The following is a 104,601-nucleotide window of genomic DNA, read 5'->3' as shown; positions in this document are numbered from 1 at the left end:
CTGGCAGGAGATACTGCAATGCTGGAGCCGTGCTGAGCAACCCACTGGCCACCCGAGTCAAGGATGGGCAAACTCTCCTGACCTCAGAGGCTGCTCAACACATCTTGGTGGCAGCCAGATGTAAAGCACCACGTTATCTTTTGTGAATCTGAGTCTAAATATTTATTTCCTCTTTCAGGTCCTGACACGTCCCCCCTCCCTCCTTCCCTCGGCAAATTGTCCATACCACCAGTGGCAGGAGGTGCATAAATGGGAGAGAGTGCCTGGTGCCACAGACCCAGCAGATGGGCAGAAAGGAAAGCTGAGCACCGATGAGATGTGGAGAGCCCTTGACATGGCAGAGGTGGGGAGCAAGGAGGCTGTTGTGAAAACTGCAGCTGCCACACCACAAGTCCCTGGTCTCAGGGTATTCTCTCCCCTCCCCAAAATAGCCCAGCAACACAGTGGGGCCTGTGATGGCTGCCAGATTCTCCTTGCTCAGCGGCCATTTAGTCTCCCAGAGAGGAAAAAGCATACTTACAGGAGACTCTGGCAGCAGAGCAAAACCGGCATCTCTGAGGACACGCAGCACCTTTGCAAAGAGCAGCACTGCTCCCCAGCCCTGCCTGCACCCACTGTAGCACCACCATGGCTGGGCCAGCTTCTCACCTTCCTCGTCTGTGATGGCAGTGGCCCATGCCAGGGCACAGCAGAAAAGCAGGAGTGAGAGAGGAGGGAAAAGGGCCCTGCACTGATGCAGCATCCATACCCACCTCTCAGTGGACAGTGCTGCAGCGTGTGGTGCTAACTGGGGACTTCAGGCTTCTTCTATCCTCTTTAATGCCTCCACCGCGGCAGTGCAGCCCTATGCCATTTGTTATGGCCTGGCTATACATCCCAGTGCCGGTCTCCTTGCCGTACAAGTTCCTCCCAGTTCCAGGCAGCATCACTTTTGTTTGGGATGGCTCACTCCCCAGCTTGACAGAACACAGACACGCTGCAGGCACCAGGAGGGAGGCCGGTGAACCATCGTTTCACCATGCTGCAGAAAAAAATGGGAGAGGATTCTGTACAGACCTGAGTGGTGGTGCAGCCTCGCCCAGCCCTGTCTGCTGCTGGAGCCCTCATCTTCTGCGATTTCTTCTTGCACAGCCACACTTCCCAGCACATCGGTCTGTGATGCCTGTCTCCCCTCTCTCCTCCCCTCCTCACCCTGCTGTGAGGACCACACAGCCTCCCCCTGATGCAGGATGCGTTGCAGGATACAACGTCATTCAGAGCTGTCATGAGGTATAAGTTTGAGGTAGCTGGAAAGCACTGGTATAAGCTGACCAACTCTCCTGTGCATAAGCAACCATATCCTGTCCAAACCAAGGCTGGAGCCTGCGTACCACTCACAGGTTAAAGATTGGGCACTGCCATTCTGGCTTGGGGGAGAAAGAAAATGAAGGCAGAAAAGGGTGGAAGTTTTAGGGTTTTCTCATCCTTCCTTCACCCCGACCAAACACGATCTCCACCCCAACAGCTCTATGAAAGCAGAGATACGAGGGACAGGCATTGCAGGTAGGTCCACTCCTGCCAAGTGCTATGAACATGCTGTCACTCTTCCCATGCCAAGTGCTGGTCTTCAGCTGGTTTTAACTTGGCCATACTTAAACCGTTCAGGCTGAACTTTGTCTTGCTGCTGGCTGCCTAACACTGAACTATCTATATAAATATAGATATAAAATACATAATTTCAGCCAAAATGATTCATCTGCTTCCAAGAACATTGTAAGGGGAAATACTTTGGTTTCTCTTGCTTTTGTTTCAGAGAAATCTGATGACCTTTTCTTTGAAGAGCTCTCGAAGCTGCATGTTTTTGGCATGCAGACTTGAAGTTTGGCAAAAGGAAAAGCAGGGAAGGCCTTTGGTTTAGTCCAGATGCACCCTTCACTGCCGCCAAACTTAGCCAAGTCTTTGAAATATTCCGTTTCACATGTGCTCCCTTAAGACAGCCTTACAGTGCTCACCGGCTAAATTCTGTGAAACTTTTCCCCTTTCAGGATGCGCTTCATCCAGGGGCTGAGCAGGATTTCCAGATAAGCAAAGCTGTGGATCGCTACGTTCCAGACCACAAGTCCAGTCCCTCCCTGAGATTAGGCATCTCCTGCCCCCTCGCACTCCCCGTCCTGGCCCAGGCAGCATAAGCAACACACGCACAGGCAGGTGGGGAAAGGAGCCAACCGGACCGAGAGACATGGCCACAGGAACTGCTGGGAGGAGAAAGGATTTGGGATGGGGATTTGGCTGAAGGGAAACTGGACTGGGTCCAAGAGGGAAAAGGAAGGTGAGCCTCCATGAGGACTCAGCATGAAGAACCGCAACTAACCGAGAGCACGGCACAAGGATGCAGAGGATCCTGCAAGGATGCAGCCCTAGAGAAAGCCAGGGTATCCCCAGAGCCAGAGGAAATGAGGAGCGGGGCGGGAGAAGGGAGGCAGCCAGCTGCTGAGTATCACCAGCAGCAAACCAGGCAAGGGCCCCGGCAAAACCAAGAGGTCTTGGACAGCATTGCAGGCAGAGGTGACAGCCAAAAGGTGCTCAGGGAGCATAAGAGCTGATGTTTGGGGGTGTCAGGACAAGACCACATCTGCTAAGAGGTTTCTTTAACATGAGGCATGGAGGGGAAGCTGCATATCATGGAAATATTACTATGAGTGCTCATCCTAGTAGGAGGTGAATCAGTCCTGCACCATGGTGTCAGGGTCCTGCCCTGCTAGTGGAAATCAGCAGAGCTCTCTAAGTGTGAGCTGAGGGTCTCGTAGAGGTGTGCAGGCTCCACGCTCTGAAGACAGAGGAGGGAATTCATTGGAAAGTAATAAACTGTAAATCGGGACATTGCTTCCAAACAGGGAGGGAGACATCCTGCTTGGTATGGTGCAAACGAAACCCTCCATGTGGCTCAGGCTCAGAATAGCTCCATTTGTTTATTTATTTTCATTGTGATGCTCTGGTTTTGCTTGGAAGCAGCCGCACTGAAATCTCCGCAGCTCCCAGGTCTCCGACCTCAGCTCCAGCCCAAAGGAGGGCAGAAGGTTTGGAGACCATCCAGGCAAACATTTGAAGCTTGTGAGCCTCACTTTGCACTAGCATTAAGAACCCCCTTCACAGTCATACTTCATTAGCTCTAGGCACCAACACAAACAATCTCTACGGCTGTTAGCTGGCCTTTCATGGGACTGCTGTTCTCCATGGATGAGTGGTCAACACTACCAGTCTCTGCTTTTACTTTATTTTTCAGTTAAGGAGGAAAATTTTCTTATCACTTTCTTAAAAATAAAATAAATTAAAAAAAAAGAAAAAAAAAATGCACTTACACTCACAAAGCAGCAATACCTTTTCATTTTTCCCCTAGAATCCCACAGGAAGTCCAGGACAAACCCTGCCACTTTTTCTCAGGAAACACATCTCCTCATCCTCGTTTCATACCTAGGCGAGAGCAGAAAGTTTGCATTCAGGCTGTGTCAGCAGCACGGGGGTGACTCGCCCATCCTCCAGCCAGGGTGCCAGCCAGTGACTCATCTGCAACGGAAATCGGGGAGCGTGAAGCAGAAGAATGGAGAAAGCAGTGGTCCATGCTATTCTGAGTGCGTCACTCCGCCAGGAGATGTCTTCCTGTGCAGACAGGATCACAGGCCCTGGCAGACACGATGGCCAGAACTGGACCTCAAGCTGTGGGGAAACCTGCAGTGGAGAGTGTTTGTGCATGCGAGTGTCTTCGAGAAAGGGAAGCATCTCTGGGCAGCTCTTCACTTAAATGTTTCTTATACATAGTGGCTGGAGATTTTCTGTTGGAGCTATTCCTTTGTATTGAATCTTTTGTTCTGTTTTAACAGCAGATTCTGGATTCTGCAGGGAGCTTTTACTTTTTAACACAAACCTGAACTCCTGAAGCCAGGCAGTTTGGCCAAAAGCTCTCCCTCCCCCAGTCCTTGATCCTGAAGCACCGGGGCTGCCTCCTGGTCCCCAAGCCCTGCTTTGCCGTGCTCTGCCCTGCCAGATTCTGCCCTGCCCTGCAAGGCTCTGCCTTGCCATGCCATGCTCTTCCCTACCCTGTCATGCTCTCCCCTGCTGTGCCAGGCTCGCATCCAGCATTGTGGTCATGCCACCATATTTTGTTAGCAGGGCATCCTGGCACATGGTGGGATCGGCAGTCCAACCAGGGTGCTGGGACTGTGAAAGGGCAAGAGGGGCACAAGCCACCTGGACTGCAGCTCCCAGGAGACAGAGCAGCATTGAGAAGTTGTGAGTGTGACTTTTTTCTTGACAGGAGCTGAGCAGTTGGAGAAGGAGCAATTTTTGACCAGCTCTGCATTTTAACCTCCCCCTCTAGAGGAGGGCCAGGTGGGCATCCGAACCAGGGTAATCCTCGAAAACTGCACAGCAGAAGTGGCTTCACAGGAGCATTTGGCCTCGGAATAAGGACCAGATGAGATTTGGCTGCTGAAGTCTTTCTGCCCTCAACTTCTCTGCCGCAGGCTGGCTCCTGCCAGCTGTTCCTCCGTCTCTTCGCTGCAGCACTGCCGGCTTTGGCCAAGCCAAGAGCTGAGCCTTTCCAGCCTCAAAGCTAGGAGCCTGCTGAGGGGACCTAGACCTTAGCAGAGCTCCTTAGCCTCACAAATTGATCTGAGAGCTCCTCCAAGGGGCAACGGCACTGCGGAAGAAAAGTGAGCCCACCATTTCTCTCCCCCTGCATCCGCAGGTGTCTGCAGAGCCATCAGATGTGCCGTGCTCGGCGACCTTGGGCGTCTGCTCCACTTTCTCTGGGAGAGACAGCCAGGGCACTTCCCTGGGCGCGAGCAGCTCCCACGCAGCGGGCCAGCGCTCAGTGCCAGGGGCTGTATGTACAGAGCCAGCCAGAGGTAAAAGGCAAGCCTGCTTTCTCTGAGACAGCCAGGGCCGAGCCCAGAGGAAGAGGCAAAGAAAGCCTTTGCTGTCAGAGTCAGGGTTTACAACCAGCTGTAAATGGCCTCGGTCCCTAAAGTTCCCATGGTGACAGTACTGGTGGGAACTGAGCTGTCTCCTCTGCACGGAGCTGTCTCCTCTGCCCCGTCCCCACCAGCCCTTCCCAGGTCGGGGTGTGCAGCTGCCTGGCACATCCCGGGTGAGCACACCCAGCTCCAATACCCCGAGATGGGGAACGAAGCGTGGCCCCAGCTCCGGGGGAGCAGCAGCCAGGGCACCTTGCATAGCATCCCTCCAGGGCCAGGCTGCAAATGCAGCAGCTTTGGGGTTTGCTGCTTCTCATTCGGCCGAGTGTGGGGGTTGGTGTTAGCCTCCACTCAGGCTCCAAAAGGCAAAAGATAGGTGATGACAGCAACGGATGGACCAGTTCTCCCTGGGACACAGACACAGAGCACCTACCACCAAAGCCAAAGGCAAGCTTTCTGGAGAGAAAGGGTGTTTGCAGCCCATAATCTTTGCTATAAGCTCCTCTTGAATTCACTAGCTAGTTTTCTTTGCTGGTGCCTCACCAAGTTGACTTACAACTCTTCCCAGCACATATTGCCTTGCTTGTTTTATCAACTTGCTTATTTAACACATTCACATGGGGGAAGGCCCGTTGCAGAGGCATCAGTGTGCAATGCAGATTTAGGTTTGCTCCCAACAAAGACTTCCCTTTGTCCTGCTGTGAGACCATGGGCAAATCACTTGATCCTTCTATAGCAAAGATTCCCATGCATTAAAAAAAGACATAGTTTTTCCCCTGCTTTTGCTCTGTTATGCTCTACCATGCGGTTAGAGAAAAATCTTGTGGATATAGATGTATGCACCACATCCCACGGGAGCTACTCTAGACTCCCTCCAAGTGGGACTGGTCCCACCAGATTATCCCCAGCGTGGACACTGGTGCCTGAGCTAATTACCCCATGCTCCCCATATAGCTGGTGGGAAGAAAAAGCATCTTTAGGACTTGATTGAGCTAACCTATTTGAGTTGAATACTTGAGGATGAAACAATTGATGCCCTGTAAGTGCTGCTGGCTGCTCATGAGGCCCAGGACATCTTGGTCACATTAGATGTCTCCACAGCAGAGCCTGAGACGTGGTCAGACAACTCATGCTGGCCACAGCAGCTGCAGTTTGGACACACAGATGGTGTGACGCTGGTGACTGAAAAAGACAACTTTCCCCAGTCATATTTCTGAGTGTAATTCCTCTTAAGGCAGAAGGCCTTGTCTTGGCTGGTTACAGCATTGCTGTGCAACGAATGTGAGTCACTGCTGTAACAGGCTGAATTACAACTCCTTGCTTGCTGAGTTTAAAACAGGAAGGCAGCTTAAGCAAACGGAAGGGCCTAAGCATGTGAAAAATGTTCCCTTTTCAAAACTGCCATTAGCCAATTGAAAATCTTTGTATTTGGGCTGCAAGTCTATGCCAAGTCTCTGTCTGAGGCTCAGTTCAAACACTCAGGCTATATAATCCCTTCCAGTCTGGGCTCATAATGGAAACGCCAACAGACCGTTAAGTACAGCAGTATTGCCAGGTTCTACTATAATTAAGCACACACAGGAAAAGGTATAAATAACCAGGTTAAATTAAGGCAGGGGCTGTGATTGAAGGAATCTCCGGGAAAGCCTGCAGCCTGATTGTGTCTGACCAGTTCAGGGGTGGTCGTCCAGGGACCTGGGTTTTGCACCTGGCCCAGGTGAGCCCTCTCCAGCAGATGCTGTGTATTAAAGTGAAGTCAACTAGCCATGATCACCTGCAGAGTGTGACGTTCCAGCCCCGAGGTCTGCACTCCTACCCTTGAGGCAAGCTCCTTTCTGTAAGGCAAGCTACACCTTACCTTACAGAAAGCCAGGTGAGCGGGAAAGTGAGATCCTTGCTGCCTTCTGAGCCACACTCAACCTTGCTGGGTTTATTTGCCCCATTGGGCGCCCATGTTTGTCGTTTGCCACCTTGTCCTCATTTCCACAACAATCAGATGACATGGCCTGAGGAAATGATGATGCAGAAGCAAATAGATAGAAAAAGTTCAAAATACAGCAAAGAAAGTGGCAGAGGAGGCAGAGGCTTCTTTCAAGGACGTTGGTCCCTGGGGACCACTTCATCCACAGCCTCAGGGTCCTCCGAGGGAAGCACATCTCTGCAGCATGCAGGTGTTGCAAAGCAGCAGCAGAGACATGGCAGGTCCGGCTCTCTCCTCTCTGCAGGTTGTTACCTCTTCCACGCCCTGGCTGTGTGACAAGACCCTCCTGCATGTAGATGCTGGGGAAAGGTGGGACTCCCACAAACAGGACAGTGGCCTGTCTGTACCAGCAGACAAGTAAAGCCGGGAAAAAAGGCAGATTCACAAGCAACACGTTCCCACGCCAGCCTCCTTCCTTGTGCTGATGGGTGCAAGAAGTAACGCCATGGGAATGCTGCAGGACTCTTGGATAAGGCAGTGTGGGCTGCAAGATGCACCAATGCCACCACACAATCCCATGCTTGCTTGGGACAGCGGTGCTGGCTCTCAAGCTTTTCAGCAGTATTAGCTGCACACACACGTCCCTCCCGGTTTTCCTCTTGTGATTCCCAGCTTGGTTCGACTATGTTTTCTGGGCCAACTCTTCTAAATTTGTACAAGTATCCAGGGAGCTTTAGTAAATAACACAGTAAATATTTGTTTTCAATATTTGTCTTTCAAAAAGACAATGAGGCAGCAGCCGTGCAGCCACGCACAAGGACATGGCCATGCGTACAACCTCAGGCAATCGCAGAGCACACCCCACATCAGAAAACTGAAGCTTGCTTTTCTATCTGAAGAAATAACCACCAGGATTAATGTGAAAAAGACCCCCCTCCACCGAAACCAGATACATGCATGCTCCAGCACATATGTAGATTTGTGTACGCTCATATATTTTTCTGACCACAGTCATCAAGCATCAAATCTCGCACTTCCCAAAAAAAGAAAAAGCTCATTTCCAGCCTGCAAGACCGACTCTGACCTCAGCCTGTGCTTCCCCAGCTGAGCTGATAACACTCCCAACCCCCAAAATATGGAGGCAGCTCAGAATGGAAATGTTAAAGAGCCGTAATTCCAGAGGATGTGAATGGCTAATTCTGTACATTCAAATGAAACAGAGGGGAAATATACTGAATGGAGCCCATGTATAAGATCATATGAAATGTAAAAAGACTTGTTGTTTGGCGCACACACTGCCTCTTCAATCTAGTTCTGTTTAAATGCCCATTCTTTTCGTTTGGCATCTCCTTGTCCCTCGATGGCTGAATCAAAAGAGGAACGAAATAATGACACAAAGATTTTAAAAAACTCAGCCCCAGCTGCAGCAGGGAGAAGCCTGAAGCGAAACGTGAGAGCGTACGGCTCTTTGTTAAGGTTTCCTTGGCTATAGAATATGGTATATGAAACGCCTGGCGGATCCCGTTTGGTCCTATGGAGGGAGAGCTCTTAAGGTGGCTCCCTTGGGTTTGGGGAGGGCTGCGGGAAGGCTTCCCTGCATTTGCAGGCAGCAAGCATCCCACCTGCGGAGACCCCAGGGCCCGGCCGGTTCCCCCTCCAAATGCCCTGGGGGCCTGGGGCACTCTCTCCCGGACGGTGGGTGGTCCAGCCTTTTTTTGTCTTTTTCTTCATTGTAGCTGTCACTTTACATAGGGAAACCAAACTCTGCAGTTCTTGTTGGGAGATGGTTCCAATTTATATAGGTTTCCAGGAAATAAATATGTTTTTTTCCATGCCTCTGAGGTATTTTGTGCATGCCCATCCCCAGCCAGCAGAGCCGTGAACACAAGCAGCTACGAGGCATTGGTGCCAGCGGAGCACAGCCCATGTTCCCCAGCCACAGCCTTTTCTAAACTCTGCATTTGGAAGCTGGTGGAAGAGTTGATGCCCTGATGACTGCAGGGACCCCAGCATCACCAGCCCAGCAGAGCCGAGGCAAGGCTGCCTGTCACCTCCTGATCTCCAGCGCCCACATCCATGGGAAAGTTCGGCAGGTCCTTGCACTAGATGCCCCCGCCGCAACCTCCTTGCAAATGCTGCAAGAGATAATGCCTTTTGAGAAAGGGCATCACCCAGAGCATCCACCTCTGGGAAGGAAAACCACTGTTTGCTCAGCTCTCTGGCTATGAGGAGCAACCAGGGAGAGAAAGTGCAGTGCGGAGGAGGAGGCTCATGAGGTCAGGGCCAGCTGTCCCTGCTGCCACCCAGCCACTTGGCCAGTGTCACGAGCGGCAACACTGAAAGACATCTAGTAAGTGCTGCGGTGACCAGCTCCCCACAGCTGAGCAGCTTTGAGCCAGATTGCTTAATCTAAACAAATGTTCTGGGAGCATCAACACTAACTCATTTTCTGTGGGCCGCAAAGTTTTCCTCTCGGAGGCTCTTCCAGCAGCTGCAGCTGATTTCTGCTTGTGCCCAGCATGTCTTCCCCAGGACTGCCCACCTTCATGGTCACCAGGGTGGTTCTCAGCGTGTCCACTCACAGACCCCAGCCCTTGGGACATGCTGGGATTGGGATCTTTCCAGGGGTTCCCTGTGGGAAAACCCAGTGATGCTGGGATGCCCTGAGCTAGCATCCGCACTGAAGGCCCAGTGGCCGACCTGTGCCACCTGGATACGTACTAAAACTATTCATTGGCGTTGATGGATTCTCTGTATTGTGTACTACCTGAGACAGACTCAGGCTGTGGAGTCCTTGTATGTTGTGCCTACCCCACCTCACAGCTTCTGGGCATGCACCGCAGGGCCAGCACAAGCGGCGTGCCATGCCCGACCAGGCAGCAGGATGCTTCCCTGCTGCAAGGAGCACAGGTCTGCTCTGCTCAACAATTTGCCTGGCAGGAGGGCCTTTGCAAACCACTGAGGAGACATTTCCAAAGGCCTCAGGTCACCCCAGCGCCCTTGGGTATCTTGGCTAAATCCCAGAGAGGAGGGCTGCCATGACCACCGCTCCCTACTGTCAAGGGCTGCACCCCAGCCACATGCCCTGTTGGCACATCAGGAGACTTGTCACCCGCCTGTCCCCAAGGCTGGTGAGGAGGAGCACATTCCTCCATGGCCACTGAAGCCATCTCATGACACTCGCATGTGTGGCTGCCTGGAGGCTAGCACGGTGCAGGGGAAGACAGCCAGAGTGGCCATGTGATCCCCTCGCTGCTATTCCTGGTCCCTGGGGAGGCTGGAGGACTGTCACATGGAGTGAGAATCACCCGGCTGCAGCATACAAGCCAGGTGAGTCCAGCTGTGGTGACAGCAAATTCCTAATTAGTTCATTGCATCAGACCAGCCAAACACTCACAGCCATTACCCAATGATGGCCTACGTGCTGGGCAGGGTGTACTCCCCTGATCCTTGCTTCCCAAAACAGGACCGGGAGAGCCAGACTAGCTCGCCCTGGAAAAGGGACATGCTGTGTGCTGTGCCTGGCATGCCAACCAACTCCAGGTCCCGCAAACCACATGGGGAAAAACCAGCAAGACAAAGTGCCAGGCATGCAGCAAATGGCCCAAGTGTGACTGTCCTACACTGTGAGGTCTCATCCTGCCGCATGCATGGAAGTGGAGTGGGTCTCTTTTACCCACAGCCACAGGGACCCGGGCATGGGACAGTGGGGAGCACAACAGTTCCCCCACCCTGCTCCCCTGTGCCTGAGGGTGTAGGCAGGCACGACCCACTCCTTTGCGACCGCTTCCTGAGGATGGAGAGCTGAGAGCACATGTGGAAGCCCCTCAACACGGCGGTAGCGGGGCGAGCTTCCTGTGTGCTTGCTGGCAGCTTTGCAGAGAAGTGCTCTCCCTGCGATCTCAGCCGGACACTGCGTGAGTGCTAGCTGGAGGGTTGGAGCCCTGCCACGTACCCGCTCCCAGCAGCATCGGAGGGCAGCAGCACCGCTGCCTCGGAGGTAGCGCAGGAAGGTTTGGCAGGGAACTATGTATCTTGGAACTGATTTCCCCACAGCAGTAGCTGGAGCTGATTCTGAATACTTAGCTGGTTTAATATGCAAACAAAAATCCCTGGATTGTCAGCTCTTCCAAGCGAGGGACCATCCGTGTGCTTGGCAAATATGCAGGCGCAGAGAGAGCTGTGGCAGCTGACCAGCGATAGCCAACACTGGTCACAGGGCAGAGGTGAGAATCTGCAGGCCCAGCCGAGCAGCCTGGGCTGGGCTCTGCATCATGGTCACTCTGAAGTTTAGCTGCTCTCCCTTGCTCAAGCCAGGCTCACACAGGGTGGCATGGTGTGCCCCAATCCTCCCTGCACTTGAGCCCCATCAAGGCCTGTGCTGCTGGTGGCTTCAAGGCGCCACGAGGTGCTGGGTCAGGCAAGGACCTCCTGCCAACCACGAGATGGAAGCGCGCACACTGCCGCAGACTCTCCTGTCCTCCTCCTCCTGCATCACCTCCCGGCCCTGGGGGCACCTCACCCCGCTGGCTGGAGAGTCCCTCTCTTGCCTGCCCTCTGGATGAAGGATCTAGAGGATCCAAAATGCCGCTGAAGCATGGACTCCTTTAGGGTGGCACACAGTAACCACCTCCCAGCACACAGCAATCCTACCTAACTGGTTCAGATAAGGGGTGTCGAAAAACCCTGCATCCCACTGAAACCAACTGTGGGATTTAGGTCAGGCAGGTGGGATCACCCAGGCTGGAGCGGGACCAGTGGGCGGGAACCAGTGCCCAAACACTGCCAAAGGCACCACCAGATCTGCAGGATACCACCCCTGAGGCACAGCCAACCACGATGGGGGAGCCAGTGCTGCAGCACCAGCCTTGTCCATCCCACAAGTAACACAGCGCTGCAGAGAAACGAGGCCCAGATGCTGCAAGTGCCATGCTGGGGCTTTCTGTGGAGTCCCTGGCCCAAGCCACAGGACGGCTCTGCTCCTGTGCTGTGGCATGGGGGTGGCACGAGGCTAGGTACCCCCAGCAGGAACCGGATCAACATGCTGTTTGGAAAAGCCAATGTTAGAGCTTCCCTCCTGGAGAAGCGCCGCTCTTGGGGGTCTCCTCCAAAGCTCCCCCTGGGCATCTCTGCACCTTGAACGCTCCCTAGAGCAGTGTAAGCTGCCTCTGGAGGAAATTTTATCCCCCATGAGGCAGAGTGGGCAGAGCGGATGGGAAAGCAGCAATTCCCCCAGCCCACTGCCTCCCAGGAACAGCAAGGGCTGTCTGTGCTGCACTGCAGGCACAACCCACACCCGCCCGGCTTTGGGGCTGTGCACAGTCACTTCTGCTGCTCAGTCACCCGTCCCACAGCTGTGCCAGCGATGCTAATGTCCCAGTCCCTACAGTGGGAAATCCTGGCTGCAGCTGAAAGCAACTGACACATGCAGTCCCAGGTGATGCCTCAGAGGCCTCAAAAGCCACAAAAAAAGAGTTTTTCCTCTCCTTATCTCAAAGTACCAAGCAGTCGTCACCCCTAGCTTCTCTGCCAGCAAATGGCAGCGAGTTACTCGGCTCCTTCTCCTGGCTTTCCACACCAAGGGGGACCTCTGATGCAAAGAGGGAGGTCATGGGAGAGCAGGATGGGGGGCTGCGAACATCCCCCAGGGCACAAAGAAGCTGCAGGGGAGGACAATGCCCCAGCACCACCTTGCGAGGACGGGCATAGAAATGGGCAGTGGGGAGAAGGGAGTTTGTTGACAGCGAAAGGCAGCTCAGCCCCCCAAAGCCCAGCCTGCTCCCAGACCCCCCCCCCCCGCGCTGGCCCAGCACCCCCACCCTGGGGCTGCTGAAAGCTCTCCACGGAGTGCGTGGAGAGCGTCGCTGGGGCACGCCAGGGCCCAAGGTCACGGTGGCAGCCCGGTGTAAAACCTATCGGGCCACGCTCGCCCCGAGCCGGGCTCCGCTCGGGGGGGGGGCCGCCGGGGACCCCGGAGCGCCGGGGCGCCGGGGTGTCGGGCGGGAAGCGGCGGCGCCGGTATCTCCGTGAGGACACCTTAACGTCGGTGCTTGCGGGCTGCCGGCCCGCCGCCCCGCTCCGCTCCTCGCCGCTCCTCGCTGGGAAGCAGCTGACTCGGGGCGGCTGCCAGCGCTGCTGGCTGCTGGATCCGGCCGCTGCAACGTGCAGCCTGACATGTAAACCCGGGCAGGCCTATGCTAATGGCTGGGGGAGGGCGCCTGGCGCAGGGGCGAGGGGGAACGGAGGTGGAGGCCGGAGCCCAGCCAGCAAATTCCGCCCCCCCCCACCTCCCCGCATCCATCTGCCTCCCCTCCTCCTCCTCCTCCATTCATAAAATCCGGGCGGCACTGCCATCTACCGTAGCGTGCAACGGCCAGCCCGCCGCCCTGCTCGGCCCACCGGCAGCCCCCCAAGCCCGCCGCCCCGCCGGCACCCCTGCCCGCACCCCTGACCCATGCCCGTGGGTCCCGGCCCCATCGCGAGCCCTCGCCCCAGCAGCACTCCCAAAGGCCCGACGAGACTTCCCACGGGGCAGAAAGACAATCCTGTCTTTGCCCTTAATGCCAAGTTGGGGTGTGTCTGTCCAGACCCCCACCCCAGCCTCAGGCCTGCCCCAGCGGTATTTGGGGGGGGTCTCCTCGCCACCCTCTCGGGCAGCACAGCCAAGAGCTGAGCAGTCAGCCCCGCTGCTGCTGGCCAAGCAGCTAGAAATCAGGAGGCTGCAGAGACAGCAGTCTCCTACCTCTGCCGTCTGGTCTCCCACCCTTAGGAAAACCCTCAGCTCGTGTTTTCAAGCACCTCCTTAAAACCACAAAGTCCTCTCTCAGCACTGGGAGGTAGGGGACATAAAAACCCAGCTTCTCCTGTAAGGAGCCATGGGCCTGAGGCTTTAAAAAACAAGATGAAAGTAGCATGTGCCCACCAGGAGAAGTGTGAGTTAGTCGTCAGCTATAGTCCCTGCTGGGGAAGAAACCCTCCCAGGGCCAAGCAGCCCCCCTCCAGGAGGAGACACTAAGGGGCAGCACCTTTTCCTCAACAATCCCTTTCCAGTTCCCCACTGGGGAGGGCCTGGGCTTGCACCCACCTCCCCCCCTCTCCCTCCCCCCCTGCTTACAGTGCTCTATTCTCCCTCCTTGGCGTGCAATGGGACAATCCCTGGTTGGGTCTTGTTCCACATACCTTACTGTCACCCACATGAATAAAGTCTTGCTGCCATCCACCCACGTCAGGGGATGTTCCCCAATCCCCTACACCCTGCCCTTCCTTCCTTCCTTTCTTCCTTCCTTCCTTCCTTCCTTCCCTCTCCTCGCTAGGGAGGGCTATCCCTGGGCAGCAAAGATGGCAATGCCACACCCCAGGGGGAAGCGAGCAGCCCCATGGGGTGGCCAGGGCTGGACTTCCAGGCTCATGGGTGGGCGAGCAGGAGCAGCAGGTTCCCTGGCCAAGTCTCCCCCCCCGGCAGCATCTCAGCTTGCACCAGCCTCCCTCTTTGTTCACTGGAGCCCGCCCCCCCCCCCAGGACTGAAGCCCCGGGGGAGCGGGAGAAGGTGGTGAATTTGGACCAGCCCAACAGAACAACCTGCAGGCAGGTCAGTGTGTGCAATGCGTGTGCAGGTGGGAGACCTCGTGCTTGAAGCTGAATGGGGAGCACTGTCTCAGCATCTCTGCAGGGACGAGAGAGAAGGAGGGAGGGAGAGAGAGGAAAAAAATCTTGTGAGTGCAGCGTTTGCAGAATGAGCTGGCGGTAAATAGCTGGAGGATAGACAGCGTCTCTGTACGTGAGGCACAGCACGGAGAGCTGCACCTGAGCGAGGCTGGGCCACTGCTTGCTTCGGCATCACACGTCACTTACTGATGCATCCTCCCCAGGCTGCCCTCTCTCTGCACTGGCTCCCCTGCCTCCGCCACGATAATGCAGAGGGAAAAATGGGTTCCCACACACACCCTGCGCAGCCACAAAGCAGAGAGGTGGGAGAGGCACAACTGAACTTGATTCAAGGTCCAGCTCATGCCTGCCCTGGTTCCAGGGGCCATTCAGGAGCGCGGACCTCCTGATCCCCTTTTCCTGCTGGGGACCCACACCCCCTGGAGCTCAGCCTCTCCCCACGCTTCTGCTCCGGCGCTTTCTTCCCCCAGCAACAGCAGCAGAGTTGCCAACACTCCCTGCTTGCAAGTGTCGCTCTCGCTACCCACGTCCCTTTGTTCCCCTCGCAGGGCAGCCTTCCTCTGTGTTTTGCAGCGAGAGGCTGAGGCCCAGCACAACTCATCTCACCTGGGGTGCTCCAGGCAGGAGACCACCACCCCTCTTCCCCCCGCCACAACAGACCAGGCAAAAATTCACACAGCACCTGAAAAAAGTGGCACACTTCCTACGTGCCATAGGGCAAGGAGCAGAAGTCATCCTTCCCCTATAGAAAGGTGCGCCCAGGGGTATCGGTTATAGCAAAACCAGCCGATTATTTGCAATTTTCCAAGGCTTCCTCCCCGGGCCCACTGGGTTTGCTGGTCCCACAGGCGTTAGCGAGCGGTCCCGCACCCGGTGCTCCGTGGGAAGGCCGGCACCCGCCTGACACCGTGTGGCCGCCGCTCGCCTTGCAGGGACGCGGGGCGGCGGGGAGGGCGCCCGAGGCAGCCCCGGGGATGGGGACCGTGCTCATATTGGCACGCAAGACATCTCGCTCTGTGGGCAGCATGTGACAGCAGGAGCTGCTATGATAATGCCTCAACAGTTGAGAGACCCCTAAGAACATCCATATGGGTTTCAAGACGCTCAGAGAGTTCTCTACATTGCACAGCAGGGACTTTCTCCTGCCCTTCCACAGCTTTGCTCACCTCCTGCCAGGAGGCTGAATTTCGACTTCCTGAAGCACAAAAGTTGGGGTCTCTGCAGGGACTGTGCAGAGTAAAACCCAGTCATCTGCACCCCACCAACCCTATGGGGTGCCCATTTGCTGTGCCAACCTGTGAAGGTGTGAGGGTCAGAGTGGCCCTGTATGGTGCCTGTGCCAAGCGTCACACACTCCTCCTGCAAGAGTCAAAACACCCCAGCAATTCCCACCACTCAGAGCTGACATGTCTGAGGCACCACCAGCAGCTATGGCACTGCAGGACCACAGCTCAGGGAAGCTCCAGCAGCAGCTGGGGATAGGGCTGGCACTCACCCTTCCTGGGGAAGAAGGAGGCACGGCTCCATGCAGTGTCCCAAGGGAGTTACTAACCCTCAGCATCCCTTCCTGCAGGGACACATCCTGGAAAAGCTGCCAGAATGCTGCAAGTGGCAGGGGGTGGAGATGTTTGCCAAGAGGGCTTTGAGAGGCAAGCCACCTTGGAGCAGGCAGCCCTGGCTCCAGGTGCTCGCCCAGGTACCCGAGCGAAGTTCTGCAACCTTCATGGAAAAGCTTGTCTCGATTTAGGACGGGATCCTTTGCATACCCTGGCTTACCTGCCTCCATTCTCCATTTTACAAACCCCAACGTATGTCCCACCCCTACTCCTCCCAGGGCTGTGGGGAGAGACCCCCAAATCCCACCAAGCGCTGAGCATCTGATGGCCACTGGCTTGGTTGTCCTGCAGGTACATCAGCTGTGTCTGGGGAGCCGGTGACCCCTAACCCTGCCGTACTGCTCACAGCATTCACAACCTCCCCCGGGCATCCCCAGCTTTGCAGGCCTCTGCAGGGAGAGAGAGACCATTTCTCATTCCCAGGTCTTCTCCTGGGTGGGCAGCCAAGGTTCCCTGTTTCTCAGAGTTTGGGGCAGAGCTCACCCTTGCTGTAGAGTGCCGTTGGCAGAGGGATGTTGCGGCTATCAGCTGCTTTCTCTGCTCTGACTTCAGTTTCTCTGAACTGGCTGTGGTTCAGAGAGATTTCAATGTGATACTCTGCCCCAGCACATCCCTCTGGCCTGAGCCCAGCAGGGAGAACTGGAGACATTCAGACAGTGCATTGCAGGGGAACCATTTTAATTAAAAGAGATGCTCTGGTCAGCAGGGCACAGGCTTCTTTGGGGATATGGCGAGGAGGAGTGAGCTGGGTGAGTGACATGGGGGAAAGAAGTGCCTGCTCAGGGTTAGCTCTGGACTCGACAGCTTTGCAAGGAAAGCAGGAAGCGGTGCTGGTGCTCGCTTCCCACTGGCCTCACCATGGAACTGGTGCTCCTGGCAATGCTTACAGTATCCTGAAAGCCCAGTGCAAACTGGGGGACTCTCTCCCCCAAATTGAAAGCATTTGCTGCTCCCCAATACCAATCCCTCTCCTGGCAGAGGAGGAGGATGTCTGCGTGCTGCTTATGGATGTTTGGGGGGGCCTCATGCTGGCTCTCTGTCTCTGCCACAAAAGAAAGCTAAAAGCTCAGGAAGACCCTGCACCGAGGAGGTTATGCAGCATAGTGGGGAGCCACCGCAGCCACAGCTACCTCCCAGAGGTGGGAACAACCACTAGGTCTGATGGTCTTCCTGGTAAGCTGCAAAGCCCCACTGCGCTTTCAACTCAGGCGGCAGAGGGGATCCCTCTCTGCCAGGGCTGTGCTAAGAAGACTAGAAACGAATTGTGAGGGGTAGTAGGCTTTGAGGAGAAATTAGGCAAGGGAATTTTTCCTCATGTAGAAGTGCAGGATCCCCAGGGACTGGGAGGCTTGAAAGAGCGCCAAGCCTTAGTGTCCATCCTGAGGAGCCTCTCTCAGGCTGGCCCTCAGCTAGAGACTAGTCTACCCTGGGTAGCTGTGATCCTTCCGCCTTCACCCGATGTTCTCGGGATGCTCTGGAAAAAAGCTCCCAGACACCAAACCATGTGGCTCTGAATCACCAGGAATGTGTCTCCCTCCAAGTAACCTCCAGGCCTATTTTCTGTTCCCAGGACAGTTGTGGAAAGCAATGGCCAGGCCCTCCATGCCACGCCTGCCTGCACCTGTACCCCAGCAGGAGTCAGAGGTGGAGCAGCCACCAGCCCAGTGCAGAGGCAGGTGCCATTCCTGTCCCAGCAAGGATGTCCCCTGCTGCCTCCCCACCTCAGCTAAGTGGCAGCCCAACCACATGAAACCACAATTATATTGCAGGCAGTGTGGGGAGCATTTCTAGCCCGTGCTGCCAGTTGCTGTGATGAGACATATTTGCTGATCAGTGCCAGCAAGATGGAGGGAGCATGGCAGGAGGATGGGTGGCACGGGATGTGAGGAAACTACACCACTGGTCCTCAGCAATGCCTGGCGAGGCAGTGAGGAAAGGGTGGAGAGCAACTACGTGATGCTTCGCAGGGAGAACTGATCTTATTAATAAAAGCTGCTTCTTCCCAAGGCCTTGATAATCTCTCCTGCTGCAGATTATTTACAGCTGTGGAATTTAATACTCCAATGAACAAAGCTCCCTAAAGAAGAGCGGGAGCGAGCAGACTGTTAACCCTTCTGCATGGCACCAGGGGCTTTTGGCTTGGGTTTGATGTCTCAATGCAGTGGAGCCGCAGGCTGCTGCAGCCCCACCAGATCTCAGCACCTATGTGGCCAGCACCCAAGCCAGACCGATACTTGGCAGAAAGTCAACCCAAAAGCCCATTCAAATGCCTGGATGGGGAGAACACCTCTTAATTAAAAAGACAGGCCAGTGAGTAGTGCTCGGAGGCAGAGCCTGGGCAGGGCTGGGGGCTGTGCTGTCAGCAAGGTGCTGCTGCATTACACCGTCGGGTAAGCACTTGACCTTACCGATACCAGGCCAACAAATTCAGCCCCCAGACTGAGAAGACTGCTGGCCCCAGCTAAGTTATCTACCCCACATGCTCAATGTCAGGCATGTGTGAAACTGAGTCAGCTAACCCTGGGGAACCTTGCTCCAGGTCTGTAACACCAGCGGGGCCAGGAACTGCAGCACAGCACTCCCTCTGCCCTCCCTAGGACCAGAAAGCCCATGGTTAAAGTATATCCTTCAACATGCTCTGCAATGTACCCCCTTCCTCAGCTTATCTTGAAATTCAGTGCATCTCAGGATAAGGGCACAGAACCCCTCGGACTTGGCTTATTTGCCTGAATGGTCTCTTAGATACAGCTGATTTGGACGGAGGGAGAATGGGGAGGGCTTGAGGCACAGCCTGGCGAAAGCAGGGATGAGAGGGATGTATAGGAAGGACTGGTTAATTGTACAGGCTGGTTGTCCCACCAGTGCCTGAGCCTGGTTTGAGTGTGTTCATTGCTGAATGGGATGGGCACAAGAGAGCAACCAGAGGAATGGCTGGGCGAAGGCATGGAGAAGGAAAGGCAAATACCAGCCCTCACTCACACACTAAAATCCACTAACCACCCCATAACAAAGTGGCAGAATGTGGAGCCGTAAATGCAGACATTTTCATCTCCACCTCTCTTAGCATGCCTGCACTTCAGACATTCCCCAAGGACGACACAAATTCTTGGTCCAGTTCTGCACAGCACAAAGGGTCACAGTAGCATCCCTACTGTAAACTACATAACTATAATCCCCAGACACGATAAACAGTCCCTGTCCACCCCGCATAGTCCATGTAGGAAAAAGCTGAGTTGTGGCAGAATTCAGGTGGGATCTGCTATCCTCTCAGTCAGCAAAAACCCAGCTTCCGAAGTTCAGGAAACACAGAGCTCATGCACCAACTCATGTGTCTCTCTTGGGATGGCACCCCCTCTATTTCTCAGGAGCACCCAGCCTTTGTGCAGTGCCACAGCAGCCTACACCTGCCCTAAAACCACAATATGTGCCTCCCAGGTTATGCAGCCCCTTTGCTATTGACTTGCAACACCCCTCCCTCCAGCCCCTCTCCCACCTGCATGATGCCATCTGTCAAGGATCTCTCAGGGCTCTTCCCCATCCTTCAACCACCCCACATAGGACGAGCTGGAGATTGTAGAATGGAGCTCAGGCCAGCCTCAGGTGGCCCACAATTTGCACAGGACAGCCCATTAACTCTGCATTTCCCCATTCTTTAAAGTTTGCTCAACTTTCTGCAGAAACACAAGATACCACCTGCCAGCCACCACTCTGTGTTGGCAGAGCCCTTTGCCATTGAGTTTGCCAGCAAGCAATGCAGGCGGCTCTGAGCATTCTGAGTGGAGACACCAGCAGTGAAGGGAGCCCAGAAAGCAAGGGAAGGACGGATCCTGCCCCACAGAGCCCGACGGGTGTTTGGAGACCCTCGCTCACAGGCAGGAGGCGGGCCTGGCTTCCCTCTCCCCCTGCCCTAGTGCCTGAGCCGCTAAGCCTCCGGGGGGGAACTGCCTCCATGGGTCTGAGGAGGTCCCCATGTCCCCATCTCACCCCACTGCAGGTGAGGTATCCTGGGGACCCGTCCCTCCTCTGCAAGACAGAGCCGAGGCACATCAAGGGCAAAGCGGCATACTTGTGAAGCCAGTTAAACCAGCTATTTACTGTTGTTAGCAGCATAAAACCCAGATTTGAGGCTTCCTAGAGCTGTCTAGGGCCTCCTGGAGAAGGGCCAAGAGCTGAGCATCAACCTCAGGAAACAAGGGCAAAGATAACATCTACCATCCTACCACCTCCTTCCTCTCTTCACTTTATCACCCCTCCAAGCAATTAGTTTCGTGCCATCAGTGAACTGGAGCCTTTCCCACCACTCTCCAGATGCACACAGGGGATCTTGGGCCTTGTTTTGAAGAGGAATGTGGACATGGTTAGGAGCAAAGCTTAGCTGGCTGGGCAGCATGCAACCATTTTCTCTGCTCCAAGCATGCATGAATGCAAAAGCCCAAAAGCTCATCATGCAGAAGTAATAGCCCCTCCTGCACTGGCAACCGGTACCACCTTCCGAAGCCTCCTGTGCATCCCAGACAGCTTGGACCAGACAATGGGGCAAAGTGTGAAAGTCAGGAAAAAACAGCACCCCGGGGCAGCCCCAGGCAGGTCTCCCCTAGGGATAGCCTGAAGCACAGTGATAAGAAATGCACTCTGGCCTGTTCAGCTTTTGCCATCCCCGGTGAACCGAATGGTCTGCTGTCATCAGTGCCTCCAGGGAGCTGCTGCTGGGCCAGCAGCATGGGTTGGGCATCGCTCCCCCCACCGTATCTCCCCCTGCCCCGTCTCAGCATAGGGTGCCTGTTTGGGTGAGCAGGACCAGGCTTGGCAGGACCAAAATGTCAGAGAACACCTGAGCTCTTCCTACCTCCTGGATGCAGGAGGTGGAACATGCTCCACAGCAGTACATGCTGCCCCTAATGCTCAACTGCTGCTCTCTCAAGCCACAAAATGTTCCTCGTTTAAGTACCAAGAAGGGACCACCATGATTTCCAACCCCTGCATTGTATTGTCCCAGAAATGGGAGGAAGGTTTATTTTTACCTCCTCTGGGGCCAGCCCCCAGTCCACAAGCTAGAGCAACAAATCCTTTAACCCCAAGAGGTGCATCTAATATGGGAAATCACATTGGGATGCCATGGTCACAACTGGGGTCCATCAGAGGAGGAGGCCTGGTTCAGAGTCTGGGCCACATGGCCACGGTTGTGAGCTCTGTGATGGCCCTCTTTGGCCAGGAGTGGATATCATGGGGTGATGTTACCATACCTGGGAGGTTTCAGCTCTCAAGAGCTGAAGGTCAGCCACCACCCACATTCATACTGGGGAGTTAGAGCAGCAGTCAGGAAGCCCATCAAAGCATTGCCTTTGGTTTTGGTATGAGGACAGCCCCAACGGGGGTGACTGCTATACAAGGGATGGGAGATGAGAATTTCCCTGGGGTCGCCGAACCTTGGCTCATTCCTCTTTCTGCCCTGCCTTGGTAGATCCTGGCAGAAAGAGCAGCTGGTGGGCTCTGAATGCAGCTTCACCTCCTCTCCCCACACTCCACAGGCAGCCTGGGGTACAGCTGCTGTGGGTTGCCACTGGAAGCACCCCGGTACCTGGGAGAGGATGGCCACTGAGCCCTTCCCAGAGCTGCAGTCCTTCAGCAGGCTGGGATGCTGGCAGAGCCCACCCTGCCACGCGTCCAGGCAAGCAGAGGGCTAACCTCACCATGCAGGAGCCACAGGACCACTGTGTCCTGGCCTTGGCCCTGGGGAATACTCACCAGTGCCCCCTCCTCCACACCCAAGTGCTATGAGGCTGTAACTATGAAGAGCAGCTCATTTGAGCTAGAGAGCAAGAAAGGTCTGGGGTACAATCTTACACCAAATGACCTTGGATTTGCTTCACAGGCTCTGCCTTGGTCCATGTTGTATCTTGGGGCTTGCATGTTTATTTTTAAAGAACCACATTAGGTTCATGGTGTTTACAGCCTTCAGACATTTTCAAAGCAAGCTTATGTTACAGATGCCCAAGTGACAGCCTGTATTCAGTGTCTACACCACAATAACCAGGCACATCACTTCCCAACCTTTTGGGGAGGGTGTGTGTACTATTCATACTGAGCACACTCACTCTAACCGGCATGAAGGTGAGCATCCAGGTTCATTTTGAGCTATATTAAGCAGTGAAGCTTGCTGGTGCCCTGGAGCAATGAATTCCATAGGGCAGCTTGTGCTCTGGGTGAAAGGAAAAATGAAAAAAAGCTAATTTTATTTCCTCTGCCAGCCTGTTTGATTGAACATTGCCTCTACTGCACTCTCAGAGGGGGCGAATGGATGTGCCTGATGTGCTTTCTCCACATCCTTCTTTTTATCCTTCTGTCATGAGCCCTCATTAATCTCCCTTCTCCCCAGGCTAGACACTCCTGAGCTTTCCAATTCTATTTTCTTGTTAGAGGGTGTATCTGTGACAGGCCTAGGAAAATTCCCATCCTCTACCCCTGACAGCTTCTGAGATAAGCTGACCAGCCCAGCATGCACTAGCTCGCTTGAGGCTCCACCACTGATTTACACAACAGCATTAAGGCTAGATTCAGTATCATTCACCACCCCATTTCTTATGCTGGAGAATGGGAGAAACTACTCAGAAAAAAAGCTGACAAGGCGGCAGTCAGTGCTAACTCACTCACAGGAGAGCCCTCTGGGCAGCGACCACACAAGCTTCAACCTCAGGGCTCTGCCCTGGCAGCAGTGCTAGCCCCAGCGTCCTCCCCTCACTCCCAGCTCATTGCCCCCTCCAGCCCCTCTGCATTTCCCAGTACAAGTGTCCAGCCCATACAGTCTCCCTGACGGATGCTCTCCCCCTGCCCTTGTCTATCTATCTCAAACAGTAGCTGCAGGATTTAAACAAGCAAGGTCCTGGGTCCAGCTGTTTCCCAGTCCTCTTTGCTCTCCTTGGGTCATATGGATCCTAAATGGCACATCCACGTCTAGAAGAGAAGCAGACGGCTAAAAAAATGACAGCCCTCACTTGTCTCATCAGAAGGGCTCAGCAGGGTCCTCCCGCTGCCTCTCTGTGAGCAAGAAGGTAGAAAATGCTGCTCAGCCTGCAAAACCCGCTTGCTGCCTGAGGCTTGGCAAGCCTCTCCCTCAAGGAAGGGGATTTGGCATCTGCCTCTAGGTGAAAGGCCCCAGCAGGGGGTTTCAATGCATTTTGAGGGGTTGTTTTGCATCAGGAGAGGGGCCCAGCTCCGGGCCTCCCAATAGAGCCAGGCTGCGTCTCCCCCGCTGCCCACCACTGCCCCCTGCTTTGCAGCCCCCTGCCATCCATGAGCCAGCATCCTGCCGCTCGGCAGGGCATCGTGTCCCTCCTCTCCCTGCCATGAGCAGCTACCAGCCCTGTGGGAGTCACAACACTGCTTGCAGACCCATCTTTCCATCGATTTCCCTAGCCCAGCTTGCCCTCACCAAAACGGGATGGGGGTTAGATGTGACCCTGCTGCTCCCAGCCACTCAACACCCCTCCGTGGAGACAGGGCTCAGCCCTGGTCAGAGCTCCCTGGCTCTTGCTGGATCTTTCCCCAAGGAACCAGGTCAGGCTCAGTCGCCCCAAAGTCTCCATCTTTCTCCTCCTCACTGGCCGCAGCTCCGCTACCCTGCTGCGGGCCGGAGGCTGGGGAACGTGCTGACAGAGGGAGATTTCAGCTCCGGCATGTCAGTCAGGCTTAGGGGCCTGCCGAGCGGCACGGGGGGGGGGGGGGGGGGGGGACAGGCTGCCAGGCACACCATCATGCCCACATTGCCATCTAGCCTCCCACTCTGGGATGTGCAGCTCGCCGCCCTCACCCCGTCAACCAACCGATGCTCACTTTGGACCAAAGTCCATCCTCTGGCTGCATTGGCCCCCTTTCGGCCAGGGTTTTGGCTGTCTCCCCCTCCTCCCAGCCCCCAAAGTCACTAGCTGCCTCCCCCAGCTCTGTGGTCCATCCACCCCAGCTGGCACAGAGCCATGAGACGGGGCCGCCTGTCTCCCAGCCTTGGTCTCCAAGCAGATGGAAGACATCAGCTCCCCACTGCATCCCTCCGCAATAATCTGTCTCGCCTGCTTCCTTTCGGGGACACCCCTTCTCACGGCCAGCTAATCCCCAGTGCTCGCCTGCCTCTTTCCAGATCCCAGCCCTCACCAAAGAGCCCTGTCGCATGTCTTTTCTGAGCAAGCATCTCCCCAAAGGCCATCTCTCCCTGCCGATGCAGGATGCCCTAAAAAAAGACCCTTCTCCCCCAGCCCCCATGGAAGAAAGTCTGGGCACGAAGTCCCCACCATCACCAAGGGAACAGGCACCCTCTTGGGAGCTTCGTCTGTCGCAAACCCCATATCCAAACACATGGGAGTGGATGCTAACCCAGGGACCCAGCTGGAGCTGACCAGGGAGGCACATTGGTAACAGGGCAAGAAGACCCTGGGAGGACTCTGCCTTTGGCTTCCCCTTCTCTCTCCAACGGGTGGCAGCTCTCCCAGAGGCTGCAGAGGAGATGAGAGAATTCCTCCTAAGCACGGTCTCATGCTGGGAAATTTTCTCACTTACCATACAAAATCATGTTAATGGCAGAATAGTAAACATAAATAGGGAGCAAGGAGAGAATGACCTTCTGGCAGCAGCTGAGGTAGGTGGTGTTTTGGTTTTTCTTCACTCCGCTGAGGGAATCATCCCACCAGCCTGCAGTCATCCTTCAAAAAAAGGACCTGCAAGAATTGCTACCCATAGAGGAAATCACATCTGATTTCCTAGCAGGATAGATGCACAAGGAAAAGCTTCCCATTTGGGGGGAGCTCAGTCTCAGGGAGATCCCAAAGAAGGATGCCACAAGCTAGAGCCCAGGAAATCCAGCAGCTGCCCCCGGGACACCACTGCCTCACTGCTCAGAAGGCTCTGGCACGTCCAGAGCAGAGCGGGGGCCAGCCTGGAAGTTGAGAACAAGCAGGTATCATCCCCTATGCCAAAACAAAAGAGAGGACCTGGAATACAGGGCCTGCTTGAAGGAGAAGAGAGAGAGCCTGGAGAACCTACATCAGCCTGGGCTGCTGGCAAGGCACCATCCATCTGCTCCCACCTGTGCAGGCTTTGCTGCCAGAGCAGTGCTGGGGCAGTCAGGGGCTGACCATCCCACAGCCACAGTGGGGCTGAATTCAGTCGGACGGGTGGGAGCAGGCTAAGGGCTCACCCACGAGACAGCCCCTTTCCCCTCAGAGAGATGCTGCTACAGACAGCGCCTGGAATTTGCCAAGCACAGAGCTGTCACCATGGGCTGGGGATTTCTGCCGAGGCCACGTTCCTTGTTAGGGAAAGACGGGTAAAAACTGCAGGAGACACTCTACGGGATATGCTTAGCTTAGCTGTCTGCATGTCTGCTTATTAAGCTCCAAGGTTAAGGATTTAGTTCCACATATCAGTTTACTTAGAAATAAAGCATTGCTTCACATTTTAATCTCAAGTATGCTGCATTGTCTTGCCTGCTTCCTCTCGTGCCCTCTCCCCACGACCCCTTCCCCAGTGAAACGCTGGAAAGTTATTAGCAAATATTCTGTGAAATATTTAATATCCAAACAGCGGGGTCCGTGCATCCCATGAGAGACTCATAGCACTTATGGTCAGGACAAGAAAAACAAGGATTGTTTGCAGGCCCCCAGGTCCTACTGGGAGACACTTCGAGGCTGGAGTTGTTGCCAAGCAAAAACCTCACAGAAAAGCAGCCCTTTAGATGAGTTATAAACCAGGCTAGCTGGGACTGAGGTATTCCAGCTTGGGATGGACCCCACTTCCACTGTGCCCACAGCCTTTGCACAGAACTGAAATACCCCATGCAAGTGCCATTTGAAAGTATATTTTCTGGCCCTATGTTAGTGGAAGCCATCTTCCTCTCTTGTTCTCAAACGGATTTACATTGAAGAAGTCTGAGCTCCTTCTGTCTGCAGGAAGGGTATGACAGACATAGCAATTGGCTTAAGATTTGTTTATAAAAAAACCTGTAAAAGTATTTGTTTATGTGTTTATCAGGGTTGGGGGACTTTCAAAGGTTGTGAAAGGTTTCTAAAGCAAAACCACAGAGCTGTTAAGTGGCATAAACACTTTCCCTAAAAATGCATAGAAGCATACACCCTTTTTCTACTCAAAACACTTTAGCCTGCTACTGGGATCAGCTTTGAAAAAGCTAAAAAACACACCCAAAGTGGGCTGTGAAGATTTATCCACTCATGGCAGGGCACAATGCTGACTTTCCCACCCCTTAGCCCAGCTCAGGTAAATTCAGCACCCTGCAGCCCTGCACAAGGCTCCCCCGGTGCCAGGATTGGACCTGAGCACCCAGCACTCGCTAAAGCCCCTCAATCTTGACCAGAGCCTAGTTAGTCCCACACCCCCAGCCCGACTCTGCTCCTGAAGCCGTGGCAGGCCCTGCCTGGTGGCTGGGAGCCACTAGAGACCCTGGCCTGCTGGCAGGAGGATGCCAGCGCCGGGCAGGTCTGCTCCACGCCACCTGCCTCCAGGCATCGGTGCACCCACCCGCCTGGCTCCCCATCCCCGCAGGGCAGGCACCAAGCATCAGCAAAGGGCTCGTAGAACAGCGCTCATCCCCCAAAAAGTGCCCCAGGTGCATCCCATGCTGATCCAGGAACAAATTCAACCGGGGGAAAAAAAGGCAGTGAGTCAGGCCATGCCATGGCCCTGTGACATGGAGGCAAACCCCACCCGAGGCAGGGAGGCCAGTCACACTCATCGCTGTGACTGGCACACACAGTTTGTTCACCATCCTGCTTAGCAAAATGGCATAAACATCACCTCCGAACACGGACAGTTCCTCCTGGAAGTCGACTGCACCCAGATAGACTGGAAAGACTGACATCAGCCAGACGAGCGTCTGCTCGGCTGCTATGGCAGCAGGCAAACACCTATGAAGCAAGCAGGCTGAGGGCTTAAAGGCAGCACCTGAGGGGTTCAGGAGGAGTCAGAGCAGCAGACTCAGTGCCCACAAACCCATGAACAACAGCAAACAAGGAACGTGCTGCCAGCAGCAATCGATCCTGCTTTCCCACAGAACTGGGCAGCACATTGGCTTGGGCCCCTCCAGCTCACAGGGAGGTTTTACTAAGTGGGATAGTGCCGTTAAAGGTTGAGACTGAATTTAAACTCGAAGTATCATCTTATCTGCGTTACCTGAAGTAATGGAGTACAAGGGAACCCAGGGCTCACGTTCTCCATGGGCAACATGGATTCCACAGTGGAGAACATAGGGCAGATACATCTGCCAGGAGTAACTAGTTGAAGTGTGGAATAGCTTAGCACTGCAGTCTTCAGATCTTCACACCGGGGCAATGCAGGGCCAAGGTAAGGAGCTTTCCCAGCACAACAGGGAGGGGAGGTGGAAGGACAAGGCACAGCCAGCCGCCGCTGCCACCAGACCTGCGAGGAGTCAGCTCAGGGGCCTGAAGCTGGCCAGACTCCCGCTGGCTACATCCCCTGCACCCTCTTCCCCCGCACTGCTATTTCTAGGAGTGCTCTGCCCCAATGTCCCTTTACCTGCCATGAGCACCAAGTTTCTCTGCTGAGCTCCATAGAAAGGCAGCTGTTTGGCTCCTGGATCACAGCTGGCCCTGAAAGCAATACAATAGCATTTGCCTTCTATTGTGCCCTAGCTTAGGACGCTGGACAACAGACAGCCTCACCAACCGACATCGCAATATCTGACATGGTCCCAAAAAGCAGTCCAAAAGGAAGCTTCTTTCTGCGGACTTTTCAGTCTGAACCCAGCCCTTGCATTACATGGAGAACACGATTTCCTGAGGTTGGTCAGGTGGAGAGCATAGGCTGCATCTCAAACCTACCCCATTCACCTCCCCTTCCTACCTCTGCTTCCCCATCTCTGGCATACGCTGTTCAACCACACACCACTGAAGTTGTAGGCCACCATGCTCTCCCAAATTCTAATTCCTCCTGAAGACTTTTCTTAGGCCAAGATGTAGAAAGTAATCCTTCTAGTGAATGTGCCCAAGTCACCAGTAGTTCATTATATATTCCTCCTACTCTATTACATGTGAATCCATTTTGTAGACCCCAGTGTCAATGGGTCAGGGACTGTACTTTGTGTCTTGCTCCTGGGGAACTGGGAAAGGCAGAAATAGGGAAAAGAGAGCATCAGCAGTACAAAACAAGAAGGATTTTCATGTTCTCATTTTAATGATTAGAGACCAAATTAACACCACTGGAGCAGTAAGGGTGAAGGACCATTTCCCAAACACCCTGCAGTTGTTCTGTGAAATAAATCAACCTTCTTTTGGACAAAACCAAGGTATTTCAACATTTAAACTAGTTGCTTGTAATCAGGAAGGGAGACTCTTGATGAACCTCAACTTTTTCATGTTTCATCATTTTATAGAAAAGGACCAAGGAACTGCTACTGTATGAAAGGACATAAACAGGATTGCCAGAGACCTTTCTTAGCTTTCATACAAAGTTGCGGGCAATGGCCAATACTTTGGAGAACTCTCCTTCCCTCTGTCGCAGGATATAGGGTATCGGTGTTTTTATTCTAGTCCCTATTGGATTTCCATTGTCTTCAATGAGTACCACATTGTTGGAATCAAATCTAGGTGTCATGGGGGGGCCAGGCATCTTATGCCCTACAATTAAAGCCTTCTTCTTTTCTCCTTTGATAGCCAGAAGGATCGTATCTCCTACTTTGCCAACTCCGGTCTTGTTATACACGTGGATGCATTTTGGTGGCCGGTGGTACGGCGTGTTCCCCAAGGCGCTGTTGTCCACCACTCGCACGCGGGTGAGTTTCTGTATTGCTCGGCATGCTCCAGTGATACTAGCAAAAGACAGGAAAGAATGAGAGACAGATCTCCTCAATAATCCTTGGGGAGCAAGGGCAAACCCAGCACAGGATCTTGTCATTACACAAACCACTCGGAAGGCGCCAGCAACAAATACATACCATATGGGTGATGCATTGACTGCTTTCAATGTGCTCTTTGAAAGCCAGATGCTACTTTGGGCTTTGCACAGTCCTCGCTAAATGTCAAACATAAAACAACTCTGAAACACGACTAAAAGATGGCATGAAGAGTGGCTTGCATTTACTGGGCTTTTTAGCAACTGCAGATGATTCCATTCAACTTCAATTTACAAGCAAAAAAATGCGCCTGCTTCTGCTACAAACAGTCTACAGGAAGCTAAGACTCAAGTCAGGCTCTTTCAATCTTGTACACAGTCCCCAGCAATAAGGACTTTTCTGGCCCATCTTCTTTTCAGTGAAGCCTAGGAGGGTCTCCCATCTTATTCTGCTCTCAGTGAGACCTCTGAGGTCCTGCTGTGGCTGTGCTAAGCTGCCATCAACTAGAATCTAACAGGTCATCACCTTCCCCATGCGGAAGGAACCCAGAGAGATGCAGTCTCTTCTGCATCTGCTCTGTGGGATTATCAGGAGTAAGAAACAACAGAAATAAACTGCACAATGCTAAGTTGTTAGAACTCACTCTGAATATGCTTGGGAACAGCAGGAATAAACTGAGAAATAATTCAACTCCCATTATAGTAACAGCTATTCTTTTATCCAGTAAGCTCAAATTCAAGTGATTTGTTGCTTCTCTTCAAAGGACGCCCAAACACAGACCATCGGAAAATCAGGAAGATCCTTTCTACTACTAAACAACTGCTTTGCAGTAAGGTACTAGAAACATGCTGGCCAGACAGCTGCAGATATGCCAAGCTGCTGTCAGCTGAACCACTCAAATAGACAGCATATGGAATCAAGCTAACCGTTCACCTCATTTTGCAGAGCAGAAGCATATACAGTGAATAAAGACCAGTGGGGACCATCAGCCCTTCTTGAAGACAAAGGACCTGTATTTGTAACGCTGCCTGGAAGAGGAGCAAGCCATCCCCTGTGTATCAACCACAGTGTGGGTGGACATCAGCTGAAGCAGACATTTTTCCATGCAGTAAGGGAAGGCCAGCTGGGTCAGTCTGTGTTAGTCTAACTGTTCCAGAGCTCAAGCGCTGCCTTTCAAGATTTGTTTCCCATAGCAGAGGCCTACCCCAGCTTTCCCCTACAAAAGGGCACCTCTCCTCTCTCTCAGAAGTCACTCACCTTTGCAAGCAGCTACCCTCTCCCATCCCCGGGCAGGGACTGTGGTATACCACACTCTCTATCCTCTGCCTACCAGCTGTGGCTGCACAGCAGGGAAAGCAGAAGGGAGGAGGCTGGAAAGGACAAGAGTGTTGTCACAGGAAGGAGAAGAGGAAACCTAGGTGGGACCAAGTCCACAACGAAACAGTAGCAAACAACTATAAGTGTGATTGCCCTGATAACCACTTGACAAGAGTAACTGCACAAGGAGGACTTTTTCTTTCCCCTCCTTTTTTCATTTCTGCCACAGTCTTGGAGCAAAACCCCACCACATCCAAAGCAGGCCCACCACAAAGAGTGGGTTTCCCCATTAAGACTGCTGACGTCCTGCAGTAGCACTGCTCACATCTGTGGACTTTGCCTCCCTCCCGCTGTCAGCATATATATATATATCCTCTAAATGTCTACTGGCCAATGCTCTCATGCAGCCCATTTACAGAGAAAGCCAGTAAGACTTACATACCTCCTCGAGATAGCTCCTGGGACTATCACACAACCTAGCCCTGAGCATTGCCTTAATCCCCTCTCCAGACCACAGTCATGGGAATGACTATTCTCACCCTTTAAACTGAAGCCCTGACCCTTCAAAGAGTTATATGCTAGAGATTCCCCGTACCTGCACCAAGTGTACTGTGGGATTAGGCTCTAAGCTTTGTGCAAGGCATTGTAAAATATAAGGTCCATAAATTTAAGAAGCTTTAAATGCCTTGAGCCTCGAACAAGGACGAAAGTTAACAAAATGTACACTGTTAAGGTACAAGGAAATAATTTTTCAGGTTACTTTTGTTCTAAATAACTGAAATGATAAGCTCTGGAATAATTTTTAAAATGTAATTGGCTCTGCATCAGCAGGGGCTGGCTGTTGCTTTTTTGCACATGGCTGAGAAACACAGGCACTTTTAACTTCTGCTTGCAGGCCCTTGCATCACCCTCAAAGGTTTAAAAGCCTCCTTACATGCATATGAAAATGCAGAGTTCAGACCATGTTCAGACTGCTAGGAACCTGCATATGTTGTTGTGTTTGGGCTCACTTTACAACCTGTGAAGAAACAACTGTGAGATTTTTTTCTTCTATTATATTATCCTTTTTGAATTACAAATACTATACCTTATGCTTGACCTACTTAACAGCATCTCTTTCAATGAGGAAACTCTCCCAAGAAAACAAAAGCAAAAGCAAGATTTGACTATTACCTGAAGTGTCGCTGGATCACCGTACTGCTTAGATGGGTTAAGGATAAACCCAATCGCCTATTCAAGAGAGCCATTTGGATTCTGGTAAGCCGCCCTGCATAAGAAACAAGAGAATCATGAACTCTGTAAAATGGAGAGAATTTGTTTTGCTTCCCTCACGTGAATCACACGCTAGAGCCTCAGCACCTCTTCAGACGCTGCAATCCACAGCACACAGAGTGGTAACAGCATCCACGGCACACTACAAAGCAGATCAACAATGCCTGCTTGAATTCAGGAGACAATATAATTCAGATGTGTATACTACAAAGCTGGATTCAGTATCACTGCATTGCAGTTTCCTGCACACAGAGGTAAGGGCCCTTCTCTGTGCACTGTAAACCATGTAACAAGCAGGTTTGAGAATTTCAGACGTAAACTAGTTTAGAAGCTGCAGTGACCAGTAAAAGCTACCATAGTTACTTGTAAAAGCTACCAATGTTACCTATAAAACCAAGCAAAAAGCCAGAGATAGCTGCAGGCTGGCATCAGAGCTTCAAGAAACAATTTGCCAGACAAGAAACAAGACAAAGCTCCACAAGTGAGGGCATGCTCCCTCTTAGCATACACAAGGTGTTCAGCAGCCTGTGTTTAGAGACCAGAATCACACCTCTGCCAATCTTGCCCTGTTAAGGCTGCCCAGATGAAACAGTTCCCTCTAACTTCACAGTGCTTGCTCAACCCAAACCAAAACAGCACCCCAACTGCAGCAGAGCCGGGTTACAAGAGTAACCTCTGACTGAATTTACCACACCCTCTTCCCTGACTACATCTATGGCTGTTCCCTAACCTCATTCTATCAGACTGATGGGGACTAGCTTGCACGCACAATCATGCAGGCATATCTGAACTCGGATCACTTGACCAAACATCGGTTAGGGAGCGACAACCCAGGCAGCTATGCTGGCAGATCCAAGTGAAGGGAGAAAACAACACGGACCTAGAGCCAGTCCTCTTTCAGGCCAGCTCAGGTAGAGCTAAGACTTTCCATCTGACTGTAACTACTGCTGTGTGACACTGCTTGCTTAGACCTTGGCAGTGTAACCAACACATGCTCTGCTTCTCTCCTTTCTGAAGTAAACATTAAAAATACATTGACTTCTTATCTCCCTTTGCTAGTTCTGATGAGCTTAGGGCCAAACCGTAGCAGTACATTGTAAAGCCGTTTTCTTAACTTTTATTTTAAAAACAAAGCTGACCTAACTTCTCTAGGGAGAAAAAAAATACCCATAGAGCCTTCCGACAGGTGATGCCACAGCTGTTCTTATTACAACCAAGTAAAGCCCAGGCTAAATCTTCACTTTCTCTTTATTGTTTTTATTTTTCTCCAGTGTGTTTGCTTACTTGGGGATACAAGTAATTTTTTGGATTTGCGGTTGTCCTACAGAGCAAGCATTACCTGACAGCAAGATGAGCACTGGAGATGCGCACCACAGCAATTTTGTATCAGCGCTCCCTGAGCAAAGTACAAGATAGATGGCAAACCATCTCACCTGTAAACAGGCAGGTTTGGAAGAGAACAGCAACAGTCAAAGCTTACATTTATTTGCTAAACAAAGCCACTTTTCAGTGGGGTAGAAGATCTCCAAACGAATTCAGAGCTTCCCTGCACTGTCCCCTCTCTGAAATGAGACTCCAAGAAGGCTGTGTTTTTGCCACAGCTCCTGACCTAGCTGTGTGATCCTAACGAAAACAAGGCCCTGCAGTACCTACAGTGCTGCTGGCAATCAAGGTCCAATTACCCAGGCCTTGCTGCTGCTAGGATTTCTAAGCAAGTTCAACTGCATTGCCTTGCTGTAAGCCCACACTCTGCATTGGCAGGGAGGACAGCCTGTATCCCGTTCTACACTTGGGTGTACTGTTTCCCCCGTGAAACTCAAACCCAGTGGGTAACACTGCTCCTCCTTCCTCCAGAATTGCACCAAGGCTTTGGTTTGGATCCCTCTAGAAAACCCAAACAAGCAGCAGCAAGTTGGCCTCTCTGTTGTCTTTGATGGACGCTTCTTGGACAGTCCAGCTGCTGCTGTCACCCCCATCTCTATTCCCCTGGCAGGCACGGTGGCCTTGGTGGCAAGAGAGGGTGGGCCTGCTCATCCTTACCACTACGTAAAACGGATAGGAGAGGTCTGCTGGTTCGTGGCAGGGCAGGCACAGGCGCACATTCTGCCTGCTGCCAGAGGGACAGCAACGTCAGGACCAGCATAGCTAGATGTGCTCAAGGCTGCATGTCAGAGTCCTAAAGCGCTGCTTAAACTCTGAACTCACTCCCCACTCCTGGGAGGAGTCACCATTTGTTTCTACCCTGTGGCAGCAGTGAAGGTTTGAAGTTACAAAACTACCAGCAGAAGCATCAACACCATTAAGTGTCCAAGGACTGTTTATTTTTCCAGATGACTCAGTATCCCCTTCTTTGCTAAGAATTATTCCTCGGCACATTAAGATGTGTCACAAACTAAGAAACTTTGTATGATTGATTATTTGGTATGAAGCACCCTGTTAGGAACTGAGTAAACAGGGGGGATGCTTCCAATTAGCAGGAAGGTCCAGGGTGGAAGGAAGAGAAGAATGCATCTGTGGCATGGAGTACAGCACTCAAGGGTGCAAGTGGGTTCATGAAGAGTGAATCACATCTTCAGCTATCATAACATGCCAGCTTCCCTTCTAGAAATGAACAGCCAATAGTTTGGGTCTGTCTCCAGGTGCTCCTCAACCAGACCCAGTCCCAACTTGCTCCCTCCGCGGCTGCGAACTTGACCTACTCGGCCCTCAGTTTTCCCCTCTGTGGAGTGGCTAATTACTAAACTAGACTCCAAAGGGCACAGAAGCCACTCACTCTGTCACACTGGGTGCTGCCACACGAACACTCTGAGGTGGTGCCAGTTGAAGAGCCACTATAAAACAATGACAGCCATCAGCCCCAGTGCACTGGGCACCTCTGTCCTTCTCAGCACTGATGCTGCCTTACACCAGCAGGCCTTAAAAAGGCTCAGAGGAGGCTGCACTTAGCACAGGCATGGGGAATGCACGTGACCAGAGTTTGCTTCTGAAGGTGGCTCTCCCCAGGTCGTCAGGTTTCAGTGCTTAGAGGTGTATGGGAAGAGTACTCACATAACTCCCAAGCCTGTGCTTGAAAATTTGCAGGAATTCTGAGAAGTCTGCTGTTGGTATTGCCCATCTGATACAGGAGTGCACCCTACAATACCCTGGATGGGCAAAACACCACTGCTGCTTAGTACTTAGTCACTAATACACTCCTGACCAAGGAATTATCTTGGAAAGGACTTTCGGAGGTCATATAGTCCAATCTCCTGCTCAAGCAGGATTAATTTCCAAGTTGTTCATGCTAGGCAAGAGCAGTATTTAAACAGACACTATCCTAAAATGAAAGGTCCAACACAAAGACAACTATTGCTATAACATCAGCCACGCATAGCTGCACCAAAGCAGCGATAAAGAACTGTGCAGAGAAAACTCTCTCCCCGTTCCTACCCCACTGCCCCTAAATTCTAGCAGTGGCTCTATCTCATGGTTAGAGAGACTAATTTCTTAAAATGAGAATCACAGAGATGCTTTGCTTCACTCCACAACCTGTTAAAAGTTAGCACAGACCTCAGACAGAGTTCAGAGTAAGATTCAGAAACGGGGGAGGAGTTTGTTAATCAAATATTCACTAAAATGACACAATTTCTACTTACTGAATAAGTCTAAGCATGCAAGAACCTGCTGCAGCAAACACTCCCTTCTCAAGGGCCCTTCAGCCATACCCCATTCAACGCAACAGATCGCCATCAAATTCCAACACCGCACAACAAAGAAACTCTTCACCAGTTATAAACCTCTGGAAGTTATTGACCCACTGCACCATTTTCAAGTGCCATACTAAAGCTACCACCTTCACCATTTTTACTTGAGATTAAAGAACTAACATATTTACTGCAGTCTTGAGTGATTTTTGAATGGAGGAATTCTGGAAAATTTCACCTCAGCAAACAGAAGCAGGCCACATACAATATTTTCGTCCAACGCATGCAAACGCACAAGTAGACCACTTCAGGGAGCTGATACAAAGCAAGGACATCTTCCAGATAAGGACGACAGGATTACATACTCACTTTGAACCAACGTCAGGGCACACAGTAGCAAGAAAGGAAGCCCTGTGTCCCCCCCAACACACATTTCCATCACCTCCCTTATGCTGGCTCTAGCATTCATGTAAATCAGTCACAGTTTTCAGCTACATCAGTTCTCTGATCCAACTCATCCCGCAGCTGCATGAATGCTGGTGCGACGGAATGTGGCAAAACACAAGACTGGGACTTCTTTCACTGCCAACCCAGACTTACATTGTGACAGTATCTCCAGAGAAACACCAGGAGATTTGGACGAGAAAAGGATCTGTTTCATTTCAGCAAAAATACTGATGTGCTTCACAAGAATGGTCTGTATGAATCTGCACTATTAACACAGCCGTGGGAGCACTAAAAAGGTCTGCGTCTGAACACTCAAGAGGCCAGGGCAATGGCTCTGACCAAGTTTTTATCAGTGCATACCCTAAAAACCAGTCAAGGTGCTGTTCTTACCCTGCCTGCATCCTAGAGTAAACGTACTTTTAAATAGTGCTGTTACCTAGCAATCCAATATTACTTTCCTTTTTAATCACAAGTTTTGCAAATGACACCTGCTCCCTATATTCCCAAGATCTGTAGTTCCACAACCATTCAGCTATTTCTTTTCCTTCTTTCTGCTAGTAACTTACCCATACAAACAGGCCCCAGGGAAAACCAATGGATGTCACACAGCAAACGCTGAGGCCTACTACCCAAAGCCTGCTGTCAAACATACAAAATAAAACAGGGAAAAATATTCTTCCCTTTAATAGCAGTAACCTGATCTGCACAGTCAGACAGTGGGGGCCAACATCCCCTTTATTCTTCCAAGAGACCAAAAATAGACATGCTGTGGGCACCAGAAAGATTTGAACTGCATCTGTCATCCATCATTAAAACGCAGAAAATAAATCCAAGACAATATGCACGATGCAAATACCTAAACCCCTACTCTGCCACTGCAGGTTTATTTATAGACCGTCTGCCAGGGTGAGCTACAAGAGCCAACTGTGAACTACGGGACTCAATCCATTCACAGCTCTCCTCATAAAGGAAATGATGTGATTAAGGGCTTGTGTGTGTTAAAAATACACAAGATATTCATCACCAAGACATAATTGGTTTTACGTTAATGACAGCCAGAAAGGCCAGGATTCACAAAGAGGAATTAAGCCTTTTTGAATTCCATTTATGAATAGGATTAGCTATTAAACAGGATACTTATTGATCGAAGTTACCAACAGAAACTCATTACAGGTACATCTGTTAACAACTTTGAAGCAAAACACACTAACTTCATTTTCCAGATCACAGTCAGGAAAGGCAGATTAAAAAAAAGAGCTAAATACCTTTAATGGAAAACTTACTTTTGACATTTTAAGTATGCAAAGTCCCAACGCTAAGGTACTTATGGCTCTTATTGTTCTAGTATCCAAGCACCTTAAACCATTCTATATATTCATATTCACAGCACTGTACTAAAATAGAGAGGGATTATTCCCAGTGCACCAGCAGGAAATTAAGCTACAGAGAGGACAACTTCCTGTGTGAGGTCAAAGGAAAGGAGCAGTAGAGCAGGTACCTAACCCCAGCAGCTCTGCTCTGGTATGGTCTGTGGGGCTGGAGATGAAGACCAGTGAGGTCCCTCCCTGTCTCTGCCTTCTGGAATTACATGTGAATTCAGAGAACTACCCACATTCCCATAACTTAATGCCGCTATCACCTCTCAAATGTATCTTTACTACTTCTGAAAGTATTGAGGTCTCAGGAACAGGACAATACGTGGCAAGCCACAAGACCAGATTCTGTTTCCAGCCCTGACCTCGGTAACCAAGTCCCAACCAGCAAGGTGCGATCACAAACCAGATAGCAGTAACTGTGCTGGGGGTAGCTGTGGCCAGGAGAAGGACACAAACAAGAAGGAAGAAAAGGTGGGCAGCTGTGGCTCAACCATAAAAAAAAAAGTCAGGAACCAATGACCTAGGCTAGTTGTTCACAGAACAAAGAACGATAGTGGCTCCATGCCTTCTTGATAAAGCTACACCAGAAAACGATGCCTAATACAGACAGAATTCAGGCTTAAGAGAAACCTGACCTGGAGACAAAGGCACAGTCATGCCACAAGGCAGCAGAGAGCAACCTGCAGCTTTGCTGGAATAAGCCTCGCTTCTCACTCAAAAACTTCCCTTAACTCAGCTTCTCTCCTTCCAAACAAGACCCTCCCAGGTAAGCTTGGAGAACTCTCGAACCAGACAAGTGAACACAGCTCAGATGAGCATCTGTGTCCTGCTTTTAAAAAGGCTGCCCACCTGTCTGCTTTTACTACAAGAAGTCCTTCATGCTTATAAGAAACCTGTCATGCTGTTGTCTTCCCCAAATCACCTCCCCTTACTCACTGGACCTCCAAAGGAGTTTTTTGGAGAATAAGCAGCAAAGCACAGACTAGTGCCCACACTTCCTGAGTCCCCATGACACACATGAATAAATGCGGCGCTTGTCAGGACACAGGAATTTTGGTCCAACTTTGCTGCATGATTACTCATACCCACACAAGCCTAATCCCAGCAGCACAGCCCCGTGTGAATTCTGAAGCACATTAACACTCTGAAGGACACACGTGCAAGAGTATCAGAATAGACTCTGTCTAGGCACCGGCTGGAGCCCAGCAGTGGCAGAGGGTGCTGTCTCTCGGAGAGGCAAGATGCTGCTGGTCACCCCATCTGCAGTGCCGCGTATGCAGGCAACACAAAAGCTCCAGGCTCCGCACAGCCCAGGCTGTGTCTCCCGGCAGCTTTTGCAAGGCGTCACAACTATCTGTCCCGCTGCGTGCCACTCCAACTTGGCCACCGTGCCGTCTTCGAGGCCGGTGCTTCTCAGCCTTTTTAGGGCAGCAACCCATGCTCAGGGTTTAGACGTTTCAGGCCCTGAGCACAGAGCATCAGCGACGCCTGCAAACGGCTCCCTATGAGGGACGGGCAGCAGGGCGGGTACCCGGGGGAAGGGAGGACCCGGACAGCCCAGGCGCCGCAGGGCCCGCACAGCGGCCCGCTCTCGCCCAGCCCCGGCGCCCGGGGGCCGAGAGGGGCCGCCCGCGTCCCGAGCGGCTCGGCCACAAGGCCGAGTGAGGTGCCGGCGCCGGCTCCGGGGGAAAGCCAGCAGCCCGGGAGCAGCCTGGCCCGGCGGCGGGGTAAGGCCGCCCGCAGGCCGCCGGGTCCGCAGGCCGCGGCCGACGCCGCCCGGGAGGCCTAAGGCCCCGCGACGGCGGCGCCAAGGCTCAGGGGCGGGGCGCCCACTGCCGCACGGCTGCCCCCACCTGGCGCCCGCTCCGCTCCCCACCGCCCCGGCCCGCTGCCGCTGCCGGGGCTCCCCCCGCCCCGCGCGGAGCGCGGACCCCGACCCCCCGCACCCCCCGCCGCACACCTCCGAGGAGAACGCGGGCCCTCCGCCCTGCAGGCCCCCGCGCACGCGCAGCGCCGCCACCCACGGCCCCCGCCCACCGCTGTGCAGGGCCGGTGCCTCCGCGCCCCGCCCACCCGGGGCCCCGCCCCGTGCCGAGCCCAGCCGAACCGAACCGAGCCGAGTCCAGCCGGGCGGTCGCTCCTTGCTCCCGTGTGCGGTGCAGCGCGGTACCGCAGCGCGCGGCCCGGCGGGGTGAAGCGGAGCGGCGCGGCAACCTGGGGGGAGCCAGTCCGCGCCTGACACAGGGTAAGCAGAGCTGCCGGCGCGGCGGGGTGCGGCGGCTCCTCTAGGCCAGGCGGGCCCGGCGCCGCAGCTCGCCGCCTCGGTGCTTGTCGGGGGCGGGGGGGGGCGCGCAACGGCCTCCTGCGGGCGGAGCGGGCCGGGCGGCGCGGCCGTTGCGCGGAGCCCCGCAGCGGGGGCGGCCTGGGGCGGGGGGCGCCGACTGCCATCTTGGGGCGGAGCGGGGCGGGGGGCGCGCCCGGGTGGTGCCCGCGGAGCGGCCTGTGCCCCCGCCGGGGCCGCGAGGGAGCGGGGTGGCTCGGGGCGCTGGGGCTCCTCGCCCGCCTCCCGGGCGCCCCTTCTCTGCCGTCTCCCGGCGCGCCGTCCCTCGGCTCGGCCGCTGCTGGGTAGCGGGGTTTCTGTACCCCGGGGGTCGCCAGACCCGTTTCTGCGGGGTGGCACCGGCTCCCATCTCACCTGCGAGCGCCGTCGGAGGTGCTGAGGCTGCTTTTGTGCGTTCTCGGTCTTGGAGAGCTGCCTGTCCGCCTCCTCTTCCTTGCCTCTCCTCCAGGCACCGCTGTGACGGAGAGTAGCAGGGTGGCAGGAGGGATGTTTCAAGGGTGGGAACAGCAGGCAAATTTCTGATACTGCCCTGCCTCTCGTACCGTGGAGAACTCGGCAAAGAGCTATCAGATAGGGCTTGTGTCTGTGGCCAGGTAGCCAGGCAGTCCCTTTCTACGCTTGTCTTGATCACCGGCCCCTCCAAATCAGCAAAACATGTTTTTTCCTCCTGTCCTAGAGTGTGCCCTGTATGTACGTAGCTACTTGCTGGAGGCATCACACCAAAAATCTATGACGTGGCTGCAGTCAGCCCAGTGCCTGTAGCAGGTTTGGTAGTTCTCAGCTGGATGGAGACCAGGTGTTTGGGGAATTTGGGATTCTGGACACCTCCCTCCCTTGCTTTACCCTCGATAGTAGGAGTTGGAAGCAAAAGGCTGATCGGTGCTCAGGGTGGCTAATTTAGTTGTGCATAGTCCATGAGGACACACTCCCCCCTGCTTCCGCCCCGTATTTGTCTGTTACTGTGGAAGTGTCCTGCTCCATCGTGTCATCCTCTGGAGTAAGCACACGTGGAAAGCCACAGGCTGCAGGGCAGTGACATCCCATTAGCAGTGGTCACAAAGCCACTGAAGGGTTGCACGGCACAGGTGCCTCTTGGATGATCCTGCAGATGCCCCACCCGGGCGTGGGACAAAGCCTTTGCAAGTGCATTGTGAGGACCTGTACCCTTCCCCTCCAAACACCCAAGCTGTAAGGTCCCTAATAGCCTTTTATTCTCTTAATGCTTCCGAGAGAGCATAAAGCCGACCACTCAGCTTGTAACCAACTCCAGGAGGACTCCATTCAAACCAGAAATAGCAAAGCATTAAGGACGTTGCTTCTAATGACTGCAATTAGCTGGTATCTGCCTAGGAAAGGGCTTTTTCATCTTGAGCCTTTTAGTGGTAGGAATACACTGTCTTTACAGGGAGAGAAGTCCTTTCTGCAGTCTTCACCTGGATACCATAGGAGCAAGATAAACGTGAAAGAAGATGCCTTTGAGGGGGTGGGAAGAGACTCTGGTTTGGCTTATGAGTATGTTTTGTTGCACTAAGTTTGCTCTATTTTTGTCTGTTCCTGTCTTCAGTAACCTTGGAAGGAACTGAAGCTACTGTATTTTCTGAGGGTGTCGGTTTTCTTGTCAAGAAGGCATTACTGTGAGGCTTTGCAATGCTCCATTTTCTTCCCCTTTGACCAGAGCACGGTGCAACTGTCCTGAAATGTCCTGAAACCATGAACTGAGCCAAAAAAAGAAAAATACTGAGTGCTTTGCTTCTTGTTTGGTTTTGTGGTTGTTTTTTTTTTCCTTCTGGGCTTTTAAAATATCCTTAGTTATATTTTTTAGCCTTCTTCAGTAATAAAATGGGCTGGGAACTTGCTTGGGGTTTTTTGATAAATTTTTATGTAAAAAAAAAAAAAATCCTCATGAAATCGCTTTGTTCTGGGAACTAGGACTTTAAGAAAATCCCAGGTAGCATGAGATTTGAGATAAAAGCCTGAGAGCTGGCAGTGCCAAGGGCCTGGTTTTTGTCCGTTGCCAATTATGCTTTCCTTGAGCCCAGGGTAGCTGGAGTGCCTCAGGTCACGGGGAGCCCCACAGCGTCCTGCCCGCGGCTCCTCTGCCGCCTTCCCCATCCATGCCAAGGTGCAACCACAGCCCGCATCCTCTCTGTAAGCACCCTGTCTCCATCCCAGTGGCCAGGGTGAGGCTACATGCTGGGGACCCGAGGGCTCCACAGGCAGCACCTCCCGCTCCCAGGAAAGACAGCCAGGACCTGCGCCGTCTGACATGAAGCCTGCCCAGCCATGGGGTGATTGCTTCGTGCCAGAGGAGGCCCTGGGCGTAGGATACTCAGCACTGTTAATTGCAGACGGTGCCGGTTATGGATCCTGTGGCTGATTTGCATATCAAAGCATCCGAGAGCTCCGAGGTGGGTAACGGCAGCAAGGATGATAGGGCTTGCTGGAGGCTGGGGCTGGACCTTCCCCGGGGCTTTTTGTGGCGCATAGATGAGACAAGATGATGGGGGTGTTTGGAAAATGGAGATTGTCTCTGTGTCCTTGAATGACAGCATTGTTAAGGCTTTTTTAATCTAGCAGCTGCTTTCCAGGTGCTGGGAACCAAGGAGGGGAAGCAATCGGTGGTGGCAGTCCCTTGGGCTGCTTCTGCCCTTCCTCCTCCCTGCAACCGAGAGCTTGCCTGGCAGCCCCGTGCTGCCCTCCAGCAGCCGTCCCCCCTGGCCGGCATGCCAGCCCACTACCTGTTCTCCATGCCACCTCTGGCACAAGGAGGCGGAGGCCCTGCTTGGAGCCTGAAGCAAAGGGGCAGGTTTGCTACTGCCTGAACTGGCTCTGCAGGGTCCCAGGTCTTGCCTGATGGCTCAGGAGGCATTGGAGGGGGGAGCGGCAGAGCCTCGAATGGGCCATGGCCTCTGGGATGCTGTGTGAGTCAGAGGAGGGTTCACCTGTGTCTGGTCTCAGCACAGCTGTCTGCTGTTCCTCCTGGCTCTGGAAATGAGCCTGGGGAGCTTGGAGCTTGCTTGCAGGCTGAGCTGGAAACCAAAATGCAGGTATCCAGGTGGGGAGAGAGGGAGGGAGTCCCTGTGTCCCTCTACCACTTTGATCTTCGCAAATGTGTTGCTGGTCTGATGCTATAGCTTTGAAGGACCATGGCGTAGGGCAGCTGGCCTCTCTGCAGGTAGCTCCGCATTCATCATGGGAGTGCCTGCTGCCTGGCACTGCAGCCCTCAGCCTCTCTTCTGTGCCCTGTGCAGCTCAGCCTCTTGCTGGGGAGGACTCCTTGTCTCGCTAGCCATATGGGGAGTTGCTGTGTGCAGGAACTGCCTTGAGCATGGCCTTCTCAGGAAGCACCTCTCCGCTTGCAGCCCTCATCCTGTCGGCAGCTCTCTGGCTTGCTCAGGGGAGTGAGCTGGGGAGCAGGCCTGATGCATTGGCTAGAAAGTTGGTTTAAAGGAGGAAAACAAAAATCAAGGAATGAAGAAGAAATGCGCATGTGTGTATGCACTCTGCAACAGAGAGAGGGCAAGATTCATGAAGCTGGTGCCAAGCTTGTAGAGCAAAGGCTTGCAGTATGAAATGGCTTTTCTCTGAGCCTGCAGGCCTGCGGTTGGCACTGGCTTCTCATTTCATGTCCTTCCAGCGTGGAGCTGGGTGTCTGCCCTCTGCTCCAAATACAGATTAGCTGCAGGAGGCCCAAGACTCTCTTGCTAAGTGTGAGATGCAGAACGTTTTCCTCGGTGCTTCTCTGTGCAGTGCTCACTGCCCTTCGCAGGGTTATGTTTGCATGTTTGTTAGGTGTTCCCTGCACATGATTGCTAAGCAGTGCTGGAAATACTTCCGTTCTCCCCCATGGCTCTTGCATTTTCCTATTGCCTGCCTGCTGTTCTCCCTCTTTGGTTTTCAAGTCCATTCTTCCCCATCCCTCATAAAGCCAGGTGGGGGAGTGGGAATGCTTTCCCAGTATCCCGGTGCTCTCCTTAGGCCAAGCTCTTACAGTGGCTACACAGCTTATATGGGCAAGATGGGGATCCTGCTGGCATAGCCCACTGCATCTTTTGAGCAAGGTCTCCTGTTCTTGATGTGCTTTGGTCTAATTGTCAATGCCAGTAGCTTCTGCCCACATGGTTATTGTGCTGGGAAGAGAGAGAGGTCTTGTTTTATGCGTGTTGTTTTTCCCCAGAGAAATTGGCAGTTGGTAGTACAGGTCTGGCTTAAAGCAAGGTTTTGAAGATTCCTGTTTGTGTCGCCCAATCTGTGAAGAAGTTGTGCTATTGCATTAAATGGGGCTGGATCTCTTAAGGGACTGTGTATTTGAAAGGTGGCACATTGCATCAGCACCAGGAGAAAGCAGTTGCAAGCAGGATTCATGTCTGCCTGTTTTTGGTATGTTCTGCAATTGTTTTCCTGAACCACCACAACCGTGCTGCCTCTGAGCAGCAAGCTGAAAAACCTCCTGCCTTCCTCTGGCTGGAAGGGCAGCTGCTGTGGACCTGTCCTGTCTGATTGTTGCCTGTCACTCCCTAGAAGGACTGTATGTTCCCAGAGCTACTCATATGAGTCCCTGCATTGGGTGTGCTCATCCCCTCTGCACCCCTGTAATTCTGTGTGCGGAGCAGTTGCTTGCTTTGACACCCCCTTCCGTTTCCCCTAGGGATGTTCCTGCTGGTTTCCATGCAGATCTCTGCTCCCAGCTGAGTGCAGAGCATCGCCCTGCAGACAGCCAGCTGCCACTGGCGATGTGACCTCTGGCTCTGTCATGTTAACAAGGAGGCCACGTGGTGTTGCTCATGGGGAGGTGGTGTGCTCCCTCCTGTTGACCTGCATGTAAGAGCAGCTCTGACAGGCTCCCTTAGAGCATCCAGCTGTCTCCTGATATGTTGCTGACATGGGTCAAGGGGAGGGTGCTACTCTTAAAAGTGCAATTTCTTACAAGAGTGCATTTAATAGGAGAGTTGTGTGTTGGCCTGGCCCTGCTTTTGCTAATTAAAGTGGCCTTTAGTAGGCTCTGTCTCGGGTCCCTTCAAAGCCAGGGGATGAAACAATCTTGGCATGATCTTGTACTTGGAGGAAACTCAGATGGCAGCAGGCCTTGTCTCCTGCTTGAAATAATTATCAACATCTGATGTCTTCTGCTTGGAGGTCAGAGAGAATCTTGCAGTGACACAGACTGGGGAGGGTCTCTGCAGCTGACCTTGGGATACTTGGGCTCCTGAGCCAATAATTCAGTGCCTTTAGGTCCCAAGGAAGGTCTTAAAGGGGATTCATCCCTCAACTTGCTGTGCATGTGATCTAGATTCCCTTTGTGTGAAACCATTGGACTCTGGAGGCTCTCAGGTGATACTGGTAAAGCTGACATCTTCTCCAGGATGACTGCGTATGCAAGTTGGTGATTTGGTTTCGCTGGGGTCTTGTCTATGCTTGAGGCATAGACCTGGAAATGAATTATTGTGTGTCTGCTGAACTGCAGTAGCTGCCCAGGGGCTCTCTATTACAACACAGAAAAGGCAGCTTGACTTGGCATGAGTTGCGTAGTTATAAATCTGGGAGGAAGGAACCAGATTTGTGGAGGATGCGAAACTCAGTGTGAACTCCCAGCTAGGGCAGAAGGAGCTGATGCAGCTATTGGATAGAAGAAGGAATTGGCTCCTGGCTGCATGGAAAAGAGGAACAAATAAAATGGGACAGTAAGAACTCTGTCTTCACCTTGCAAAGAAGGTTGGGGTGAGAAGGTACTTAAAGGAGTTAATTTTAAAAAGTAAATCCAAGCATAAATCAGAACAGGTGACAAGACTATTTAGGTAAATTAGATGTGGTCATGTGGGCAAAGCCTTGTGAAATTTCCCTGAAAGTATAGACTAAGGCAACTTTTGCATGTTCAGCAGCCACCTTAGAGAACATCTAGCGAAGGGAGATCCCAAAGTTTGATCCCTTGAAATACAGGGAGAAAGAATGGGACTACAACCAGCCTAAATAATCTGGAATAAACAGTTAAGCAGTTGGCGTCTATTCTGTTAAGGAGGTGGGAGAATATGCTGATCAAAAATCCACCAGCATTCATTTGTCTGGAGTGTACCATGTCAAGTCGGTCAATGCCCTTGCCTGAAAGAATGGCTTGCCTAGTGGCTGAGTGGGGGTGATGGATGTAATAGATCTTGACTTAAGTCAGTCTGTGTCACTGACCCAAGTGTCAGCTGTGTAAACAAATGAGGAAGGAGTAGGAGATAAGTGTCCCTCAGGTGGACCCACAACCAGTTGAAAAGCTGTATTCAAAAGGGTGTCTGTCTGATAAGGAGACCCTGGCTAGGCAGGGCAGGGGAAAATGTTGGTATTACCAAAGTTCGGGACTAGGATGAGTTAGTGCTCTGCTGGGGGCGGAGCGGGGGAGAAAAACATGAGGCAAGCCTTGCGCCAGGCTGTATGAGGAGTGACACCTCTAAGGTGCAGGAAGCAATTAGTGCTGTCCTCAACACAGATGAGGTGTTGCTGAGGGACCAGGCCCAGATGTAGATGCAACCCTTGGAGAAGGATGTGCACAAACAAAAGAGTATCCAGGAAGGCAACAGAAATGATTAAGGTCTTTAGAAATATGGTGTGGGAGGAAGGATGAGAAGAACTAGGACTGTGTAGCCTGAGGAAGAAAAGATGGAAGAGGGAACTTCATGGTCTTCAAGGATGTACAGCAGTGTACTTCTAGAAGACTGTAGTTGTGCTGAAGACAGGGCAGGAAGTCTCTTTACCTGTAATGAGGGAGTTCAGACTTTATGGTTTTCTGTAATATCAGTTGGGATGGTGAAGCAGAAGAAAAGGCTATCTTGAAAGGGTTTATGTTTTGGGGGGTGGGGGTGTTTGTTTTAGAACAAATTAGCCAAAAGTTGGTAGATATGGATGAGTTGCAGCTGGCTGTGTTTCAAGCAAAGAATCTCACCAGATTACCTATTCAGGCCCCTTCAAGCCTGGCAGTTATGTGAAACGTTTGACATCTAGAAGGGCAGCAGTGAGTAGCCCTAGGAATGAGACTTTACTGCTGTAGGAGGTGCTGGGGAGACTGGTACTAAAATATGCTGTCTAAATCCAGTGTCAGTGCTCAGAAAAGGATGCTGAAAAACTGAAGAGAATGCAGAAAAGAGTTACAAGATAATCTGAAGGCTGGAGAAAAAGCTTTATGGTGAGAAACATAAGGAGATCAATCTGTTTATCTAATCAAGGAAAAGATTAAGATGAGACTTGGTTATCCTGCATAAGCATAACACATCTTATGACTGTGTATCATTAGCTCAGTAGGACAGAAATACCAGGCCATGAAGAGTGGCAAGAAAAACCTGTGGAGAGATGCTGGGGCTGTAGTCATGTTCAGAGCTGTGCAACTTTCTCCTCTTGCACGGGTGGAGATCCCTGTCTTTGCCAGTTGTCACTTTCTCAGTGCGCCCCTGTTCTATGAGTTTCAAAGCTCTCCTTGTTTGTTGCTCCTGCCTTGGTATCTGTCTAAGTCCTTTCCTTGAGACTCCTCTACATTATGAGGAAGTATCTCCAGTAAAAGAAAGCACTAGCGTGGCCCCAGCTAATATAGGGCAATGCACTGACAAACCAATGTCCACTGTCCGTGCATGTGCCTCTGAAATAGTTCCCTGCCTCTCCTTGCCCCAGCCTGTTGTCTGCCTCTGAGTGATTAATAGCATCCCTTCCCCTGTGGCACCCGGCTTCTTTGCCAAACAGGTACCTGGGAGCAGCTGGCACCTACCACCTCTCCAAACTCAGCACCCTGGCCGGTGAAAATGATGAATGAAACCAAATGTCACCCTCAGTTCTGGTTCCTGCCAGCCTGCAGTCCAGTGCTCTGCTGCTTACAGCTGCTGGTTTATTTAGGGTCGTTATGCCTGTTTTCAGTCCATGAGGTGATGTTTCTGCCTTAGCCCAATGAACAAACCTTGAGAGGGAGATTGGGTGAGATGCCGCAGCAGATGGCTTGCTAAAATCTTGCTACATCCACAACTTCCCTTTCACCCACTAACGCTGTAATGCTGTTAAAAATAAAGATGATCCAGTGTGCCTGACAGGATGTATCCCCTGTAAATCCCTGCTGCCTAGTGCTCCTGGAATCTCACACTCTCATCTCTTCATGTTTTATTATCGCCTGGGGTCAGCAGGGAATTTCAAAGCTAGTAGATAGCTCCTGACTATGGTTGCAAGTCAGGGGAAAGCAAATGCTTTGATGTGCTTTAAGGGAGAAGGGGGGAAAACCCCACAGTGTTTCACTCCTTTATTTTGTTATCTCTGAAGCTTTATTCCATTTGGTGGGAGCAGAGCTTTGGTTTGTAGGGAATAACCCCAGTAAGTGTTTGTGTGTTCCTCTGAGGAGTCGAGTGTTACAGCAGGGAACAGCCCAAGTTGCTCCAGAAGAGTCTTGTGGAGTAGCAGCCATAGCTCAGCTCTCCTCTGGTGGGTATGGAGTCAGGAATGTGCCTTTGCAAATCAAAGGCATAAACACATGGTACAGTGGCAGAATTTGAGCATGGTCTGGGCCGTGTCTGTAGGGTGTTTCAGGTGCCTCCTTCAAAACACCTGCAGCTTCTGGCCTGCTTGATGTGTAGGACTGCCTGTTTTGATTGCTCTGCTGATACATTATTTTGGCAAAAATGCCCCTGCTTCTCAGTCTGGTTTTATTCCACCACCCCAAAACACCAAGAAGCAGTTTTGCCAGTATAACTCCACCTCCATCGGCAGACTTTTGCCTGTGGAGACATGTTGATCGCTTGGGTCTTTGCCTCTGTGTCTGACACAGCTGTGCTCGCAGATGTCTCTGGGGTTGGCTGGGTGTGAAAGATCGAATAGGACCTCTAGTTGGAGCTCAGAAATCTAGGGAAGAGAAGAGATGGGGCAATCAAAGTAGAGGAGGTGTGCGGTTTTAATGAGCCTGTTTTCAAAATACATGGGAGTGACTGATGTCTGGGTAGGAAAGCAATGCTGGAAGCGTGTGACTAGTAGATAGAGAACAAAGCAGGTTTTGGACAGCTTCAGTTTGCTATTTGGACTGCAGCACGTATCCTCTGTCTCGGGTTGTTTGCATTTCTTGGAGCAAGAAAAGGGATTTTTTTAACCCATTTAGTGAAGGTAGGCTCCAGCCGATCCAAGCAGTGGTGCAGGTAGAGCTATGCATTGTGGCTGAATGGGTGTGTGGACCAGAAACTCCCAGCCTAGTCCTGAAAAGCTATTGCAGTGTGGTGAGCCTGTCTAGCCCATAGCAAGGATGCCTGCCTGCTCTTCCATCTGCTCCCCTCCCTTCCCCCTGGCTGTTTCCAGCCTGTCAATCATCCTGATCAACCTCTAATTGCTTCCCAGTTCACTCCAGCATTTCAAAGCATCCCTTGACTTGCAATGCATTACTGATTGCGAAGCCCGCCCTTCCTACCAACCCCTCTCCTTCCAGAGCTGGCTCTGGAGGCTCCCACCAGAGCTCTGGGGCAGCACCCTCTCCTCCTACCCCAGCGCTGGGGTTCTGCTGCCTTGTTATTCCTACTCTGCCTCCCCGCTTAAAGGTGTGTACATTTTCGTTCCCCGTTTTGCCCGCAGGAGCCTCATGCTGAGCAGATTTCAGGATCAATGAGGGTTTGAGACTTGAACGTGTCTGGATGGGGGTGGTTTGGGGTTGGGTTTTTTGTTTGTGTGGTTTGTGGTTTTTTTATCTGCCCCTACTTCTTAATGTGTGTGCGTTGGAGATGCGGGGGACAGGAACTTCTGACCCATCCCTTGATAACCCAGCAGGGTAGAAGGTCCAGGAGGAGGCCCTGCTGGCATATGCTGCTGCCTGCCATGCCAGGGGAGGAACCTCCCGCTCCTTTCCCAGCACTGTGGTACCAAAACAAACACCAAAGGGAATAGCTGAGATGCGGTTTCTACGCTCCTAATCTGGTGACTGTGGATGCTAGGGGAGAAGAGCAGACCACAGAAAGTGGTCAGGCATACATGCTGTCCCTGTTGGGATCCCCTCGCAGGGCTGGGGATTGGCCTGGTCCTAATGTAAACCTGAAGTCCTCCCCAGGTGGGGAAGAACTAAAGGAGAAAAGGTGACAGTGGAGACAAGCAGCAGGTAGCAGGAGGTGATGTGTAGGAGCCACGTGAGGCACAGAATGAAGAGCCCATGGATGAGGAACAGCAGCTGGGGGCACTGAGCAGAGCACCCTGCAGCACCACTGCTCCTCGCAGGGACCCAAAGGTGGATGCTGCCCGCAGGCAGGAGAGACTGTGCCAGGGCTGGCAGGGGGTCCTGTGACTCAGGCCATGGGTGGAATGGGAGTGTTTTACTCCTTTCTCACTCCTTGAGACAAACTTGCTGCTCGGTGCCACTGCCCCCTCCCTCGAGGGCAGGGAGTGTACCTGGTCCTGAAAAGCCTAAGCACTGACCTTGGGAGGAAGATTAAACTAGCAGTGACAAAACCTCATAAGATGTGCTGCTGCCTGCCTGCGCACCCGCCTGGCTGCTCGGAGCTGACCTGAGCTGGCAGAGGTGGCGTGAAGTTTGTGCTCTTGCAGTTACCCTGGCAAGCAGCTGGGAAACCATCCAAAAACATCTTCAGTTTTAATTCTGTGGCTGGTGACACTCTTGAGCAGGGACAGGACAGGTGTTGCTCACCCAGGAGAGGGCTAAATCTAAAAGCCCCAGTGGAGTAAGGGGCAGCAGAGCAGGGACAGCCCCCTGCCACTTCCCCAGAACTTACCAATGGGAGCAGAGGACCATAGCTCTAGGATGTACCCTGCACTCCTGGTAACTCAACAGGGATTTCAGCTGACTCTAGGTGGGGGTGCAAGCAGCAAGAAATACTTATGCACTGCTGGTATGTCTAATCTGGAAAGTGTAGTGTCTTGCCTGTGAATTAACGACGTGATCTCCCTGGGAGGGGTTGTATGTGACTCTGACGGACAGAAGCAGAGGCATGGGGCATATCAGCAGCATGCCTGCAGTCATGCAGCTGGTCAGGGTGGGATGCGGAGCAGAGCCAGGCTGTCCTGCATTATGGGTCCATGCTGCTTCACTGCTGCTCTCTAAAACAGAGTGCTGACACCTTGCCCTGTGACTCGGGGTGGCAGGAATGCGGGAGGCAAGCTGGATGCGTGGTTGTGAGTGGCAGGGAGTGAGTCAGAGCTGGGGGTGGGTGAATCGGTGCTGGGAGGAGCAGGTGGGTTGGGGCATGGGTGGGGATGGCCAGGAGCTGCCACATGGATGTGTGGGAAGCTGGCAGAGAGTGGGGGCCCAGCAGCGTGTACGGGGGTGAGCTGGGAGGATGAAGAGAGCAAAGGATTATCCTGCGCATGGGCAGTGCTGCTGGTGCCTCCACCTCTGGCAGCACATGGAGTGCAGAAGCCTGCACCCCCACTGAGCCTGTGGCTTGTTGGTGGGGAGAAGCCATGCTGAAGGGATGGCACATGAGGGCCAGCTGTGCGGATGGCTTATAGCCAAAACTCATTGTACAGTTGACCAGCAGTTCCTGGGCCTTATGTGTGACGATGTCCCGTGTTCCTGCAGCTAAGGCAATGTCCTTCAGGCACGCCTCTGGACTCCAAGCCTTGGCTGAACACACACTAACCCCCAGCTGAGGCTTTCCAGTAAACCTCCCAACACCAACCCTCCCTGTGCCTGTTAGGAAAGGTCAAAAACCCAGAAATCGATCCAGCCTCTTAATGTAAAAGTGCATTCTTGCCAGCCCGTTTGGGGCTGGTAAGTGCAATGGCGTAGGAGATGGATCTGGGAAATGACAGATGGGAATGGAGCCAGGAGGTCTGTTACCAGTTTGGTGGGGTGGAAGAGGCTCTTTGAGGGCAGGAAAGCAATAACTTTCTTGAAGACAGAGAGGAAAATGTGAGGCTCTAAAAATGAGCCTGCCATTGGGAGATAGCTGGATGCAGCTGGGAGGGAGGAATGGAAAATGCGGTGGCTCTGGGAGGAGCTAGGGGCTGGCACCGGTTGTTTTGCCTGGATGGGCTTCAAGACACTGATCTGCCACCATATGGGTGTGCAGTTCAATAACATCACACAGGGTCTGTTTCCAGCCACCCAGGAGGGAGTATAGCTTGGACAACGGAGAAAGTCTGCAAAATTTAAGGAGCCCTAGGAGGTACTCATTTCTTGCCTTCTGTTGCTCAGAAGCATATTCCTGAACAGTATCCTGAATGTGAGACATTGCCATGGGGGCCTGCAGTTGTAATCCCTCTCTTCCCTCTACCCCACTTTGAGACCCATAGCAAACTTTGTTGTGCTCATCTCTGCCCACTGCTGAAGGCTGGCAGTATTAGTGCCTCAGCTGTCAGATGTCCTTGCTTTATACAGCCCTCCAAATCTAACTCTTCCCAGGGGCGCTGAGCAAATGCAATGACAGAGTGACCACCCAGAACGGAGGCTGGCCGAGGGTGAGCAGTGGGGGCTGCCTTCCCAGCCACCTGCCAGAGGACTGCCATCTGGGATGGGCAGTGCTTGAAGAAACCCTGTCAAAGCATTGTGGCAACCAGCAGCCCTTCATTGAGCTGCTGGAATAGGGTCCCAGGAGCTGCCAGAGGTTTTTGGAGACCTTATGTTAAATCTGTTCTTCAACACCTGCTGGCACTCAGTGCTTCCTGAGCCCGGAGCAGGCTGCAAGGGGATGCTGGCACACTCCTGTGTGCTGGTTCTGATCTCACAAGAAGATCTTCCCAGAGCTTAAGGATCTGATGTAAAAAAAATGCTGAGTGTGTCCTCAAGTCCGCTTGCATTGGTGAGGGAGCTGCAGGTGATCAGCCATGATGCAGCACCCAGCCCCAAGGAATCCTCCCACGGTCCCCTCATCTTCCCATGACAGAGGAAAGGTCCCTTGCTCATGCTCCCTTGACTCATCTTGTCCTCTGCTTCCAAGGAGTGAGTGCTTAGTGTTGGTAAACAGCATGTTATAAATAGGCAACCGATATTATATCGGAAGGAGTTTTCTCTGCTGTGGGACCTGGGCCTGGAAGCTGTCAGCTCTGCTGGCAGGCATGCAGAGGCACTGGTGACCCCTCATCAAGGGGCTGCTGTGGGCATGGCTGGGGGGAACCTTCATGAGTGCCAGCTCTGTCTCCCTGGCTGTGGGAAGCCATCCACAGCCTCCCACCCCTACCAACATGTGGATGGGGGCATTGGAGAGGAGGCTTGAAAGCAGCTAGGATTCAGGAGGAAGGAGCGAGATGCACATGGCTGTGTTGAGCTACAGTTATCTTTGAGAGGCTACAGGTTTTTCATGTAGGGACAAAAATACTGCAGCTGGCAGTAGAGGGCTAAAACTTGGGGCAAGGTAGCTATCAGCTTCCTCCTATTAAAATTATCCCTGACTCAGGAGAAGGTATGTAGCCAGCATCTGGGCAAGACTCTGAAGATGAGTGGATGACTGTGCTGGGTTTCTCTGCAGTGCCTGCTGGGGTGTTGGGTAGAAGACATTGAGCAAGGGATCTCCCCGATTGCTGCCTGGTCACACACATGCACGTCCCTATGCATGTGCCACTTGGAGAGCAAGTGTTGACCCTAGAGTGCTGCCGGGGCTGTGGATCTCTGAGGAGCTGTAGTAAATGAGGCAGCCTTCAGGTGCGTGTGACATGGAGCCCTGCAGAGCTGTGTGGGGCAGGGTTGATCTCAGAGGTCCCAGCATTGACCCTGACAGGACATGTCCCCCTGCTACCAGACCCAGCAGTCGGTCCCCAGCAGCCATGCCTGGTGGCTGGCACCGCAGCCTCAGTGGAGGCCTGATTTCTGTATGCTGGGATTCCTCAGAGGCTTTGAACAGAATGCCAGTTGGGTGGTGTAAGCAGAGGGCAGGGTGCCAGGGGTGAAATTCCATCCTCCCCGCTCACTTACGGGGCTGTGGCAGGATTGCTGTGGCAAGCCTTGGGCATAAACAGGTTGGCAGGGCTGCAGCTGCGGGGCTGGCCACCCAGGAGGAGAGGCTGGAGGAGGTACTGCCCTCCTGCATCCCTGTACTTTGCCATTTCAGGCCCTGGAGGAGCTAAGTGTGGCTGCCAGGTTTGCTCTGGGGGCAGCCAGCCACCTTCCCCTCTGGAGGCTGGCCTGGAAGGTGCGTTCCCAGCCCCAGCAGTGTAGGGTGGAGAGGGGATGTTCGCACTGCAGTCAGCTGTGATTCGAGAAGGACCTGTGAGTTGGCATGCCTGGGATATACTTCCTGCTAGAGTGATGTTTAGGCAGGGGACCACCGACTTTGCAGCCTTCCCCCCTATCAAATGGGTGGGTGACTGGGGGAAGGAGCAGCTGAGCTTGTTTGGGAGCTCTCAGGAGGGCAGCAGTGGCTTGCAAAGTGCAAACTGAATCTGAAGGCTCTCCAGTTTGACAAGTGGAGGCTTTACTTGGTCTGCTGCTCAAATAAGCAGTGTTGTCCGGCCTTACTCTGCATTGTTCAGGTTGTGTTTTAAGCCGTATAAATCTAATGCTGCCTAGTGCTTTCCTGTGAAGTATCAGGCTGGCTCTTCTGAGGTCATTGCGATGCGTTGGAAGAGCCAGGAAGTCATCCCAGGAACAGCCTGACTGGTATGTGAGATGAGGCAGTGTGGCTGCACTTTCTCCATTGATAAAAAGCAAAATGCCCTGTAAGAGGCTTCTGCCTTCTCCAGCGTGTAGCACGTGTCTTTCCACACCGTGATCTGAAAAGCAAACATTAGGAAGCCTCTCTTCCATCATGCATTAATGGAGTTCACCTCTGCCTTTGGCATCTGTAGATCGCCTGCCCTGGTGGGAGTGCAGGAGACCCTAGATCATACAGCTGCTTGGGGAAACTCTGAGGTATTCAAGTGCTTTAGTGCAGGAAACCTTTTCAAAATACCCCGTAAGAGCGATGGAGATGCAGAGGCCATGTTGGTTGTGTGGTAGTGTTTGCCAAGAGCCAGGCAACCCCTGGTGCTGATGATTGGTAGCAAGTCTGGCAACAAGGTTCAGGTGTGTCCCACTATGTAAAAATGGGACAACTAGGATGTTTGAATGTTTGTTGATATAAATGGGAAAACTGAAGTTCACCATATAACAGTTGACACTTGTCAAACCACTGTGTTTATTGAAAAACTTTAAAAAGGTTGCTTCCCCTGCCCCTGTGGACAGTTTGGGCACCATGGGAGGCAGCTGTGTTGGAAGGAAATGGGAAGTGAGAGGACAAGCTAGAATGACAGGGTATAGGGGGTTAGATATTTGGTCATGATGTGACTGACAGAGAACTCTTTGGTGTCTCAGGCTATGAATGCAAAGGAGTTGTGCTGCAGAGCAAGGAGACTGCAGTACCATTCTCCCTCTGGCTGTATCCGTGCTTGGGATATTCAGGCACAATATGACTGGAAAGATGCTGACCACACAGAGATATCAGCTGTGGAAACAGTCAGAGGCTTGGAAAGGTGCACTTGGAAAAATGCCAGGTGTACAGAGCTTAGCTTAAGGAGAGTGGAGGCAGGTGAGATCTCCTGACAGCAAGGGATCTTCAATCCCCTTGCTGAGAAGGGGAGCGGTATTTTTGGAGGAGCAGCCAAGTAGCAGAAGTAATGAAATTTGGAAACAGAATCAGGAGGAAGGGCATGCCTTTCAAGCCTGCCAGAACCATTTCCCCGTGAAGAGAAGAAAGCTTTCTGGTCTAGGATTATTTATTTAACCATGTCACTGTGAAGTGTACTGCAGGAACCTATTTCTCATCATCAAAGAACAGTTCTGGTTAAGCTACTTGATCTTTGCTGCCTCTATCCTGAAACACTCAACTGGGGCTGGGTTGATAACCGGTGCACATAGCTGGGGTTCAGAGAATGGTCTTGGAAAACATCTGGTGTTTGACGCAGAACACAGTGCTCAAGTCTGTCCCTTTTTAGGTGAACACTTTAATTTAGCCATGTACTTAAGTTATGATGACTTCAGTGAGAGCGTTTCAAGATAAGTATATACTTAGGAGCTTTCGTGAGCAGGGCTGATTTCTTTTGCATGAAGATCCATGGAGAAATATCTTAACAAGCATTAGCCCATACAGCTGTCAAAGCTAGATTTGTGTTGGGAGAAATACTAAGTGGTAACCTCATCTGGGTTATTAATTAGTAATTAATCTCAGAATGCCATAATCTACTAATTGTTTTTATGCTCCTGCTCCTGTGATGTGTTTGGAAAGACCAGGCAAACTTCACACCTATAAAGAAAATTCTGGAGGAACTGCTTGCTATTCTGTCACATTGTATTAGAGGCCACAGCCACTGCTTTAATGAGTGATTTGTCTTTTCATGCAATACATGTGGTATGTTGTCCTGATCCAGAAATGAGGTATGGAACATCATGTTCACCCTCTCCAACGTGTAAACCAGCAAAGAATAGTTTTGTTGTCTGAAGGTACCCTGACTGTCTTTGGGGTCCACTGGCTCCTTTTTATTTGGGTGTACTGCCCCTCCTGCTCACCTCTGTGATGCTGCACTTCACATTGGTCAATACAGCTAGAGGCCCTTTCCATAGAAGGGGAACAGCCAGGAGTGTGATTTCCTGGTGGAAACCTATGGCATGCTTTGGTGCATCCTGCCAATGTTGTGCTGTGTGCTGTGTACCTGTGTCCAGGGGAGGGTTAGGGTCATGGGTACAGGGTGACCTTCAAACTTCAAGGCTTCATGCAAGGATGGAGGCACAAGGTCAGAGATGAGATTCACCCAGGCTTGGGACACCTGGACCCCAGCCATCAGTGCCGTCATGCTGTTTTCTTTTGGCATTAGAAGTCATCTGTGAAAGCACAGAGTACAAGGGAGTACTTTGGGAGGGAGAGGTGGTCTCAGGAAACATGGCCAGAATAAGCATGGCCAGAATAAGTGATGGGTCTTGGCTCCCAGTGACACATAAGGATTAAGGCTGAGGGCCTTAGCCTGGCAGCAGAGACGATGGGATGGGAGCAGCACAGTTGTTTGGAGTGTGGTCCCTCTCAGGGCTGCCACTGCAGCTCCAATCAGGCAGTTCCCCACTGATTTGCCCTCCGTTTAGGGTGGTGCTTTCCATGGAAAGCAGCCTCCAGGTGCGCAGGCTGCCTTACAGCAGCCAGGCCATGATGCTTAGCTGCTCCTGGGTGTTCTCCAGACTCAAGCCCATGAAAAGCACCTGCTGCTGTTTTCATTTCAATGTCACAGCCTCGAGGAGCAGAGCTCAGGAGATGCTGTGGCTGCCTGGCAGGCATGCCTGAGGGGGCTGCCAGGTATCTGGTCTTAGTTTTTCTGTGTGATGCTGGTCCATCTGGGCAGGAGGGCCCTTCCTGACTTCATCTCCAATAGCCCTTGGTGCACAGTATTTGCTGTGCTCTGCATTGTTTCTGGGGTGACCTCCAAGCTACCTCCTCCATGTCAAGTCAGGATTTCAGTGGTCTTAGCAGGTGTAAGCACCCTGGCTTCAGTGGGGGCTGTGGGTAAGAGGAGCCCAGGTTATCAACTGCAAGTGCTTAGTGGACTCTCATAGGCTTGATATTTGCTCTTGGGGAGCTGTGCTCCATGGATAAACAGTGACTCAGAGCGGCTTTGCCCAGTTAAAGTACTGTTTCTTTGTTTGTCCTAACATTGAGATAGAGTCTGGATGCCAAAAGGCTTGCACTGCTGCATCTTACTGAAAATTCAATGCCCTCCTCCAAGTCCAAGCAGCCACTTTCTCACACACCTTTATCTGCGGGTCTGGGAGCCAGGCTGCTTGCCTTGAAGTACCACTTGAGTGTTCCTGGTCTCAGCTGGATGCTGTCAACTCTGCCCAGCATCCAACCAGCGCTTTGTTCCCTGTGTTTCCAAGCCAGGCCTAGCTCGTCTTGCCAAGCCCCACGGGGTAGAGAGAGACTATTGAAAGGAAGAGTCCCGTCAGCATCTCTCAAGTGCTGGTGGCTGGCTGAGAGCCCAGTGTCCCCAGCCTGGTGCATGTGAGTGACTCCGCCCTGCAGACCCCAGCCCCGGCAGTTGAAGGCAGGCAGAGCTGCCCTGAAAACTCAAAAAGAGCTGTTCAACCCTCATTCTTCCCAGCAGGTAAAGGTTATTGGGGAGTTGCATCTAGATTAGATCCCTCTGGCAGCATCAGAGCAAACATCCTACAGAAGAGGAATTGGGACATCTTTGAGCACTGATATGCCAAGTGAGGTCCAGTGGTTCTCTCTCTATAGCCTAGATGAGGGCTTTGAGGGCAAGGACAGTCTCAAGGCTGTGTTTAATGTCCATCTTGCTCTGCTATGACCTTTGTAATTTATTCAGTGCCCAACAGGAGCTCAAAATTGGTCTCTTGCAGCCTTGATCTCCCTTGTTGGAGTTCTGTAGCTGCTGGAACAGAGTGAACAGTGTGCCGTAAAGCCTCAAGGTTTTTCCAGCATCACAGTGTCCTAGTCTGGACACCCGTGTGGCCGAGGTTGCACAGCTGCTCTTGGTTGTACTGGGTGCTGTGAGTTGGGCTGGGCTGTGCTGCTGTTGCTGGAGCTCTGACTCCTGTCATGATTTCCCCAGCAGATGCAGAATGCTGGTTCCTAGATGTTCTCCTGTAACTGTCCAGGCTTGCTGGCCGCATCCAGACCTCTTGCTGCGAGAGCCTTTTGCTGATGTCTGCTGTTGTTGAGGAACAATTGACTTCATTCCTCCTCCTGCTGTGGCTGCCGAATCTCTTCTCAGCTTGGAGTTGTAAAGGGAGCTCAATTCTGCCTGCTGCAAGGCTGCGATTACATTGACCTTTGTTGCTTGGCTGTGCTGTGGGTCCTTTGTAGACCAACCCTGCAAGGCAAGTGCTACCCTAGGAGTGCTGTAAGGAAGGTGAGGAAAAGGTGAGAACATCCCTAGTCTGTGAAATGCAAACACTTGTCGCTGCAATCTGCTTAAGGACCTTTGAAAATAATTGGCATTTATTTGTTATAGGAAGGGTGCAGGTGCAGGGTTTGGAGTACGTGTTCCTGTTGTTGTTGGAGCAACATGGAGAGGCTGCTGCTGCTAGAGGTCATGCAGCATCCTGGTTGCTTGCCCCCCAGTGCCCACAGGGGAACGGGTTTCTCTCTAGGCTTCCTCGTTTTACATCCGCTGTTTCCCGCTGGATGAGAGAGCCAGGCTGGTGGGCCCTTCCCTGCTAGTGCCAAGCTGCCTCACCTTCTGATGTGAAGGAGGGTTATTCTGTGTGCGGCTAAGTGTCATCTCCAGGGATGCTGCTCTAAGCAGCCCATGCACCCACTTTGCCACCATTCCTGAATTGATGCAATGTTTCAATTTTCCTGGGTCCCTATGGAGCACTTGCTAAAAGCAGGGGCATGAAGCTTTTCTGAAGTACCATCCAAGAGAGATAATGCCCTGACCCTGTGCATGCTGTGTGTGGTGTTGTCAGTGCTTAGGGCAGGAGGACCGGGCGAGAGAGAAGCTTACCCCAATAACCTCTGAGTGAGCAGCTTGCATGCTGCAGAGTAAGGAGTAGGGATGCTCCCACGGCTGATGCAGTAGGGTATCCTACCAGCCCCCGGTGAGGAGCCAGCTGTGGAGCCCTCAGAGGTGGCTTGGACAACTGAGAGATGCTCCTTGCCACTGCTTGGTGACTTGCATCACCAAGGGTTTCCTTGGTGGGAAGTACTGATTGCACTCTGTGGGTAAGCAATTGTAATCATGCCCATTGGACAAAATTCCTGCGTCTTTGAGTGCTGTGCTGCAAGGAGGCAAAGACTCCTGTCATGCAGAAGTGAGGAGGAGGAAACAGTCAATGTGACCTTGAGAGACTAGCTCAAAAACCTGGTTTTATTAGACACACACATACACTTCACTCAAGAGGAAAAGCTGGGTGCAGATGAGAATACCCAGTCTGTGACAACTGGTAGGGGACAAATAGGGGGCATGAGGGAAGGCAAGTATGTTAATAGTCCCCTATGCACAAGAGGATTAAGATCAGAGATAAAAAAGAAGCTCTAAGATGAGGTGAGCTTACTGATAAACAAAGGGAAAAGGGATGAGAGCTGGGAGAGGTGCAAAGCTCCTGCTAAAAATGTGTACCTGTGCAACATGGACAAGATGGCATTTGGTCACTTAAGAAATGGAGGAGAACATAGAAAAATTCAGACTAAATAAGGGTTCACCAGGGAGACTGGTCCATGTTTCAGCCGAGCCAGATATCATGCACCTGAACAGCTCTCCGTAACAGTGCTCGAAAGCTGAAGTGATACTTGTGCAGTAAAGATTCTGTATGAATAGTCACTCTCACCTAAAAAATGAAGTATAAGATAGCCAACCTGGGGCAGGCCCACAAATATTTTGCAAGGAAAGTGCAGACCATGTGCAAGCAGTGTAAATGCTGGTAACAGATGTGTAGTAGACAACCAAGAAGGTAACACCTGAGGAACAGCCCATGTGCTACGGGGATCCATAAACCAGAAGCTGAAAACCACTGGTGTGAGAGATGGAGTTTCCATCCTTGGTTATAGTAAGTGTCTGTTGGGAATTGGTAAAGTTGCTACTGCTGGGGTGTTGGGTGATAGGTGAGGAAGCCCTGTTTTCTGGGACTTACTCCCAACCAGGGCTTGGTTGCCATGTGGCCACTGCTCTGCAGAATATACAGCGTGAAGTCCAGCACCTCATCAGTCTCACCACTCAACTTATTTATGTTGCATTTGCTGTATCACTACCAGCGTATGCCTACAGGAAACGAGGGAAGCCAAACAGTAAGCAGTATTTCTTTATAGACTATAAAGTACAAGCTGGCAGGCAAACTTGATTTCTTTCTGATAGATATACAGCCCAGGAGCTTGAAGGGAAAGTGACAGGTAGATATATTTGGAACTAAAGTGTTTGATTTGGTGACTCATGAAATCTAACACTCAGAATTTAATGCAATTCAGGTTGGCTGTGACTCTGCTGTGAAGACTGAGAGCTGATTGGTGTGGAGAACTGTTGGATAGGTTTGGGCTTACTCTTAATGGCCGAGGAGGAGACGGGCCCTTGCTGTGGACTAGGGTGGCACACATGGATGGGACCCTGGGGGTGTCCGTGTGGCATCAAGACTCCATAGTGTTTGTCAGGAGGCAAACAAGATAGGGCTGGGCACCTCTCCTTAGTGGTGCAGAAATGCTGGGTGCCGTGGCCATATTGGTTCCTTGTAGCTGGATGGAGGCAGTTGGGCTGCCTTCTTGGCAGCAGAGCTGCAGCATGGTGTTGCATGGGTGCCACTGTTACACCAAACTTCCCTGGAGAGGAAGAGGACACCATTAGGCCTTCCCGATGGCCAGACGGGGACAGACACCCCTTGCCCAGGAGCAGCCAGTCCAAAGGGATGCGAAAACTGAGGCAGGAGGGCAGCAAGGTGCAACATGGGAGCAAAATGCAGAGCCAGAGAGACCAAAGAGCCTTTAGGCTGAGGGCAGATTGGCCAGCTGAGATGAGAGGAGCATGAACCACAGCATACCAGGATTTCAAGCCGTGGTACAACCCCTCTTTGCATGGTACGTTATGTTCAGGGCACCATACGACTTGAAAGCACTACCAGCAGACTGGAGGGAGTTTCCTGTTATAAAGAGGCATAAAAAAGACCTAGCTGTCTGGAGCTAAATCTGTATCACTTGGCAAGGCAGACAGTTTCCAGTGGGCAAAGGCAGCATGAAGGGTTTTGCTGATGTTCAAAGGCAAGGTTTTGTGCTTGACTATCCTGGGTGATCTTGAAAGGGACAGAGTTCTGAAAAGGACAGGTTCCCTGACCTTCATGGAAGTTAGTGCCCAAAAGCTCTTTTCCTTATTGAAAATCATGGATGAGAAAATAACCTCCAGGAAAGAAGTGTTGTGTGGCCTGGTCAAGGGAGGACTGTCAAGATGAAGTTGTGGAAATAAAATGGCTAGGTTTTACCTGAAACTTGAAGATTCCTCTGATGTTGAGATTCCCCAGCTTGTGGAGTGTTTTTTCCTAGGGAAGAGAGTTCTTTAAACAATCCTGTTTCAGGCCTTTGAAACAAAGGAGCATCCCAGTACTGAGCCCCAGGAATTAAGCAGGGGTCTCCAAAATGTCTGTGTCCCCTCAGGATCACCCTCTAGCAGGTTCAGGACAGAATGTCAGGAGGAGGTCCCCTCTTCCTTTTGCATGGGGAAGCCATGCTTCCTTCCCATTTTGCTCATGAAGTGATCTCTGTAGGTCTCGATTGCCTTTGGGACAAAATCAAACCCAGGTTTCTCATGGATCCAAAGGCTCACCACTCTTACTGTCTACTTCCATCCCTGCCAGGCACTGTCCCAGTGCAGATGAGTCACTTGTGTGGTCAGCTGTGCTTGCAGCTGTGCTGGGAGCAGGACCAGGGCTCCCAAGCAGTGGGATGTATACAGCCAGCAGTACGCAAGCTGCTGCAAAGTGGTTCTCGAAGCAGTGTGGGGCTGGGGGCTGGCCATGACAGTGACAGTACCTGCCAACACTGGGGCTGGGAGCTGATACGCACAAAAAAAGGTGCCCTGTGCTGGTAGATATTTGAGGCCTGATGCAAAGCCAGCTGGAAGGACTTTGGACCCAGGGCAAGGGTGCACTTAGTTTTGGCTTTGAAGAAGCCAAGCCTGCCAGATCAAACCTTTGAAGGCCTGGTGTCTGCTTGGCTAGCTCATTCAGATGATGAAGCGTGCAGGGAGCTTTGTATGTTGACTGGAGGAGATGGAGAGGAGGCAGAGAGATGCAGGGCTTTGGCAGGCCCTCCTTCTTCCTGGTGATATAGGACTGATCCCTATTGTATGCTTGTCGGTGCTTTGCCCAGGCTTGTTTGAAATGCACCAGTAGCACATTTGCTTCTTGATGCTTTTTCCCTTTGTAGATCGTGTTCCTCCTCGCTGCACCTGGCACATCAGCACTTCTCCGGCCCTCGGCTGCCTGAAGCCCCATGCCAAGTCTGAAGCATGGAGCAGGGCAGTTTTCCCTCTGGTCTGTCTGCAGCAAGAGTGCTATTTACCCCTTTTCTTTGCTGCTGTACTCTTGGAAAGGCTTTCAGCTAATTTGCAAGCCCCCTTCTGCCCATGTCTCCTGAGGCTTTTCCCTGCTCGCTTACCAAGAGTTGGACTGTTCTTCCTGTGGTCTGTTCATGGCTGCAAGCAGTTTGCACAGAGCTCTGCTAGGCTTTGCCATCAAGGTGCAGGTAACCTAGGTGGCTGTTTGGGGGGTGAAAAGGCTCCCTCAACCTTGGGTGCCAGCTGCTGCATGAGGGTCCCCAAGTGCCCAGTGCAGGCAGGTCTGTGCTGCCCTGGCAGGCAGGGCCTCAGGGTAGCATGTCCTCCAGGCTCAGGTCCCTCACGTCGAGGCATGGATCACCTATGGTGCTTGGAAGGCCAAGGGGACCCCACAGAAGCAGGTCTGCGAAGTACAGGCCATGCCCCCAGCACCCTCTGGGGCCAGGAACCAAAACATACCTCACCTCCCTGAACATCGTGTCCTAGAGATTTAGCAAATTTTGGGTTGTGGGTTTTTGGGGCTTTTTTAAATCTGGAAATCTCTAGTATCTTAACCCTGGACCTGCTGGTATCTGGCTGCCTGTCTCTGTGCCCCCAGCCTGTTGTGAGACTGTCACATTTCCATAAAAGAATGCGTCTCTACCCGAGCACAGTCTCGCTGTTCTAATTACAGGTGGGGTTATTAACACTTACCGGTGAGAAAACAAATAAACATAGCTTGTGTGCTTACATTGTTCTGGCTGCAAGCGCAGGCATATGCTTTATGGATTTATATTTTTCTGCAGGCGCTTCTCAGGCCTCCTCCTTATGTCTGGCTGACATCAGTGGTGTGGCTGGAAGAACACAGTTAGACACTTGCCCGTGTCGGCGCATCCGTCTGCCTGTAAGCCGGCCAGCCAGCTCCTACATCACTCCTGCCCAAGTACCAGCAGAGCACTTTCTCTTTTTTTCTTTCCTCCTGGTGCCAGGGGTTCGGCAGAGTATGTGAGCACTGGGCCTGAGGGGCAGAGACTCCAGGGTGAGCTGGTGAGGAGAATGGGAAATGCTCCATTTGGGAGGGCCTGCAGTGCTGTTTTTTTATTGTGTGCCCCAGCCACACAGTGCCACAACAGAGTTCAGCGTGGGGCAGGCAGCTTCCTCAATGGGCACCTCCTGGTCCCCTGCCCTGCAAGAGCCCCTCAGGCCTCTGCCAGGTGTCGCCCCCTGCCCAGACTGTGGGATGACTCCATGAGCATCCTGATGCATGCACTCTGCAGGCTGAGACACAGCTGTGGAAGGGCCAAGGCATGTCATCATGGCCTTCCCAGCCTTATGCCGCCTTCTTCCCTTCTTTCCCTTTCCAATGGACGGACAGGAGCTTGGAGGCTTGCTTGGCTCCTACCTGGGTGCTCATCCAAGAGGAAAACCCAGTGAGCTTGTGCTGACCTACAGGCCACAGACAAAGGCGAGGAGGAGGAAGAGAGCGCCTGCCAAGCCCTCGAGAGCAGCAGTTCCCAGGACTGTGTGCACAGGGCTTAGCAGGCGGGAGCTGGGCTGGAGGCTGTGTGCACTGCAGCACCTGGTGGGATGTGCTTTAGGGACTTCAGCTAGCAAGTGGGATGCCTCTGCTCCTGACACATGGGGGTAGAAACATGGGGCAGTGTGGACACGCTGGTCCTGCTGGGGATGTAGAGGCTGTGGTGCAGAGCAGGGAGCAGGCTTCTGTGGGGATGGGGGAAGCAGGGGGACTGCCGTTCCTCCCTCCCCCCTTCCTGCTGCTCATAGAAAAGGTGTTGGATTCCCATATTGCTGAATAAGAGCTGAAAATGCCTTTTGGCAAGTCTTTCTGTGCTGTCCTTGTTGTTTTGAGGAAGTCAGCAATAAATGTGCAGAGTGCAGGAGGGGAAGGCTTCAGGGCTTGCATGGGACCTGGTTTGATGTCCTGCTCTTACTGCCTCTTTGACCCTGCTGTGTGCTGTGGTGGGGAGCCGTGCTCACAGTCAGGAAAGGGCTTGGGCACCTCAGGCTGATTCCCAGCCCTCGCAACAGCTTCCCACCAACTCCCTGTGCCTTGGCTCTATTGATGCGCAGGAGCTCATGCTGATGTTAGCATCTCAGCCCAGGCAGAGCCAAGCTCGTCCTGTCCTACAGCCCTCGAGGGGAAGGAGGGACCAGGAAAGGCACCTTTAACCATGTCCTGACACGGCATAGCCTGTGTGGTCACAGGGGCTCTCTTACCTGCAGTGGCAACATAGGTGTAAGGAGGCATGCAGGGTCCTTCCCCAGAGGGAGGCAGTGGGATCTGAACAGAAAGCTTTGCCAAACCATATCTGCCTTGGGTGGGGGCACGGCATCAGGTGTGTATTTGGGGAGGGGGGCAATCATTGCTGGACAAGTCCCCTTCTCCCTCCCGCACTGCTGGAGGGGATTTCCTTTTGTAATTGGGAAGTATGCTGCTGCGCCATAAGACTGTGCTTGCTGCGAGCGCCACCTTTCCTGCCCATCCGTGCTTTGCTTAAAACAGTGCACCCAATGTCAGCTGCTTCCAGGACCAGCTCTGCACCTTGCAGCACAGGACACGTTGCAGCGTGCCCTGTCTGGTTGAGGGTGGGGACAGAGGGTCCCCTGGAGCAGCTGTCTGAGACCAAGGCGCAAACCAAGCATGAGAACAGAGGTATTGCCAGGCCCACAAGTTGCGTTGTGCCTGGCAAGACCAGCCAGCCTCCTGCTCAGCTGATGAGCTCCTGGGAAGGGTCTTTGGATGAAGGATACTAGGTAGGCACTAGCGATTGAGCCTGCAGAGATGGCCACCAAGCTTTTTTTTAGTTACCTAATTCATGTTGTAACCCCAGAAGAAGCTGGGCACCTTGGTGGGTCTGACCTGAAGTGATGTGGTAGGTTGCTGCTGGGTGTGCCTGCAGCTGGGGAAGCTGGAAGGGCAGAAGTGCTCCAGACATCCCTGCAAGCTTTCTGAGCCTTCCCACACACCTGAAGCACCTCTTTCTCCATGGGGAGCCCCTTCTTGTGCTTGCCAGGTGGGATGTTGCCTACCTAAGGATGGTGCTGACTGCCACTGTGCTGCCTCGCTGGGCTGATGAAGAGGCAGTGTAAGCCTTGGGTATATGCCACAGCTTTTCTATTAGTGGGTGTTCTGGTTGGGTTACTGGAGAGGCTAGGAAGGTTTATCTCCAGTCCCTTCCAGTCCATCTTCTAGGCTTCAGAAAAAAAATACATCTCTGGGACCTGTCTCTGTGAAATGTGGCTTAAATTACCCATAGGCTTGTGAAGTTTGTCTTGAACACGTAATGGTTTGTATAAATAATGATTATGATAGGGCTGTGGGCAATGTGAGCATATGAGCATCGTTTCTGTTAGAAAGTTGACCAGAAAATGGAGCTATAAAACATGCGGCAATGAGGTAAACAGTTTGGTCTCTGCAGAGGAAAAAGCATACTTCCCTTATCTGTTGCAAGTCTTTCAGTACTTTGGTAAAATAATATATAATATTCGGTCAGCTTGTGTAACTTGCTTGGATGTTCAGAAAACCTCTGAAATTCCTCACAAAAGACTGTTAAGAAAACTGTCCAGTGGAAGAGATGTAGAATCCTGGATCAGAAAATGGCTGAGGGTCCACAAACAAAGCATAGGAGCGAATGAGCAATTTCAGTGTGACACAAGCAGAGGGATGAGGTCCTTCACTATTAATGACCCAGAAAAGATGATATGTAGCAAGTTACCAAAAATCTGCAGAAACCCTGGAGTCATTCAGATTTGTCAAGATGAAATGACTCCAGAGCGACACTGCGTGAAGTGGTGTGAGGCAATGAGAAAGTGGGTACTGAGAAGCGTGCAGCTGGGTGTATTGGAAGGAATGATTTGTTCTGGGACATGGCTGGCTTCTAAATTACTGTGGCTACTCAGGGCAGCAGCATTGTGGGCGAGCTACAGAGATACTTTTCCTCAATACACAAAGATGCCATCAGACAAGTAAATCATGCTCAGCCACACAAGGAGTAGCATAAGAAGAGATGCTGAGAGCGTCAGGATGCTGTTCTGGCAGTCAAGGTCATTTCCCTATCCAGGATATGGTATGCGGTTCTGGTCACCTTTCCATAGGGTCAAAAGAGGATATACTGGGGATGTGCGGTGAGAGTGGTTAGAGCTGGAAGACACCCTGTGTCATGGGAAGGAGGGGGCACTTAATAGTAGTGAGCTTAGCAGATCTAGAAAAAGCAAAGGCTTTTTATTCTTTGCCACTATGTAAGGAGAACCGAATGCTGTGGAGTTGCAGTGGGATCACAGTCTTTTACTCAACATCTGGAACTGGTTGCTGCAAGATACCATTTACAAGATTCCCAAAATGAGGAATGAGAGGTATTTCTCTTTGCAATGAGTCCATCTAGTCTGGCACTTTGGAAGTGAAAACAGAGGGGTATAACCATTCACACTCCAAAGCGTGTGACTTTACATTGGTGAGTCTCATCCCATCGTTTCTTCCCATCCCTCCCCTGGAGCTTCCCAGTCTCCTGTTAATTCAGCCAGGGTGAATTATCCTGCCTGGCTCCCCAGTTGGTTCCCAACTGTAATCTCATGGCTTGGCTTTCTTCTCCTGCTTTTCTACTCTCTTTTTCTGCTCCTGGCAGCCCTGCTCTAGCTCTGTACCTGTAAATATCTCTTAATAGACTGCTTGGTGGCTTTTCCAATTTGGCTGACCCCCCTCAATGCCTGTACCCAGCTGGGCTTTTGCTTGTTGCGGTGCCCTTTGTCATTGGTGCTTCAGCTGGTTTGCAGCTGTGCATCTGTACCAGCTGAGCTGGGAGGGATCACATTGAAGCTGAGCTCTGTAGGACACCACAGCAAACAGTTTGGTGGTCATTATCCAGCCAGCAGTGTGCTGTGATGCTGATAAATCTCTGCAGCTAGGCGGGAGATTGCCAGGATATACCCATGAGCTGGTGGGAAGAGCCCTGCGCCCTCTCTGCTAATGTCACCATCCAATGTGGAGCTGGAAGGGCAGGGCTGGTGGCAAGGGACATCTCTGGGACAAGAGGCTGAAACCAGTGCAGGGAAGTGGTGGTGGCTTTCTCATACTCTGGGTAAGTGACAGCTCTTTTACCCAGGCCACCAGGATGGCATTTCTGGGCTTGGGTAAGCAGCCCCTGAGCATTGCCCAGAAGTGATGCTGTGCTAGCCAGCCTTTCTGCATGGTACATGGTAGTAGTGAAGGATTTGGGGTGGTTGGTGGGTGCTGTGTAAAAGGAGTGGTTCAGGGATCGGCAGCCTGAGTAGATCTTCCCATCTGTTATCGCTGCTTCCTTCTGCAGCTGATGGGGGTTTTTTCTTCCCTGTTCCACAATGTGGTTGTGTTTCTGCTGTCGATTTGTCATTTCTAGACCATCCCGGTGATGCTCAATTTGCATTTATCCATTGCTAGCATAGTCTTCTCTGTTTCCCATGGAGCTGCTCTGCACAAGAGGAAGTTCTCCCCATGTCCAAACAGTGATGCTGACCCAAGCCCAGCTGCAGGTCTTGTAGCAATTTGTGGAGGGCACTGAAATAAATAAAATATTTGACCAGCTAAATAGTAGAGCTTAAACCTCTTCTCTGCCCTCTGTGTGGTTGCATCTAAATGCATCCAAGTCAGAGGAAGGCAGGAAAACAAGCAGGGGGTGTAACTGGCCCCTGATGGGTGCCCTGGGGGCTGAGGCCTGCAGTGAGCAGAGGGTGGTGATTCAGCCTAATAAAGCTAATGGCACGCAGCCAGGCAAAGGAAACTGTGGGATCATGATGCAGCAACTGTCCCATAGCAGTTTGCTTCCATCATCCAGACGTGACTTCATGCCCCCACCACCCAACCCTTTCATTTTTTCCTGTGCCTAAACATTCTCCCTGCTGAGGGGAAGGGGCTGAGACACTGCGTCCTCAGGAAGAGGAGTAGTCCTTGAGAAGGAGGTGCACCTAAGTGGCGTGAGAGTGGGGGAACAAGGAAGGGAGCTCTGGGACTGTGTGTGGTGGGACCACAGCTGCTGAAGCATCCAGACTCTTCCAGCACCCCTCAAACTCAGCAGGCTTCTCCAGATGACCTTGTCCCTGGACACTGGTTCCCAGGGAAATCCTGTAGCATAGAGGAGCCTGAGCCAGCAGGCAAGGTTGACCCCTAACTTCAACAGGGCTACACTGTCATCCAGCTGGTGTGTGTCTAACCAGGCCTTTCTCTCCTTTCCCCAGGGAAGACGATGAAGCTGTAGAGATGCTTCCCTACGTGATCGCCACCCTGGGCTCAGCAGGGGCCTCCTGCAAAGCCTCCACATGCAACAACAGCACCAAGGACTACTGCTACAGTGCCCGCATTCGCAGCACTGTGCTGCAGGGGCTGCCCTTTGGTGGCGTGCCCACTGTCCTAGCCCTCGACTTTATGTGCTTTCTCGTAAGTCTACCTACTGTTGGTTCAGCACCTTCTCCCCTAATTAGCCATGAATGGAGGACTGTGGTTGGGTGGTTGGAGTTAAGGGCTTGGAGTTGGAGTTAAATGCCATCCCAGACTTTGCTGCTGGCTGACTTTATGGTCCTGATCGTGTCCCTTAGCCACTATTGACTTAATTCCAATACCACTGCACTGAGCCCATGGAAGGGTGTTGCAAATTTTCCTAAGGACATGGGTCAGGTTAGGTCCATTCTGCATCCCAAAACTCCCACTTACGGTGCCAAGTCCCTGCAGCTTTACCCACCCAAAGGCATTGCTTGTTCCTCCTTAGGAACTGCAGGACCACAGATGCTGTAGCCGTAATCTCACCTCCTTGGGACCTGAGGGCCTTTTGATCTTGTAGTTAACTTAGCTACTGTGTGTTGCATCCTGGACCTCTGCCTCCCACAGCCATCCAGATAGTCTGATTTTAACAGCCCTAGAGAACTTGTGCTGTCCCGTGGCCTCAATGTGCCATTAGCTGAGCAGTCCTGTCCCCTCCTACCCTCCCTGTTCCTGTGGCTCTGCACGCAGAGGGCAAGGACAGAGCTGGACAATGCCTCATCTCACAGCTGCTCCTTTGCTCTCTTCCAGGCACTGTTGTTTGTCTTTTCAATTTTGCGTAAAGTTGCTTGGGACTACGGACGCCTGGCCCTGGTGACTGATGCTGACAGGTAAGTGTAGGAGAGGGACAGGAGAACAAGACATGAGTGGTACCCTTCTTTGCTGCGGGGCAGAAGGGATAAATCCCCTTCTGTGTGCCAGAGGCAGCTAGGGAGGAGATGCAAGCATGCCAGTTGTATCCCCTGAGCTCCAGGCACAGGAAAAATCCCCACTTACCAGCTTTTTTGTTACAGCATCCTTCTCCCAACACAGGGAGTGGTCCCGGCTGGCTCCATATCACTTTTGGTCCCTATAGTGACAGAGGTGTGCAGGGCTCCTTACAGAGGAACAGCAGATGGAGGGTCAAGAGAGGAAAAGAGGTCACAGCAAGGGTGAGGGCTGCCACAGTGAAGGCTTTGTTAAGCTCTGAAGGTGTCTTTGTGGCTCTACTGGATGCAGTTCTCATTAAGAGCACTTGAAAGTGGTAGGCTGTGTTTCCAGGTGCAGTACTGCTGTGCTAACACGAGTTTAGCTCACATCCCAAGTACTGATGAGTCGGTCTGGGTATGGATCTTTCCTGCCCAATGCTTTTGTGGGCTATGGTGTCTGTTGGCAAAGACGGGGCCCACTGGGAATGGCAGCTCTGCAGCAGTATGATGCTATTCTCATTTTTGCTGTCAGCAGAAGGTAGGACAAAGATTATTTTCTTCCAGTCCCAAACAAGGAACTCTCCTTGATTAAGCTAGAGGGGTTGTGCAGGTAGTCCGCCTCTCTCCAGGGGTGGTTTGCTGTGCCCTTGGCGCTTTGTTGTGTGCTGGAGGCAAAGTGTGGCTTCTGAAGGCTGACTGTGGTAGGTGGTTCTCCTTGATCAGCTCCACGAGCTTATTGCGCCCAAAGGCTTGGATGGGACTGAACTCCAGCCTCTTCGGCTCCTTTGGCGATACAGATTCACGTAAGCTTCTCTTGAGCACTCTGCATGACAGTGGAGAGAGTAAGAGTTGTTTACTTCTAGCACTGAAACAGGAAATCTGGTTTAGATAAGTGGTCCTGGATAGTGTTAGATAAGCAGCTGTGTCCCTGTGGCTCCTCTGCTCCTCCTTTCTTGGCCTGACTGGGGAAATGAGCAATGCAGGGGCATTGGGGGAAAGTGAGGAGAAGGGAATAGCCATATGAGACCTTACTAGGGAGAGGGCAGCAGCTCCTCAGGGTTAAGCTATCTGGACCTAAGCGTGGACTGGTAGCCGCAGGGGCTGCACAGCTCTGGCCTTCAGTGGGGAGAGAGGGCTGGCCCTTCTTAGAGGTGATGCTTGAGCACCCTGGGTATGAGGGAGTGGGAGCAGTGGCTGTAGGCAGAAAGGCAGAGGGGTGTCAGCTTTTTGGTGGGTGAGAGACGGTAAGCATGGGGAGAGGGACTGCATGGCTGCAGATCACCAGGACGAGGATCCCAGGGAGGAGCACCTGCTGGTTGGCCCATCCATGGGGTGGGATGAGCATTTCAGGAGGGTGGGATGCAAGTGTGTTGGCTGCCTGGGTGGGGAGGAGAGGCATGGAAAGGGAGCTCAGGTGGCAGCTGGGCCAGCCCTGGCAGGCTGTCCTGCCTGGCCCTGTCCCTCAGGAGCTCCTTGGGACACCCATGGTGTGGAGCCAGGCCACCTTCCTGGTAAAGCCAGCTTCCCTTTAGCTGGCAACAAAGCACTCTGCCCCTGGGCCAGTGGGGGCTCTGGGGTGTTGTGGCTTGGGGCAGCACTGGGCTCTGGAAGGAAGATCTTCTCCAGCCTGACCATTGGCAGGTTTTTCTTCCTCAGGACAGTGTGGAGCCCTGTTGGGTGCATAGCTCTCTGAGACAGAGGAGACCCAGCGCCTGCTCCCATGGTTGTAACCTCTCCTTTTGTGTTTCTGTGCCCCCAGGCGCCGACGCTGGCAGAGGGAGCGAGAGGAGCGGGAATAGTATGTCGTTTTTTCAGGGTCTTGTTTCTTCTCTCTTTCTTGCTTGCACTCTCTCTTTCTCCTTTTCTCTTACAGTTTTCTGTCTTGCTTCTGAACTAATCTAAGTGGCTGGGAGTCTGGGCTTGGACTTGTGCCTATTGGTGGATTTGTGCTCTTCTCTTTCCCTCCACTTTGTGTCAGCCGCTACCACAGCTGGATGCACCCCCCTTAAACGTAGCCCTTAAATGCTCCCTGAGGGCAGCAGTCCCAAGGAGCTCCCAATCCCACCCGAGGCAGAGGGTGCCACATCATGTACCCTGCTCTACGTGCCCATCCAGCTATTCTGCCTTACAATGGAGAAAGTAAACCTGGTTGCCTGAGTCCACAGCAGGCTTGGGTCACCCAGCTGCAGGGGAGCCTCCTTTGCCTGGTCCTTCTCATGCCAGGGTGCCACGAGGGCTGCTTCCATGACAGCTGCAAGGCCAGGCGGGTGCACAGAGAGGATCTGACAAGGAATTGCAAGACTTCTCTTTTTCCTTTACCCATGAGGCTGCTGGGACTAGGACAAGTGTTGGCCCTTGTCCCTTGCCACCTACCCCCAGCTGGCAGCACACCCAGCAAGGCAGCACCTTTGTCCTTTTTCTCTCCCCCTGCAGAAGCAAACTTCCTGCCTCAGTGCTGCTGAGAGCATCCTCTGGCACCTTGGCCTGGTGTTTCCCATTAAGCACTGCCATGGACCTCTCCCTCCCTGCTCTTTCCTCTTTCTTGCTGCTTTTATGCCTAAGAAAAGAGCATCCCTTATACCTTGCTGACTGGCTGGGTGGTACACACTGCAGAGATGATCAGCTGGCAGTGGAGAGCCTGTGATGGTTGCTCCAGCCAGACTGACACATGTCTGAGGTCAGGGCAGCAAACTGCAGCCTCACTTCTCATACTCCATCACTTGCAAAGCAGGGGCCTGCCACTGCTACTGCCTTCAGAGGGTGCAAGGATGCTCCTATTTTTGTAGTTGCTCCTTGCCCCCAAAGGAGCAGAACAGAGTTGTGAAAAACAGATGTGGTGGTAGCTGTGGTACATGGCACAGAGGGGACCCCTCGCTCATGCTTGGGTGCTTCACTAGTAGTTGGCCCTGCTCCAGGCGTGTCTGGCAACTTTTCACTGCTAACACCTTGCAGGGGTAGTAAGGCAGAGGCAGCAGAGCTGTTGTGCTCTGAGGGTTTTAAGGGGGGGCCACCTCAGTTATCCTCATGAGTGCTTGTCTCTCTCCAGGGGGCTGTTCTTTCCTGCTCACATTTTTCATCTTGCTGGAGCTCTCTGCTGTCACCCATGCCCCTGCCCTGCACCCAAACCTACTGCTTGAGCTGGGACAGTGTTGGTAGCCAGAAACTTTCAAAAGCCTGTGGAGCTCAGCGAGGAAACTTTGTCCTGGCTGTGCTCCTCCAAGGCTGGTGGCACCTTCCCATCCCAGCTGTTCTTTGTGCTGGGGTGCAGTGGCAGGTGGTGGGTTAGGGACATGTGTATGCCATCTGGTGCTCCAAGCCCATGAATGTGCAGCATTGCTCTTGGTGTGGGAGGACATCCTCCTCTGATGTGTCCCTTTGCCTGAGAACCAGCAAGTGCCCTTGTCCTGCCTCTTGCCAGCGCTTGCAGTAGCGATGGGCACTCTTAATTGGTGACTCAGTCTGCACCAGGAGGTCGTGGCAACCTACCTGCACCTCTGTGTGTAAGGGCAGCGACCGCAGAGCCCTGTGGGGCTTGCCACCCACACAGCCACCACCTGCCTTGCACTGCAGCAAGCCCTTTCCATGGCATGCCTGGCCTCCCCTCCTGGAGCCTGTGATTCCCTTGGCCTGAGGCTAGCTGTGCCTCAGACCTCATCCTTCTCCTTCCCTGGCAGGACCAGCACCAAACCTGGGGCAGTGGGCAGGGTCCCCCCTTAATCTTCTTGCAGTTTAGGGCAACCTTGCTTCCACCTACTTGCTTTGTTGGTGCTTTGCTTTAAAAAGTCTCCAGCTAGGTGCAGGTACCATTGGAGCTCCCTTTCCAGCTTTCCATCTTTGGCAAGGTTTGGCCTCCTCTGTCTTCTCAGCACTGCCGATCATCTTATCTCTGCATCCTCCTGAATGGAGTTGAGTTAGCCTGGTCATCTCATAACATGGCATTCTTCTCAGTTGTTTCTTCCAGTGCTGCTTCTGCTCTGCCCTCTGCTTTTCCAGTACCGAGGAGCCAAAAGCACACCATGTCATTGTGCTGGTCTCTCCCTGGGGCTGTGGACAGCAGAAATTCACCCTTGCTCCCTGTGCCCACCTGCAAGGCCTCTGGGATTTTAAAGGGCTGAAGGTCCGAGAGCTTGGTTGAAGCTCCCTCTGTCCCTCCAGCAGAGCAGGGTGTTGGGCTGTGCAGTCACAAGGCTGCACACCACTGTCTAATCTGCACTGCTGTAGTCCCATGACCTTCAGCTAATCTCCTTTCCCCTCTCTGTGTTACTTCCAGCTAGGGACTCAGCAGGTGCTGCTCTGCTCTGAGGGAGGCCACGTGTCCCATCCTCTTTCCTTTAGCAGGGTCATAAGGGTCTTTGCTTGTTCTCCTTCCCATAGTGTCATCCACTTTGTCTTTAGCACCTGTCTCGCAGCTGCTTCTTCTCCAGGTTCTTGCCCATCTGATCCACCTTGAGCCTGTACTGGTTACAGGGAGACCATGTTTTCATCTGTTTTTTTTCCTTTGCTTCTAGCCTTCAGATCAGCCATACCTCTTGCACCTCCAAGGTCCCAGCCTGCTGTTGCCATCTTGCAAGTGCTATTTAATTTAGGTGTCAGGACCATTTTCTTGTCTCCTTTGCCAGCTGCCCTCCACCCCCATTCGTAGTGGGAGCTGTTGTCTGCCTTGAATGCTTCTGCTGCAGGTTCTTTGTCTAGGTCCCTGCCTGTGCCTGGAGTAAAGTGGCCTGGGATATTCACCTCTCTTGCTTTCCTGTCCTTTAGCCTGTGGTCATTAGCTGTCTGCCCTGCTCCTGCTGGAGGGATTTCCAGGCAGGAGGCCCAGCTGAGTCTGGCTCCAGGCAGCACAGCTGCTGGGACTCAGCCGTGTTCTTCCTCCTCCTGGCTTCCCCTGCACTGAAGCACTAAGGGTGGGGAGGACTGGTGGACTGGTGTAGTGGGATACAGCCCACCAGACTCCCAGCCTTCCTCTTCCCTAAGGCAAGCGAGGCCCTCCAGGACGGAGCCGCTGCCAGCACCTCTCCAGAGTGCTGGGGCTGCTGCCTCGTGGCTGCAGCGGAGCCAGAGGGGCTGCAGCACCCTCTGGTTCCCACCTCCTCTCCTCTGTCTAAACCCTGTCTTAAACAGACCTCACCTCTCCTCCATGGCAGCAGCTGCCAGCCCCTCCTTGCAGGGGCTGCTGCATAACACAGGTGCCTCTCAGAAGGTGCTGAGTGAGTAGCGTCCACAGCCAAGCCCGCAGGGGCTGCTGGGCACAGGATGCTGTCTGAGGAGGGGTCTCTGCATACTGCTACCTCTGCTCTCTGATCTTGCCTCTGTCTCACCTGGGGCAAACTGACCTGAACTAACCTCTGATCTTCTGGGTGCCCTTGGTTCCTAGCGAGGCTGACTCCTCACATCTTCTAACTTTCTCCCTCGACTCCTGCTTGTCATTTTAGCGTAGCCTCCGCCCTGCACTCTGACAACCATGACCGCTACGAACGCCTCACTTCCGTCTCCAGCTCTGTGGACTTCGACCAGAGGGACAATGTGAGTAACAGCAAGAGTCAAACACCTTGCCTTTGAGTGACCAGGAGCCCACAGCTTGTCTGAACCAAGGGCTCCTCAGACGAAATGCTGTTTGCCCATCCCCGGGCCTTAGGTCCCACACATTGTAGAGCTAAAGGAGATATAACTATGTGGCTTCTAGACATGTGCTTAAATAAGTAGGCTGTACATCTCTGTGGCTTAATGGACATCTGTCCAACCTATAATCTCAGCATTACAAACAACGCTTGCCAGCTCCTCCTCACACCTTTATCTCCACTGCTGTTTTCCTCTCTAAAAGGGAGACACAGTTCAGTAGGATAACAGGGTCTGATGGGTGGGTGGTGAAGCTCCCAGGAAATATTCCTCCCCCAGGTGTCCTTTGAGGAGCACTGGCTTGGCCCAGCTTTCCTTCCCAGTCCCTGCAGAGCTCCTGTTGTCCAGGATGATGGCTAAAGTACCTGTGTGGTGAATTTTCTGGGTGTCTCTAGGCTGTGGAGAGCTTCCACACTAGCCAGGAGCCCACAGGATGGCTGGGAGGTTGAGCTGGTAGGGGACAGCCACATGGCAGAGTCCAGCCTGTGTTGTGCCTCATGGAGTAGCACTGTCATCTCCTTCACCTTGGCCCGTCTGTGGCTCTGCATGTCTGGGTGCTCATGGTCTGTCCCCCCCCAAGCCAAGTCTGTGGAGATGCAAGGACACCAGCCTGGTCCCCTTAGCCTTTGAAGACAGGAGCAGGGATAAGGGAATATGGAGTGATGTGAGACCCTCCTGTTTTCTTTCTCCACAGGGTTTCTGCTCCTGGCTGACAGCCATCTTCAGGATAAAGTAAGTGCCCAAGGACCTGCATGAGAGAACCACATGGGGAAGAAGGAGAGGCAGTGCAGGGTGTTAGGACACCTAGTGCAGTACAGCTGTGTGAAGCTGCTGCCCTTGCTGCAGCCCCTTCTCTGAAGAACACAAGCAAAGTGTGTCCTCTGGAGAGGACAAGCAGAGATGGGACTAGATGAGGAGTCTTAAAGCCAAAACTAAGGTCACACAGTGAGTCTCTGACAGAGGAGGGCACCCAGCCCAGGTCTCCCCTGCCTCAGTCCCATCTCAAAAACACTGTCCACTGCTCTGCAGAGATGCTCCTCTCCCTGGGATTCTTGATAGGGGCACTGCTGTCTGAGGAATGGCACAGAGGGGACTGGAGGAGGCAGGAAGACACCCGCAGCCTGATGATGCTCAGGAGTAGTCTCCTAAGCACTTCTTGGCTTCAGAGTGCTGTTGGATAGTGTCAGCCATCCCGTATTTAAGCAGGGGAGGCAAGGCCCACCAGAATGGTGTGAGGTGGGGTTTGCTTGTGTCCAGCTGCCTGTCCTGGGGGGCAGAGGGCAGGAGCGTGGAGAGTGGGGCTGCAGTAAGCATTGCATGGGGAGGTTTCTGCCCAGGCTGGTTCAAGGCTGGGTGCTGGGCTCCCTACCCCAGGGCCTGGCCACAGGTCTGGAGGGCAGAACCAGGGGTGCTGTGTGGGCTCAAACCAGGAGGGCAGCCATGACCCTGTGCTTCTTTCTAGCACTTGAGGGAATGTAGAAGATTGCCTGACTGCCTTTCTCTCCCCGGCAGGGATGATGAGATTCGGGACAAGTGCGGGGGTGATGCGGTGCACTACCTATCCTTCCAGAGGCACATCATCGGGCTGCTGGTGGCTGTGGGTGTGCTCTCTGTGGGCATCGTGCTACCTGTCAACTTCTCAGGGGACCTACTAGGTGAGAGCAGGGAGCCTTTGGCTGGGCAGGGGGAGCTGCTTTCAACACCATGTGCCAGACCACTGGGGAGCAGTGGAAGGCAGGACAGGACTCACACAGAGAAACCCTGACTGCTGTCCCACTTTAAGCGTGGCACATCGAGAGGGTCATCCTGAGCAGCTTGGGTTTTGGGGTGTCCTGCAGGTGAGATTCCTGCCATAGCCCACCCCAGTGGTGCTCTGTGCCACTCGTTATGACTGAACGTGCTTGTGTCTGCCTCTTTCTCCCTAGAAAACAATGCCTACAGCTTTGGGAGGACAACTATCGCTAACCTGAATTCTGGGTATGTGTGGGCAGTGGTGGGATGGATAATTGAGGCCCTTAAGGGGTATTTTGTAAATGTCCACTTGCTGCAGAGCATCACCTCCTTGAAGGTTGTGTTTCTGCCCTTGCTGTGAGGCTACTGTCCCTGCTCCAGTTTCCAGCCTGAGCTCCTGGAATTTGGCTGTAGGGCATGTGGGCACCATGCCAGTTACTCTGCTCATGGCCCCAGTGCCTTCAGGGCCTAACTAGCCATACGCAGACTTGTAGTGGCAACCTTGCATTGGCCTTTGTGGTCTCTCTTGTGACAGGAATAACCTGCTGTGGCTGCACACATCTTTTGCCTTCCTGTACCTGCTGCTGACAGTGTACAGCATGCGCCGTCACACCTCCAAGATGCGCTACAAAGAGGATGACTTGGTGAGCAGGATCTGGCCACTCTCCCAGGCACATTTTCCCATGCCCTTCTGTCAAGTCAGGTGGCCTTGGAGAGAGTGCAGAGCACCCCACTTCCCACAGCAGTTCGGGGCTGTCTTGTTTTGGCTGTTCTTTTATTCTGCCTGGCCAATGGCAGATCTCCAGACCAGCAGCCCTGACTGCCTGTGGGGAAGAAGGAGAGGCCTGCACTGGGTCAGCATGTAGCGGGGGACCCCATGCCTTCCTCGGGTTGCTCCAGCTGCTTTTGCCGCCTTGGTTTCTTAAGGGTACCCCCTGTTTCTGTTTAGGCAGCTGCAGTATAAGTCCCTAGCCTGTCAATCTGCAGCGCACGAGGATGCAGGATGCCAACAGCTAGTGGAAGCATAGGAGAGGGGGAGCCTTGGGTGCTAGAAGTGATGGGGCTGCCCTTTCCCATCGCTGACTCAGGCCTTGGAGGGGTTTGCTACAATTCGGTCTTCCACACTGTCCACACCTACTTGCCCTCCCCTCTTTTTCTTCCTTCCAGGTTAAGCGAACTCTCTTCATCAATGGGATCTCAAAATACGCTGAGCCAGAGAAGATCAAGAAGCATTTTGAGTAAGTCTCACTGTGACCCTAATTAAAGGCTGCTCTGTAACAGGGATGTTTTTATTGAGGTAGTACTTGTGTTACCTGGAATGGCAATAATACATTGAGAGCAGAAATGGGTGAACACTTTTATTTTGGGCATCTCTGTTGTTTTTCTGCACAAATTTTTATCTGAATGTGCAGTGTCCTTGGTTTTGTGCCTTGGGATATGCCCAGCTATCTCTTGCAGAGCCATAGGGGGTCAGCCTAGTAAGTAGTGGACAGGGCATGTCCTGAGATGTAGTCAAGCTCAGAGATGAGATGCAGGAGGCGCTCAAGCAGTGACTATGGGATGTTGTGCTGCTGCTTCTGCCCTGATCACAGTCCTTGTAGAAAAGTGTTTTGTTGTTTGTTTTTTTTTAACATAAAAATGAAATTCCTTTTTCATCAGGACCTCAACGAACACACTGTCAGGGCCACGTTTAGAAGCACCATGGGGAGAGGATAAATGCTTTGTACCCTTTGGGAACCCTTCCACCTCTTTCTTACCCCAAGCCCTGTGGCCCATGAAGGCAGAGAGGGGGTGTGAGATCAGAGGGGTGCCTTGCTGCCACAGAGTGAAAGTCCAAAGAGGGTCCTTGTGCCAGAGCCTGGAGGATGTAGTGTTTGCCCCATGTGTTGCTTCTGCTATAAGGGACAGAGCCTGCAGGCTCCCCTGCTGCCCCCAGCAAGCTCTTACTCTGCGTCATGATGCTCGGTCCAGGGCAGGAGAGAAGTCCTGGATGCGTGGGGTTTGCTTGAGGGTACAGCCTTTGGTGCTGGGTGTGATGAGCTGGTGCTTCCCGTCTGCAGGGAGGCCTACGCCAACTGTACCGTCCTGGAGGCCCGTCCCTGCTATGATGTGGCCCGGCTGATGTTCCTCGACGCAGAGAGGTAACCCCTGGTTTGGGAGAGAAGGCAGGGTGGGCCGATGCCACAGGTTCTCCTTCAAGTCTGGTGCCACAGGAGCTTTTCTGAGCCACCCTCTTTCTTTCCTTCCTTGTCTTCTGCTCTCCTGTTTCAGGAAGAAAGCTGAGCGCGGGCGAATCTACTTCACCAACCTGCAGAGCAAAGACAACACTCCATCCATGATCAACCCCAAGCCCTGTGGCCACCTGTGCTGCTGTGTCATCAGGGGCTGCGAGGAGGTGGGGAGAGAGCTGGAGGTGTTAGATGGTGGGGCACATGGGGGGCTTGGGTCCCCACGTCTCTGCTCTGACCCCTGTCCTTCTGCCCAGGTGGAGGCCATCGAGTACTATACCAAGCTGGAGGAGAAGCTCAAAGATGATTACAAGCGGGAGAAGGAGAAGGTGAATGAAAAGCCTCTGGGGATGGCCTTTGTCACCTTCCACAATGAGACCATCACAGCCATGTGAGTGCAAAGGGTCCTGTCCTCCCCAGGAAGGTGACCTGTCCCACCTCTCGCCTAAAATCAGAGGAATGCCAGCACTAAGGCTTCCCCCCCAGCTTGTCCCTGCCAGCCCTCTGCATCAGCATCTCCCTCTTTCTCTTCTTCTCTAGAATCCTCAAAGATTTCAACGCCTGTAAGTGCCAGGGCTGTGCATGCCGTGGGGAGCCCAGGGCCTCCTCCTGCAGTGAGTCCCTCCACGTCTCCAACTGGACAGTCAGCTATGCCCCTGACCCACAGAACATCTACTGGTGAGCTGCTCTGTGGGACTCAGTGGGCCCTGCCATGGAAAAGGGGTGCATCCTCACTGTCTCCCTCCCTATCTGCTCCTCTGGTAACTGAATGAGTTGTTCTTGCTGAAGCCCAGCCTGGCTGAGCTAAAGTCTGATCTGACTTGGAAGGGAAAAGCCTCGGGCTGGCACCCTAAGTGCTGTTCACACAGGCTGGGCTGTGGTGTGCATGTGAGGGCCTGGATCTGCCCTTCTCCCCCATGCAGCCATCCTGATGCCTTCCTTCCCTCCTCCCAGGGAACACCTCTCCATCCGGGGCTTCATCTGGTGGATCCGCTGCCTCGTGATCAATGTGGTCCTCTTCATCCTCCTCTTCTTCCTCACCACCCCTGCTATCATCATCACCACTATGGACAAGTTCAATGTCACCAAGCCTGTGGAGTACCTCAATGTAAGGCCTTTGGAGACGGGTGCAGGATGGGTAGCATAGGAAGCACCCCAAGGCACAACAGCCCCTGCGAGGGAGAGGATAGGGAGAGAGATTGTCAGTGTTCCCCAGGTCCTGTCAGCCTGGCCATGAGGGAGGTGCTGAGCCTGGCCAGGGTCCAGTGGCAGCCGTGGTGCCGGGGACTCAGCGTCAGCAAAGGCAGCTCTACCTGTGGCTGGCACAAGAGCTCCTGCACTGTGTAACATGCAGTCTCTTCTCTGTCTTGTTGCAGAACCCCATCATCACCCAATTCTTCCCCACCCTGCTGCTGTGGTGCTTCTCTGCTCTGCTGCCCACCATTGTGTATTACTCTGCCTTCTTTGAAGCGCACTGGACCAGGTAAGGACAGCCAGCACCTGTTCTTAGTTGTACCAGTGTGCTGCCTGGCCACTAGACACTTCTCACTGATGTAAAGCTCCTGGCTGGATTCTTCTGCTTGAACTTCTGTCTTCCACTCTAAGCATGGTGTTATGTTGCACCTCTTGGACACCTGGGGTCTGCTGTAGACAGCTGTTCTGCCAATCCTTAGCTGTTGTGCAGCATGGTTGTCTGAGCAGAGCTTGATGTAGGTCTACAAGAAGAAGAAAGCTGGGAGGAGTTGGGGCTGGTCACTGTGAGAAATGCTAGTAGTGAGGGAAGTCTTGTCTCAGGTGAGCGGGCAGGGGTGGCATGCCTGTTCTCGTGTGTAAGTCATAGCTTTTCCAAGGGAAACTAGCCTTAGCTGCTATGACTTCTGGCCACAGGGAAGGTACTTGAAGTGCAGAGCACTAGAAATGTGCTGCTTGTGAGGCACATTCCCCACAGGACGTGCAGTGTAAGCTTTATTTTCTGCTCTATGTTGCAAAGACTGGTGGGGAGGTTGTCACCAGCTCTGAGGACTGCGGGTCAAGAGAGATTATTGCAGAGTCCTCTAAAGATACAAGGGCTGGGAGGGCCTGTGAGACAAGGGGGGAGGAACTGGGACTCAAGAAGAGACCTCAGACACACTGGAGGGGAAAAAGGGCATATTCACGTAGCAGTAGTGGACAGGGTGGGATTCAGATCAGACACTGGGAAGTACTTTCTAATGAGAAAGCGATGGGGGCACCGCTCCTGGGGCTGGTGGGGTGACAGTGAAAGATTAACAGCCTCCTCTCTGCCCTCAGGTCTGGAGAGAACAGAACGACCATGCACAAGTGTTACACCTTCCTCATTTTCATGGTCTTGCTGCTGCCATCGTTGGGCCTGAGCAGGTAGGGGTGGTGGGAAGGGAAAGCAAGTGCAGAGACCTGGAGCATGGGGAGGGTTGAGATGCACCCCTGTTTGTTCTCCTACACTACATCCTTTCCCTGCTGCACAAGTGCCCTGGCCACCATCCCATTGGGAAGGTGGCATTTAGTTCTGGTTATGGGGCCAGGCCAGACCATACCTGTCTGGGTTTCTTGGAGCTTATTTGAATCAATCTGCAGATGCATTGACATGTGCTGTGGTGTTACAAATAATGCAGCAAAAATTGGCACGGTTGATGCATGCATGTGAAAAGTTTGCTCGAGGTCTGCTGGTGAAGGAGGCACTCCCCACCTCTGTACTCAGTGCGCACTCCAAATTTTGCACAAAACTAGTGAATTCCCCATTTGCAACAGAACTGAGTAGGTTGCACTGCTTGGCTGGGTGGGATAGTTATGTGTAGGCTGCAGCAATACTTGTCTGTTTGGATGCAGGCCCCAAGTTTTCCTGCAGGGGTTATAGAAATGCCCTGTGGCAAACAGCAGTGCATCAGTTGCCAGCCATCAGCACAGGCTCCCAGTGCTGAACAGTGGTCAAGTACGGAAGCAGTGTGAGGAAGGAAAAACTGTAGGGTGGGAATGGGATGGGGGGTCCTGGTAGAGACTTACATGTTGTAGGGTAGGGGATATACAGCCCCTCAGTGGTGAAGTCAAGCAGCTCCTGAGAATGGACAAACCCTCTGAGAGAAGCAGAAGAATAGTCCTCCAAACTGGTGGGTGACTATAACAACATTTCCCAGCCAGATTAAAAATGCCTTATTGCGTATAGCCTTACGACCTAGGCAGGTGAATGCTCTCACAAGGTTTGCATTTTGACCAGATACTGTTAAACAGACTGCACTTCCTTCTGAGGACTCGGTCCCCCTGCTGTTGCCTCTGGAGCTCTGTACTCCACCAGTACCTGAGGTGCCAGAGGATTGGGTGGTTTTATATCAAAAAAATCAGAATTGAGGAAAATGGGGTTTGTTTCTCCTAAGGGATTTTTTTTTAATCTCTGTGTTGGAGAGTACCTTGTACCTAACTGGTTTCTTCTGTCGAGTCAGCCACCTGTTCCTTGCATGGATGTTGTGCCCAAACAGAGGGCAGAGGAAAATACTTCACTGATAGGATCAGGGCAAAGGGAGAAGGACACATGAGAGTGGGAAGCTTTACGTTTTGATGCTGCACTGTTTTTCCCAGTGTCTGATTTACATAATTGCTGGTGACACATCCCAAGAGGGAACAAAACAGTCTATGGTCAGAGCTTTGGGTCCTTCTAGAGCAACTTCCACATGTTTGCATGTGCATGTCTGTCTATAGCCACTTCTGACTGTTACTCTTCTTCTTGCCCACCTCCCCCACAGCTTGGATGTGTTTTTCCGCTGGTTGTTTGACAAAAAATTCCTCGCTGAAGCCGCTGTGCGATTTGAGTAAGTGGAGTTGGGCAGAAAGGTCTTCTTTGCAATGGGGGGAGGTTCTTGTTGGTACTGGGCTGGTATTGAGGGTTCCTGGCTGCTGCCCTGCAAGGGGGGAGCACATCCTGCAGCCTGCTTTCGCTGCGCCTCCTCAGGTGTGTGTTTCTGCCGGACAATGGGGCCTTCTTCGTCAACTATGTCATCGCCTCTGCCTTCATCGGGAATGCCATGGACCTGCTGCGCATCCCCGGCTTGCTAATGTACATGATACGCCTCTGCCTGGCCCGCTCGGCCGCCGAGCGGAGGAATGTCAAACGAGTATGTAGTGGGGCTGAGGGGGTGGGTTGTGGCCTCCACTTGGGGATGGGAGTGCTGTGATGGGGCCCCCAATGCTGTGTGTACAGCTGGGTGTGTTGCACGTCCCGCTCAGCTCCCAGGGTCATGCTGACGGGTCTGTGTTCCCTCTGGCAGCACCAGGCCTATGAGTTCCAGTTTGGGGCTGCTTATGCCTGGATGATGTGCGTCTTCACTGTGGTCATGACATACAGCATCACCTGCCCCATCATTGTCCCTTTTGGTAAGTGATAACCCTCTGCCTCCCTGTGTCAGAGGCTGGGGAGAGCTCGAGGCTGGGAGGCAAGAAGGGTGGCACGGAGGGGATATTCCCTGTCAGTCAGAGGCACTGGGGAAGAAGCTGATTCCCTGCTCTGCTGGCATCCCTCCCTTTCTCCCAGGGCTCATGTACATGCTGCTTAAGCACCTGGTGGACCGATACAACCTGTATTATGCTTACTTGCCTGCCAAACTGGACAAGAAGATCCATTCTGGGGCTGTGAACCAGGTGGTGGCAGCCCCCATCCTCTGCCTCTTCTGGCTTCTCTTCTTCTCCACCATGCGCACAGGTGAGCACTGGGCTGGGATGCCAGCCCCTGGCTTCCTACAGAGCTGCTTCCCTGGCCAGGCTGTGGTCCTGGCAGCCCGCAGCCATGGAGCATCGTCAGAGTCCCTCTGACACCACCACTTTGGTTTTCCTTTGCCCCAGGCTTCCTGGCCCCCACTTCCATGTTCACCTTTGTGGTCCTCGTGATCACCATTGTGATCTGCCTGTGTCACGTCTGCTTCGGGCACTTCAAATACCTCAGCGCTCACAACTACAAGGTGAGGTGGAGTGCTGGGTGGGGGTGCGGGATCCTTCTTCTTGGGAGCACAGCTCAGCAGCGAAACAGTGGGGGCTCTGGGGGGACCCTAGACTGCTCCCCAGCAGAGCCTCTCAACCCTGGCTTCACAGAGGGGACGGTCCCAAAGCTGTCCCTGCTGCCTGTATGCTGCTCCTGTGGTGGGACAGCAAATGTATTGCCCCAGCAGTCTGTCAGTTTCTCCTTTCCTCTCCAGATTGACCACACGGAGGTGGACACCATAGAAGACAGGCAGAACGGGAGACCTGCCACCAGTCTGCCAGCTCCCAAATCAGCTGTGAGTCCCTTTCCCGAGTTCCATGCCCTGGTGTGCTCCTTACCCAGGTTTGGGAAGGGGGAGGTAACTCCCTGTCCAAGTACCTTGCTCTTCACCTCTCTGAGGCAGCACCCAGAGTCTCCCAGTGAGTGTGGGATGCAAGTGTTGGGCACTGTGCACCTTACCTGAGCTGGGTGATGAAGTGTAACCCCCCCTGCCCCTATGAACAACCCTTTTCTGCTGCTCCTCAGATGCTGTGCCTTTACTTTCTGCCTCATTTACTTTCTGCCTCTCTCTTGGCTGGGACAGTAAATCCAGCCGGGTCAGTCTCCCTTCTCTTTCTGCATCTTTGCACGCTTGACCATCAGCAAAGGCTGTCACCCACCAGGCTGGTCCTAGTGCCTATGTAAAGGAGTCTCTGTGTGCATTGCCTTGAATGCTGTGAAAGTGCTTTGGGGACTCTCCTGTCCCCTACCCAACTCTCTGAGATCCCAGAGTCAGTTTTCTGAACTTCTCCTTGGCTCACTGGCTCATTCCAGCTGCTTCCTTCTACCATGAGATTTTTCTAGTTGGGGTCTGCATGGGGCTGTTCAGGGAGTACATGCAGAGATGCAGTAAAGCAGAGCCTTCTGCTTCCTCAGGAGAGCAGGGCCGGGGTGTGCACATGTAATCCAGGCTTATTCCCAGTCTCCATGTACCTAAGGGCAGCGGCATCTCTCCAAAAGGAGATTCCCCATAAGGAGGCAGGCACAGCCTCAGAGGGACACATCCACTGGCAAAAAAGGGAGCACAGTCTTCCAGTTCATGTGAGCTCCAAAGAGCTCAGAAGCCCCATGCTTTCCCAGCCCTGGCTCCCTGGGGGTGCTGCCTGTCCCAGGATGCTGGGGTTTGGCACATCCATTGTCGCAGGGCCAAGCCAGCCCCGCTTTTACCCCCTCTCATGGTATATCCCATGGAGTCTGGACCCTTCCTCGCCCTCCCAGCATATCCCCACACTCAATCTCTTGCAAGGCACTTCGCGTGTTGTGCTGTGCTGCCATGAGAAGCCCCTGGGCTCATGTGCGTTTCTGTTCTTTCCCCACCCGTCGCCCGTCCTGTGCCTGGCCCTGGCAGAAGTACATCGCCCAAGTGCTGCAGGACTCCTCGCCTGAGGGCGAAGCGACAGAGTCGGAGGAGCAGGGGTCACAGGACGAGGAGCTCATCAACGCAGATGGCATGAACGACACGGATTTCCAGTCATGTGAGGACAGCCTGATAGAGAACGAGATCCACCAGTAGGGACCTCGGAAGGTGGGAGGGGAAGGAGGCCCAGGAGTGGGGCAGGCTGTGCGCATGGAGACCTAGGGAGAGGCACCTAAGGGTGCTGGCCGTTGCCCTCGCCTGCCCACCCCTCAGGGCCACTGCCTTCAGTGAGGGCAGGGGCCCTGCCACAAGCTCTCCATTTCCCTGCTCGTCCAGCAGCTCAGCAGGCATGCTCCTTACTAGCTACCTTTAATGTGTCCCTGGACCCCAAAACCTTGGGGGCTGGGGAGGAGGGGGACTGTGACCCCTGTGGTGCTGCTCTGGACCTGCAGGGAAGAGGAAGGCTGGGTGCTTTGTGGGGAGCAAGAGGGCGCAAGGGGAACCTTTGGGGTCTTCTCAGCAGGCCCCTCTGCCCCCTGTCCTCCTGGTGAGAAACACTAATAATTTATTAGATTTACAGGAAGGTGATAAACAAAATGCTTTAGTCAGTGTATTGGAAGCCCCACCTAGGGAGGGGGGTGGCTTTTGTTGCACCTTCTCCCCATGCCTGCCCTTTCTCAACCCCTTGCAGCATCCACTTGGTGTGATGTGCCAGGAGCTGGGCCAGGCACCAGGGGCTGGCGACAGAGACTTCCCCCCCACCTCCCCCCCCACCCCGGCAAAGGTGACAGCCTGGCCTTGTGGACAGGGGTGGCATCAACCTGGGAAGGGGCATGGGGTTGGTATGAGCTGGGCAGCCCCTCACAGGGTGAGGGGTGCTGAGGGCATTTCTCATGGGCAGGAGGGAGGCGCAGGCAGCCTCTCCCCCAGGTCCTGTGCCCTCCTCCCCCAGGGGCACAGGCAGGGGATTGCAGCATCATTTTAAGTAGCTTTTTTTTTTTTTTTTTTTTTTTTTTGCACATTGTACTCCCCTTTCAAACAAAAGTCAACTTGACCCCCATGTGGTACTGTGACCTGACCCCCTTTGCTGCCCTGTGTCTGCACAGCAGGGTCAGGCCCAGGGATGGGGGTGGCTGGGATGGGGGTCTCTTGGGTGCTAGGGAGAGGGGAGAAAGGGTACTGGACTGCAGGCCCTTGGCACCCTGCAGGATCAGTGCTGCCCGGTTGCGATGGGGCCCCCATGGGCTGCCTTCCTTGAGCTGCTGCAGGGTTGTCCCCCAGCTGAGGCAGTCGGGGAGGGAGGGAGCCCTGGGAGAGCACCCCCTGGGAGCCCTCTCCAAGCAAGCCCACCATCTTCAGGAGCACAGAAGCCTCGTGGAGCTGTGCTGGCTTTCTTCACCTGTCCTGACTGGGTGTAGGCTCCCCCAGCATCACTCAGCCTGAGAGAGGGGGCTGTTCTTCCCCTCCCTCTGCCCTTGCCCCCTCTCTGGTAATAGCTGTGTTCCAGAGGCAGTGAGGGGATAGGTTGGATGGGAGAGGTGGACTGGAGCCCCTGGCATCCACAGGGAGGTCTGACCTTGTTTGAAGGCTTTTTGTGAGGAGGTCTCTGGTCAGGATCAGTTGCCCTCTATTGCTTCCCCCCTCCCCTTGTGTAAAATGTAAAGGAAAATAATAAATCTCCCTGCTATTGAGCTATATTTATTTCCCTCAACTCCTTGCCACCATCCTGTTTGGTGCTCATTGCAGACACTACCACCTTCTCTTTGCCTATCATCTGCAGGTGCTGCTCTGGCTCACTGGGGCCGTGCCCTCCAGGGTCTGATGGGGCCGGGTGGAAAGGGACAGTCATTTACCTTTTCAATCACCTGTGCTAGCCCTGGAGCTCCAAGCACTTTAATAGACCTGAACAAGTGAAGTGTCAGCCCTGCCCAGCTCCACTCTGGGGTAGGGCGGTCACATCCCATGGCTTTTCCCTCCTCACCCCCTATTAGAGGAGGGGAGCCAGAGACACAGAGCAGGTGGGGGGGGCTGCTCTGAGGATGACATAGCTGACTTTCCTGTACACCTCTCTATAGGAATCCCAGGCCCAGAGGAAAGGGGGGACAGAGGGGAAGAGATGTGGGTCTGATGCATGGGGAGGGCAGGCCACCCCAGTTCCCAGGGCTCAGCCAGGGCTGGTGTGCATGCGGGTGTGGAGGGGCATGGTGAGTGTCACCCTGTCCCCTCCAGGGATGGGCTAGAAATGAAATGAGCATGTGAGCTGAGAGCTCCTGGTCCCCTCCCAGGCTGGGGTGGGGAGAATGTTGATCCTGCTTCCCTATTCTTGCACCCACCTACTGCCCTTGCCCCTGGTCCAGCAGGCGGGCTGGGATATTCCAGTCTCTGTAGGTACAGCTGTAGCCCAGGACTCTCTGTGTGGCTGTCAGGGCTCTGCCCGCAGAGAGCTGTGTGTTCCGAGTGGCACTGTCTGTGTAGAGATGTGTATAATACCCTGTATATATTTGTGTACAAAAGTAAAAAGGAAAAAAAGGAGCTATTGTTCTTGCAGTCTTTTCTTTGTGGAGCGGGTTGGGGGCTGGGACCTGGGAGGAGAGGACCCCAGCTGCGGCAGGGATGCAGGAGCATGCGTGGTGCAAAACGAGGAGCGGGGGGGGGGTTGTGCGGTCCCCCTGTGTGAGCACAAGCCCTGCCCTGCTGCTGGGAACCCGGCTGTGTCTCACGGGTCCCAGCCCAAGTGGGCTCTCCCTCCGGCTTGCAGAGGCATCGAAGGCTTTGCTGCTAAAAGCGAGTTGGATGGGGAGCTGCATGCAGTGAGGCTGGGATGGGGAAAGATGCTTTGGGGATGGTGTGGGAGAAGAGGGGAGGGGAGTTTTACTGGTGGCCTCTGTAGCAGATGTCAGCCCAACCCTATGGTCCCAATAGCAATTTATGTGACTGCTCCTGCCCCCTCCATCCAGGAACCTGTCTCCCAGCCTTGTTTGGGTGGACAGCTAAAAGCTTTTGGGAAAGGGTGAGGGATGCTAGATCCCTGGAGCACAGCTTGGCTGGGAGCACTTTCCTGCTGTGTGATGCTGCTTGTAGCTCAGCCGTCCCCTAAGCACAGGGGCAGGCAGCAAGCAGCCAGCCCCCAGGACTGCTCCCTGCTGCTCTCTGGTGCAGGCTGGAGCAGGGGTGGTTCCCGGGCAGCTGCTCCATGCTTGTTAATTTGTGTACAGTGGCTGTTACTTGGAGGATGGCACAACGGAGAGGGGAGGTATGGGGCAGGCCTCAGAGATGGACAAGTGACCCCAGGCTCCCACCTCCGTTCCCACCTTGCTGTGTTCAGGCTCTGTGGCTTCATGTGCCAGCGGCACAGCGTGAGCAGGGGACAAAAAAACCTCTCCTTCCCCTGGCAGCCCACAGCCAAAGGACTGGGAAGAGGCAATGCCTGGGCACAGACAAAGAACCAAAAACCGAAAGAGGAACGGTGTGCACTGCCAAGTCCCTGCAGGCATTGCTGCAAAGTGAAGCTCGAGGGAAGAGAACAAGGAAATTGTGCGGGTGTTTGGTGGAAACTGCTCCCAAGCACAAGGGGCAGGACATGGGACAGCCTGCAGGACAGGATTATGCAGGAGCTGTCTCCTACCCCAGGAGAGTCAGCTCTGAAAGCAGCTTTAAAGGCCACCGAGGGGTAATGAGGCAAGAGATGAACAGGAGGAGAATGGGATCACAACAAGGATGGGCAGTGTCTGGAGCGGATCTGTGCAGGCAGGATGGTCAGTGGTGGTCAAGGCCAAAGAAAAAGCTCGCAGAGCCATTCAGGCACAAGCTCAAAGCAGGAACAAACCCTGGCGGTGCAGGTCTGTTTGCTCCTTGTCTGAAAGCACGCTGCTGTCTGCAGCTTGGTGCAGAGCTGGCTGGTGACCCCTGCAGGGCCCCCTTTGTTGCTTCCAGCCTGCAGGCAGTGAGGCAGCTGCCTTCTGGCTAAGATAGAGCAGCTGCTGTGGCAACCCAGAGCAAGACACCCCAAAGCCTCCTCTGTGCCAGGGTGGGCAGAACAAGCTGCCTGTGGCAGGCTCTCCTAGGTGGGGATGGGGACAGGGCAGCTCCAGTGGGTCCTGGCCAGGGCCAGAGTATTCCTTTGTGGGTGCAGCAGCAGGACCATGCCACAGCTGGTTTTGAGTGTCCTGATTGTCCTTCCCTTGGGCAAGGGACACAGCTCCTAACCCCTTGTGCAACCTGCTTCCTGGTTAGCAAAGATTTGCCCACCTGGGGTGAGGTGGGATGGGTTAGAAAGTAGGTGCTTTGTGAAGCCTGGGGGAGCAGCTGGGTGCCAGCTCCTTCAGTGAGGCAGTATGGGCACAGCCTCCCTAGCTGCAGCCAGGCACGAGGGGAGGAGAAGAGCCCCGTGGTTGGTGACACCCATTGGGATCACCATGTTCAGCCCTGGCACCAGAAGGATGGCAGTGCAGAGCTTCTTCCTGGAGCGGGGGCAGGTGGGGCTGGGCCAGGCTGTGCTGAACTGGGCTGAGCTGAGCTGGTCGTGCCAGGCCAAGCCATGCTGTGCTGAGCCATGTTGGGCTAAGCCACACTAGGCCAAGCTGTGCCAGTCCATGCTGGGCCATACCATGCCATACAAAGCCATATTGCACCACACTATGTGGAGCCGTGCCAAGCCCCGCTGTGGCTATGCCTGTCAGCAGCGGCACCACCCGGATAGCTGCGCAGTGAATCATGGAGGGCACGCAGGGGCAGCCCTGCTGCAGGAAGCCCCAGGGCAGTGGGACCTGCTCAGGACGGGCCCTGCCCAGTAAGGGCCAGCTGGTGGGGTGGGGTTGCTGGCCATGACTGCCTGGACTTGCAGGAGTGAAGCTGCGCAGACATAGCCTCCCCAGGCACAAGGGAAGGAGAAGGACCCCATGGTGGGTGACACCCGTTGGGACCACCCTGCTCAGCCCTGGCACCAGGTCAACAAGCCCTGGGACCAGGCGCGGCACAGAGCTTCACCTAGCTAAGCTGGGGCAGTGCCGTGTCACCCTCAAACACTTTCCCAGAGGAGTCGCTTCCTCTTCTCCTTCCAGCCCCGGCTTCCATGTGCACCAAGCCCTTTGCTCGGAGCAAAGGTGGAAGGAGCGCGCCCAGCCCGGCGCTACCCGTCCATCCCCGGGAGCTGGGAGGGGGTGACAGCGGCCAGGACCGCACCTGCAGCCCCGCTAAATCACTTCCCGGTAGCTGTGAGAAGTCGCTGCGCCTTTAAGTCCCCCTCCCACCGCCCCCCCGCCTTTGCTCGCACATCCTGCCCGCTGAAACCCCACCTTCCGCGGGGCCGTACCGAGCCGGGCCGGGCTGGGCTGAAGCGGGCAGGGCGGTGGCGGCGGCAGCAGCTTCCGTAAGTCCACCCCCCCCTCCATCCCCATCCCCATCCTCACCCTTATCCGACCCCTAGCACGGGGTTAGTACCGGAGGGGCAGCCGCCGCCGGGCGGGCAGGGCTCCTCCGCCGCGGGGGCGAACGCCCTGCCCGCTCGACGGCGAGGGCCCCCCGGGCTCTGAGCTGCTCCAGGCTTCCCTATCCCTGCCCCCCTTCCTCCACCCCCCTTTTATCCGCGGGGATTTTTGCATTAGATAATGCAGTCGCAGAGACCCGGAGGCTTCCCAATCAGGGCGGCGAGTAAACTGGGTACGGCGGCGACCCGGGATGCGATGCCGACCCCAAGCCGACTCCGCATTTCGTCGAGGGGATGCGGGAACATAAAAGGGGAGCTTGTGGGAAATGAAGATTTTTGTCACCCGGAGGGCTGGGAAGGGCCTGAGAGCTGCTTGCACAGTGTGGCACCCTATGGGTGGCTGTGGTTCCTTGCCCCGAGCTGAGTATGCGGCAGGATGCGGTGTCTGGGCTTGGCCTGGCTGGTTTTAAAGAAGGGAGCTCCCCCTTCCTTCGATCTCCAAGAGCAGCTGGCAAAGCAGAAGTCTGCAGAGATTTTTGGCTGGACTTCAGCAATGATGCTGTCCAGGGGGGTTTCAGTATGCACTAAGGTGCACGAGGTATCAGGGACCCTGAGGGGACCAGCATGTGTTTCGGCTCCCACCTTGGAGGGATGAGAGGTGTCTCTGATACTGGAAAGCATCATATTGTGGTTGGATGTTGCCTGGTGTGGAAGACTGCCCTGGGGGGTTGGTTTGTCTCTGCACGCTCTTTCCTCCCCCCGTGGAGGACCTGCAGTGTCCATCAGCATCAGCCTGGGGGGGGGTGTCAGCAACTGACGCCATTGCTTAAGACCCCGCACGGTTCCTGTCCCATCCTGGGGTCTGAAATGGTTTTCCTCACTCTGCGCTTGCGTGACCTCCGTCTGCTGCTAAGCACAACCTTCCCGAGTATTTTGAGCCACAGAGCTAAGAATAACTCACACGGTGCCCACGTCTGGACTGCACACAGCTCCCTGTGTCCGCGGCCATGTCCAGTGCCAGTAGGCAGGATGGGAGAGGGTGCAGGGAGCCTGGCAGGGGCTCCGGCCCTCGGCAGGCTGTGGTGTGAGTGCTGGGGAGGTAGCAAGGTGGGAGCTGGAGGCTGTGCAGGTGGCTGCATTTGGGATTCCTCCTCCTGCAGCCCCCCTGAGCTCTGGGCAGCGGCTCAGACCAGAGGAGTCATTCCACCAGCTCTGCAGGCAACAAGTGCCTCGCTGCTGGGAGAGGCTGCCAGGGTGCTGGCTGCGGAGCCGGAGTTGGGGGGAGGAGATGGTGGAAAAGGCTGAGCTCCATAGATTTGGGGCCATTGTAGAGGACAGAAGGGCTGGTGCTGTCTTTGAGAAGGACAGCGGGTTTAGAGCATCCCAGGACAGGCGGAGTGATGGGGAGGAGCAGATTTTCCTCCTGAAAAGCTTCTGATTAGGGCAGCCCCTTGGGTTAGCAGCCAGATTTATGCCCCATGCACCTGCCAAGAGCTTGCACCCTTTTTGCTGTTGCCTGCCTTCCCTTAACTATCACAGCACTTCAGGACAAGGAGAGCCGCCTCTCCGGAGCCAGGCTGCACCCTGCTCCCTTGGGATGGGGCGCTGGGGAGGCCACAGGCCAGCACTGGCATCCTAGCCCACTGCTCTGAGTGGATTGCTGGCTCCTGGGTTATTTACCCAAGGACTGCTCCCCTGCCTCGTGCGGAGAAACCTCCAGAGTATTCAGCACCAGCCCTGCCGAGCAGGACCCAAGATGGCTGGGGAGCGGGGCAGGGTAAGCCGCAAACGCCGGTGGGCCCACGGTGGTGGCACCTGCCTTGCGGCCCTGCTGCAGGTGACCCTGCTTGCGTGGGGGGTTGGACCAGACGGCCCCCGGAGGCCCCTTCCAGCCTGGGCGGTGCGGTGGGCGCGAGCGCCGGCTCCTGCCACGGGTGCCTGAGTAGGGCCAAGGGCAGCCAGGGGCAGGGAGGGCAGTTGGGGCTTGCCCCACCGCAGCGGGCGCAGTGGGGCAGGGCAGCGGGGCCAGGCACACCCGACAGCCGTGTCACGCCAGTTCGAAGCACACGGCCATGAGCTGCCAGTTAAACCCCCTGGGAGGAAGGCCTGTGGCAAGGGACCGCTGGGGTGGGGGGGGGCTCTGCAGGGTCTGCCCTGCCCCGGTCTCCTGGTGCCGGGGTGCCCCGCTGCAGCCCCATCCCTTTCCCAGTGCCTCCCAGCAGGCAGCACCACCGGCGGTCGGCGAGGCTTGAGTCACCCTGCCTGTGTGCGTGCCGGGAAGGGCCGTCCCGCCTCTTCCTTCCCTCGTCCTCCGCTGGCCCCATAGACAGAGCTGTCTCTGCGCCCCACTGGGCTCCTCCCTTCCCGGCCCTATTGACTCAGTGCTTAGGCAGCCGGGGCTGCTTTTGAGGGAGAGGGAGAGGGGCCCAGGGCTGGGAAAAGCTGCGGGGCGGTCGCTGACGCCCTCCTGGCTGCGACAGGCGAGGAGGAGCTGGGACGAGGGAAGGTCCTGGAAAGCTGCGCCGGGAGGAGAGGCTGTTGGGGGCGGAAAGCGTCTGAAATTCCTCCGGGCTCAGCCCTTCCGCACAGCAGGGACGGACAGGACGGGAGAGCCACGGCCCGACCACCAGTGAGCTGCCTCCTTGTAGCTGGCCCTCAAAGCCGCTCTGCTCCTTCGGTGTCCCCTAAAGACAGCAGGGCTGCGATGGCCGGGCTGGAGGCCATGGATCAGAACGGGGCTGCTGCTAGGGATGGGATCTGGGGAGGTCCTCCTGGTGTGTGGGCCCACCCTGGGAATGCTCTATGTGGCGGCTCTGCTCGCTGTCCCAGGGCAATGCTGACGGAGAAGATCCCTGCTGTGGGGGTGGTGGGGAATTGGAGATCCGGCCTCTAAGCCTGGCACTGTGTGAAATGGCTGATGTCCACAGGGGGGTGCATGGGTACCGGGCCCTGCCTCAGCCCAGCCATGCCTGTTTTGTTGCAGGGAGCGGAGCTGAAGGTAGCGCTGCCGGTGCCCAGCCATGATGCCCTTTGGTGGGATGGCTGCCCGTCTGCAGAGGGACCGCCTGAGAGCCGAGGGGGTTGGCCAACACAATAACGCTATCAAGTACCTCAACCAGGACTATGAGGCCCTTAAACAGGAGTGCATTGAGAGCGGCACCCTCTTTAGGGACCCCCAGTTCCCAGCTGGCCCCTCTGCCCTTGGATTCAAGGAGCTGGGGCCACACTCCAGCAAGACGCGGGGAGTGGAGTGGAAGCGTCCGTCGGTAAGTGCTGGGCTTGCTTTTCCTCGGGCTGGGCTGGCATCCCTACCCTGCAATGTCTGCACTGATGTGGTTTGCCAAGCTGCAGTCTGGCCCTGGTCTGCTCCTCTTGGTGCTCAAAGTCCCTCATGTGCTTCATAGCCCACTTTCCCAAGGGCCTAGAGCAATGCCCTATGAGTGTCTGCTCAGAAAAGCATCATGTCTAGCAGGCCCTGCTTTCTCTGGGCAGCTGACCATGGGCTTTAAAATGGGTGGGCTATGTCATTGCTTCTGGGTGTCATGGCATGGATGTCACCCTCGGTGACTGGGGCTTTTGAGGGTGTATATCTCCTGGTGCCACGAGTGCAAGGGGAATGCCGTTAGTCTGTCTAGCTGTGTCCTCCCATGGCTACAGCAGAAGATCTTGCTTTCCCTTGGCCTTACTGTGATGGCCTTGGGGTTGCAGTCAAGCAGATTTCCCTGGCAGAGGGCAGGTGGGGTGCAACTCTCAGGGACCATATACCCTTCCTCCCGACTCAGAACTGCAGCAGGTGCCAGCCCCCCAGAAGCCCAGGCCCTGCCGAGACCTAGCACCAGCATCTGATTCTCTCTTCCTCCTGCAGGAATTAGTGGATGACCCTCAGTTCATCGTTGATGGTGCAACCCGGACGGACATCTGCCAGGGGGCTCTGGGTGAGTGCTGGAGCTCTGTCCCCAGACCTTGGTCTGGAGAGCAGTGGCTGGGGAGGGTTGACGTGGCTGGAGAAGAGATGTTTGTGTAAGGTTGAGGGTGGACTAGTTTCACAGCACCTTTCCCCAGGCCCACGCAGCACATTTTCATGTCAGCCTCTGCACAACCATCTCTGTACCAAAGCCTCCCTTCCCGTTTTAGTGCAGTAGAAACTGGAAGGCAGGGGATACCCTGTGCCTCCTGGTGGCTCTAGGTTAAGGCTCCATGAAAATGGGTCGATGTGTGCACAGCTTGACCATGCTAAGATCAGGGGAGATGTCAGGTGGATCCATGCCTGACACATGCTGACAACAACGCCAGGAGCTGCTTCAAAGAGCTCCCTGCTTTGGTAAATGGTGAGGGATGGCAGCTGGATGACAGTAACAAACGGAGGTGAGGATGTGCTGGTCATGACAGAGTGCTTGCAAAGCAATGTGGTGTGGCAGAAGGGAACTGAGAGGAGAGCTACGGAGTACAGGTGGTGATTTGTTGTTTCTCCAGGGGTGTATTCCAAGACAAAGGTACTGAGACAAGAAGAGCAGTGTTAATGGGCTGTGTAGGCTGGCAGGGCTGGCAGCTGGGATTTCGTGGTCATGGGAACCAGATCCGGGCATCACCAAGAGTGTCGTCCTAATCTGGATCAAGTTGGGCACTTGATTGGGAGTATTGTGTACCTTAGCACACATAGCACGCTGGTTTCAGGGCTAACCACATTTAATGCATCCAGTAATTAGAACAAACTCGAGGTGGTAACTGGAGCACGTAACAGCCCAGAGCACTGTGGCAGTGTTCAATTGGTCATTAGAAAGTCTGAAATGCCATTTTGTCAAACCACAGCTTGGTACAGGTTATCCAGGCTCAAGGCTAAGGTGTGACAGGCTTCAAAGGCAAAAGAGAAAGGGGAACCAAGGCAAAGAACTTAAAGCGCAGTGCTGGCCTGGAGCAGCACTTGTGGTTAAGAGCACTTGGAAGGAAAAGTGTGGTGGTGTTGCTTGCAATTTGAGAAGCTGGGGCAGCAGCATTAAACCTCTCGTTTGATAAAATGTTTTTTTTAATGCAAAATGTAATTCCACTGCAGAACTCCCTGTCTGAGATGTGGAGGGCAGTCATACGAATGAGTCCCAGGAGGGTCTAGATAAATGGCTGCAGAAGGGGGCTGTTGGTGCTGACAGTACATGGTGGTCTGGACACAGGCTCCAGGTCAGGGAGGATTGTTCCTTGAGTTAATACTTCTCTCTGAGGCAGGCTGAACAAGCCTGGCTTCCTGAGCTCTGTCTGCTGGACCCTCTCTGGTTTCTCCGCGTGCTTTTTGAGCTGTTTGCAAGGAGAGCATGCCGTGGGCTCCTACACATCCACCGCCTACCACCCCAGCTAGGGAGGTGGTGGGTGCTCACACTGGCTTCCTCTCCTTCCCCAGGTGACTGCTGGCTGCTGGCTGCCATCGGCTCCCTCACACTCAATGAGGAGCTCCTGCACCGTGTGGTGCCCCACGGGCAGAGCTTCCAGGAGGACTATGCCGGCATCTTCCACTTCCAGGTGGGCTGGGAACTCCTGACCCTCCACAGGTGGTGGGCTGGGGACAGGAGGGAGGGCAGTGGATTGAGGGCATCCCTCTGGGGTAGGGATGAGCAAGTTGTGTGATGCTCTGAGCTCACTCCACTCTCTTCTGATCCCCCAGATCTGGCAGTTCGGTGAGTGGGTGGACGTGGTGGTGGATGACCAGCTGCCCACCAAGGACGGAGAGCTTCTGTTCGTGCACTCGGCAGAGTGCACTGAATTCTGGAGTGCTCTGCTGGAGAAGGCCTATGCCAAGTGGGTACTCCTGTGGTGGGCACGTGGGCGGGTGGGGGACAGGGCAGGTCACTGTGCGGGGCGGCAGGGAGGGGGTCTCTTCTATCCCTGGCCCTGCTTGTTCTGGGTGCCTGGGGAGCAGCAGTGTGCTACATCCTTGTCACTTCACGCGCCCCTCTCTCTGACGGTGCTCAGGCTGAACGGCTGCTACGAGGCACTCTCAGGGGGAAGCACCACCGAGGGCTTCGAGGACTTCACCGGCGGCGTGGCAGAGATGTATGACCTCAAGCGGCCGCCGCGCAACATGGGCCAGATCATCCGCAAGGCACTGGAGAGGGGGTCCCTGCTGGGCTGCTCCATCGATGTAAGTGGTGTGCCGGGATGAGCCAGGGGCTCTGCCCCAGTGGTGGCCAAGGCGAGGCCTGGCAGCCCGAGATTGTGTCAGCGGTTCCCTCGCTGGGACACCAGGCGGGAGGTTACTTCTTTCCCATCTTAGCAGAGCACCCTTTCCAGACCCAGCGTGTCAGCCCCAGGGCACAGTGCATGGGGCTGCAGCCCAGCTGCTGTGAACGGGCTCCTTTGGATGGAGCGGGAATGTCCATCTCAAGTGTGGGCTGTTAGAACAAGGGTCTGCCTATAGTTCTGGCCATGTCTTATGTCAGCGTTTGAGAATTATCTGGAGCAGGGTTTTCCATCCATTCCCTCTCGTGAAATCCTTTTCTTGCTTTCTGAAGTCTGGATGGTTGCCTGATGGATTTTCAGGGTCTACTGGCTGGGAAACTGTCTTTACATTGTCCTCAGCCAGCAGCCTTTGAGCAGAGGGTGCTGGTACCTGCTGCTTCTCTTGGCTGGAGCAGTGCTAAGCAAGGGGGATTCTCTACATGGTGGAGGGAAGGAGTAGGGATAGGACTATATGAATTTAATCATATTCACTTGAGCTTTGCACACTCTCCTCAGATCACAAGTGCCTTTGATATGGAAGCAGTGACCTTCAAGAAGCTGGTGAAGGGCCATGCCTATTCTGTCACAGCCTTCAGAGACGTGAGTTGGCTAGATGAGACTTTAATAGCAATAAAATAGCCTGGACAGTGTCATAGGCTCAACCTCCTGTGTCTGGTGACTGGCAGGTGAACTACCGGGGTCAGCAGGAACAGCTCATCCGCATCAGGAACCCCTGGGGTCAGGTGGAGTGGACCGGAGCCTGGAGCGATGGGTGAGTTGGGCAGATGGGACTTCAGTCCCACCACTGGCAGGCCAGAAGGCACTGCACACACAGCAGTTGAGTGCACAGCACTGCCAAGGGGAAGTTTGCAGTGTGCAGTGCCCTTCACATCAGAGAGGGGGGTAGTTGAGGGCCAGCTTTGAAGTGCTCTCAGTTCACCTTGAGTAGTCCTCATCTAATTGTCTCTCCTGCTGTTCCAGCTCCTCTGAGTGGAACAACATTGACCCTGACGACAGGGAAGAGCTGCAGCTGAAGATGGAGGATGGAGAGTTCTGGTGAGTGCAAAAGTGCTGCTCTTTTTCAGCAGCCAGCCTGGGAAGCAGCAGAGGAGCTGGGGAGAGATCCTGTGGCCCTACTTCACCTGAAACACATGACCTGCCTTTATGAGCTGCCTTTCCAGCACTGGAGAGCCTGCTGGCATTTTCTCATCTGATCTAGTTAATAATTTTCCTCCCTTCAAGGAAATTCAGCCCAATTAAATGCAAAATAAACATCTAGGAAGGGTAAACATCCCTTCTTCCCCAAACCCAGCAGCGGGCTTTAAGTGAGCTATAACTGCTCAGGGTAAGATCTTGCTGTCACTTAATTCTCCCAAAACGCTGGCTGGGTCTGGAGTTGCTTGCGCTCTCCTCCCTCCCTGCCAGCAGTGTCCTGGCCTCAGCCCCTGCCTGCCTCCCACAGGATGTCTTTCCGGGACTTCATGAGGGAGTTCTCCAGGCTGGAAATCTGCAACCTGACCCCCGATGCCCTCACCAAGGACGAGCTCAGCAGATGGCACACGCAGGTGTTTGAGGGCACATGGCGCCGGGGGAGCACTGCCGGGGGCTGCAGGAATCACCCAGGTACATCTCCCCTCTGCGTCTCCGCTCTTGGCAGCATGATGGAGCCAGGTGTCTCATCCACGCATCCTCTTCCTCCCAGCCACATTCTGGATCAACCCCCAGTTTAAGATCAAGCTGCTAGAAGAAGATGATGACCCTGGGGACGACGAGTTGGCCTGCAGCTTCCTGGTGGCTCTGATGCAGAAGCACCGGCGGCGGGAGCGGCGGGTGGGGGGCGACATGCATACCATCGGCTTTGCTGTCTACGAGGTAACCGCTGCCCACCCCGATGCTGCTTCTTTGGGATGGGCTCAGCCCTGCCAATCCTGCCTCAACCTGGCACCCCAGTCCTCAAGGAAACCTTTCCCACCTGCTTTGGCAAGGCTGTGGGTTAATGTCCCCTGTCCCATGCTCCATGCAGCTGTAAGGGATGGGGGCAGGTACTAGGATTCTGATTTTTTTTTTTCCCCTTTTCTCTCCTCCCTGCAGGTTCCTGAGGAGGTACGTCCTGAGTTGCCAGAGCCTACCCACTCTTGGAGGAGAGCACAAGAGTGGGAAGGAATGGGTTAATGCACATGCATGCACATATGTGCACCCAGTGGCATGGGAGCTCCCACCCTGCTGGCAGTGGCTAGGGTGCTAATGGGTGCTGGGCACCTCAATGTGGGAGGGAAGGCTCCTGCTGGGATGGGCAGGGCAGGGCAGGGATGTCCTGTCTGAGGGGGCTGGCTTTGGTCTTGCCGCTCCCTGTGGGTCACCACTGTTGAGGGGCTGTTGTCCACAAGTGCATTCATTCCCCCAGGCCCAGGGCACCCAAAACGTGCACTTGAAGAAGGACTTCTTCCTGCGAAACCAGTCCCGGGCACGGTCTGAGACCTTCATCAACCTGCGGGAGGTGAGCAACCAGATCCGGCTGCCCCCCGGCGAGTACATCGTTGTGCCCTCCACCTTCGAGCCACACAAGGAGGCCGACTTCATCCTGCGGGTCTTCACCGAGAAGCAGTCGGACACGGCGTGAGTCCCTGCCTGGCCGGGGGACACCCTGTGTCTGTGAGTGGTGGGACATTTCCCCACCACAGGCAGCCAGCTGGCTGGGGACCCTGCTCATCACTGTTTTCCTCCTTTCTGCCCCCAGGGAGCTAGACGAGGAGATCTCTGCCGATCTGGCAGATGAGGTAGGAGCTGCCGCTTTGGTTCAGTTGGTACGAAGGCTCTGGGGCTTGGGAGGGGGAGCTGCAGGCAGGAGGTGTGTCACTGTGGCTGCAGAGGGGCTAGCAGGGTTGAGGTGATGGGGATGTGGGAAGTAACAAAGGTAAGACAAACAAAGAAGAGCTTCCCTTCCAGTTTGGGTTTGCTGAGCCTGGGAGGTAGGGCAGAGCCCAGGTTTGACCACTAACCTCTTCTTTCTGGCCTGTGTCACCCCAGGAGGAAATAACTGAGGATGACATAGAGGATGGCTTCAAGAACATGTTCCAGCAGCTGGCAGGGGAGGTGGGTACAGCTGCGCTGAGCTGTGGGGGGCCCTGGCCTGGGGAGGGGATGGGATGGGATCCCTGGCCGTGAGACCTCCAGCCCACCCCACGCTCGCTCAGTCCCATGCTGCAGACAAGTCCATCTCTACATGGCTCAGCCCAGCTGCCCCCAGGGGTGGTGTGATGGGAGCAGATTTGGGGAAGGGGCATCCACCTGTGGCCCAAACTCTTCTGGGCATGCAGAAAATGCAATGGCACCCTGATGTGTTGTGACTAAGGCAGAGATGTTTAGGTGGGGGGGAATGGCCACAGGTGGGGTGGAAAGCAGGCAAGGGGTGCTGCTAACTCTGCTCCTGCTGCAGGACATGGAAATCAGTGTCTTCGAGCTCCAGACTATTCTGAACAGAGTCATTGCTAGACGTAAGTGCTGCCCTTCCCACCCTTTCAGGCCTGCTCAGCAGGTTGGGTTTTAATGCACGTGCTCAACCTCCTCCTTCCTCCTCAGACAAAGATCTGAAGACGGATGGGTTCAGCTTGGATTCCTGCCGCAACATGGTCAACCTGATGGATGTATCCTCTTGGTGCTGTGGGCAGGGACCAGCTTTCCTGGTGCTCAGCCTGCCAGCAGCAAGACTTCTACACAGGAGCTGGGGCTTGGCTCTCCAGCCCTGCTGAGGCTGTTCAACCAGGGGAAAGAAGGAAGGGGTCCTTGTGGCTTCAGGGCCACCTGCCCTACACCTCTGGGCTTTAGCAGCAGGTTTTTTGGAAAAGTTCACCAGTTGCCCTGCTTGCTTTGGGCCCTGGCTCCGCCACCAGAAGCCTAGCCCTGCTCAGGCCTTCAACCTTGCCCTCTGGGAGGAAGCGCCCTGTCCCTCCCTTCCCCACAGACTTGCCAGCCTGACATGCCATGATGCCACCCAGCCTTCGAGACGCTCCTGGAAGGGAACAAGGGCTCTTGGTTTTTTTCCCCCAAACCATCCTGTCCAGCAGTTGCGGATGAGAGGTGTAAAGCAACAGGAGCCATGGCCTGTGTTCCTGCTTGCACAAGGACAGGCAGCTGAGTGGTCAGGTGTGGGTAGAGGAGCAGCTCCAAGCTATTCTCCAGCCTGGCCCTGCAGCATCCCCTTTTGCTGCAGGCCAGCCCAGTTTTGCTCCAAGGACGCCACAGCGATGTGCTTCCTACAGCAGCAGCAGCACAGCTGCTCCCAGGGAGTGGCATGGCAGCTAGTTTAAGCATTGCTGTTTCCCCACTGGGTTTGCAGGCTCTGATCTTGCTGATGCTGCAGGACAGAGCGGGGAAGCTGGGCGGAAAACTGGGCAGGCCAAGTGTGGCCAGGCTTTTGTTGCCTCAGGTGGCTGGAATCCGATGGCTTTGCCTTTACACCACCCCCTTTGCTGGCTGCTTTCTCCTTGACCCTCTGCTTCCCAGAAAGATGGCAGTGCCCGCCTTGGGCTGGTGGAGTTCCAGATCCTGTGGAACAAGATCCGGAGCTGGCTGGTGAGGAGGAGCGGGGGGTATGGCACACTGCATGGAGGTAGCACCCCTTCTGGGGCAGCAGAGTGAGGGGACAGCCAGGCTGGAGGCCATAGGAGAGCCTGCCCTTCACATCCTCCATGATGTTTTTGCAGGCGATCTTCCGCCAGCACGACCTGGATAAGTCGGGCACCATGAGCTCCTATGAGATGCGCATGGCTCTAGAGTCAGCTGGTAGGTCTGGGGCAGGATGGGGCTGGGCTGGGGGCTGGGGAGGGGGCTCATGCTGTTGGAGCCCTGTCCCAAGTAGGTGGAGAAGAGTGAAACCAGCCTATATTGTGTGCTTGGAGCCAATCTGTTGTGGTGGTGAGATGAGGCCCATGTCTGCGCTGGGGTCTCTCCATCCCAGCTGTGCCAAGTGCTGGAGCCTCAGAGTTAAGGACACACACAAGGTGGTCCCAGCCTCTGTCTTCTGACCTGCAGGGTCCCATCCTGATGAAGCAGAGGCCTGGGATGGATCAGTGAGCTAACTATGCTCATATGGCTCCAAGGAGAGCATCCCCTCTTCCTGCTGAGGCTGGACTCTGTGCCCTTCCTTGGGTGGGCTGGTGGTCCCTTTGGGTGGGGGCATGGACTTTCATAGTTACACCCTCCTTTCCTGCCTCCCTGGGGTGCTGACTCTTCTCTGCCTTGCAGGTTTCAAGCTGAACAACAAGCTGCATCAGGTGGTGGTGGCCCGCTATGCAGATGCTGACATGGGTGTGGACTTTGACAACTTTGTCTGCTGCCTCGTGAAGCTGGAGGCCATGTTCAGTGAGTGGTGGCTCTGGGGCAGGGAGGGTGGGGACAGAGAAATGTGTTGCTCACCTTGCTCTTGTGCCCCTGCAGGGTTCTTCCACAGCATGGACCCCGAAGGCACTGGCACCGCCATCATGAACCTCTCCGAGGTGAGAGCTCAGCCCAGTGGGGGGTGGGGTGGGAGACAAAGGGACAAGGCATTAGGGTGAATGGGGCACCTAGGCTGGGTGATAGAAAGCCCTCCAGTCCCTTGGGTAGGGAAAGAACCCATAAAAGATCAAGATAAGAAAAAGGGATTGCTGCAGGCTCGTTGTTTCTTGGAGGGCTGGTAAAGTTGACACATGAGGGCATGTCAGAAATGCACCAGCCCCTGCTCATCCCTTCTCCCTCTCCTTCCCAGTGGCTGCTGCTGACGATGTGCGGCTAGGAGCCACGACAGATCCACTGTGGCTGTGACACCCCGGCGGGCCAGGCCCCCTCCAAGTGCCTCCCCTTGGATCTGTGGACACAGAATACTCTTCCCCCCTTGCTCCATCCCACGCTGAGCCGCCAGCCCTGCCTCCTGGCAAGCCTCACACCACCCTCTCGGGTGGACCAGGGTCAAGGCAGGCAGGGGATGCCCTTCTCCTCTTCTGGGCTGGGCTTCTTTCCACTCCCCCCCTCCTCTCTCCCCACCCCAGAACAAGAAGAGGGTGAGCAGCATGGAGTACCTGTGCATCCCTGCACCGAGCTTGACGGGAGTGAAGGAGCAGGCTGGGGGCTGGCTTCAGAGCCAGGAGAGGCAGGAGCTGCAGCGGGGAGAGAGGGGCGACTCGTATTGCTTGCTCTAGTGCTGTCTCATCCCTGTCTGTCTCTGCTCACACCTGGGAGCATCAGCAGGTACTGCCTTGCTCAGGCAGAGGCAGCAGGTTCCTGCGTAGCTCGAGTGGCCTTCTGGGAGGAGGAAAGGCCATACTCTTCTTCTTGAAGCCCTTGCACTGCACTCATCACCACTAAGCACGACCAAAGCATGGAGCCCACTGGCTCTTTCTGCGTGGCCTTCAACACATCACTCCCACCTTCATGCCCCTGCCTTTGCCCCACCACTGGGTCAGGCACTGAATGTTTGGGGGCTCCCCTGCCATGTGAACACATGCCACCCTGTAGTGCAGCAGAAGCTCCTCTCTTCCACGTGGGCACAGCAATGCCCGTCACAGCAGCTTGGCCACCTCTCCCATCCCTGGGAGCTCCTGGGGCATCCACTGCCCCTGCTTATGGCCCACAGCAGGGCTGGCGGGGACCAGCACCCAAGAGGGGATGCCTTCCCCCAGAGAGGAGGGGATGGTGATTGGAGGGGATGTTCTCCTGCATACAGTTGGGGTTTTTTCCCCTGTTTCCCTCACCCTCCCACACTGTTACACTCTTTTCCTCCCTTGGGCTCCTTCGCCCAGTGCAGATGGGCTCCAGTGCCAACGTATTTGCACTTCTCTGTGCTCCTCCACTCCCCCCACCTTCTTCTGGGATAATGGGGTGGCTCCAGCTTGGCGGTGGGTGATGGCCCATCCTTTGCCCTGTAGAGGCAGACAGTCAGGCAGTTAGCTTCCCCCAGACCCCTGTCGTCGCTGGAGGACGCACCTGCAGCAATAACCACTGCTGCCAGGCCGGCAGATCCGCTTCCTCATCCCCGCTCACTGCGCACTCCGGGAATAAACCAAGATCTGTTGGACGTGTGTCCTGGGCAGTGACTTGGGGGTCGCGTCCTTCCTCCGCTCACTGTGGCCTGGGCTGGGGGGATGAGATGCGGAGCCAAGCCCAAGGCATGCTTCTTGCCCAGCCTGGGCCATGGGTAGAGGAGCACCACCAGGTACAGGTCTTGCCGTGGGGATGGGAGCATCCGTATCCCCTAGGATTTTATAAAACTCATCTCTTCTTTTGCAGGGGCGTCTTGTCACCGACACACAGGGGCAACACTATGTAGGAGAGGTGTAAGGCAGCACTGCTCTTCAAAGTGAGAGCAAGCAGCATGCTGTTAGCAGGGCTGTTCGGTTATCCCAGGGATTTTTCAAGTAGAGGAAAAGCCAGTGCTTGCTCCCTGGTGTCAGTGGGAGGAAGAGCGTGTTAGTACTAGGCTGGGATGGGGGGTCCGGGGCAGCTTCACCCCAGCCTGTGCCCC

The 104,601-nt window shown here is 53.9% G+C and overlaps 3 protein-coding genes across 6 annotated transcripts; 2 read left to right on the top strand and 1 right to left on the bottom strand.

The window, feature by feature from the left end:
• Positions 1-28,328: 28,328 nt before the first annotated feature.
• Positions 28,329-40,171, bottom strand: MRPL14 (mitochondrial ribosomal protein L14). 2 transcript variants are annotated; one of them, XM_030036185.2, is made up of 4 exons: positions 39,061-39,081; positions 31,496-31,589; positions 30,263-30,375; positions 28,329-28,981 (listed from the first exon to the last, which is right to left on the bottom strand). In XM_030036185.2, exons 3-4 carry the CDS (start codon positions 30,286-30,288, stop codon positions 28,615-28,617), a joined length of 393 nt encoding a protein of 130 aa, XP_029892045.1. In that variant the 5' UTR covers positions 30,289-30,375; positions 31,496-31,589; positions 39,061-39,081; the 3' UTR covers positions 28,329-28,614. The 2 variants fall into 2 exon arrangements, with proteins under 2 accessions (XP_029892045.1, XP_040984115.1); XM_041128181.1 differs by lacking the exons at positions 30,263-30,375; positions 39,061-39,081 and adding an exon at positions 39,796-40,171.
• TMEM63B (transmembrane protein 63B) lies at positions 39,234-88,006 on the top strand. Of its 2 annotated transcripts, XM_030036182.1 has the most exons (24): positions 39,234-39,345; positions 68,536-68,734; positions 69,365-69,444; positions 71,282-71,320; positions 74,955-75,045; positions 75,833-75,870; positions 76,651-76,793; positions 77,064-77,115; positions 77,405-77,513; positions 78,037-78,107; positions 78,930-79,010; positions 79,141-79,264; positions 79,355-79,488; positions 79,638-79,775; positions 80,052-80,205; positions 80,474-80,580; positions 81,387-81,473; positions 82,850-82,915; positions 83,056-83,218; positions 83,372-83,477; positions 83,635-83,802; positions 83,943-84,058; positions 84,293-84,373; positions 85,466-88,006. In XM_030036182.1, the coding sequence occupies exons 2-24, from the start codon at positions 68,558-68,560 to the stop codon at positions 85,628-85,630; spliced, it is 2,490 nt and encodes an 829-aa protein (XP_029892042.1). In that variant the 5' UTR covers positions 39,234-39,345; positions 68,536-68,557; the 3' UTR covers positions 85,631-88,006. The 2 variants fall into 2 exon arrangements, with proteins under 2 accessions (XP_029892042.1, XP_029892043.1); XM_030036183.1 differs by lacking the exon at positions 71,282-71,320.
• Positions 88,007-90,744: 2,738 nt separating this feature from the next.
• Positions 90,745-104,154, top strand: CAPN11 (calpain 11). Of its 2 annotated transcripts, none has more exons than XM_030035629.1 (22): positions 90,745-90,842; positions 93,883-94,165; positions 94,765-94,834; positions 96,289-96,407; positions 96,550-96,683; positions 96,858-97,026; positions 97,620-97,703; positions 97,790-97,875; positions 98,085-98,159; positions 98,566-98,726; positions 98,806-98,975; positions 99,195-99,206; positions 99,508-99,719; positions 99,841-99,880; positions 100,131-100,196; positions 100,540-100,597; positions 100,683-100,747; positions 101,607-101,675; positions 101,807-101,885; positions 102,348-102,464; positions 102,540-102,598; positions 102,850-104,154. In XM_030035629.1, the coding sequence occupies exons 2-22, from the start codon at positions 93,920-93,922 to the stop codon at positions 102,874-102,876; spliced, it is 2,118 nt and encodes a 705-aa protein (XP_029891489.1). In that variant the 5' UTR covers positions 90,745-90,842; positions 93,883-93,919; the 3' UTR covers positions 102,877-104,154. The 2 variants fall into 2 exon arrangements, with proteins under 2 accessions (XP_029891489.1, XP_029891490.1); XM_030035630.2 differs by lacking the exon at positions 90,745-90,842 and adding an exon at positions 93,367-93,528.
• The last annotated feature ends 447 nt before the right edge of the window (positions 104,155-104,601 follow it).

The sequence above is a fragment of the Aquila chrysaetos genome, chromosome 13 (genome assembly GCF_900496995.4).
Source record: "Aquila chrysaetos chrysaetos chromosome 13, bAquChr1.4, whole genome shotgun sequence".
NCBI classification, from domain to species: domain Eukaryota; kingdom Metazoa; phylum Chordata; class Aves; order Accipitriformes; family Accipitridae; genus Aquila; species Aquila chrysaetos.
This window is presented reverse-complemented; position numbering and strand designations above follow the sequence as displayed.

What these genes read in the sequence shown, in the direction of transcription:
- CAPN11 (XM_030035629.1), top strand. Translation starts at nt 93,920, where the DNA reads ATGATGCCCTTTGGTGGGATGGCTGCCCGTCTGCAGAGGGACCGCCTG. An exon ending in CTGCCGATCTGGCAGATGAG is followed by an intron (nt 99,881 to 100,130) that starts GTAGGAGCTGCC and finishes GTGTCACCCCAG; the next exon opens with GAGGAAATAACTGAGGATGA. An exon ending in CATGGCTCTAGAGTCAGCTG is followed by an intron (nt 101,886 to 102,347) that starts GTAGGTCTGGGG and finishes TCTGCCTTGCAG; the next exon opens with GTTTCAAGCTGAACAACAAG.
- TMEM63B (XM_030036182.1), top strand. Translation starts at nt 68,558, where the DNA reads ATGCTTCCCTACGTGATCGCCACCCTGGGCTCAGCAGGGGCCTCCTGC. An exon ending in AAGATCAAGAAGCATTTTGA is followed by an intron (nt 78,108 to 78,929) that starts GTAAGTCTCACT and finishes TCCCGTCTGCAG; the next exon opens with GGAGGCCTACGCCAACTGTA. An exon ending in GAAGCCGCTGTGCGATTTGA is followed by an intron (nt 82,916 to 83,055) that starts GTAAGTGGAGTT and finishes GCGCCTCCTCAG; the next exon opens with GTGTGTGTTTCTGCCGGACA.
- MRPL14 (XM_041128181.1), bottom strand. Translation starts at nt 40,156, where the DNA reads ATGCCTCCAGCAAGTAGCTACGTACATACAGGGCACACTCTAGGACAG. An exon ending in ACCTCCGACGGCGCTCGCAG is followed by an intron (nt 31,590 to 39,795) that starts GTGAGATGGGAG and finishes TTTCTTATGCAG; the next exon opens with GGCGGCTTACCAGAATCCAA. An exon ending in GTGATCCAGCGACACTTCAG is followed by an intron (nt 28,982 to 31,495) that starts GTAATAGTCAAA and finishes GTCTTTTGCTAG; the next exon opens with TATCACTGGAGCATGCCGAG.